The following is a 144,179-nucleotide window of genomic DNA, read 5'->3' on the forward strand; positions in this document are numbered from 1 at the left end:
AGTGTTTGCCATAATACTTAAACTAGCATATCCATTTTCTGCTCTCTGCACAAAAGCTGATTCTGCTTATGTCATGGAAATTCCACTGTAACACAGGGAACCCATTTCCAAATATTCTGTTATGATTAATTCATAGCACTGGGCTTGCTGTATATTGGATATGCTGACAGGGGCATTTGTTTTGATAAGTCAGAGGTAGTTCTCAGGTTGTCTGCATGCATCTGAACTTAGTCAAAAATAATGTCACATGATAAACGAGAAACAGACAGTCAGATCAGAAACAGTGCTATTTAAATCAGACATAGTAAACAGAAGTAGAATGTACAAGGAAAATATAAATGTAGCAATTTGATGCAAAAGCATGTAATGCAGAGCAATGAAAATACTTACTCCATACAAACCTGATGAATACGTTACATTTCCTAAGGCAGTGGTTTCCAACCAGGGGTGCATGTACTTGAACACTTCTCATCTTTACATGCACACAGACTTTTTTCGAATCCATCGATAATAAATTGTGGCACAACTCTTTGAAACACGTGATGAAAAGGTGAAGTTAGAGAAAGGGTTCAGATGAGCTTACTGGCACAAATTGAGGATGCATAACATGAACGAAAGGAGTACTCGCGATATGACAGAATGGATAAGGGGTGCATGGGACAAAAAACGGTAGGGGTCACTTATGGGGTGCCGAATGGAAAAACTGAACAACTAGCTCACTTTCATCACATTTAGCTAATTCTAATTTTATTTGAGACAGAAATTTATGTTAAACAGCATGTTCAATAGCATTGTTAAAAATGTGCACACATGAAAAAAAAATCTGAATGTAAATGTGAAATCTAAATGTAATTATTATTTTTTGACTTGTCTGCACAGGGCGACCATGGCTCAGGTGGTAGAGGGTAGTCTTCTGATTGAGAGGTTGGGGGTTCGATCCCAGTACCTGACTATGTGTTGAAGTGTCCTTGGGCAAGACACTGAACCCTAAGTTGCTCCCAGTGGTCATCTTGCATGGCAGTCCTGTCCCATTGGTGTGTGAATGTGAGAGTGATTGGGTGAATGAGCTGATATGTAAAGTGCTTTGAGACTGCTTCAGTGTGGTTATAAAGCGCTATATAAATCAAGTCCATTTACCATTTACCACAGTGCACATGCTGTCATGAAGTGGAATTTTCTTACGACAGCAATGCATGTTTTGTTATTGTAATTAAATAAATGAATTTATTTTATTGCATAATTGTGACCATCACCAGCCCTCCCAGGGTAAGAAATACTTTATTAAAGGGAGGATATAAAAAGAGAGGGTAGTGTTACACCTATGTGAGGGGGGAAGGGAACAGGGAAGAGGGAGTCAGGGTAGGAAAATGGAAGGGGTTAGGAAGAGTCGACTGTTTTAAGGTGAAAGTGAAATGTGATGATATAGGTGTGCTTATTGTGTTGTGTAATCAGTTCAGCCAGTATGGTGGTCAGTGTGGAGCTTAAGTATAATGATGGCGGCTGTGAACAGAGGGAAGGAGTGAGTGGTAATACCTAAAACAGGTATTTGGGATTAATGTGTCGAAGGTTAAGCCCAGTACGAGTTTTATCCCACAGCCCAAGACATTCCAGTGCATCAACAACCAATGTTTGTGCAAGAACCACTTCTGTGAACTGAGGCGCCGCCCCCCTGGCCCGAAGGTACAGCCAGACCAGAAGCAAAAACGGGAACTAAGGAGCGCCAGACCATCCTCCGACGACTGAGCAGACCCCCCAGAAGCCCTAAAGACCCTGGCCGAGAGTCAGCCACCGCCCCCATATACACTCCAGAGAAAGCCCCAAGGAGCCAAAGACCCAGCACACCCCGCCACTGCCCCAACCCCCCTCCCTGAGGCATCCCGCCAATAACCACCACTCCACCACTACCCACGCCCCAGCACCCAACCCTCTACGGGAGGGCCCAGAGAGCCCCCCGCCCGAGACCCCAGCAGAGAAGCAAAGGCCCATGCCCAGGAGACAGCCAGGACCACACTGAACAGGCAGCCAGCGGGCATGCCGGTGGACAGGCCCAGAGTCACCAGAGACCAGACCCCAGGCCAGAAGGAACAAGAACAGAAGCAGCACCGGCAGCAGTCCGCCCAAGGATGACAGCGTCCCCCCCGCACCAAGGGGATGCTGCAAGTTGCTCCACCGGCACCCCAGAGCATCGGCCGAGACCGTCATACCGGTATGCGGCGGAGCCACAGACTCCAGCCCTCCAGGACACAGCGAGCAGTTGACTGTTGTAATACATAATTAATTAATTCATAATACATAATTAATTAATAACACATTATTAATTAATTAATAACACATTATTAATTAATTAATAACACATTATTAATTAATTTATAGTACATTATTAATTTGTGCATATAATGGTGTACTGTATAAATATTGTAAATCACTGCAGTTATTGACGAAAAATTACCTAAAATCCCAGTTATGTCTCTCGGAATCAATGAATTCGATTTGCCCACCAATAATTTCCGGGAACTATTTGAGTCTATTTCAAACTTCTGTTGTCACAACTCTCTCTCTCTCTCTCGACGGCTCTGATTATGGCACGTAGCAAGTGCAAGGTCTGTGGGCCAAAGAGTTGATCTTCCTCCTTCCTCACACCAATGGCCTACGTGTCCTTCCTCACTGCATCCATCAACTTCCTCTTTTCCTCATCATTCTCAGAAACCTTTCCCACATTGATCATATAAACCATAAAGACTGTAAGATCAGTCAGAATAGTGAAAATGAAGAACATGGTGGGTATAATGCAGGGTTGGGATCAAATACATTTTTCAATTACAATTACATCTTCAATTGTGCATGTTTAATTACAACTGAATTATGATTATGGTGACCAGCATTTTCTCAATCACAAATTCAATGAATCACAATTACAGAACCTGAAATAAATAACCCCATAAAACGTAACCTTCCTCTTGTGTTAGCTCTCTGTTAGCATCTCATGATAACAGCTGGGTTTTGACCCAGCTGTAAAATACTAAGGGTGTAACAATTCATCCATTAGATCGATGAATCGGTTTATATTCCTGCAATCAAACTACATCGATCTGTGCTCGGCAAGTTGGCCTGCCGGTTGACATTAATTTATCTAAAATAATTTTAAAAGGTAATCAATCGATTAGATAAATACAAAGAAATAATGCATTGGATTGAAGCATGGCAGACTTTATATGGATGTGTTTTTCTAAAGTGTTTTTAATATTAAAGATGTTATGGCTGACTCAGTCGGCTGTCTGTGATGTCACGCGGTGTGCGCCAGCAGACAACAAACAAAATGGAGAAGCTGGCGAGGGAGAAATTGATCAATTCACCTTCGGGGTCCAGTGTGTGGAAACAATTTGGCTTTTACATGACGGAGATATCCTAAAGAAGGATTGTGTCTGTTCTCTCCACCTTTGATATTCTTCTCTTAGTTACAAGCGATTTATCTCGACTGTTGTCTCTCTCTCGCTCACTCTCTCTCTATATATATAACTTGGTATGTAAGGAAGACTGCGCGCAGACTGAAAGTGGATCATGCGCAGTCTGCCCCACATACCGACTCACAGGCACCAACACGTTTGTGCCTTTATTCTGTTGCTTCTTCCTTTTTCCGCTTGCTTTGCTGTGTAACCTCCAAAATGGAGACTTCTGCTACTCTCACATCGTGAACACGCATAGATTTTTGACTTCAGCCGAGCAGCCAACAGTAAAATCCAAAACAGCTTATGGAGCACTCTGTTTGTAGAAAGATCTCTGATTGGCTGAAATCCAACATCACGCTCCTGGATTTCTACACTTCATTTACAGAGCCAAGAAAAGGAGCAGCAATTCACTGTCCACTCAGAACACTTTGGATTACAATATGCTCAAAGATGATTATTGATTTATGACTAAATGTACATAAAGCAGCTTTAACCTGAACAGACGTTGTTGCACTTAATTTTTTTGTTAATATTGTATTATTTTTGTGTTTAAAAACAAAAACAATGCAGAATATATATATATATATATATATATATGCTTTGTTTTCTTGCTGTTTGCAATTATTTGAGGAAAAAAAGATGATCATTATAGTTAAATATAACTTATGGGGAACAAAAAAGAGCTTTCTGCTCATGAAACCGCAGAAATATTTGAAACAAAACTTACACCGATGTTATTCGAACACTATCAGTGTGATATAATTAGTGTTCTGGACCAAAAGTTACTCAAAGTAGTGTTACTCAGTAACATTAAAAAAAAAGAAGTAATATTGTAAGACAAATATATTACATTTTTATCCCAGTTACTAGTAATATAAATATATTACAAGTTTAGAGTAACTTGCCCAACACTGCAGATAGAATATATAGAACTATAACCTGGTTCCCCAGTTTTCCATTTTATTAAATTATAATTGACAGTTTTTATAGAATTTTTATTGCAAATAACAATTAAAAAGTGAACTGTCAGAACTCAATTAGAATTTAATTATGATTACAACTTTTCAGTTATAATTACAATTTGATATCCGCCATACCTGTAATGAGTGTTTCCAGTAATAATCGAGGAGCCTGTGGTATAGTGTGTGATGTGTGCACAGCACAGGCAGCAGCTGATGGTGATCCCTGAGGCTGAATGAGAACAGGCTGCAGCGTGTTGCGCAGCTTCTGGTTACAAACTTTGGACCAATCAGGGAGCCGCTGGGCTCTGATGCAGCAGCACCAGCAGAAGTTCAACCTGGACCTCTGCACGGACAAACCAAAGCAGCCCTGCTCACTTATTCATTCTAATTAAAAGAAGCCTCCGGAGAGATGACAATGTTGGGTATGTACGTGCCAGACAGATTTTCCCTGAAATCCTCCAAGGTCCAGGATGGAATCGGTCTGTACACGGCGAGGCGAGTCAAAAAGGTTTGTTTTCTTTCACCGTAGCGACTTTATAACCAACTTTACACGCTTTTCTGCTCCTTTTCTGGACTTTCTCAGCTGTATAGATGCTATTTAAACTGGCCTGAGCCCTTTTCTAAACCGCTGTCAGATTGTGAGTGTGGGGCTGCTGTGACGTGAAGTGCCACGTCGCTACAGAGGCTCCGTCTGTTTCCCTGCCTCACTCTGTACAGACATGTCTGTACTTATACATTACCACAGTAACTAACTGTGTACTCATACAAACAGTCCCCACACTCACTGACAGTGGAGCTGTGAACCCTTCCTATCTGTCAGCGTTTTTTCTCCACAGCCTTTGAAAAACTACAGCTGAGGATGAGCATGAATACATCACAGTCTCACCTTGGCCACGCCCCCTCTATCAAAGCCCCGCACTGAGAGATGCGTTCACGGACCACTGTTAGAAGAACACCGTTCACTGACTGTGCAGAAAGCATGTCAAAGATCCGTTTGCCAGATTTAGCTGATTATTACTTACAACCGGAGAATCCTGGCACTATTCTAAATGAATACATACAATAAACATCCAAAAAAGTGAACAAAATCTGGAAGATTACTAAATTAACCAAAGCACATGGACAGGTCTGCTGCCATTTCCCCTTTTTCATCCTCTTATTTGTGATATCATCAGATTTAACAATTCATTTAAATCTAATCAGGAAATGCTTCAAGTTCTTTTTTTGGCAATTTTTTTGGGACAAGTTCACCACAAACTAACACTACTTTATTTTTTTGGAATTTATTGAAACAGGATTATATATGTAGCAGAGGCTGTTTTATCACACTTCTTACAATAGGAGACAATAAGTAGCTATATTTCACATAGAAGATCATATTAACTTACTATTGAAGTAATCACATATAAGTTGCATTGGTATTTTTGAAAAATAAATAAATTCCACTCATTGTTTTCAATTTGTAGATTAAGCCTTAGGGAACCAATGTTCTAGACAGAGTCAGGGGTTTAGGAGAGCCCGCCGTTTCACAAATGAAAAAGCATATGAAATTATGGAGAAGGTACTTATGATATGAAGAGGGGATACACTTTGACAAAAATGCAGAAAGGGGGTTCACGGAACAAAAAAGAATGAGAACCACTGGTATAAGACATTTGCTTTTATTTCAAACATTGCTTGATTGTAGTTTTTAATTTGATTATTTATACGTCTAAATCATATTTGGCAGATATGAGAAACGTTATCATACATGCATGATCCCAAGCCTCGGCGTTTGAAAATCTTATTGGACAGAGGCGTTATTTATTTTAAACCCATGATTGTAAGGTTAACTTAGTTGTGTATAGTGATATACAATAAGATGATAGGCCTAACTAGCATTGGAATATAGCTTAAAAAAGCAAACGAAAAACAACAACACACAAAAGCATGGAATCAAAGGAATGCTTTGTATAGTATCAATTAGGGATGTCCTGATACAACTTTTTCATTGCCGATGCGATACCAATATTGCAGCCTTGAGTATTGGCCGATACCGATATCGATCCGATACTATATCAACACAAATCACACATAATTTTATTACTTATTTTGTAGTGTGGAATGTTAGAAAAGGCTTGATCAAGTGATGTTTCTCAGAGAACAATAGTCAGCAACAGTAGGTATGAGAAAAACTGTCCCATTTATTATTGAAAGTGTCTAGAGTTACGTTTAACGTAGCTATAGCCTCTGGGACTATGGGTACGTTGCCGGACCTTTTCTACATGAGCGTAATGTGTTTTCAACGTGACGGGATGGCCGAGTGGTCTAAGGTGCCGCACTCAAAGATTCTTCCTTCCGCTAACGTGGGTTTGAATCCTAATTTAGACGTACACATTTTTTCATTTTAACATATTTAACATGGCAAATGCCACCTTCAAAAATACATATCCGACAAAAATAAACATTTTATGATATTTCCTGTGTTAGGGTTGGGGATAGGGTTAGGGTTAAAATAAAAGGGTTAGCGGGGTTGCTAAAAATAAATATGAGCAAAAATACAACTGACGGAACTTTAAAGGAAACATATCATGCTTTTAAATCCTTCCTTTTTACATATAAATCATACAGTTGTGGTCTATATAAAGCGGAACAGCAATGCTTGGGTCTGAATTCCTCATTATTATAGCTCCACAGACCCCTTTTCTACCCTTTTCTGATGTGCTTCAGAGAGCAACTCGTTTTGGTGCGGTCTCTTTAAATGCAAATGAGACACTTCATACCCCGCCCCCTCTCCAGGTTGTAGAGGTGACACTCGGTTCAACTCCACCCTGTTTGGCCATTTTTGTAGTTTGATAGAAGAGATACGATTATTTAGCGGTGCAGAAACTTTTTATTCAGAGGTTATTTACAAAATGTCAACAACAGAATACTTGTCCATCCAGCCTTACATGTTCGTGCCAGAGTCTGACCCAGCGGAGTGAGATGAAAATGAAGATGATGCTGAACCCTAACAAGTGAGCTAACACAAGCGCCGAGATAACGCTAGCGCCAAGCTAACGTCACGAAATGCATTTTAATACAGTATTTTCGGAGACAAAAACAGCAAAATGAAATGACTAATGAAAACTTTAGACTTAAATTAAATCACGTAGGCCATATCATCAAGGATCTAAAACGAGCACACAGCGTTAACATATGAAGATGGTGCAACTGCTAATGCTAACAAAACAATGACAGGGCCGTCTTATCATAACACTTTTCAGCGTTATTTACAGCTTACCGAAGTGCTCTGTTTGTCGTCTCCAAAGATAGAAGGAATTGAACCCTCAATCAGACAAAGTCTTTCGGTAAATCCTTCTTTATACTGGTGGAGGTTGCTGAAGCAGTCATCCTTGAAGTGCTTCGCGCACACAAAAATGACCTTACCCACAGATGTGGGTACATTTCTGTGAAAAATAAAACTCAACCAGGCACTTTGAAAAGGTTCTGATGCTGGGAGACGGTGTCATGAAGCGTGTGGGTTACTACATCCAACAACCAAACATTTTGATTTCTCCTCTAACTTCTGCATCCTTGAGCTTGGACTACAAAATAAAAGCGAGAAATAAAAATGGCGGATTGCTCGAAGTGTTGGGCCTGGAGTCAATGTCCTAATTTGGCAGTTCCGCTGCAAATACTGTGACGTTATTGTTAAAAAAAACGTAATAGAGAATCGAAAAATCGAAACAGATTGAAAAATATGACCAAAACAGAATATAAAGATATCAACGGAGCACCTGAAGAGACTAATTTGAGCTTTTCTGTATTTCTAAGCACTCTAAATATACAACAAAATGCATTTAAGGGCTAAAAAAGTGGATTTAGCATGATATGTCCCCTTTAAGTCACGTGGTGCACCTTTCATGTGACCTAAACTTTCCAATGAGGGGCGCTGCATATGCATAGAGTGGCAGTCTACGGATACATTTAACGTATCCATAGCCACGGCCTTTATAATTAACCAAATGGTTACATACATATTAACCTTTAACATGATATCTACAGTATTCTACAACTGAATACATTTAATATAATACATATCAGAGATTTTAGATGCAGTCCGATAAAATCCAATATTCGTTTTCTGGCTGGTATCGGACCGATATCCGATATCTATATTGGATTGGGACACCTCTAGTATCAATACCAGTGCCGCTGAAAAACAACCACCTGACTCTTTCAAAGAGATTAGTGGTGTCCCGATATTGAAATCAGAAATCCGTCCTATTGGCCTGTCTCTAAAATCCCAGATACAAGTGGTCCCGTCCAGACTATTTAATACTAGAATTGTTATTTTGCACTTTAAAAGTACAGTTTGGTTTGTTTTCATTGTTTTTTTAATGGTTTTGAGGTTATTTTTTCAGGGCTTTTTACTTTATTTTTAAATGTATTTTCATTCAATCTACTGTTGCTGAGTATTGTTGTCTGAGTAATATCACTTGATCGAGACTTTTCTAACATCCCACACTACAAAATACGGAATAAAGGTGTATGGTTTGTGCTGATATTAAATCATATTGATATCGCTATTGACCAATTCTCAAGGCTGCATATATATTGATATCGTATCAGAGGTGAAAAAGTTGGATCAGGACATCTCCAAGTGCTCTGAAAAATGTCTAATAGGAGGGAGGAAGACCTTTAAATGTCTTTGTTTGATATATTTTGAAATATACAAATGAGCCATGTCATGCTTGGATGATTAAAACAGTGTGGGTCATTTTGTCCTACTAAAGATAGGAATAATTTTGTTTCATAGATATTACCAACACATTAAAATGAAACCTGATGCTAATCCATGTACCCTTCGTTCTTTGGTTTAGTTTCAAAACCAAATAAAAAAATAGTAAAAACAGATCGTTTTTTTTGTTTTATTCATTTAAAACCAGAAACAGGAAAACGGAAAAACCTAAAACCAAACAAGCAGTGTTTTTCTCTTTTAAAATTAAATTTGCTTCTGTTTGTGTGATATTTGGATATTTCCGGGGAAACTAGGATGAGAACTTCATGTTTTAATCTCACCACACAGAATGACCAACAGACGGACTTTTATTCTGCTGCGTTTGATAAAGAATGATCTCGTATCATGTCGTCCACCTCACACCGATTATCTGCCAACTTTACCGAACAGTGTTAGGGTCCAAATAGTAACCAGATAAACTGGTGACTTTTGCTCCCGGTCCGGACATAAAAAGAAGCAACGCATAAGTCACATTACTGGTGAATTGAAACATTATTAATATGCAAATGAATCAAAACCAAAAAATGAATGTTACGTAAAACATGCACATATGTGGAACCAGAGGTGGTGTAATCAATCTACTGGTGCTCCTTGTTTCTTTTGATCAACTTCCGTGTGTGTTGACGGCTGCTGTTAGCGGTATTTATAACGTTCAAAATAAACATTTTACTGCCCTCAAAAAAGCTGTAATTGTTTTTGCAAAAGTGTCAAATAATAGAAGTTCTAACATCTATTGTTCCTCACACCAGCCTCACAGTTGATGGTCATTTACCAGTTTATTTGATACTATTTGGATCGTAACACCGTGACACGAAACATAAACGTGAGCAGCTCTTTACGAGCTAAAACATCCACAGACAGAATGAAAACATGAGCAGGACCAGAGAACTGCTGAAATAAATCCTTAACAGTCCTATTGTGTGAGGAGACCTGGTCCAGGACCTGGGGAGGGAGGTGCAGCGGACTTTAGTTCTCCCTCTAATTTCCCCGTAAATACCAAAATATCACACAAACAAAACCAGTTAAAAAAAAAAAATGCTGCTTATCTGGTTTTTGGTTTTTCTGTATTTCGGTTTTGGTTTTAAATCAGTAAAACTAAATAACCACTCAGTTATTTTGATTTGGATTTAAAATGGAATAACCAAAGAACGAAGGGTACACGGATTGGAACTTTTTTCTAAGAGACTTGTAGCCAGATGTAGATTTTATTATTGAATTTATTAGTCTTAACCTTTTTTAATCCTTTTACTCTTTTTAAGTGAACAACTAAAATTTCCCCCTGACCAAATAACTGGTTGTACCACAATTAAATGCAATAACGACATTAAATAATTAGCAATATGGTTTTTACATGGTTGTGGAGGAATAATGGCCTTGCAGAATCATTTTAATTCAGGCACATTTCTGTGTTTTCCAGCTCTGCCTGCCTGTTAAAGCTTATGCCACTACTTGCAATTACTTTTTCACAAAGGGCCTATTTTACAAGTAAAATTGAATTCAGCTTTTTGGTCAATATGAGTAATTACTAATTATTAGTAGCATGAATTACTTTTCTTTTTATACAGAAGAGGTGGTGTTTTAAAAAAAACATTTTATAATCTTTATTAGTAACAGGTATTCCCATCACGACAACAAGGTTTCATTTTCAATAGAGTTGTATGTTTTTCCAGGTAAAAGGAGCAAAGTAAGAGATTGCCTTATTGCCAAGATCTGTACTTACACTAGGAATGCTGTAAGTCATAAAGGCCTGAGAGTGCAGGCTGAAAGTTTGCTGATTATGTGTCATGTAGAAGGAGATATATGAGATCAAAAGTCCCATTTGTAAATGAAAATGTAACAGTGCATGAGCCTGATTGAGGATAGTGGTGACTAGTTAATATAGAGTAATATAAATTATATATACAGTATACACAGTATGGAGGGCACCAAAACTATCCAAGCAAAATAAATGGACAGGTATCAGTCACTGCAGGATCTTTACTTCACATATCCTTGATTTTGTGACCCATTTTTGTGGTATTTAAAATAATTGTGTTTTATTGTTTGTGATAAAAAAAAACAAAAAAAACCCAGAATAAATAAATAAAATTTAGAATAATAAAAGGTTTTTTTTTGGACAATTTGCAGTTAAGGATGACTGCCATCATGTGATATAGGCACGGAAAAATTAGAAGCCCTTGCAAATATTGTAAAATTGCTATCTACAACTAAATTATTTGGTAAGTAATTTATACAAAGATTGATGTTTTCCCCACATTGGATGATATAAAAGGCAGGATTTGAGTTTGACACATGTAATATATAGACAATGTCTCTATGGTCAATAGCTGGAAGGAAACTGGTAGCTACAAGTGGTTTCCTGGCTTTAAAATAAAGAAAGGATTTATTTCTAAAGAAACAAAACAAACCTCTAGCTTTACTGTCAATTTCTTTATGAAGTTTTAAATGCAGGGCTTAAAAGAGAGATTTACCACAAAGTAGATTCCTAAGTGTTTGTAAAAGTCCATAAATTCAACAGAAATGCATCAGAATCTCAGCTGGCTGATACTGACTGATGTCAAAGGCAAACTGTAGACGGCAAAAGACCTGATCAGCCGTGTTTGCGCAGTAAAGTTAAACCACTGTGTCATCAGGGTAAAATGCAAAAAAGCCACCACAATATTTTGACCCACATTATTGATGTAAGTGGCAAAGAGAATTGGTCCTAAAACCAAGCCCTGTGGCACACCATGGTGGACCTTAAGATAGTCCGAATTGCGATCATTTTGAATAATGAACAAAGTCAATAAAGTATGTGTTGTCTTTGATGTAAGTGTGTTTTACCTGTTTCACTAAGGCTTCCTGTTTGTGAGAAGTGATCCTTCTGTTTGTTTTTAAAGGGAGAAAAGTTTGGTCCATTTGCAGGTGAGAAAAAGCTGCCCAGTGAGCTGGATGAAAGCTCTGACACCAGGCTGATGTGGGAGGTGAACGCACACACACACACACGCAAGCACGCACGCACGCACGCACGCACGCACACACACAATTTAAAGAGTTTAATTAGAGTGATAGATAATTGTCTTTATTAATAATAATAATAATAATAATAATAATACATCAATTTTATATAGTGCTTTTTTGGACACTCAAAGTCGCTTTACAGAATTAAGGGATTATTCTTTCACTCCACACTTAGTGGTGGTAAACTACTATTGTAGCCACAGCTGCCCTGGGGCAGACTTACGGAAGTAAGGCCTTAGACCATCGGCCACTCCGACCACCACCAACACTCACTTACTCACTATATTCATACTAGACAACAAGTATACTCTTCTGCCACTCTAGGTCAAATATTCAAAGTTTACAAAACTAACACCATTACAATGGGTCACTGTGTGTCAGTGCAGACACTGCAGAGAGGGTTACTCATTTACTATTATTAAACTAATGTTTGAAGTGCAACTCAATCATTTCAATGCATAAAAGAGATAATTGAAAAAAACTGAAAGTATTTTAACGACATTTCCAGACAATAATGTCTATGCCGTTAACTGAAAGAAAATAGCGTTTCTACAGGAGATTTTGAAAAGGAAAAAAAAAAAAAAATAGTTTGAAATACAATACCATTTTGTACCATACTGGTACAAAAGAGATGTTCATACCAAGTGAGACTTTGTCACACTAGTATTTTAATATCTGCTGATTTGCCAAAGAAATTACATGGAAATATATATTTCTTTTTAAGAACTGGCCAATCCAGGCCATCTGTTAGATACATTTTGGAGGATTAAAACCAACATAAACAGAGTGATAAAGCTGTTTTTTTGTCTTCTCACATTCATCTTGAGTTTGGAAACTACTGGATACAATCGACTAACTAAAGCAATTCGAAACATTTAAATTGTATTGTGCCGTATTCTATTGGATTTTATTGTATTGTATTGTATTGCATTCTATAAAGCGCGTTAATAATTTCATGGTCCCTAGAACACCGGCTCTAGTCTAAACTAAACTTTTCCATTTGATTAAACCATAATAATATTTGGTATTCAGCCTCTGGTCACACCTATAATAATAGGCAATGTAAATTTGGTAAATATTTTATTAATCAGGACACGTATTGTTCATTATTGTTACTAATGATGATTAAGAACTGGCTGCAGACAAAAAGGTACACTTTAACTGGTTTGTATTTTATACAGTTTTTGTTCTAATCTTTCTCTCACTCACTCATCTGATACCACACTAGGGCCCTTATTTATCAACCTTGCGTGAAAATGGGTGTAAATCTGGTTGTACGACAGGACCAACGTGCAATTCATGAAACAATTGTATCTGACCAATCCCAGCGTACAAATGATTGGGTGTTGATAAATGAGCCATTTGAAGTCGACCGTCATTAACATGTTACGCCCTTAAATCTTCCTGGTTTGGAGGCCCCACCCACTGAGGTCAAACAAACACTGGCAATAAAATAAAGGAAATTCTCACATCTGAGGTGCGGCAAAGCAAATATGTGCTTTTTAACAGTGTGAAAAATGTGCAGCGACTTGCTGTTTGCTGCGCGTTTGCCCCTGTTAGCCGGCCACCGTATAAAAGTGCTCATATGTGACGTCTCCCCCGCTGTGTGCACCGCGTACAACTTCACAGCAGAGTTCCTGGAGAGTAACGGAAATATTCCGTTTATATCAGCATCAGTTGTCCGCACGCTTTAGGCAATTAATAAAACAAAACTAAACAAAAAATTAAAAAAAAGCCTTAAAGGTCCCGTTTGATGCTTTTTTCACTCATCTCCATTTGTTCGAAGAACCCCAGCAACATAGTATTTCAAATTCTTTTCCCAAACTTTTAGAGCAATTCTCAAAACGAGCTGATTTGCGGCCTAGTTATGCATATTCATGAATAGGCGTATCTGTAGGTTTTGACTCCACACACAACAGCTGATCACGAGCGGCAATCTTTATGCTATGCACACACTCTTGGTATTGTTTTCAGCCATAAAAAAGTTGGAAGCCGTCCAATTCCACAACCAAGTCCTTTGCTAGCGCTGTGAGCCACAAATCCGTAAACATCCCCATTATTTCCTCAGTTCACAAGCAATGTCGGGTCGCGCTGCATAGGCTGGTGTAGCATGAGCACGCAGTGCTAACAGCTGATGTGTGTGAACAATGGATCCGTGGCTCCAAGCAGTGACTCCCAACACGATCGGCAGCAGAAAAAGTAGTGCAGTTTGGGCGTCCAGTAGTGGAGTTTGCATTTACATATATGGCAATAAAGTATAATAATAATAACAATAATAATAATAATAATAATAATACATACATACATCTTATATAGCACTTTTCAAGAAACTCAAAGACGCTTTACAAGTTAAAACAGACAAACAAAGAATGGGAGTGCTATTGTAATATACAGTATATTTTATATTAAACCGCAGTGTTTGTTTTAGCTGTTAGATAGTTTGAGAGGGAGGAGCTCACATTCTAGGAGGCGTGTATTATGTCCATGGCTGGAGGATTGTCTGGAGGAGGAGTTTCCGGTAGGTGACGTCATTTGCCGGGCAAAATCCATCTCGCCCGTTTTGCAGTTGACATTTTACAAAATGTGGAATAACAAGGGAGGGAGGAAAAATACCTTTTTTTACTTTTTCCGAATGAGGCTAAATGGATGTATATCACTGTAGAAAAACCATTACAAAGTGATTTTTTCATCATACCTCCTCTTTAAAAATGACTAAATGTCGACCTTTGACTGTGTTTATTATGCCTTCAGCTAATTTCACCTATACTTTGTCATATTACTGATTAAATGCTGGAGCGCATTTTCAGAACTTTTAAAAACATGAATGATACACAGCAGCATTCTCCCGGTCCAATACAATGCTGCACTCCTGTGTGTATGAGTGTGTGTGTATGCACCGTTGAACGGCTCCTGCTCGGCCAGCCACATTTACCAACGGGGTTATATGGTATTCCGTGGATGGCAAACCAAAACAGTGGTATCAGTAATAAAGTGGGCTTTTTGGAAATTACATTTATTCTTGTTTAATTTGAATTAACAATCATTTAGATCTGTTCTGAATGTGTGTCTGCTGATGCTTAAATGACCGCTGAGGCTTGTTTAATACTTTTTTTTCAGTCTCAGTCAGATTTTGCTGTGCTGCACCACAAATCCAAATACTCACATTTGTGTACACGGGGTCAGACCTGACGTAAGTTCTGATCGTAGTGTACGATCACGTCAAAATGGATAAATACCGAGGTTTGCATGAATATGGTCGAACGCACGTCGTACGCTCAGATCTGACGTATGAACAGTTCATGAATGAGGGCCTAGGTGTTCAGATAAAAGGAAACAAAAATGGATGAAGATGAACCGTCAGACAAACACAGCAGAAGCTTCATTTTTACTCGTCTCTTTTTGTACACTGAACTCCTTTCGTTTCATTTATGTCCTCAGGTCCGAGGCAGTAAAGGAGACGTGCTGTATATTCTGGATGCCAGTAATCCTCGCTACGCCAACTGGTTGCGATTTGTCCATCAGGCACCTTCACATGAGCAGAAAAACTTGGCGGCCATTCAGGTACGTTTTCACAGGGCAAATGTAAGAAACATTTACGAAACATATTAAGACCATGTTATCAATGACTTAAAACATGGCACAAACCACATCCTACTTTAGCGATCAACATTGTAACTCTAATCAATGCATGTTTTCATGACAGATGAAGAGTCTAGTGAAGGCCATATGTGCGTACAACAGTTAACATGTATGTTGAACTTTCTTTCCTCTGTTTTTGAACTTTTTGGATTCATATGTAGTCATTAAGAACGTGTTGGGGTTGTCTTTGTGACTCATGCACTCACAATATGCTCTGGGTCTGGAAAATGTCCCATTTTGCCTTTCTGTGTATAACATAGACAGGATTGTTCTGTGATAGAGAAAGAAAAATAAAAGAGGCAGGAAGAGAGGAAGAAGCCTTCAGGGTCTCAGGGTCAGAATCCTGCCATTAATACCCTGAGCTGATTGGCCGTTCAAAGGTCATGCAAGTGTGTTAAATCTCTGCTTTTCATCAACAGTGACATTTATTGTGTGGCCTTCCTCTCCCTAGTGATCATTTATGTATATTTAGAATCCCATAGTTAACGACGCTTTGATTTTATTAACCCGACCTTTAAAGATAAGAAAGATAATGACAACATTTCTAAGATATGAGCTTCTGACCAAAGACCTTGATCAACCTTTAATGGCCTGTTTTCATGGTGTAATGAATTTATCTTCCTGTGTGTGAACAACAAGTCTCAAACATCTCGTTGTGTAGGAAACCATTCGGGTTTTAGGTGATTTGTTCACTTTTTGTTTCATAGGATGGAGAGAACATTTTCTACCTGGCTGTGGACGACATAGAGACGGACACAGAGCTCCTGATAGGCTACCTGGACAGTGACATGGAGGAGGATGAGGAAGAGGAAGAAGAACTCATTAAAGATGAAGATGAGAACAGCAGGGAGGCCAAGCATCTCGTAGAAATGGGTACCAAATATGACCTTTTTTATGAAAACATATTTGCACCTCTGAGCACAACAGTTATTTCCTGTAATGTTGCTCATTAATAGTTATCGATTGCTTTATCGCTAAAAATCTAAATGTATCACTTTTGTTATCCTGTTTTTTTTTTTTTTAATATTTATTGCTCTGTATTTTGCTAGTTTCAATGTATGAATGTATTAAAACAGAGTTGAATTTTAAATGATCTAATGAAGAGCAATGACAGGCACTTCTTACTGTACATTTATTATGAACCGTCTTAAATGGCTGGGTCATTGGAGGTAACTGTTATCTCCTTTAACAAATAGACCACGATAATAGCAATCTTATCTGAGACGAGTGGAAACACGCCCTTAGATGTCTGCTTTACATTCATTGCATTTGAGCGTGTGCGTGTGTGTGTGTGTGTGTGTGTGTGTGTGCGCGCGCCACCCCTCAGCAGAGCTTGTTATAAAGAAAGAGGACCACCCCTGCCTGCTGTGTGAGAGCAGCTTCCCCAGTGAGGAGATCTTGGCGGCCCACCTCCAGAGTCTGCATCAGAGGCCCAGCACAGAGGAGAAGGAGTTCAAATGCAGGAACTGCGGCAAGAAGTTTCCCATCAAACAGGCTTTACAGCGCCAGTGGGTCCCTTTGTAGTTTTTCCTTGATCCCAACAAACCTGACACCACTGAGAATCACAGTCTATCGTAAAGGTCCGAGCTAGATTATCACTAAGTGCAGTTACATGGACACTGTCGTGTGAACCATACTGAAGTTGTTTCGATAGAAGGATCGGATTGTTGCAGTTACATCAGGGGTGTCAAACTCATTTTAGTTCAGGGGCCAAATACGGAGCAGCTTGACCTCAAGTGGGCCGCAGATTTTATGCAGGAAAAGTAGTACAGTAATTCCGACGATATGGTGCCTTAGTTTGCACTTCTACGTATGCATGAAATACAAAATATCTACAAAACTGACAACATCCAAGTGAGAGATATTGGTCTCAACAGGATCTCCACTTTTATATTTCCTTTTATTTTTTGACCAATTTCTTATAAAATAAGGTAAATATGTAGTAAGGAGGAAAATTTGAGGAAAATGTAAGTACTTTGTAAGAATTTTGCATTTTTCAGGAGTTTAACATTAAAAATGACTGGAATTATGCAATATAAGCACCGGTAAAACTGTGAGTCCCTGCATATATTGTTGAGTTTCATTGGGCCATGAGTTTTAGTACATGTGTGAGTTACATGAACATTATTGTGCAAAGTTGCTGGTGACATTTTGGGTCGGCGGGTCATTGTGGTAAGTGCGAGTGTGTCCTGTACAATACAGTAAGGCAAATTGATCGGCATTTTTTTGTTCCTCGATGACTGAGGAAAAGAGTAAGTTAACAAATAATGACTCTAGACTCTGGACGGCTCCTGCATTAAATGTCTCGAAAAAACGCACTCTAGAAATGGCAGAATATGAAAGTGACAGAATTTAGACAATTCTTGAAAATATACGTGTCTGGACACAAAACCTTGTCGTAATCAAACCCACTTATTTGATTGGTTACAGTCATTATCAGTCTGTACAGACTCATCAAACTAACACTGTAAATACGCTAATTGTAGACCTAGCTACACCCAAAGTAAGGCACAGATTCCAATCTTTTAAAGCTGCACTACTTGAATCTTGAACCATGACAGAGGGGCATGGCTGAATTTGAACTGTAAATCCTGCCCCCCCCTCTGATAATCCCTCCCAGTCTCCTCCTCTCTGGAAGTGCACAAAATCGAGAGCTGAACGTGCACTACCGGTAAAACACGTCACCATGCAAAAGGATGCACACAAAATATAGGGAAATGGAACATTAGATTACCCGTCTCGAAGGAAAACAACCACTTGTGCATCCAAAGTTTGTCCAAGACTGAAAACAAGTTCGCACCGTGCACGCGCTTCACTATATATCGCAGCAGCCAATGAGGAGGCTCCTTAGTGGGCTCTGCTCACCCCTCCTTTCTCTAAATCCTGTGATTGGAGCTGGAGGAGGTGACCGCCAAGATTTTGTCTTCTGGGGTTTTATTAACTAAAATATTTAATTATAATTATAAGGCACTAAAAGCACGCAGACATATGATTTTTTCAGAAATTGTTACTTTTACGATATACTATACGATGCTAATAAGAATATTTTTTTTAATTAAAGAAAATAATTTTAGTACACCAGCTTTAAGTAGGAAGTTTTGGTGTAAACTGACACAGTATAACTTTTGACTGTCCTCGCTTTCCCCGCTTATCAACTTGAAAACACACGTAGGAATGAAATAGCTGTCAACCCGAACAACGTTACTCGACTTGCGCAACTTGTACATAGTCGAAACACACAAATGACTACACACAAACAGTAGGTGATATGGTGAATCATCAAGTTTTGTCAGAACTATACTCGGTTTAGGCTATCGTCTGATCTTTTGTTGACAGCAGTAAAATTCATAGATCAGAAGACTTTCCACCAAACGTAATTACGAACTTTCTAATGTATTTGGCTGATGTAGTTCCATAATGCATTTCTAGTTGGATGATAGTATAGTCCACCTTTGATAAATTCAAACTATAAGAAATTAAGTGCTAGTTAGCATAAATGATTTAGCAAAATAGCTCAGTAGCTAGTTAGCTAACAAGTAGCTAACATACCATACTAATCAATGTTCAGCTTTAAAATGAAGGGTAATCTTTTGTACTTTGTTGTTTTAAAGAAGTTTTTGCCTGCATGTACAAAAACAAGTAAACTGGCACCAGCTTATTAATATAAATTATTACACAATTTCCAATTTTCTTAAGTAGGGATATAAAACACAACAACAAAAACAAAAACAGATTTCAAATATTTTAGTTTTCAGATTGAAGGAATATTGCTTTTTCATCTTCTATCTTTGAGATGCTTTCTCTTCTGATTTTCTTTTATTTTGATTTTTTTTCTCAGTGTTTTGCATTGTGCTGAGTCACTGGATCTACTGGGTGATTCTAAAGCTCACCAGTGCGCAATTTGCCACAACACATTCAGCTCAGAGTCAAGGTAATGTCCACTCAAATGTACAATAACAACGAATATGATGAGTTTTCTTTTAAAACAAATCTTTTATTGTCTCTCGTGTCCTGCGTGCACAGTTTTGAGCAGCATAAGGAAGCCTGCAAAGGAGACGCTCGTTTCATATGCAAAGCAGAGAGCTGTGGAAAACGGTTTAAAAGCAAGGACGCTCTCAAGAAACACAAAGGAAATGTTCATACAGGTGGACATCTGATTGATGCACTTATTTCATCTTTTCATCTTGCAGTGTGTTCTGTGATTAACGTTGCTTTAGCAGTCTGAGAACGGCACTAACAGCTCTTGCCCTCGATGGGTTCAAATCCATGTTAACATACTATCTAATTGCTTGTGCTCCATAATTGCTGACCTGTGTGTTCTGGGGCAGCTCAGTCTTCCAGATAATTTGACTTTCGTAGCTATTTATGATGGTATGTGGGGCGGCTGCAATCCACGTGAATGAAGTATCAACTCGAGATTAGGACAATCATCTCAGGCGCATACAGCTGATATGTGTTTTTTCTGCTGTGGCGTGTGTGTGTGTGTGTGTGTGTGTGTGGGTGTGTATGGAGTCAGGGAGGGAAGTAGATCAGACGTAGCAGATGTGGGTCATGTAATTCAGACTTGGATAAGGATGCCGGGGGTTGAGGGTGCATTAACTAACTGGTCCCAAAATGTTGGAAAAGTTTCTGTGATCGTGAACACGTTCCTATTACTTGATAAATGTACTTATTCTCTTGCTTTATAGGAAGTTCACGTCGGAAACTCACGTGCACTATCTGCAACAGGAAGTGCTCTTCTTCGTTGAATTTACAGGAGCACAGAAAGGTGAGGACATGTGTTGTATTGCTCCCTTCACTCCAACCGCAGATTTTGCCTTGAATCAGCAGGGATTTAGTAAAGCTCGCACAGTTTAGCCTGATCCATTTTAACCACGATGTCCTATGGCGCAGTTTCCCGCTGTACGACGATATCTGTCACACTGCCGTGTCTGTGCAGCCTCCTAATCTACGGCCTTGCTTCTCATGCTCCAAAGCTTTGTTATTTCCTCCTTATGATTGGGTTGTTATGAATTTATTTTGACTGACACAGAGCAGAGGGAAGGTTTCTTTTTCACGAGCTCATCCCACGGTTCCTGTGAAATCCAAGAGGCTCTGTTGGCAGACTGCTGAGACTGTTAACCTTGGCGTCGGACTTCTCCCTCCTAGTGATGGATTTCAGATTCAAGCACAGCTGTTTAAGTGCTTTTTAAAAGCATTTTCAATCATGCAAAAACTTGTATTTTAAATGTACAAAGACTTTTTTAGATAGACCACATTCCTCTGCTGCACACTAAGTAAGCTCAACGGTCCTAAATTTGTCATCGCGCGGACATTCCTTCAAAATAGGAGCATATAATTTTTAATAACTGTCATGTATTAGGGTATTATTTGGTGATTGCACTGACAAGAGCTGCTAGCATAGGTTCATGTACTTTCAGACAGTAGTGCACATGTGTTGATGCCTCTGTATGTGTTTGTGCTTCAGTTTGTTATTTATGAGACACACAGGAGTGTGTGAGTGTTTGCTATTGTGAATTTTAGCTTCTCTGTACGTTGCTGAGCTGCACATGTGGGGTGATAATAGTCTCTCCGTTTGCAGGCTTCACCTAACCAAACATTCTCCATCAGAGAGCCTCTGCACTACAAAGCTGGATGTAGATACGTTCATTTAAGCGAGTTGATATCAGGGTGTCTATGTGCACGTTCCTGTTACAGCAGTGGAGGTTTCAGCATCAGACCAATCACAATCACGGAGAAACACTGGTGTAGAATAACTTACGTCACAATTGAGGAATAATTCTTTAAAAATATGAAGAATTAGAATCCATAAGAGCTCTGTCCTGGACTGGTCTGGTCTGGGAGCACGAGCGTCTTTCACGGTCAGACGTAGTGGGTGAGAGGGAGTGTAGATCTGAATGAGAGATTCCAGGTAGGAGCTGATCTTGTGCAGAGGGAGAAGGAGGCACGTACACGAGTACAATGAAAGTAACTCAAAGTCATTTTAGAAAACGAGAGCCAAAATTTTAAATAAGTGAACCTAAACATGGAAAATGAACATGAAACAAACCCATAGACCATAATCAGCAAATGTGTGTGCACTGTGCTCAATTGGTGACCATTCTATGGTGCCACCTGTCCTTTTACCTCCTTTTGCCACCTTTAACTTCGTCCTATTTATCAATGTAGATTCACATTTTTTAGCATGTTTCTCAAGTTCTACCAACTACAGGCCAACATTTCATTAAATTGAGGTGATATTGCTTGTTTCTAGTACCACAGATTTTACTGTGATGCATGAGTGTAGTCGGTTGGTTCTGCTATTGATTAACAGGAGTGCGAAAAAGCTTTAGAGATCTAACAGTCGCTAAATGAGAGTAAATAATTTGTCAGAGGACTAAACACTTGTATAAGTAAAAGGTTTTATAAGGGACCAGCAGAACTGGTTTGTATTAATAATTAGAATCCAATAGGTTTTTAAAGTCCGTGTAAAGACATTTTCTTCTAAACACATTAAATAGGTCATAAATGTATTCATTAACACATGCACAAAGCCATTCAACCATTTATAATGTAATTGTGGAGCTAGGCTTCACAAACTGTGTTTGCAATTTCTTGTTCAGGATTTAATGGACGGGTCAGAAATCAGGGCCGCGTTACGTAACGGAGCCCTGATTAGCATAAACCCGCCCCTTCTGCGGAAGCACACCAAACTTCTGCGGCCTCCAGCGGGCGTGATTCGGCCCCTAGCGAAAACAAACCACATATTCGGACTCGAGGGAATAAAACGCATCCGCTGGTGCCACATTTTCAATGAAATGAGCAAGTTTATACACCGCAATTTTGTTTTTTGACTCTACCCGGGAGAAATGCACACATTCCGACTTTTCCGCTGATACCTCGTTTGGCCTGATCCCAGCAATTTTGGAAGCACTATTGATGCTGGAGCCACTTTCACACTGCTCTCTCCCATAGACACAGTAAAGAGGCGGTGCCCTTCCCACGCGTGGGCATGGTTCCAGCACCTCTAACTGACACGCCCCCAGCATCTCAGAGAGAAGTGCTTGTTTTTCCATGATTTTGAGACCTATTTTAACATACTACTGATTTTTTTCACCTTTCAAATTTGGCTCAGTGGTCAATGACACATGTTTCTGTGGCGTGACAAACTCAGAATGATACTATTAGATGGTGTCGAGGGTGTAAGTTGGCTCTAACTTGTGTCATTGGCTGTCCTTCATTAATGATAACAGCAGGTAATTAGGAAGTTCTAATCGTCTGCCTTCAACATTTATCATCCTGATTAATCAGTGAAGACGAGCTCATTTTCAACATCTTATTCGTCATCACTTTTAACCTCTGCAGCCTTTAATGTCACCTGGATGTTGTGATATGTCCATGCTCTCCTGTTTCATTTTCACCACCCCGTGTGTTAAAATAGAAGTGTGAGATTTGATGTGTGGTTGCCTCACGTGCAACAGTCACTTTGTTATATACTATGAAATGATTTAAAGTCTAATGCAATTATTGAAAACCAGTGTAAAAAATTGTCAGAGAACAAAAAGAGAAAGACAGAATATGAACAATGGCCTCTATGTTGGAACAGAAATCGTGTGTATTTTCCAAAATAATTGATTCTGTTCATTGCAAAGACAAGTAATCATAATTTGGGAACATTTCCAACTAAAATATTTTTGCTCATACTCTTGTTTCAGTCGAAGCACAAAGAGTAGAGAGAGTTATTCCAGTGGAAGAGCAATCAAACTTGACACAATGAGATGTTAGCTGTAAAGCAGCTTAAAACTGCCATTATCATCATTTAGCTGAAGAAGCTTTTGCAGAAGCAGCCGTAACAAGAGGAGCTGCGTCTGCATTAGCATATGCTATTGAAGCTGGACGCCGGGGAACTATTGAGTGTGCAGTTATTAGAGCTTCACTCTGAAGCTGTAAAGGGATTGGAAGTTTTATCACTTTAATTGCTTCTCAGTCAGTCGACAACTGTCTAATAAAGACAGACCACAGTGTGCTTGACTCGACCCTCACACACTGACAGCCTCCAACGTTTACAGACCCTTCACTTTCAAACATCAGCAGAAGCCTAAAAGTTAAGAACTCCTCTCCTGTTTGCTCCTGTGTTTTAGGTGCATGAAATCTTTGAGTGCCACGCATGCGACAAAAAGTTTATTTCAACCAATCAGCTGAAGCGACACATGATTACACACTCAGGTAAGTGCAGACCTCGGGGTATTTCAGGAAGGAGGTTCAACAAACTCTGAGTCTATCCATAAACTCTGAATTAACATACCTCGCAATGAGAAACTCTTGAGTGTCCGGTTCCACTACAGCTGGTATGTAGTGGGTCAATCAACTTTGAGTATGTAAACCTTGAGTTAATCACATGCAGGAGCATGATAAAAGCCATCAGCAATGGAGCAAAGATACCACGAGCTACCATGGCAACGAGCCGGAAGAGAGTGACTTTTTTCACCCCGATGGAGCTAGAAGTTCTCCTGCTTTCTGAAATACCCCCTGCAGTCTCAGAATCTACAACTAATCAGTTTAACTTTTCTTCCTATTTATTCAATGCTTAATCATAAGCCTCACTATAAGCGTAACCCTAACCACAACCCTGTCTTCATGGATTTCATTAAGCAATCATGCACTTTTATATTATTTAAACTTCTTAATGTTTTAAATATTTCATGTCTCATTTTTTGGTATTCATACAATTAATAACAAATTAATATTAATTTGTTACAGCTATAGAATAATGTTTTACTTGAGTTTTTATGGGTTGATTACTTTGTAAATAGTTGTACATAATTTAGTTTTACTTTTATTGCACTTCACCCACAGAACCACCAGTTCTGACACCGCTACATGACATAAGTTCTCTTACCATCCCTAGTTTTTCTAACTCTGACCGGTTCCCTTATTCTAAACCTAACCCCTCATTCCTGACCCTTACAATGCACCCATTTAAATAAACCCCCTCCTAACCCACCCACCCATCCAAACAGTGCACATGTTCTGTTGTTAGTCCCCTAAAGTAAACATAAACCAATTGTAATGAGACTGTGACTGGGATTTTATCCTGTCCCTAGTGTCCCCCTATAACCTATGTGGAATAGTTTGTCCCAATGTTTGTCTGTATCTAATAATTACCATCAATGTTATAAGGGTTTATATCAATACAAACTACAGAAACGTATTTATGTACCCTGCCTTATTTTCCACTTCTTTAGCATGTTTCTTTGCATGGAGCACTATTGATTTTTCTGCTAATTTTAGTGCACACAATGTGCATTTATCAAGCAAATGTTTATGTCTGTGCACGCTGTCCTTCAAAAAAAAAAAAAAAAAAGAAAGAAAAAAATAGAAAAAAAAAGAAAATATTTATGTATAGTGTATTTATACAAATAGTCTGTCATTTTGATACAATTTCCAAAACAGACAGTTAAGTATTTAATTTTAATCCACAGAGATGTTTTGCAATGACACTTGTTTTTGTGTTCTTTTATGACTGTAAGGAAATAAATGAAATAAATAGCATAGCATTCTGATTGTTTGAAAGTGTTTAATGTGATTTTGTTTTGGTAAATGTAATTCATCTTAAATGTATCTTATATGTTTTTGAAAGTGATTTCTTTCAATAAAAACATTGAAATTTACAACAACAAAAAAATGAGTGGTGGAAAGAGTACTGAAAATCTGTACTCAAGTACAAGTACTATTACATTGGTAAAATATTACACAATTACAGGTAAAAACGCTGGTGTTAGAAATATACTTCAGTAAAAGTACAAAGTATTTGAGACAATACTCTGAGTATTGGTTAGTTTTAAGCAATGATGTCACGTCACCTCTCCAGACTAAAGCTCTACATTTTGTGTTTTGCTTTACAAACGCTAACGCTAACAATCAATAAATCATCAACAATTGATATGATAGAAAACATGTATTTTTCCTCACTTTGATTGTTTTTTTTTTGTTTTTTTTGGCTTTATTTCACATTTTAGGTTTTTATTTCCTTATTTAGCAAATGTCTCTGGCAGACAAAAAACAAAATTAGATGAGGTGCAGTTACTACCACGACTATTGATTTAATATCCATGAATAAATTTTTAACTGGTTAAAATCTTAACACAAAATCAAATAAGGATCAATTATTAACATCCTTTTTTTGTTTTGTTTTGTTTGTTGTTCTAATGTAAAGTTTTCATTGACTTGTTTGCTATAAAATCCCCTTATTGGCTATAAAAAATGCAGATAAAAGGGCTGGATATGAATTAAAATTGCACCTAGGGGTGGGAACCTCTGAGTACTTCACGATACCATACGATACGCGATACAAAGCTCACGATAACGATTATCTCACGATATGACGATACTGAGATTATCGATATATTGGTCAGAAATCAATCTACGATAATCAATAATTAAGTGAAAAAATACAATTTTCATTTTATATGTCTGAAAGACAATACATTGAAAAAGTGTCCTATGAACAGTGACACTATTTCAGTGCAACATTTCTGTAAATAAGTGTCAACATACCAATGTAAACGAATAAGTATCTCCAATAGTGCTTTCTGTAAACAAAAAATAGGGTCTTTCTTACCAGTGACACCATTATAGTGCAATATTCCAGAAAACAATATATTGGTTCTTTCAACAAACAGTGACAACATTTCTGTGAAGACGTACCTGCACATTTTAGTGAAAACACAGAAAAGGTTTTTTTAAAAAAAAAAATCGATTCTTAGCGTGAGCATATCGATCGTGCGGAAAATATCGCGATATATTGGCGTACCGAGATATCGTCACACTCCTACTCAGTACTCAACTATGATTTTTAAAGTAACTAATTAGATTACTTGGCATAATTAATACTTAAGTTCAAGTAAAAGTACAGACTTGAAAATCTACTCATAAAAGTACAAGTACCCCAAAAAACTATTTAATTACAGTAATTTGAGTATATGTAATCAATTACTTTCGCCGCTGCTAAAAATAAATACATTTTGAATTAAAAGGAGCAGAATGAAAAAAAGTCTTATTTCTGCCTGCTTATAAAAACAATGACGTACGATATATGATTAATGTGTCCCATGCTTTGTTCATCTCTGATCAGAGAAGCGACCGTATACCTGTGAGGTGTGCAGCCGATCCTTTAAGCGTTTGGACCAGGTGACGGCTCATAAGATCATCCACAGTGAGGACAAGCCGTACAAATGCAAGCTGTGTGGGAAAGAGTTTGCTCACCGCAACGTCTACAAGAATCACAAGAAGGTTAGAGGAGGCTGTGACTCACTGCACTGTTCAGGGTTGGGGTCAATTATAACTTTAATCGTGAATTTGGTAATTAATTACAATTATGTGGTCATTTTAATTGTAATTTGATGCTGTTGTAATTAAATTGTAACTGAGATAATTTACTTTGTTATTATAATTGGCATGACGATTCTATAAAAACTGTCATTTACAATTTAATTAAACGCAGAACTGGGTAACTACGTTAAAGGTCTATGGCTTACACAGATATGTATTTAACACTTATTAAGATATGTTTCAGATCAAGTTTTTTTGTTGTTCTCTTGGGGATCTTTTTTTCATTTGAAACTAATTTGAAATCTAAGGCGATACTGACAGAAAAAAGGCTCAGACGCCCACACCAAAAACTTTAAAACCAATATTTTCATTGATGGGGAATCCTATAACAATGTAACCAAGAGACAAAAAACACATTGGATGATAAATAATATTTTTTAGTGTATTTTACAGCTGCTTTAAGACATGGGTCAAACCGCTAACACTTGAGGAACGATATGTTTTATTAAAGGCTCAGTAATTGTGATTAATTGCAATGGAACTTTAGTAATTCAGAATGTAATTGTAATTTACGTTCAGGGGAAAACAATAATAATAACTTTAGTTGTAAATGGAAAAAGCGCAGGTCAATGTAATTGTTATTGAGTTCTAACTGAACATGGATAATTGAAGATGTAATTCTAATTAAAAATTGTAATTGACCCCAACCCTGGAACTGTTCAATGTATCTGTAATGGCTTTTTTTTTGTTCTACTAAATAAAGCTGATGGGGGTTTGCTTCGATCAGATATCATTGATAAGTAAAGCTGCTAAAAGCCTCACATATTAGTCAAGCTGAAATCAATCAGGCTCTTGTTGGTGGTGATTATCTGTGAGGTCTCCGTTTGTCCCCGCCTCTGAGGAATCCTGTGTTTACCTTTGGGATTTAGGTGTCAGTCGGATAAATGGACTGAGGATACTTGGAGGAGGGAGGTTAGCAGCAGAAAAACAAGCACTTTGAACTCAGAGGGCATCACACCATTTTTTTTCCTCATCAAAACACAGAAGCCAAATTGGCTGCAGAGCTTTGCAGCTGATCTTCTCACATCCATTTATAAAGCTTCCTCAGGCGTGAGGCGGCTTCTTTACTATATTAGAAAATAATCTGACGCTGCCTGTTTTTATTTTTTTCCCGTAGACACACTCGGAGGAAAGGCCTTTTCAGTGCGAAGAGTGCAAAGCGTTGTTTCGCACCCCCTTCTCCCTGCAGCGTCACCTTCTCATCCACAACAGTAAGTGTGAATACTGAGGGTTTATAGAATTACAATAACAGTTCTATAAGATTAATGATTTTATTTACTCTATACACATGAATAAAATATAACAAGAACACTCAGAGAGTGCAAATCTCTGCCAAGCGCCAAATTTCCTCTCTGCCAGATATTGGCATTGATCATTCATACCTGAAATGCTCTCAATTAAAGGTCCCATATCATGCATTTTTCACCCATCTTCATTGGTTCTAAGAACCCCAAAAACATAGTAGTTGAGGTATATTTTCCCAAACTCGCCTGTTTTCCAGAGTTTTAGCCTCTGAAAAAGGACTTTCTGAGCAACGGGCAGTTTGGTGCCTGCTTATGTACTGTATATTCATGAGTGGGTGTGTCTATAGACGCTGACTTCCTCGCTGAGGGAGATCAGTGATCACCAAAGCGATTTTCTCTTGCTATTCACACACTGTTGTTATTGTTTTCAGCTAAAAAACTGCACATTACAGTAAAACACATGGCAATTTAAGCGGCTATTGTGATTGTGAGTCCGTCTCAGCCCTTCAGGGTCTCACAGCAGCAGCAGCAGTCATCCTGCTGCTTCAAACAGACATTGTAGTGTTAAGCTGCTAAGTCACTTTCTTCTCCTCCTCTCTTCTTCTAAATGCAGGAATAGTGCATTTAAGGTGATAATCATTTGTTTTGTCCAACCGTTGTGTCGCATTGTGTCACAAACACGTCAGATCAAGTCAAAGGCGATGCGAGGTTTACACCTCCGCATGAACAAATAGTGCATACACTACAGTGTATGTTCACTGTGGAGGCGCGGCTTCGGCAGCAGGCACTTCCTGGAGGGGGCGGTCCAAACGTTGTGACATCAGTTCGGAACAGACCGCTCATTTTTCAGAAGAGGGCAGAGAAGCAGCTCAGAGACCAGGATTATTAAGGATTTCTCAGAGATGCAGGAAAGAACCCCAATAATACTTTGGGGGGTGTTTTTGACAAGGATTTAACATTGTAGCAAGGTTAAAAGCTCAAAAAAGTTGATTTGCATGATATAGGACCTTTAATAGTCATACAGTAGGTCCAAATGTTTAAGTACCCCCATTTTTTCTTGAAGAATTGCGATGAAATTTGCAATCTGAATCTGATTTGGATATGGGGGTACCCAACATAACTGAGTCACATTTCATAAAGATTTGTTAATTACAAACAGATGCTGCATTTCCATTAACTTTGGAAAAAAATGGTAATGGAAACACCGGAATTTCTAAAAAACAGTTTTTACGCTTTCATGAGGAGGAATTTCAGACATTTTGATAATGAAATGTGTTGCAAAAGCGCTATGGAAATACTTTTTCCGCAAATACACATCACAGAGCGTGACGCACATGGTCACATGACGTGAGGTACCTAGTCACATGACCACTTTTCCGAAAAAACATGGTGCAGTACGTGCAAACAGAGGAGGAGACATTTCTTAGCATTATAATTTAAAGTTATTACTGCCACGTTAGACGTGAAACAACAAAGGAATACAGAGTGATATAAGGAGGTTTGGAGCGTTAATCTTCCTGCAGCGATGTCTCGCAGGATGAGATTTCACGGGAGTTACGAGGCTCCTACCCAAAACAACTCAACTCAACTTTATTTATATAGCGCAAATTACATCAAAGTCATCTCAGTGCGCTTTTACAAAATATAAAGTCCATAGTAAGAAAAAGAACCCAACAAGATCCACATGAACAAGCATTTAGCGACAGTGGGAAGAAAAAACTCCCTCTATTTTATAGGGAGAAATCTCCAGCGGAACCAGGTTCAGAGGTGGCAGCCAATATTATTATTAAACGTTTTGCAGTCTCCACCATGCTCTGAAATGCTACCATTACAGACGAGGTTTTGTCTTGTACTGGGCGCACGTAGTGATCTCAGCGATCACTACAGTGGAGACCCTGTCCGCTTTAATTTATCGCAATTATAAGATGTACGCTTTAGTAAATAAGTTGATTTTGAATGTAATTGTCTCTCGCAGTGGTCTGAGGTGCTGACCATTGCGTGTAATGGTCTGTGATTGTGACCAAAAAAACGAGACCGAGGTTATTGCTATTATACGGTATACGCTTTAGCAAATAAATAGGTTTTGACTTTACTTTTTTGGTAAACGTTCAATGGAAACGCGTTCAAATCGCAATTATACTTTTTCGGTATTTAGAAAAATCGCTTTTATTTCGCAAAAATCTGTAATGGAAACCCAGCTAGAGATATTAGTTTTTTGAAATTTTGCCAATCGATTTTTGAAACTGATCCAGGATCAGTATGTTGATCCAGATCCCATCCAAAATGTAATAGAATCTCCCATGGCGCAAGTTCTAACTTTGGTTAAAATTTTGTCAGAATCTGTTCATTACTTTTGACGTCAACCTGCTAACAGAGAAAATAATTAGATAATCAAATGCCTCTGAAAACATTACCTCCTTGGTTGAGTAAAGAGGAGGGTCAGTATTATCAGAATCACAATCAGTTGTATTACCAAGTAGAGTCTTTAGATAATACAAGGAATTTTACTTGGTGGATGGTGTGAAAGAACCCCCAAAACAAACCAGAAACAGCATAATAATAACAATAAATATTAGGATGAATATAAATAAAATAAATACAAGTAGTGCAGGTGATATTGTTGTGTGTTGACACAGTCAACAGAGGTGTTAATATGTGGGAACTTAAATACATCCAATAAATATGTGCAATGCACACAACACAGTACTGTATGCACAGCAATGAAGACATATACTCAGAGAAAACATAATACCAAATGTGTGCAAACACAGCGTCAATAATTATGCACATTTAAAATGCATAATGATGGCTGCTCATGGTACATGTCAGGGGTTTGATCACATTAGTTGATGTGTTTGAGGCTTCCATTCATCCATCCATTCATCCATCCATTTTCAGACCCGCTTTGTCCTATTTCAGGGTCGTGGAGGTGTTAGAAGCTTGGAAACATAAAAAAATGTGAGCAAGTCAGCAATGCACGATGTTTCGGACTAGAGCTGAACGATTTTGGAAAATAATCGATTTTGCGATTTTTTTCCTCAATATTGTGATTTAATATGCAATTATTTTTTCAAGGGCCTCTTGTCATGTATTTTTCGATTACCACAAGCAATAAATTAGTCTGTTTCATAATAAACTATTTCAGATTTATTTAAAGTTTAAATATATATAAAATATACATTTTAAAACACAGATTACAACAATAAAGCAAAACAAATCTGTAGCTTTACATCTTCAACATCGAACTAACTTCACGTTTCATGAAACATGTAAACATGTGGACTGCACTTCTTAAACACTCTTAACAGGACAGTACAAAAAAAATCTTTTTAAAAAGTAACAAAATTGCAGCCTTTGCGATTAGAAAATTATATTGCAATAATATCGCAAATGCAATTAATTATTCAGCCTTTACTTCAGACTATTTTCTGCCCTTCATGTGGTTTTCATCTGATCATGTTTGTCCTACCTGACATCTATATGCTCTTTTATGTAACAAATATTCCTCGTTGGCAGCAGACGTAGTTTTCCTGACCAGAAAATGAAATTGGTTCAACAATAATTTGAGGGAAATCAAAAACAATTTGAGTTCCACTGATCTTAATCCAATTATTTACTAGTTTTGCTAACGTCCTGGTTCTAGATACCACAGCACAAATTTAGTGGTCTAATGACGGTCTTAAAACAACTCCTATGTTTAGACGAATTGCAGTTTGATAGTTGGTTCACACGCTGTATGCTCAATCAGGGGCCCAGGAATGCATTTGTGATGGATTTGTTGAATGTGGTTCAGGGCTTGCAGTTCTTCTATGATTCACCAGGCAATAAAACCACAGAATTATGGTAAGGCTTACATTCATCTGTATGCACCACAATAGTACTGTGTTACACTATAAAAAGAGGATTTCATGTCCAGAGCTCCAGTCCCACATGAGTGTAGGAGTGCTTTTATTACTAGTGGCTGGAATATCACTGTCAGTTCTATAGAGTCCCTTCTTTTAAATATTTATTTTTTGGAGAATGTTATTATTTTCATTCTAATTCTTTGAGTAATTAATTGGCTTTTAAATATGAAAATATGATTTATTTTTCATTGTTTTGAAGAAAAAACCTGTTTTCTTTCACTTCTGTGACGTTACTAATGGTGTAAAGTAGAAAGTGGGCTTAGGTTGGAAAAGGAAATCTTATTTCATTATCCAATTGAACAAAAACAAAACCAACAACCCCTTAATGTTGGGAAAACTTCCGTTTTTAATGGTTTTCAACTGAATACTGATCTGTTTAGTGACTTACGTTTTACGATGACTGAAGAAATATCCTCAAACACTAAAACTTATCATCACACTGTCAGCTGAAGCACTAAAAGGAACTTTCCATTGGAGTCAGTGATTTCTCTCCTTACTCTGCTTTGATAAAGTGATCTTGAAATTGTAACCTTTAAAAGCAGCAGAGCAACTTTTATAGACCATAGTCCTACATTTTTATTAGCTGTCATCTCATCCTTACCCCCGTGGCTACTTCCATTAGCAACAGATGTGCGAGTCCCATCAAATGCCTCCCTCCTTGTTCCTGATAATTTGCTGTTCATGGCTGTTTGAGCTTTGGCTGAAGCTTTGACACTATAGCACTAAACCTTTGTGTGTCATGTTGGACATATAAGGAATCATGATCATTTCTATGTTTTTTTTTGCTAAAGGTGAAAGGAACTGAAAGGGCCCATGTTACACTAAACTGACTTTTCTGTGCTTTAAACATGATAAAAGTGCCATTAGGGCTTCATACACATTCTCAAAGTGTTTTTTTCATTGATTCCCTCAATCGTTAGTTAGAGGGTGATTTGCTCCTTTCTTACTGCAGGGCGAGCACAAACACCTCGCTCCAATTTCATAACGCGTTCCCACTTTGATGACAAATTTGAAGCGGCACTGTGCTGGAGAAGCCGTGCCTCCAGGAAGCTCTCTGCCGTGATTGACATGTAAACATACACTCTCGTGAAGGTGAGCATTTCAGCGTCCTTCAGCAGTTCTATGTATGTATTTTCTACAGTCTATGTATGTACCAGCGAACGCCCCGCCCCCCCAGTGGGTGGGAGGAGGGCGGGCCGTCCTCTGGCCCGACATCACCGTGCGGGGAGGAGGAAGTCAGTGTCCCGTTTATAGACACGCCCACTCATAAATATGCACGTAGAGTTGCTCAGAAAGTGACTTTTCAGAGGCTAAAACTCTAGAAAACAGGTGAGTTTGGAACAAATAGAGATGGGTGAAAAGTAGCATGACATGGGATCTTTAAGCAAGTGAAGGACAGCTGTTCTAGGTTTTAAACAAGTCTCACATTATTACTTTTATTCCACCTTATGTTTAATTGGGATTAGTATGTGAGATGTTGCAGAAAAAACACAACTTTTTTTTTTAGAAACTCCCAGGCTTATTCCAAGAGAATAAAGATATATATAGCTCTATTAAAAACAGATTTCAATACTTTACAATTATTTTCTCTATTGATTTATTATTAAATTGCTTTTTTAACCATTTTTTCCCCAATAAAAACAATATCATTTTTTTCTAGCAGTTTATTGCTTGTTTGCTGATTAGGCACTTACTGAGAATGGTTAACCATACATTTGTTATTTGCGTGAAGCGTAAACTACAGGTTCAGAACATCATTTTTAAATATCATAAAGACCACCCTATCATTTATTATCACGTAAATGTTAAAGAAAAGGTTTTCAATCAGAGAGGTTGTGGCAGTATAATTGTGAACATTTTTACTTTAAAGAGTACCAGTAGCTAAACCCAAAAAACACTTTTTTCTGCTGAAAACAATGGCATGTCTTATTTTTTTAATTTACAGCCTAGACCTTGGGGTTTAGATACTTTTTATTTGTTTTTAAATCATTGCATGGCCTCGCACCCAAACACTGGCAGATCTTCTTCACCCCTTTGTCCCTGCTCGGGCACTTAGATCAGCAAACCAGCGGCTGCTATCGGTGCCAGACAGCAAAAAAAAGTAGCTCAGAGGCGACCGTACTTTTGCAGTGTCTGAAGCTGTGGAACACACTGTCACTTCATCTCTGCCTGTTTCTTTTAAAAAACACATCTTTTTACTTTGGTGTATGGTTTTTAAATTGCATTGATTTTATGTACACTGTTATTTTATATTTTGTTTTGTTTTATTGTTTGTCTTACTAGTACAGTGCCCGTCTATGGGACATGCTCGTGATAAATGTGTTTGTTGTTTTCTTTACTCATTTTATATTAACAAGCACACACACACACACACGCAGAACTTCCTTGATTTATTAGAGAGATAGTGTATGCACTTTTGTCAGTTTTGTACAGCAATTCGTCACTTCCTGGGTTTTTAAAGTGCTTTATAAATAAAGTTGGATTAAATTGGATTTAAGACAACTCCTTTTCCACATCTATCAACTGACTCAGGAATGTCTCAGAGGGTCAAATAGTGTAATTTGGACTTTTGTAATGCACCAAAACCAAGGTTGAAAACCAAAAACTTAAATAAATGATTATGCCAAATATTAGTACCATAATTACATTTATGTCTCTGACTGTGGACTAACCTCACTAATGCATCACAATTGTATTCATTTTTATGATGTTTCAAAGAATAAATCATTTTAAAACTATATATTTATTAGTTGCATTCCAACAATGCACAATATAAAATGATATACAAAATAAAATGTTTACCTTGACTCCACGCACATGTACATAAAATAATGTACAGGCCTATCACTGACTGGTCTGCTGAGTCAAATTAAATATGTTCTCTTGTTAAAACACAAAGTACTTTGAAGTTCTTGATCAAAGTGAAATCTGTTTCTCTTCTCATCAATAACATGAACTGCAGCATTGAACAGTCTCTGAAGTGTTTCGTCATTACTCATATGAGTGCTGATATGACTAATTGTTGTATTAGGTGTGATATAAATAAAGTTGAATTGAATTTTCATGGCTCGCTCCCCTTTCCTGTGCTGTGTCCTTCTTTAAGCGGGTTCTCTGCTTTGATCGTGGTGTGGATTATTTCTTGTGCACACTGCATTATTCTCACATCCAAGTAATGATCTTTAAAGCGGATCGTGTACAGTTGCGATGAAGTGTCAAGGATCTGAATAGATCTCAGTGAAACGTGTGCTGACAGACTCTAAAACCTAATTTATACTTCTGACGTGTTGTTTGGAGGGTACGCATAGCTACAGCATCGACGTGACGCAGGAACTTGAGAGTGAAGTTTTCATAGTTTTTACTCCGTGCTCCATCTCAACCTCTTCTTAAGAGACGCTTTTATTGCTCAGTAGGGCTGAACGACGAATTGCATTTGCGATATTATCGCGATAGAAAACACAATTTTCTAATCGCAAAGGCTGCATTTTTTTTTTTCTTTTTGTCCTGTCTTGTAATGTCCTGTTTAGTTCAGACAGTGTTTAAGAAGTGCAGTCCACATGTTTCATGAAACGTGAAGTTAGTTAGCCACAGATTTGTTTGCTTTATTGTTGTAATCTGTGCTTTAAAATGTATATTTTGTGTTTATTTAAAGTTTAAATGAATCTGAAATTGTTTATTATGAAACATTGATTTATTGCTTGTGTTCATTATAAACTCATTATATAGACAAGAGGCCCTTGAAAAAACAATTGCATATTAAATCGCAAAATTGAGGGAAAAAAAAAAAAAATCGCAATTAGATTATTTTCCAAAATTGTTCAGCCCTAGTGCTCAGACATACTGAAATACTTCTACACCACAGAAACATTGGCCCGTATCCAGACAAGTGCGTGCTGGCAGCGGTGTTTGCATGCGTCATTACAACGTTCTGTTTTGGATGGGTTGTTTTGGTTATAAAAGTATGAAAATGCACCTTTGGGCTAATTTCAGCTGAACATTTATTAGCCAAATTTTTGTTGCATCCTTATTGGACACTTGTGCCTTACAGTGTGGAGCACGCCCATTTGTTCTTTACCTACAAGACTTCAGTGCTAACACCAATAAATCATGTCCTGCAAATACATAAATGTCTTTCTCTGCTAGTTCATTCAGAACTTGGTTTAATATCAAACTGTGGCTCGTGGGAATAACTGGTGATCATCATTTTTACTTGTGTTGTACGTTATTCACAGAGAAACATGATAAGTCCCTCCACTGCTGTTTCAATTTATTGAGCTGATCATCATCGGTCTTGGTAATAGGAGAACGAGCTAGGGCAAGCATGCACCCACTTGTTTGTGTCACTCAAAATTACTCTGTGGAAATTAAATGATCTCCAAATAATGTGACAATAGATACATTAGTATGGAAAGTGAGAGAACTGTTTGTCCAACTTTTCAGGGCAGCTCAGTGGAACCATGAGTAAAAACATGCCTGTCCTCTTCTTTAAAAACCCAATAAAACAAAACAGTTTGAGTTTGGGACCAAACATATGGAAAAGGAGGTTTTTCTTTTTCTTTTTACAGTTCCCTACGGGATGTGTCAAACTACAGATGCATTGTAAAATACAACTGTAAAAAGAGAAATAAAAAAAAAGAATCAGGCCACTAAAGAAAAAAAAAAAACTCATTGTCTGAGGTTGTCTGTTGCAATGAAACGCTCCCTCTTTGTAGTTTTCTGCCCACAATCGCCTCGCCACAATTGGGTCCCCTCTTACTGTGCGTGATGACTGTGTGTTTGGAAGCACAACAATGGCAGAATGGGAATGCATGGCTCTCACAAGTGTTCCTCTGCTCCCGCCAACAGGTGAAAGGACATTCAAGTGTGACCAGTGCGACGCCACCTTCAAGAGGAAGGACACGCTCAACGTCCACATCCAGGTGGTGCATGATGGCCACAAGAAGTACAAGTGCGACCTGTGCGAGAAGGCCTTTGTGACTCCCTCTGTCCTCAAGAGCCACAAGAAGGTAGGTTTGACAAAAGGAGCCAGACGGCCTCAATCATACACTGTGATTGCATGTCTGCTCCTGGCTCCGTCGCTTTGTCCTGGAATTGAGTTCAGATAAAATTGTGGTTGTTTTTTTAGGTCAAATGCAGAATTGTAGACTTAAATGTGTTTTATCATTTTTCTACCCTCAAATAGTTTGGTTTTTACAGGCGAACAAAAGCTAATTTTCCCCTATTTTTACGAGAATGTTCCCCTGGTTCTCGTCCACTCTTTATTCTAGTCTCATGACAGTGATTACCTTAACCACACTAAGGTTTTGGAATATCAAACTCAACTCATCTTGACCAAGGCTGTCCATGAAGGCTTGGAAATCAATTCCAAAGAAGATTAGAGATGGCAGTTAGTCCATTATCACTGCCTGCCTTTCAAAACCTCTAAACAGATCCTGCGGCAGATTAGGATTCTTAAATCTGACAATGTCCGGTGTGGTTATGGATCAAGATTGAAACCAAACAGCTTCTTGGCACGCAGCAAAAGAAAAGATCTCGTCGGCTGTATGATCGGAACAGTAGGGCCAAGGACAGGAATGCAGAAGCGTCTCCCAGCTGAACGTGGCTGGAGGCTGATGAGCGATGTAGTCCTGATCAAAGGCAGGCTGTCCAGGAGACGACAAGTGACTTGCTGTGTTTACGTGAGCTGAGGAACCTGTGCTATTGAACCTTCAACCTTCCAGCTTGGAGCTAATCTCCCTGAGACAATCAATTCCTAATGTTTTTTCACACTTTCTTTGGCCAGTTTGGGATTTACAGCATACCATGTGTATAGTCTTTAACGTGCAGGGTGGGGTCTTTTGAATCCTCCTGGTTTACTCTTAGTCTTATTGAACCCTCTCAAGCACGTGTTAAACTCAAGGCCCGGGGGCCTAGGCTTCTTCCTATCACTTGTTGAACGAACCAAATGTGTATTATATTGAAATTCACTTTTATTTCATAGATATTTCTGATTTGTTTATTTGTTTTCATCCATTTTTGATTTGTTCAAAAATGAATAAATCTCAAATTGTTCAAAGGACTCAATTTCCCTGAAATTACTTCTCACAATTTTCCCGAAATTAAATACAAATTAGTCACAAAATCAATGATATTTCACTTATTGCTTGGATATTGTCGGTGCCTTGCATACTGTATGTATCGTTATACAAAGTGTCAATTTGGGAAAATGTTGAAATTGCTCCTATTCGCGCCTAAAATCTGCAGCTCACTTAAGATCAAACTACTTTATATTAGGCCCCAGAACTTAAATTAGTTTGACATCCCTGCTCTAAAGTTATATTTAGTAAAATAAAAGGCAAAAGGCATTTTACCACTAAAATGTTTCAATATTTAGCTCTATCTTCATTTTACTTTTCAAATGTTTGCAGAACCAGCGAGCTGCACTTGTACCTTAGACTACATGTGCATATTGTCACAAGGCGGGGTTGAGGATGAGGAGGACCCAAGTGCAGAAACAGAATCAGGCAGGTGTAAAGTTGAAAATTGGAGTCAATTTTAATGAAAAAAGCCAAAATCCAAAAAGGAGGTACAAGGAAAACCAGGGCGCAAAGTGCAAAACGTAGCAGGACATAAGACGGTAGACCAGGAAACATAGATGATGAACCAGCCATCAGTCTGTGTCCAAACATTCAGTTCAATAGTGACGGAGGCCTGATTGGGAACAGGCCACACCTGGGTGCAACACATGAGACAAATAATCACTCACAACCCAAACACACTGACATCACTGGGAGGTGGAGACACAAGCAGAAATACCAGGGGGGTATTTGATCAAACCCAGCTCAGGGTTAAGTCCAGGTTTAACCTGAGAGTCCGGCTCCGTTAAGCTGGGTTCTAACTGGAACAGTGGTTTCATCAACGAGAAAACACCTTGGTTACCATAGTAACACAGTCCGTGAGTTAAACCTGCTTCCGACCAGGTTTAAACAGCAGGATTGACTTAAGCTGCAGACGCACCACGTCATCATTATAGAAGAAGTCATTTAGTGATGCACTCAATAAAGATGTACATACTTTTGTTTTTTATTTAAATACCACTTTAATATGGTATTTTAAAAGGACATTAAACAGAATATCATGGTAAATGTTTTAATATGATTTTAAATCCATACAAATGATGATATAATCATTGTCTTATTACACATTTAATGTGTACTGTATTTTTAATGACATATCAGTCTCCATGTGTAATAATATATAAGGATACGTGTGTATCCATCGCTGATCTGTTTACCGCACGATATAAATGTGTTCATTCATTGATTAGAGATTAATAATGAGAAAGCTGTGGATATACAGAGAGGGAGGGGCTTCAGGGACAGACACAGGGCAGAGCACTAAGGCTCCCAATGACAAAGATACACTATCGCTTTAAGGGATGTGCACGCACATCAACGCTGACAGGTGTTAAAAAACGTATCAAACACACACAATCAGTGTGTGATCACATGCTTCAGTTGTTTGCTATGATAAATTGACTAAATAACACCTTATTTAACCCTTTACTACTTTTAAAATGTTCAAACCACAGTTTTTTTTTTTTTTTTGTTTTTTTTTAACTAACATGTCCGTCATTTATTTTCACTGCTCAGTAACAGATGACGTCACATCCTGTTGGTCTCAGCATTGGGTCCTATTGGCTTCTCATTGGTCGTAAAAGCTGCAGCGCATGCGCCGTCACTCTCTAATCATTAAATCTGTGATCGGTCTTATGAGGACGCTCACCTAAGCTGAACACAGTCAGCTGGCTCGGCTCAGCTGGAGAGCTTCAAGCTGAGAAGAGTTTGATGAAATGGTGAAAGCCAGCATGGTCACGGACGGCTTAGCTGAACCAGGTTTAAACCATAAGCCTGGCTTTACTGATAACACTTTGATGAAATAACACCCTGGAACACAAAGACAAGAGTTAAAACATGAAACTGGAACTATAATGGAAACAGAACCAGAGAAACAATGACAAAAAGAGGAGCACAAGGGCTACAGACAACAAAACTAAACAGAACCTGACACATATGAACTTATTTTAAATTACCTGTGTGTACATTATCGCTAATGAAGAGATGCACGTTTATGTGCGTGTGTGTGTGGTTGTGTGTCTCTGTTTTCTAATAGACAGCACAGCACATGCAGCACATCCATTAGCACACTTTTAACCATCTTTAGTCACCAGTCCTCTTTTGAGCTGTGTCATGTTCATATGAACATGACACATTAAATCTGCAATTGAAAGAAATAATGCATTGTTAGCAGATCAGCATTTGGAGCTATGCTCAGGGTTTACAGAGGTGGTGTTTGCAGTGTGGTCACTCTCCCGTCCTCTGGTGGTTAGACTTTAAGCTTTTTCTATTTTTGTGAAGTAGAAATAATTACGTGTTGGATTGTTTACCCTTGAATTCAAGATCATGGGGTTTTTCAAACGCGTTGGTTTCGACACACGGATGATGTGTTTTTGGGATGTAAAAACTGAACAATGAAACAAACGCTAAAAAAAATTTTATTAAAAAAAACAAGTTTTTACAAGGAGAATTATATTCCTGACAATAAACCCTTTACAATATCAAATAATTGCATTGCAGCTCACCTATATTATGCACATTAAATGTTGTTAAATATTAGAAGTGTGAAGGGCTTGTATTTAACAGAAATGTTGGTGTTGTTTGAGGATTTGAATTAGGTTTAGGAAATCAGAAATCAGATTTTATGGATTAGATCAGTGGTTCTCAAACTTTTTTGGCCCAAGTACCCCCCTTGTCCTACTACAACATTTTACTCAGAATACTATGAAAAAAAAACAACAACTATAGAGCATAATAATGGAATGAATCAGATAACACTCATTTTTAATAATCTCATTTTGTAAATAGGTAGAATGAAACGGTATTTAGTGCCTCCTGAATAGACATATTCCTATAGATTTAACCATTTGCAGTCATCTCCCAAATTGTGTGGGACAAAGATGGACCCTTGATTTTTCAGTTTGTTATAATCAAGATCATTTTTATCATCATTATTATGATTATCATTTTAAACTAGAAATAAACATTATACAAAAATGTGGTAACACTTCAGTTTGGGGAACACCTATTAACCAATATTTAGTTGCTTATTAGCATGCAAATTAGTAACGTATTGACTCTTAATTATTAAGTCATTATTAAGTACTTAATGCATTATTCTGCATGACCTTATTATACAACCAGTAAACCATTAAGAGTTTTCCTCAATAACCTCAGAATTATTACTTATTAATAATTAGTAATAATAATGAGTAAGGAAGTTGTTGTATATGAATTACAATCTCAACGTGCTAGTCCTAACCCTAACTGTGTTTGGACTGCGAGACTAAGTGTATAATAAGGCATTGATTAGAATAAGGCATTAATAAGTTCCTAATAAAGCAATATAAAGTACTTCATGGTGACTAATTAAGAGCCAATATGTTACTAAGGCTAATAAGCAACTATTTAATGGTTGATAGGTGTTCCCCAAACTAAAGTGTGACCAAAAATATATGCTTTCTATTGTTATATTTTTCACTTTCTCTCTCTTTCAAGTACCCCCTGTAGTGCCCTTGTGTACCCCTAGGGGTACACGTACCCACATTTGAGAAACGCTGCATTAGATGACATATACATTCCATCTTTTTATGATCAGTTCAAACATGTATTTTGTGTGTCAGATGTGATTATGTGTGTGAGAAGCAGTTGTGTGTGTAATTGAAGGGAAACGGTGCACATACAGTATATTTGGCAGATCTAGCAGACATTTGTGTAGCCGTTGGTGGTAAAATTCTTTCTCTGTAGTCAGTTTTTCAGCCTTGATTTATAATATGGGAGAAAGTGTATTTATGTGCATATACTGTATGTATATGACATGTCTTTGTACTGCATCATTTCTCAGTTACAGCAGGAAGAAATGAATGAAGTGCACACTTGACTGAAGTGAAGACTGAAGTCCCACTTTTGGTTAGACTTGTGTGTGTGTTCAGTTAAAATGAAATTGTTTGTGCGAGAGTGCGTGAGCGACGAGTCTGTGTGCATGTTTGTGTGTGAGCATGTGTGCTTGAGTGTGAACGGAGCCTTTGTAACGAAACACCCGAGGTGTCAGAGGGACAGAGAGGGGTGATGCAGGGGGTCCAAAGAGGAGGTGTTCCTCTGTATTGTTGTGCCGCTGTTGAAACTGTCGCTCTGAGTTTGAACCGTTACTGCTGGAGAATTCACGCCAAGCTGAGGAGGAATTCTCTTCGTACTTTTCAACGGGGTGAAAAGGAAGGAGTGGAGTGATGGGTGGGAAAGGTAGAGGAGGCGGCCCACTCCTTCCACATGTTCCTTTTACTCGATGTGCGGTTTATGAATCTCAACACCACGGGCTGTGGGAGGCAAGAGGAAGAGGAGGGAGGAGGAGGAGGAGGAGGATATGGAGATGAATGCATACGTGCACCTTGGCCTTTGTCTCTCCTGGGATTTGGACCTTAGCAAATCTGCATCGTCTGTGCTCTTTGATCCCGCTTTCAGAACCGCTTACAGTCGTCTGTCATGAAAACATGTGCATCTCCATTCACGGAGTCTTCCACTCCTCATGGACGCTCTAACAATGTTTATCCCAACTGAACCACAGCGTTCAGCTCCAAACGTGGCAGCAGAGAGTAAACTGTGAGGGTGTTCTTACCAACGAGAGCAAAGCAATCACCCAATTCTTGATTATGTTTGGATGAATGCGATTCCAAAAAGGGCCCAGGTTTCTTTCGGATGAGCATCTGACATTGATGTGTTCTGACAGTGAAGTCTTAGCGATCGCAGCACATCGCATTTTACTTTGTAATGTAGGATGTGAGGATGACTGTTGCAAATGTTCTTCATAACCTTCACCATATGTGCTTCTTTTGATATCGTTTGTCCCGCAGACACACACAGGGGAGAAGGAGAAGATCTGCCCCTACTGCGGACAAAAGTTCGCCAGCAACGGCACACTTAGGGTGCACATCCGCAGTCATACAGGTCAGTGATCCTTAGGAGGTCAACTCATTGTTAAGTCAACCTCACATCAGCACCTGGGCCACAATTTATTATGGATCATTTAAAAAAATACATTGATCACAGTCAGGGGTGGATTTTAAAAGTGAGGGTGTTCTAAAGGTAGGGTTACCGTCGACTCCCAAATTAGTTTATTAAATTATTTTCTAAGACCATGATAAAGCTGTTGTTAAGTCAGCAATATTCAACATGTGGCTCTTGAGACGGGGAATTTTTTAACCCCTTTTTACCATTTTCTGTGGTCATTTTGCTTTCTTTGTTCCATAGTTCCCATATCCCAAAAAATTAACACTTTTTTTTTTTTTTCAGATTTGAACTTCCTTTTACCAATAAATAGCCCCTTTTCCTAATTTTTTTCAATTTTTGCAAGATCTATTTGACTCTTTTATCCAATTTGTGCCCTTTTTAACTATTATTTGCCACATTTTGCTCATTTAAGCTACGTTTTGCCATTACATACCACCTTTTTCCTCTTTTTTGTAAATTGATTTTCCCACTCTTGACTGCTTTTCACACATTTTAGCCACTTTGAACTCTTTTAACGTTTTTTTTTTCCACTTTTGGGCCATTTTTTGCCACTTGTTTCTCATTTGTCTTTTTACTCAACGTTGTTAACTCTTCGTTTCACTTCTCGGAACGGCGGCTTCGTCAAATGTCTGGCTGTGATTGGCTTGATCACTATTCAATCAATCTAACTGGACCAATACGTTTTCAACAATGAATCCCTCTGTAAAAAAGTGAGGGGGATGAATTTTTGTTCTGAAAGTGCGGGTGTCGCATCCCCCACGGGTGAGACCTGCCTGATCACAGTATCAGCAACAAATCTTACAAGTGCCTCTTTCCCATTCACATCTATAAAGGATTTGTTCCAATTAAAACAATACAAGAGTGCAAGTCTATTCATGTGACAAACAAAAGCTCAAAGACCTAGAAAACATTTCAAATCTGGTTGAAAGAAATTACTTTAAAAAAATGAAGAAATGAAGGCCCAACAAAAACAACCAAATATTATTTGAATAAGAAAGTAAAAAATGAAATATCTAAACACATTATTAAATAACAATTTTGTCAGATGTGGTTAATGTGTTGCTTTTTGTTGTCCTGTGAAAATGCAGCCCATAGTTCTCATAGATGAGGTCTTCATTTGGTAACATCAACACTGTCCACCTCCATGCTCCTTCACCCATTAAACTGACATTCTTAGTTTTCATGTATTGTTGTGTTTACAAGCTTTTAGGTCAAAATGTAAAAACAACACAAGTAAAAAGTTGTAGATGAGGATGTTCTGTTTGCACAAGATGAAAAGTATCCACTGACAGCTGTTTATAGTCTGTATGTGACTGTGAAGAGTTAGAACAGGATGATACAAACACTTTGCGTCACTGGTGGGAGACTCCAGTCAATGGTACAACGTAACACCTCATTACAAACGGGCTGTGGGAAAATAACAAAATCAGTGCAAAACACGAGTTTGGTGCATCAACCTTTTGTGGTTGTACACTAAGTTTCAGGATCACAAGAACTGAGAAAAATGTTCCCAGAAACACAAATAGAATCAGAGTCAGTCAATAGCTTTTACTTCTGGATTTGTTGGAGTGACTGGCAACATATTGTGCTATTTGTTATGTCATCTTTCTTGTTGATGAAGAGAGATGAAACGCAGCCTTAAGAATGGATTTTAATAGTTCATCAGCAAATGGATAAATGAAAATAAATTATGACAGTAGCTGTGTTTCTGTTACAGATTTTTGCAAAATAAAGGCGCTATTTCTAAATGTCGGCATTACAAAGTATAATTGCGCTTTGAACGTGTTTCCATTGAAGGTTGTTTTGGTCAGGAGCCTCGAAACTCCTGTGAAATCTCATCCAACGAGACTTCGCTACATGAAGGAGACTCCAAACCTCCTTAAAACACTGTATTCCTTTGTTGTTTAACGTCTAACGTGGCAGTAATAATTTTTAAGCATAATGCTAAGAAATGTCCTAGTCTCCTCTTCTGTATATACATACCGCGCCATGTTTTCTTAGAGAGAAGTGATCATTCTGTGACATGTATTTGCAGAAAAAGTGTTTCCATAGTACTTTTGCGACACATTTCAATATTGAAACGTCTGAAATTCCTCCTCACGAAAGCGTAAAAACTTCCATTACCATTCCATTGCGTAAAAACTTCCAGTTTCCATTACCAGTCTTTATTGCGCTATTTATGATTTTGTGCAGTTGCAAGGGTAATCGAAACCCAGCTTTTGACATTTAATTCTTCACCAAAATAACCTGAGATCTCAGTATCAGAACCTGAGTCTAAACAAAACCCAAACTGAAACTTAATCCCAGCAACATGAGTTTTGTTGATTCTGTAAGATCCCAGTCATCAATGGTACATTTGAGGAAGGCTCCGCACTTGTTACGTGCAACATACAGCGTGTTAGCACCGTCACATAAGACTTTTCATTAGCTCTCTTAAGCCACGTTCCCACAAGCCAATCTTTGAGGCTTTGTTTCCCATAAAGTCCGCTTAGTTTGGTCTAGAATGGCTCAGTGAAGTGAATTTCACTTCGATTGAAATCACCGAAACATTAAAAACAGACTCATATGCAGCTGTGAGCAGTGAAGAAGGGCAGGCGTGTGTGGATGTTGGTAGATGCTCATTGATAAGAAGTTTTAAAATATCTAGGGAAGAAGACACAGCTCAGTGTGACGTGCTGAGGAGAAACTAGGCTGACTTGCTTCAGCTTTACTAGTTTTCCTTTCTGCCTATGACTGCTGTAAACCATATTAACACTGTACAAGCTGAGTTATTATACATTAAAAACAAGCAGCTGTGTAACTGATGGTGTTTTCCTGTCGCTTTGGAACAAATAAAAGTAAGTGTGCTGTGACCACAAACCAAGTCAAATGAAAGTGTTAAAAAATATCTGCTAACCAAGTCGCTAACTGAATAAAGGGGCGCTACATAGATTTTCGACCAGACTGACCCACGTAGAGGTTCAGATTGCACTCCTCCGGAAGTCCACATGCAGTATGGCCTATTACAGTACAGCTAATGGTGGCTGAGAAAGAACTTGGAAATTGGCATTTCCAAGTTAAAATTTCCGATCTTCAAAGCGTTCCAGGCGCATCACGTGGAAATATGTTAAAAACATGGCTGACCAAGGTAGTATTCAAAGTAAGGTACATTAATGTTAGTGTGATTAGTGTTCTTCCAGTGCACTTTTTCAAATGGTAGATAATAAAATCCAGCGTTCCAAGTTATGCCTCCATTTCCACACATTTCGACCAAACTGACCCATGTCGCGCCCCACCCGCTCAATGCCTTCTACGCTAAAATCACTTTTAGCCTGAAAGTGTCCTATACAGTTCCCCTTTGATACAAGTGTTTTGGATGGTGTCCTTCATAAAAGAAATATTCAATTTGACCAAAGATGTATTCATTATAACTACTTTTCCCCTTTATGATCATAATCCCAGTCCTTCTTTACTCAAACTGGTGATAATCATTATTTAACTTGAGGTCATGTACGTAGTGGATAAAAGGCCACACACACACTGCTTTTTCTTCTCACACTCGTTTATTCTTGTCTATTTCCTCTGGCTTCCTTGACATCTTATTTTTGCCTACTGTTGTTCTCACTCATGTTTGGTTTTATGTTGATGTAAAAACACTTGTTAATGCTTCTTCCCTTCTGCACGTGAGAAGCACATTTGATGAAAACCCGTTGCAGGAGTTTGTATGAAAGAACATCAAACTTTCTCTCTGACTGTTTATAGGATTAGGTGTGTAAACGTGTGTACTTTTGAATGGTGGTCCACTGACCACACTCTGTCAACAGCCTCCTTTGTGTCTGTGTGTGCACGAGTTGTATGTGTGTGTGCGTGTTTGCGGACATGTGTATGTTTGAAGGACAAACCAACAGAGGAGGAGAATGTGTACCAGTGTGGTCTGCAGTCCTTGTCTGATTGTATTTATATAGAATAAACAAAAGAGAGGAATGCTGGGGGAGGGGTGGGAGCCGAGGGGACACCTAAAAGAAAGAAAGGAGGAAAGAGAGAAAAGATCACTCCAAGAAAGCATCCAGCCATATGACCCTTGACCCTGACTGGCTGTATATCTGTCGCCTCATTCTATAGACTGAGCTTTTTTTTAATTGTGGTTGTGTTTTTGTACAAAAAGGAAAACTAAGCTCGAGTGAACAGTGTGAGTTGTTTCCTGTGTGACAATCCGTGCAAAGAATCACCCCCAGACAGTAAAATGAAATCTCACACAGTTTAGGCTCATGTGTGCATATATAAAGTTCTCTCGTTAATGTACATAAAATCTTAAAGACATCTTGTTTTCTGGTTAAAATCAGCCAGGGGAGGAAGAAGGTTTTTAAGTCTGCAGCTTTTCTGCTTGACCCAAAGGAAGGCTTGACCTTGTTTGTCTTCCTGCTGCACAGGAACAAGTCAGCGTTGATTATTTACCTGTTAAGCATGGAGGACTTTGTAAAGATTCCCAGGAGATCTCATTCTGCTATCACTTTACAAACTCCGGGGATGCTTATGAGAGAAATGGGCAAGAAACTGATTCAAATGACTGAGAAGGATAATCAACACAAGCAGTCTAGAAGTTGTCTAGTAGTTTTAATAAAATTTGGTTTGAACATCATGTTAACCTCAAAGGGTAGTTGTTTTTCAGCAGAGGCAGGTCTAAACTGTTTGGGAGCAGATAGATTTCTGTAGTATTGATGGTGGTTTCTCTTTCCTTTTGTTCTACTATAGCGCAAATTCTCTACTCTCCACTAGGGCTGGGCGATATGGACCAAAACTCATATCTCAATATTTTTTCTCAAAATGGCGATTTTCTTTGTATCTCTCCGGTCGCACACAGTTCATTCAGTTAAAAACATTCACATCCCACCTACTCCACTCTCCTCTTGCATTCCCCAAGGCTCTGTCCTTGGTCCAATCGTTTTCATCAACTATCTTCTCCCCCTCGGTCATATATTCCGGAAACACAACATTCAATTTCACTGCAATGCGGTTGACACCCAGCTCTACCTCTCCACCAATCCCACCTCCACCCTTCCTCCCACCTCCTTCTGTGATTGTCTACAGGAAATCAAATCCTGGTTCTCTTCCAACTTTCTCAAACTCAACAGTGACAAAACTGAGGTTCTCCATATTGGTTCCAAATCCACTCCCACAAAACAAACAGCTTCACCATCACCATCAACAACTCTTCTGACTAAAAGTCACAATGACATTTACAGTTTGCATATTGTTTACGTTTCACAGTCAAACACTATGAATTTTGTGAAATATACATTTTTTTCCCAAACAAGTTGTATCCTGTTTGGTAATTCATTTGTTCTTGTTTGTATGTTTTTCAATTGTTTTTTTTTTTATTGTTTTTTTTACAATCTTTAATAAAAAATTGGGGAAACATATATTTTTTGTGCACAAGCTATAGGGAATTAAAAATAATCGTATTCTGGGTTTCTGTTTTGTATTTTGATTAATCAAAATTCTTCAATGATGTCAGTTTTCAGAATTAAATCCAGTTAATTTGGAATCTTTACAGTGGTGATGCCAAAGAAAAAGAACCAAACCGTAATTCAAGATTTATCTGTGTTTGAGAAAAAGACATCTTTGTGCTGAGAGGTAATTTAAAGAGTTGATGATTGGAGGAGCCACTTGTGTGTACTGTGTTGTAATAACCACAGTATAGCAGATACCATATTACGTACTGTTGTGTTAAAGCATGCAGCCATGAAGCACATTTTCAGTAATGTCTGTTACATCATCAGCAACTGTATTCCTGCTCTTTATCCTAGCATTGTATTGCACTATGACAGTCTTTGGTTCACACCCTAACTGACAGTCTACACAGAGTGCAGAGCCCTCACTAGTTTAGTACGAGCCATTAGCAAGTAACAATTGTCAAATCACATCCTGTGTTTTTAACAGCTTGTATGATATACAGTATATATACACACAGGCTTATGTTCAGCCTCTGCTTTTCTTCAGGTGTTATTTGACAAACACTTTGTCACTATTGGCCTGTCCTGGCTTGCTGAGCTGAGGTACTTTGTTGCACTCGTTGCTGTAATTGAAAGCATGTATTGGCCTAAGAACGCCTGTAGCTAATGTCTTAACTTGCACTCACCTTAACTGTAGCTTTCTCCATTCTGGTTCAAAACCAGCTGCTGACATCTGGCAGGTGAAAGTAACGGATTACAAGTACTCACGTTACTCTAATTGAGTTGCTTTTATGGGTACTTGTACTTTTTTGAGTATTTTTCTAAATCAGTAATTTCACTTCTACTTAAGTGCATTTTAAACGAAGTAATTTGTTACATTAAATTAGTATTTTTTTGTGGATAGACTTTGATCATTATCCATATGTTCTTAGTCGTGCCATTTCTGATCAACTCTCAACCACTTTCTTTGGTTCAGGTTGGGGTTTCCACCTATTATGTTGTTACCCACATGGCAAATTTAGCATGGCTCTGTTTTAGAGTTCATAAATGTGGCTATACTTTTTAAAATCAAATTCATTGGTTTTTTATTTTAAAAGAAAGTTAAAGAGATAGTGGTAAAAAGTCAAATAAACACTGGATTGAGACAAACTTTCTGAACCATTTACACAGGGAAATGGTTCAGGCATGCAAGTCCATGCCTTTACTCTTCAAGTAAAGGCATGGACTTGCATCTTCACCTAGAGGTGAAGACAAACCTTTTATTTTATACAGATGCCTTTGTGGAAAATGAATTATGTTTCGATTTGGTCTCTTCCTTTTGAAGTTTATACATGAGATGTTTACTGTATGTAAGGGAACCATGTCAAGATTTATTACCAAAAATAAATGTGGGGGGTGAAAGTAACTATTAACTCTTACTTTGAGTACTATTGAATTCAGCCACTTGAGTTTTTATATAAGTCGAGTACAATTTTAATCAAGTAACAGTACTGCTACTTGAGTAGGATACATCAGTACACTACATCTCTGCTTTTTTATGTTCAGATGACTTCGTCTTTACTGTGGTCTTAACCGGTGACCACTAGGGTTGGGTAGGCACGTTGCAAATCGAGACCACCAATGATAATTTCATATGTTTCTGCTGTCAAGTGTTAATTCAATTCAAATCAACTTTATTTGTATAAAGCAATTTCCAACAAAGTCATCTCAATGTGCTTATCAAAATATAAAATTCATAATAAGAAAGAAAAAACCCAACAAGATCTACATGAACAAGCATTTAGCCATCTAACAAAATCAACATCGTAAAACCCCATAAAAGAAACATAAACAATTATTTAATATAACCTCCATTATCTCCCAACAAGATATACTGTATCTCATGACACGGCAGAACATCTGTTGTTTGTGTTGGAAACACAGAAACATGGAGGAAAAGACAACAACAACAACAACAACTCAGAACAGCCTCAGTGAGGAGCATCCACAAAGCCAATCCTTCCTTTTGTACCATTCACTGTAGAAAGTACCAACAATGTTCTGACCTTACCTTTGCTGAAGATCTGGTAACTCAGGTGTTGGTCTCCCGTCTTTTAAAAGCTGTCGTTTTAACAAAAAAAAAAGTTTCCCTATCATCTCTGGCGCTGTCATCCTGCCTGTAGTGTTATCCCACCCACTAGCTAGAGAACGTAGCAGCAGCGGTCACGTGATATCAATTCACTAATGTACTGTGAACTTACGTATAGCATTTAGCATAGCACGGTTACGTCCAAAGGCAGCTCTGCCTTTGGATGTAAATGGTTGTCATCTTGGGGACCTGACTGCGCATGTGCAAACACGTAAACCCACACAATGGGAACAGAGGCAGAGGAGCAACGTGCCTCTGGGAGGGGGTGTGGCTTCCCGAGTGTGACTGTGCAGCTGTTCCAGGAAATACAGGAAATAGCGCTGTTTAGTAATTTGAGCTATGAAACGCACAAAATGCGGACACTTTCAAACTTATAGGTACTGTAGTCTATTGGAAATGGAAAAATAAATAATTTATTATTATATTATAATTAAAACAAATAATGAAAATATAAATTCACCCTTGGGTAGGCACTGCCTACCTTGCCTACCCTGACGGCACGTCACTGGTTTTAACATAGTTCCAGTCTTGTAAAGCTGGATCACAACGCAGTGAGTTGTTTTTTTCTGGATGGACGAGGCTTCACGAACGTAGCCTTTGTTCTTTTTTAAGTTTCGATTGCCTGTTTTAGATGGAGGACTGGGTGCTGGGTTCAGATCTGCTTCATGTGTGGCAAGACTCATTCTGATCCAAGTAACCTTCAAAAGGACGAATTTAGGGCAATTGTTTGAGGAAGTGGAGAAATCTTCTGAGACCGTATCTATAATGGAAAGGTCAAGTGTAAAAGTTGTTGGGCGTTTCTACGGCCCATCAAAGGTGATCTCTTATCATCTTTAACACACTGATATCACATTACCTCTGTGGCCCCTGTCGGCATGTGGCGCTAAGCAGAGGAAAGGACAGCGCAGGGCCACTGTCTGTCTAAACCAGAGGAAGCTGGGAATTAATTTCTGACGGACAGCGCTAATGTCTTTCAGACCGGAGCCCCGAAGCTCGCAGAGCGTTCTCCATAACATGAACAGTGCATGAGCATGGAAAGAAAGTAAACGACAAAAGCCAAGCATCTGCTAACCAGACACACGGCCGGCTGCGCACGCACACACAACACACGAGGGGTGCCAAACGGATCGATTAGCAGACAAGGAGTGTGAGGGCCACAGCAGGGGGACGAGGGAGACACCCGAGGTCAAAGAGATGGTGTACTGTTTCAGCACATGCTAAATCAGTTACCATCTCCACACACATAAAGCTTTGGCTCAGCTGTGCAGCCACCCCTCATAATCCCCAAACAATCTAGCTCAATCTGGGGAATAAGTGGAGGGTGTCCAGTTACAGTAACACTCAGCAGAACACACACCGAACCTCTCGCACGAACCTCACAGTTGCAAGAATGTTCCCAATTACAGCATGTTTCCAAGTAGCATTTGTTTACTTCCCAGTTTTGCCGAGGGATGGAGTCGAGCATTTTTTTTATCCGAAGTCGGATGAAACAGTAGAAAAGAGACGACTGACTCATCCTGAAAAGGACCCTTGAGCTATAAATAGTGCTGAATTCCACTGGACTCCTCAGGAAAATATTAAAAGCCATCATTTTGTCAGTTTATTTTTCCTGGATGAAGCACATGTGTTGGGAGTGTATAGGTTAAGTAGGTGAATTGTTGTGCACTTATCATGAGGTTGGGCCTTGGCAGGGTGTGGTTGTACGTGCTGCGAATTCACTGACAATAACCAGCCTGTGGGAGGGATGTGATCCAAGCCACAGTCCACTACAGCACTAATGCCTTCTCCAGGACTCCCTCAGGCTACTGGCAGACCTGAACCCGATACCACACATGCTACACAAGACGCAAGACTTGTGCTCCTCTGTCTCAAAACACATCTGGGGATCAGATTTTCCTGTTTGTCAACAAAAAGCGAGCCACAGGCTGAAACTTCACAGAAGAGGGATTTAGGGATGGAACACAGCGCTGCCCTCGACATGTGTTTCTAAGAGTCTGATCATGAGATGTCCACTGACCTGAGGTTGCATGTTTTATTGCCTTGTGTCTCGCTGTGGCTCTGTGTGCTCCTCTGAAGCCATCTTGTGGGGGGCAGAGGCTTTAGCGTGTCTGCAACACAACAGCAGGTGTTGCTTTTTAAAGGCCATGCAAATGTTTCATGGACCATATAAATAACGCTCATTGTCTCATTGTTGAAAACATACAATACAAAGTCCATAATGTGTACAGTATACAAGTTGTAGTATAGCACAAGTTCCCAACCTTTTTCCGGTCGTGACCCCATTTTGACATCACAAATGTTCGGCAACCACAAACATTATTTTTTTCTAGAATTAGTTTTTGATCATGTTTATTCAAGTGTGTTACAAATACAGAGTAGTCAGGATTAGTGCACAGAGTGACAAGTACTCCACCTCAGAATTTTTTACACTGCATTTTATTTGAACCAGATTTATACTTGAGAAAGTTTAATGGCACGCTATGTCCGCAGTTTGGGGCGGACATATGATGCTATTGTGATGTGTGATTTCTATACAGTTAAAAAAAATAAACCTCAAAATAAATAAATTGTTCCATATAAATAATTTTATATGTTACATAATTCTACAGGCATACAAAATAGATATGGGTTAGGGTTAGAGTAAGTCTGAACGTGATTGCTTTATTGAACGTTGAGAGCCGCGTCAAAGTTGAGCACCGCCCCCGAACTGCAGGCTGCAGTCAGGAGCTTCTCAGCGCCCCTAGTGGCCGCAGCACTGTCACAAAAATCAACAAACAGTCAGTCAGGTCAGCCTCCCTCGTCTTTTGATTGTGTATGCAGACAGTAGTTGACCTGAAACTTCCAGATAAGGATTGGCTCTCAGGGCTGGGTCGTTTGGGCTGAGGTGCGAAGCTCGCCCCTCCTTGCTGCGTCGGTGGTGCTCCCCCCTCCTCCCTGGCCTTGCCGCCATCGTCGGCCCCCTTCACCGGGGATTGGCGCGGTGGCCGGGGTTGGGGCAGACTGGGGACGGGCGACCCTGTCTGGCGCCGGGCGGAAAGCGGGTCGGCGGAGGGGGCCGGGTCTTGACGGCGTCTTTTTAGCCTCCTCAGAAGCAGTTTTAAACTTTTTGCTTGCTTCGGCCATAACCAGGAGTCAAACAGGCAGAAAAATACTAACAAAAGCCTTTAGCCCAGTGAGTATATCCGATCCTGTCGTCACGTGACTGCCGTAAAATGATTGCATTCTCCAGGTCACATGACATGGCCAAAGACGGTCCGTCTCTCCAAACTTACATGGTCGGTATTTCAAGAGGGAAGCCCCGCTTGGAGCATTGATACTGTCAAGCGCTGTATATTGGCCTGAGGAATCTTTTCAAATAACTCATATGGGTCAACTCTATAGGTCAAAATGTCCGCAGTGTGTCTTTAAGTATATGATACAGTTATTTGACGTTTATTGTCTGTGATGTGTGTTTGAAAAATGCTAATAATAAAAAAAAAATTAAAATGGAATGACATTTTAGACGACCCTATGTTAATTCCAGGCGACCCCACATGGGGTTGAAAAACACTAGTATAGTAAAGAAAACTACACAATAGTGGTTCTTAAACTACCCTATAAGAGAAAGTACCCTCTTTCTCTTATTTTTGAATCCAAGTACCCCCTTTGTCCAACTGCAACATTTTGCTGAGAAAAGTATTTAAAAACAACTATAGATCATAATGATGGAATTAATGAGTGTTAACACACATTTTAAAGAATCTTATTTTTTAATTAAGTGCAAAGAAACAGTATTTAGTGCAGTGGTTCCAAACTTTTTTTTGGATTGTTACCCCATTTGATATCAAGAATTGAATTCACTGCTATACAACAATTAAAATCAACATTTGGTAAATAGGAAGCAGTCCAACCTCCTGTCTCTATCTTGTAGATTAGATTAATGGTCCCAACAACTGGGTTGTGGACCGATACTTAATTATGCCTAATTTCCGGGTGTTTTAATTTGAAATAATTCCTACTTGGGGTTTAATGCTCATCACTCCTGATCTTGATTGCTGCACTGCTCCGGTGGTCTTTATGCATGCTGCCTCACACACACACACACACACGCACACGCAGTCATATATCGGACGCCACGCGACACATAGACACACATTAAAGGTTAGGGAGCACTGGATTTGATCACTTCAAATAAAACCGAAACCTGCAGCTTTCATGTGAGTTTAAAAATAGTCAGAAAAACATTCCCAGATGCAACACATAATTGGGAGATTGCAAGTTTTCTTGTTTGAATTTTAAAGCTTTATCATTGCTGCAGATCTCTCATGGAGTTTTATTAGAGGCTAATAGTACTGGTAGTAGTTTTACAGATGTCATGATGTCATGCAATGGCATGATGGGATTGCGATGCTCTAGCTAAAGAAATGAAATCAATCACAATTTAGCTGAAGAAACAACCAAGAGGAGAAGCAGCAGTTCTTACTGCGTAGTGTAAAGTCCTTTTAATATTTAATCTGATACAGGAGTAATCTGCAGTGATTTATTGAGTGTATAGTTGGTAGAGATTGAAAATCAAAGAACATTTTTAAGGTGAAATTGAGTCACTGGCTGAACTTGCCTGCGCACTGTACATTCTCCTTGTCATCTTGTGAAGTTTACATTGACTGCAACTGGTAATAATGTCTTAAACATTAAACTTATGATTGATTTTGATTGATTTTAAAGCACACGCTGGTTTTCTTCTAACCCTCTCCAAGTGCTTAAATCTAAGATGGATCAGCTAACATCAGCCCATCTATCTCATCTGTGGCTGTGCTGCCCCTTTTGTTTATGGTTAACTAGTTAGCAAGGGTGGCTCATTTTACCCACTGGCTCCACTTCTTACATTCCTCCCACATTCGTCGATAAAACCTTTTACATCATGGAGGTTTAACCACAGTTGGACTTAATGTCAGAAACAGAGGAGCAGCGTCTCTCTCTCTCTCTCTCTCTCTCTCGTGTTTATCCTGGTTCGGTGTGTATTTCCCTGATGGAATTTCTGATTTAATAAGCATCTTTACAGTCTTAATCCCAAGGAAACACAGCTCATTAACCTTATTACTTAAAGGGGCAAAATATCTCTCTCAACAATAAGAGCACTCACTCATCTGTTTGACAATTAGTCACTGATGAGAGATTATGATGAAGCTGTTCTAAATGAGGCTGTAGTATTAGTAGCTCTGACATGTCTGTTGCCAATCTTCTGTTTTCACACCACATGAGGTAAATTAAGCTATCATTAAACTGATTATTTTTTTCATTCGCGTCACTTTTATTTCCTGCCTTCCTGTCTTAATCTTTAATTCCTGCACACATCTAAAGGTTAGCTCACATCCCTTTTATAGATTAGTAATCAATGCTGGGTTCCATATCTGGCCCGTGGATCAGAGAAGGGTAAACAGATCCATGTGTGTGTGGAGCGTTTGAATGGCAGCCTGTCACTTTCTCTTTGTCGTTGGGCGCTGTGTGCTCAGATATGATCTCTGAGAGTCCGGCTGGACGGCTTTCCATCCGACTAAGATAAAGCCACGCTGCCTCTGATGTGCTGTTAAACTGTTGGCCAGTGAAAGCTCAGATAGCAAACCATGATGTAGCAGCAGGTCAGACTGTTTATGGTGGTAGGAGCTATGCTGCTTCTCCTGCGAGTGTGTATAATGTCTGTGTCCACTCTACAGGAGCCTCAACAGGACGTTTATTTTAAGCAGGTGTGTCAGATATTGTCGACATGTCACACATAGCAGTATGTTTTACAAGAATGGGATTTTTGTCCATTTAAAAACTTCTTTTTTGTTTTAATGCCAGCTCTAGCTGTCTCTCCTAACACTAAAAACAGACTGTACAGTTGTCAACTTTCCTCATAGTTTTTGCCGTCTACATTTTTTAAATGACAATAATGAGACTATGATTAATTAAATATAATACATGTGAATGAAAACAATATCAAAATATATTGATGTTTTTGTCAACTAATAAAAAAAATCAATCAGAACACGTCAGTGTGTTTGGGCTGCAGATATTTCGAGATTCAAGATGTATTTCTATTTTGGAGACATCGAAAATTACAATATTGCCTATGTTGATATACAGTATATATTTTATAGCTTATTTCATGTCAAAATACTCATTTTAGAAGTCGCTGCTATTACTACTTCTCAGAACAGCATGAAAAGCTCAGTTAGATGGATCACTGAGTGTGTCCTAACACAGACCTTCCCCTAAACAAGCCACACTACAGAACTCACTCACACGTGCTGTCCCTAAAGCCCCATTCGCACGTATTATCTGGGACCCCATGTAATAAATAAATGACCCCCCAACGTCTGCTTTTTATGTGGCACATTCGCACGGGATAACCGAAGCCTGAGATTTTGCTGAAATTTACAGACATCTTCCAGATATGATGTCAACGCGCTGCGTATTGCGTAACATTCACTCACATTGTTTTCAACATGGCGGGCGCTAAGAAGAGAAGTAGGCACTGGACGCAAGAAAAAACCTTAAAATTAATAAACATGTGTCCCGGAAACAAAACAACACGTAATCACGCTCAGATCCCGCTCATTTCTGTCCAAATCACAGAGAGGTCTATTTGCGTTGGATTAGTATAATCACAGGACCTCGGAGTTTAGCAAAATGAAAAGGAAAAGACAAAACGTGAACATATTGTGCAGCTTTTTGTTAATAAATGTGTCAGTGTGGCATTTTTCATCATCAAATTTAACCCAGAATTGTCTTTCTGATCAGAAAAAAATATCAAGATTTATATTGTATATCGCCATTTTGAGAAAAAAATATTGAGATATGACTTTTGGTCCATATCGCCCAGCCCTACTGTGTGTATTTACAAACAATAAAATGATCCCATATGAGATTGATCAATACTAATTAAATTTTAAAAAAGTATATGCTCTACGTATGTTATAGTTCACACTATCTTTAACAGATTTAGTCGACTAATATCATTTAGTTGACTAAAATTAGGCTATAACTGAAATTTTGACTTAAACTCATTGCATTTAAAGCTGATATCCGGAGTTTCTGAGAAATCTATGTTTATGTATGATTCTTTTGAAATGTGAAAAAATACCTAATTAGTCTTTTCCTATGGTCTACTGCCGGTGGTCATTCATATACATTAATGTATTTAAGTCCCTCCTTCATCCTATAGACCCCTATACAAATGGAAACGCTCACTGAGTGCGCCCAGCCAATAGGCTTCGACTTAGTGTTTTTGAGATTGTTAATCAAAGTGAATGTGAACTCTGCACAGAAACAAGGCCGCGCGTCACAACAACAAACAGGTAAATATGATTTCGTCTCATACCTGACCCATAGACCTATATCAATGCGACTCGATGCAACCTCGTTATGTTCCGCGATGCGCATGCAGAAAAATAGAGGCGTGGCTTCTGGTAGATTGCAGAGGCAGTGGGAGGAAGTGGAGCTGTTTAGGGCGGGACATCGGGACGTCTTCTCAGAACCCCCGGATTTCAGCTTTAAGCCAAAAGTCCATGATTAAAAAGCATGCAATCTGTAGAAAGCATAAGATATCGTTACATCTTTGTGATATTTTACAGATTAAAATAAAACATTTAAATTGTGGTTCAGCCTCTAATTGTGTTTCAGCAAAGGTTGCTAACCTTCTCTTGCTATAGTTCAGGTTCAGGAAGTTGAATGACTGTGTGTATACTGTACATGTTTATTCCCTAGGTGAGCGTCCCTACCAGTGTCCATACTGTGACAAAGCCTTCAGCAAAAACGATGGCCTAAAGATGCACATCCGGACACACACAAGAGTAAGTGTCACTTTGTTTTTGTCACTAACTGCCTTTCTGTAAAAAGTTTCCATTTGTTTTGGTTAATCCTGTATTGAATTAAGAGTCAGTTCTCTTTGACTTTTTCAGTTTGTGTAAGCATGAACCCAGTGTCATAAATTAACTCCGTACACAATAAACAAGAGTTCCCAGTGTCAGATCTTATGGCTGGTTTATATTTCGTAGGATAATAAAGGATTAAAATGAAATGTCATAAGAAGCTGTGCTTAGCTTTTCCAAAAGAAAATGCCTTTTTTTGTTCTTGCGGTTGTTGCCCTGTTCTTTTTCTCTCGTGTCTTGCTTTTGGTTGTTTTGTTTACAGACTGTTTGCTTTGGTTATGAGACGCTGATCAGTGACCTTTGTATTTGCAGCATGTTGGCTCCATCTGATTTAATAATCAAATTAAGATAGCAAATATTGTGCTTCATGAACTATTGTGGATGCACGTTACAATAAAACCAGTATTTATATTTTACTAAAGAGAAAAATATCTGAGCCAGTTTCTCTTGCAAATGTCACCATATCAGACATCAGTGATCACATGCTTTCAAAAGCTGTACTCTTATCAGGGTTGGGGTCAATTACATTTTTAAATTACAATTACGTCTTATATGATCAATTACAAATATTATTTTCTTTTTGAAAGCCAATTCCTATTACCTCCTCAATGAGAAGTTCAATAATAATCAATCACAATTACTGAGCCTTTAATATAAATAAGCCCATAAAACACAACCTTCCTCTTGTGTTAGCTTTCTGTTAGCATCTCTTATGTTAACGGGTCAGTTTTGACTCATGTCTTAAATCAGATGTAAAATACATAAAAAAATCATCATCTAATTTGTTTCTCATCTCTTGTTTACCATGTTATGCTTCCTAATCAATGAACATATTGATATTAATATTTTTGGTGTGGACGTCTGAGCCTTTTTCTGTCACTATTTTCCTTGATATGAATTATTTTTTTAAAAAATGGTAAAATGATCATCAAGAGAACTGACAGATAAACATATTTTAATAATTGTTAACTATGTATGTGTATAGAACTGTAACATTGTTCCCCAGTTTTGCGTTGAATTCAATTGTGCTTTGAGGCACCACACTTCCGGTCCATGGACGAGACAGTGTGAGCGGCCGAGTTCCTGACAGCTCTCGCTGCACTGTGCCCCATATGATGGTGCGTTAAAAAGTGTTTTGTATTTTGACAGTACAGTAAGTGCCATACAGTAAGTGACGGCCCAGAATGTTTATGGAGCTGTCTAGAAACTTAGCAGTAAGAGAGAGAGAGAGTGGGAACAGAAAAACATCTACGGTGTGGACGGAGTGTGTGTGTGCTCTGATCTGCACCAGCTCGGCTGCTTGTGTGTGAGCAGCGGTAACTAGCCTCTTACTGTCCTCACAGCAGTGAGTGATACATGCTTTCATGTCTCTAAAACATCAGAAAATTCTCCAATAGCACAAGGTAAAGTTCCTACATTTGTTACTAGTCTCTATGGAGAAAACAATCGCAAACAGTTCCACAGTGGGCGCGTGCATGCAAGTTTCATTCAGGAGAGGAGGAGGGAGCGTGCAGCACCTCACAGAAGTCACGCACTGCAGTTTTAACTTTGAATACTACATGTACCGGTTACTATAACTAAATACAGAATATAAAATGCAAACTCACCTGGTATAATGATGATTTAGGTCATCTGAGTTAGAAAAGCGCTCCAAAACACGTCCGCAGCTGCAGCTGCTCTATTTGACTCAGAGTCGGCTCAAATCGTATCTGCAGGTCCTCATTTTCAATTTGGCGTAAGCACAATATCACTGGGTAATAAATGCCAGCTACACAGTCTTATGTCCCAACTTGGAGTGTAGTTATCTGTCCGGATTTTGGCTATCCATTGGAATTATACCGTGAATAAAAGGTAGATCTCGGTACACAACAGTGTAATGCTGAACCTCTAACCCTTTAATAGACCAATCGCCTCATTTTGACACCAAACATGCAAATTTTTGTCTCCGCTCGCTGGCTTCGTAACAACAACAATGGACTGGAAGTCTGCGCCCTCACAAACTGTAACCGGAAGTTATTAAACGCCATATTGTGCATGTAGCCAATTGACCCCAACCCTGACTCTAATGTAATCCAAATAGTGGCCCGCAGGCCCCAAACAGCCCAGCATTAGCCTACGAGTGGCCTTAATTATAGTCCATCAAGACAGCTAAACAACACCTTTCAGAAATGCGACCTTGATACTGACCTTTGATCAGTAGGACACAGATTTTGTTTTGCTAATAAAACTCTTCTACATGTTTCTGATGCAGCCTTTGCTTTGCCTTTTTCAGATGTAACAACTTAACATGTTTACTGTGTTTCACAGGGGGAAATAACTCCCCTCTGCCCCAATATGTTTTAGTTTAAAGCATTACAAAGTACGGTATTCCTGCCAAACCAAAGTTAACTGATTCAAAAACGTAGTATCACCACTGGTTCACCTTTATTAAAGTCTTTTAATTACATATTGATTTAGTTTTCCCTATTACTTAAAAATAAAAAAAAAATCTTGCTTTTAATTATATACCTTTTCCTTGGTTTGAATGTTGGCTTTGTGGCCGTGGAAAATGTCTGGCCCAGCTTTAGTTCTGGTTTTTAAAATTTGGGCCAACTGAGAGTGTAATAAACGAGCCCTGCTTCATTCCCTTGTTTTCCCCTAAACCACTTCTGTAACTGTAACCACTCCTCATGCATAAATCTAACCAACCTAACCCACAAGGAACATCAACCCGAGGCACAGGACTGTGCAACATGTTGTTCTTGTGAACAAACAGGACATAATTCAGTATTCAGTCTAACATAGTTGTATTCCAGCTGGTTGGTGTACGTTTCTGTTTCATTTCACATTCTCAATAAGGCAGCATGTGATAATACAAGTCATCAAAAGGGAAGAATTTCATCCAACTGAGACCTCATATTATAGAGTGTACAACACACTGTATGACACTTTAACTTTGTGAAAAATGTCAAGTGTTCCTACTCTCTTTGGTTCACTTGTACACAAACTATGTCTTCTTGTGTTTAACAATAATTACTATTTAAATGTGTATAGGGACGCCGGGTTTCTGTGATGGTGGAAAACAAATGGAAAAAACGGAATTCAGCAAACTGACTTGTTTTAATTTCTCTCTCTCTCTCTTTATTTAAAATCGGGCCCCAGCATGACACAGAAATGCCTCAAATGCAATTTTCTCACGCATCTATACGCTTTTTTCCCACTGAAAAATGGGTGATTGAATGTCTAGAAAGTGTAACAAACTGACAAATGATGTCCAACCACGCCCATAATCCCGTTAAAAAAAAAATCTCATGCTACGTGTTAGGGTTTGACTAGTCGTCATGTTATCCTGTGACCTAAAAAGAACACAGAGCTTTATCTGGAAATGTGTTTTTAATGTGAAGTGATGAACAAGCACTGCGTTCAAATCTAAAAAGGCGCTGGTACATTGGTGTATTAGTTCAACTCATCATCATTTTACCTTGTGACAGTCACATGTCTGTGCAGGACTTTGTGCAAAACGTGAGGGTGATTTTCCGGTTGATGGTAATAATAAGAATATTTCCCATTAATAATGTGACTGAGGGTCTAGCAGTGTGGCTAACGAACATGGTAATCTCTCGCAACGTTATCTCGTGTGACTTCAACGTAACCGTCCCATTTTCGTAAATCATCTAAAGTGTTAAAATGTAAAATTAATAACAGTATCGGTAGTTTAGTCTATTAATCCTCTTAAGCACGTTTGGTGCACTTTCACGAAGTTTAATAGGCAGTGAACTTGTACGTTGTAACAATGTAATTCTGCACCACAGAGATGAAAAATCGGAGAACATTTACAGTGTGCACATGATTTTCATTTCACATCGGTCAAACAATCTTTACATTTTGTAAAACAGTTTTTATTTTTTTCCCATACAGGTTGTATCCTATTTGATAATTGATTTGTTCTCATGTTGTTTTTACAATCTTTTATACAAATTTGGGGAAACGGATATTTTTTGCGCACAGGCTATAGAGAATTAGAAATAATTGTATTTTGGGTTTCAACAGTGACCCAGGTTATAGTCAAATTTTGTAAACATGAATTGGCTGATCAGTGCTGTTTCACCTAATCAGAATCAGAAAATATTTTATTTAAATGAACAACCAATTAACAAATCCCATGAAGTTTACAGAGTACTAATTAATACATTTGATTTGTCAAAATAAGTAAATGGAGGTTGTTTTGGCAAATGTATGGGTCCTGGCTACACTGCTTAGGCTCCATAAAGTTTAGGTATATTGCACTGGTATGATATACAGTACTAAACATGATAAAAGGCCAAAATAATGGTCAGATTCAAGCGATTAGAAATAGGCGATACAGTATATTCTGTTCTTCTCTGTGTATTTTCACCATCTCACAGAACCACTACCATTGATATATGTTTATTTACAATTAATAATATTAAACAATCAGCTAACCATAGATTATTCCAGGCACATTTTTTTTTGCGACTCGTTCTCCATTAAAACTAAATAGAAAATCGATGCGTACACATCCATAGATTATATCTACCAAATTTCAGCCCGATCCGTTCACAAATAACAGAGAAGTAGTGATTTTAACTAAACTAGTGTACTAAACAAGAAGAAGAAGAACAAAGTGAGTGGCGTATTGAGTCCGGTAGCCTCAAATATTCAATGAAACATGTTCATTGAAAGTTGGTATAAGTGAGTGACTGCAGTCTGAGTGTTGCACGTGCAATACATTGGAATGTCAGATAGACTAGGCCTGCCTTTGTCGTACAAAAAGTTTGTTGAACATCTGTGCATAGCACAAACAGCGTTGTGTTCACATTTTTATACCTCTTGACCTATGACCCCCGCAGGTCACGCATGCGCACTTCCAGAGTGTGAAAATGCTTATTTCCTTAACCTGGAATCTTTACAGTGGTGATGCCAAAGAAAAAGAACCAAAGATCTGATGTAATTCAAGATTTATTCGTGTGTTGTAATAACCACAGTATAGCAGATTCACAATCTAAATAATGAAAGACATGAAATGTAAAAATCTAAAGTAATGGGGAAAATATGAAGCTGAAAATCTGAGCACACAGGCGTTGTTTATACGCAAAGGCAGATGGAGAAGGGAAATAGTATCATCATGACTTCATTTCACTGTGCCACTGCTCGAGCTGTTGATTATCTAAGCAAACCTTTCCATGTGCACTTGGCGGCCATCTTTGAGTCACATCTGACCAATAAGATGATAACGCCTTTCATCGCTGATTTCTGTCATGAGTTGGTATTGCAAAAACTGGAGGATACTAGGTTTACCTTTACTTTCTATTAAGATTTGTTGTGCTTTAATGATGTCCAGAGGCTCCCTCACATTCTGCTGATAAACAGAGGTTTGCAGGGGTTTAGTGCGTCTCACTAGAAACAGGAAGGTATAATTTTTTCGCAGGCTGCTGATTAAACAGACTGATGTTTAGTCTCTGATGTTCCTAGACCTGCCTTTGCTCACATCACCTCTGAAATATGAACTGAACAGTTACACACAGCAGAGCCAGATGAAGTCACTGTTGAGAAAAGCAAATGTCATTTGGCTGAAGGACGTACAGCTCACTGTCAACGTACATGCCAGTTTCAGATGGACGCTATTGAAGTTTGTGTTTGTACCACAAACCACAACATCAGCAGAGTAAAATGAAACACATTTGATGCACATATGAGCCAATGACATTTTAGACATTCAGGGTTATTTTAATAATTTTGAGATTTATATAAACAGCTGTTTATGTTTATTCTTTGACTGCAAAACACTGCTTTTCTGTTCTTGGGAACGAAGGATGTAAAAGGAAATGAGTATCTGCGGCAGGAAGGCACATCTCTGTAAGATTAAAAACAGTCTGCATTGAGAAGCTGCAACTGATGATGGAACAAAGTAGGAGTTGGCTTTGTCCATATTTATACTGATTCATCTATGAAATACTTTCCATTAAAACATTAGATTTAATTACTAATAATGTGGGGGCGTTTCTAACCAAAGTCCACCAGTTAACCTTGTTGAGAAATATAATTTAAATTCCACGCTTTTATCTGCTGACTCAAATTAGCTTTATGTAAGACTTTGTGATTAACAGAAGCACTCTATTTCACTATGCCAATCCTGATTGGCCGGTGAAGCGCAACAGTCCACTCGGAGGACCCGCCCTCTCGCTTCGGACGCACAGCTCCAGTGAACTTTCTCTCCATTGACCTTCAAACTCTCGTGTCGCGCTGATGTCAGGCCAGAATCAGCTGATCAGATGCATAATTTACGCAGTGATGGCACAATATTCACATATGAGAGTGTGTGTGACAGAGTGCGGCTCAGACCTGCTGGATGATGGTCAGTAGATCATCATCATTTGGTGCAGATTGATTGACAGACTGTGTTGCTGTGTTAACTCAGATCAATGGCAGATCAATTGGACGGTTTCCATTCAAATCTGCCTATTTTTCATGGACTGATCAGAGCAAAGTTACAGGACATGACGGAGCACCAACATTAAATTACGGGGAATAAATATCATTAGGTTTTAAAGTAGTTATATAAATAAACAACATTTTTATTTGTTTATTTAGGGCCCTATTCTCCCATGCGCGTAAGTCCAAAAAGCCACACAGCGGCGCTGTTTTTGGCTGCTATTCTCCCCCTGTACTTAAGTTTGTCCCAGTTACGCACTGTGGGCTGAGCGTCCCTGAAATGTGGGTTTTCCCATTCAAATCTGGCTTTACGCGTATTCTCCGGTGTGCGTAAGTCCTTTTTCTCTTACGCGCTTCTAACCCTGGAATAAGTGCAGCACCCCAATAAGGTGAAACATTATATTGCAGTATAGAAATATGGACTTAGTTACATTTGAAGCCACACGGACTTGTGCGTCGCGCAGCAGCAGCTGTGATCACTCAGCTGCTGCTGCGCGAATAATTAAAACTCTGACAGATGCAGACTTCTGTCCACGTTGGTCACAGTGATTCAACTATTTTCATACTATGTCCAACGTAAAGTCACAGTTTGATCCACTACAGAGTGAAACAAGCTGTCATATGCAGATGAGGACCAGAAACTGTTCCCACACATATTTTAATGAGGCTCAGCTCAGGTCACTTTAAACAATTTATATTTAAAACTGTAATTATGGAAGCCAATAGTTCTGTTTCACTGCAAACATCCCTCTGTATTAAAGCAGGACGCTCTGCGGCCGTGTTATTTCCTCATATCTCCAGCTCATCTAACTCGGTCACGCTTTACAGTGATGATGATGATGATGATGAAGGCGATGATGATTATGAAGACAATAATGCTGATGAAGCGCTGATCAAGGAGAGAGATTGTATCTGTGACTCAGTCACACTGCAATAATCTGATCAATGATCTGATCTTTTCTTTTTATTTTTTTTTTTTTTTTTACCTTGTCTGCACATGATCTGATCTTTTCAACCTGTTATATTGTTTATCAATAAAGGCGTTTCAAATTAAAAGTGAACTTTTTCATTTTCATGGATTTCAATGACATTTACAAGCGTTGGGAAAACTCCCGAATGTTCCGTGATTTCTAGACAGCCAAAAAATAATGACATCACCGCCTCCTTTCCTTCAGCCTGCCTTCATTTACACATACGCGCTTTTGCTCTACTTACGCACGGTGGGCGTGTCAGGAACCTGGACCGGAGAATTGCATAGGAGAGAAGCGTGTAACTGCAGGCGCGCAAAAAAACGCTTAAGTCCAGATGGAAAAATAGACCCCTTAATTTTATACATTATGAAATGTTTGTGCAGCAGACAGCGAAGTCCATCTGCCTCCAATTTAACTTCCTCAAATGTCATTGTGTGCTTCTGTAAACTCATGTTTCCACATTTGACGAGCAAAACGCTCATTTAAATAGGGGCGGTCTCCACCACTTCTGCATGCGCGCTGATCATTGCTGCAATCTTAGTGAATTCCTCACAGCAGGTGAGGAAACTGCGTCACCACAGGATTTAGGGATACACCTGGTTTAACAGCCTTTATTTTAGATTTTAGTGAATCCGCCCCAGAGTTATTTCTAATCATTTTGATCAAGAAAAGCCGGGGGCATCTCTGGAGACGACAAACTAACAAGGAAATGTGTTTAGTCACTGTTTATGTTTTCTAGGCTCGACCAAAGAGAATGAAAACTTAACCAATCAGAGGCACTGCCCTGAGCCTTGCTGCTTGCATGTCTATAATCCATTAGAAGCTACTGGTAGCTGTGTGATCACTGGTGAGTGCAGCCTGAAGCCTCACTCACTGAGCTGCTCCACTAATACCTCCATGTGGTCACCGGGTCATATGAGACCATTGGCTCTGCTGGTGTAAGTAAACACGACTCCATGCTTTTACACATTGATGGGATCTTTGTAGAGAGTGGTCAGATTGAGCGGAGCCGTCGGGTCAAAGGTCAAACGGGTGAACATCTGCTGAAGACTGAAGGTCACCAGGTACAGATGTTCGATGTTACCAGGGTCACAGAGATGCATTTTGGGTAACGTGCATCATCATCCATCCATATGCTTCTGGACCTTTGAATTTTGACCTTTCAGTCAGTTTCATTCTTTCATACACGGAGCGTTTTCCCTGATGGAAAAACGAGGAGATGTTTAGTGAAGCTGGGGTTTTTTAGCTGGGAATTCACAATAACCACAAAGTGTGTTTTACCGCTTTCACGCCCACACACACACACACACACACACACACACACTGAGCTTAAACTACACTGTTCACATTCATTATGTGCCGTGAGCAAAAAAATCAGTTAAACGCTTGAAGCCACACACGGACGCACATGCAGTGAACCTGATCTTTACCTCCTTTTGTATCCAGTGCCACTGCGTGCTCTGTGCCCCGCCCACATGATAGCGCCTTTCCCAGGACCCTAACTTCCTGCATTCACCCTGTTCCCATGACAACTAAGCTTTAAATGCTTTGAGCCTCTGCTATCAGCCAGACTTGTCAAAATGGGCTTCCCAAATGGTGACACTGGGAACCAATTGTATGCTATCTCTTACTTCTTCTCCGGTCTTTTGGGTGTCTCCAACATTTCCCCTCGGACTGCTGTCCACCCTTTCCTCCACTGTGCACACACACGTACACGCACACACACACGCGCACACACAGAGTAAGATATCTGCTTTGACTGACACTAAGACAGGCCTCCAGAGGGCTCAGAGGAAATGTTCTTTGGTAAACCGATGAGGTGTGGAGACAGAGGACTGATATTCTACAGCCCCACAGTGCCAGCACACTGATACATGTTCAAAGAGATTTTCAGTTCAGTGTTTTAAGAATCCATGTGTTTTTCATGGCCGCTGTGCCAGTCATTTCCTCCCTTCTGCAGGGGCTGCACAATTGCTCATTTTATATCTTCACAGAGGAAAAAACCACTGGGATGTGAAATGATAGGGACGCAAGTGTATGAAAATTGACTATATATGTGTGACAGGAATACTTCCACATCTTCTCATGTTTTCCATATGTTTTTCTTTCACTGTGTGTGTGTGTGTGTGTGTGTGTGTGTGTGTGTTGTGTGCAGGAGAAGCCATACAAATGCAATGAGTGCAACAAGGCCTTTAGCCAGAAGAGAGGACTGGATGAGCACATGAGGACACACACGGGGGAGAAACCTTTCCAATGCGACGTGAGTGTCCCAAAAATACACACTCTGTCTGCTAGTGCTGTTGTTTTCGTTCGTGAGCGTGTGTGTGTGTGTTGGGGCTCTGGCAGGATACCAGAAGTGTGGAAGAGTTGGGACTGATAGTGATCTTTCTTCTCTAGAGGAGCCATGTGTGCTGATCTCCTGTAAACATATTAAGAGGATCAGAGGGAGAAATGATGCTCTGCATATAATCGTGTTGGAGAAGTAATTATTCTTACAGACCGCTGTGGGAAGATGCAACAAAGTTTGTTGCCAGGGTTTGAAGGAAACCGTTTTTTCCTGCTGCACTTCATCACCATTTGTGGAAGTTCTAAACACGGAGTGACTGATTTAATGTGTTGTGTTTTCATTTGGAAAGCCACAACTGTGTAAAAGCCAAAAAACTCTTCAACTGCAAATCATCTGAACATTACATTATGTGACACGCTACAGCTTCCATTGTGATGGATAGTCACAAAACTGATTGAGTTTTTGTGCAATAATAACGAGAGGAATTCCAGTTTTCCATGTATTTCAACACAATTGGCCCTCATTTATCAATCTTGCGTGAAAACAGGTGCAAACCTGAGTGCACATTTGGTCGTACGACAGAACCAACGTGTAATTCATGAAACGTTCATATCTGACTAATCCCTGCGTACAAATGATCGGGGTGTTGATAAATGCGGTTTGATAAATTCCTGGTTTGGAAGCCCCGCCCACTGAGATCAAACAAACACTGGTAAAAAAAGAAAGAAAATCCTCACATCTGAGGTGGAGCAAAACAAATATACTGTATGCTTTTTGACAGTGTGAAACTTAATTTAATGGTACAATTTTCCAGCATTCCTGTGTTTGCAGCATTTTGCTGTTTGCTACGCGTTTGCCCGTCCGCCACCGTATAAAGGCGCTCAGAAAAGCAGGTGACGTCTGCCCCCCTGTGCGCGCTGCATACAACTTCACAGCAGAGATCCTGGAGAGACACACAGAAATGTGACTTTTATGTCGACCTCAGTTATTCGCACGCTTTAGCCAATAAATAATTTTTTTTTAAAAGCCTCTGCCACTGGTCCGGTTTTGGCTCATCAGGCTGCGCTGGTACATTAATGCAATGTTGTGCAAAACAGCTTAAAATATTGTCATAAAGTTCTTCTGTATATATACAGCAATGTTCCCCCGCTGGTCCGCCAGCCGAAACAGCACTCCTGTGATCGCTGCTTGTTGCGCACTGTTGAACCCACAAGCTCCTGCCCAGTAGTAGGGTTTGTTAGTGCGTTCATTGAAGGAAAACCAAAAAATTGCAGGTATCGGTAATAACGTGGGCTTTTTTGAAAAGTGTTTTATTTCGTTTTATTAATCCATTTTGATCTGTTCTGAATGTGTGTCTGGTTATGCTTAAATGGCAGCTAAGGCTTGTTTAATTTAGTTCTTTATTTTTGGACTCAGTCAGATTTGGCTGTTCTGCATCACAATTCCACACTCAGATTTGTGTACACAAGGTCAGACCTGACGTGAGAATTTATAAATACCGAAGCTTGCCTGAATATGGACGAGTGCACGTCGTACACTCAGATCTGAGCGTATGAACGGTTGATAAGTGAGGACCAGTAACAGTCCTGAAGCTCATCCTAAAAGGTTGTTTAATGTTGATTCCCTCAGTGAGGTCTTTCTGAATCAGCCTCAAATACTCATTTAATCTGAAATAATATAATTATATAGTTCAAGTAAAAAAAAAAAAAACAATGTCAATATCACACAACACACATGATGTAACCTCCCAAGAACAATGGAAAAATACAACGAAAAATGTCCCAGTGTCCCATTCTAACATGGTATGTCTTTAGGAAGAGCAGGATGCTAATTATGAAGCTCAGCAGGAATGAGTACAGTAGCTGAAAAGAACCGATATATACGGAGGACCGAATAGAGCAGGCTGGTTGGAAGGAGAACAAAGTGGAAACCACTATCTATAATACAGTAGTCCAGCCAGCCGTCACTATCAGCTGCTGCTGTTTCATTGGTTGGTGGACATCACTGAATTATTGCTGCAGATATTTATTGGTTTATTTTCAGGGGTGGGACAATACACAGTTGTAAAAGTACCAATGTTTTATTTGAATTTAACTCTAGACATACCGAGATACATACTCTGGGTATGATATTTTCAGCTCTATAGGAATATAAAATCAATCTGCTGTGGGGTAGATTGGGTGGATTTTTTTCACTTTCGCATCTTTTTTTGCACTAATTGAAACACATCACCTGACCGCTCATTTACCGCGCTGCGCCCAGCCCGGCCCAAGCCCACGCAAAATGATAGAAAACAATACTGAACCCGTCGGGTTCTGTTTGGTCTGTTGGGTTCCATCAAAGATCTTCAGCTAAACTTCATAAACCAATACATCTAAGGTATTTCTTCCAAAAAATGGGGATATTTCTTTGGCAGTGGTTATCCGTACGGTTGCCGTATCAATATACCGACATTCTTCGTACAGAGGGCCCCTATTTGGCCAGTTTAGGTCACGTGACTAAGATTAAACCTTACCTTAACCCTAAAAATTATTGCGATATTGGGTTATAACCTAACCCTAAACCTAAACCCTATCCCTGACATGCTACGTACTTGTATTTCGGTAACCGTACCAATAGCACCGGGGTTTGTCCGTACGCCAACCGTACGAATAGACACTTTCCATTTATTTACAAATTGCTATGCGCAATTTTGTTAATGGTTTGTTGTCAAATGGTCATGTGACTTGAACTTTGGATAAGGTTTGTGCATTGCATTGTAGGATTTGGAGTCCCATAGAAGATTGCAAAGTTTCTTTAACCTCTACAACCCCACCGGACCCGCCGCAGGGTCAGCTCTAGCCTCCGTGACTTTCACGGATTTAAATGTTGTAAAGAATCACTGAAATCACACAGTCCATATCCCTAAGAAATCCTAAGAATCTCGGCTAAAACTGTAGCTAATCCACATTCAGAACAAAAGACCACAGCACACACACCAGAACGTTATGTTCAAAGAGGGAAAAGTCAACAACTCCGCCTCTACGTTTGTGCACGCTCATTGCAAAACATATCAAAGTCGCAGAACTAGAGAAACTACACATTTATTGTTAGAGTTCCATAACTTTTAATTAAAACATGTTTATCACCTGTCCATGAGAAAAGTCGCCAAATCCTGGTCCATTCGGAATCCTTTTAAAAGCAGCAAGTCTCTCCATCTTTGAAAAGCAGCTCTAAGATAAATTCTGTTGCGGTCCCGAAAACGTTTATCCACAAGCTTTGTACACAGTTTTTTTTAGTAGAAGCTTTATACGTTGGCAATCGTGGAATGGGTAACTTGAGTTCTGGAGCGCTCCTCCATGATGCTATGTTTGCTGTTTGCCACTTTGATTGACAGTGGCCCACTCCAGGAAGTCAAAGTCGGGCAAAGTCGGCACTTTATTGCATTTGTATAGAGGTCTATGGATGAAGGAGGGACTTATATACATCAATGTACTGTATATAAATGACCACTGGCAGTAACCATAGTAAAAGACTAGTTATATATTTTTGCATTTTGAAAGAATGATACATAAACATAGAAACTCTGGATATCAGCTTTAAGGACTGTTATCACATCATTCTGATTTCTTGTGTTTCTTCGTCAGACAAGGACGACACTTATTCAATTGACACAATTTTTGCTCTGGTTTGTTTATCTCGTTCCTTGTGATATAATGTCACTCGGATTTTATGTTGGCGTTTGTTACCACACTTTATCTTCCTGCTGTGTCTTTGAATCCATTACAAAGGCTGAACGCGTTTCCCTTGCATCATATGCTGAGTCTAACATCACATCCAAAGTGACAAAATCCACAGCCTTTTCGTCACATGGTCATTACTTTGGCTGATGTGTTCATGCCCTCGGTTTAATCTGAGCATTTCGCTTTTCTTCACGTTTAATAATGCCTTTTCTTGGACAGCTCGTTCGCTGAGAATCAAATCTCTTCTAATACTTTGAGGAAAATTAAACAGCAGAGTCTGGATTCTCAAATGTCATCCCAGCTTTAATACTCCAGTTTCAATCCTCAGCATGGAAAAACGCTCCAACATCCCCTGGGGAGCCATCCACAGGGGTTGTTTAATGCCACATAATAAGTATCCTATTCATCGTCAGCGAAGCATCTCTGGACAGTGTCACACATCTGGGGGCCTTTTTCTTCCCCCTGTAAATAATGCGACGCTAAACTGCTGGGAATGATCGAAATAACATGTGGAATGTATTTAATGTGAGTCAAGGGGGGAAAAAAAGGCGCTCATTTCTAGGAACATTTTCAAGAGGAGCTTAAAAGCAGTGTCTGTCATAACATCATTAATATGTTGTCGAAGCATCCAGTAACAATTGGGTTGCCATGACACACACAGGACTCTCTCACTGTCTCACTTCAAACCAATGGTCATTTCTCACTGAGGCTGGCTGTGATTTGTCGCCCATCAGAGTAATTATGTATTTGCACATTGATGTGACTGATATTATGCATATATTACACATGGTTTGTTCTGTTTTGTGGAAGATTTTTTCAATATAATGTAAGAAACCAAAGTTTCTGAGAGATTGAGCAAAGAGAACCCATGCTGTGCTTCTCTGAGCGTGTGTTACACTGCAGCTGAACGCAAACTGACAACGGATTATCTTGATGGATTGAGGATCGTGTGTGCGTGCGTGAGGACGGCAGCTCACAAATCATTCTCAGATTCAGATTGCTTTATTTCTAAAATGGGACAATACACACTAACAAACTTGAAATACAGTATGTAAATGTGCAGGATTAAAGCAACACTGTAGCTAATTTCCATCCTCAGTTCCCCGTTTGACCAACAAAACCACTTCACTAAACATGACAAAATCGTTTATGTTGAAGCTAAAGTGCGTCAAACTAAGAAAAAAACAAGCAAAATGAAATTGCATGCTACCAAAATGATGCTACTTCACATTTTTCTATATTGTTAAAAATATTTCAATTTGTTTTCCTGCACTTTTCCTTATTATTATTGTGGTGCCATTGCACTACAGGGGGTACTTGAGAGAGAGAAATTGGAAAATTAATAAACAAAAGCATTAAAAATATGGTGTTTTATAATATTTATTTTTTAGTTAAAAGTGGTCCCACATCAGGAGGGAGATGACTGGAAACGATAAAAACTGTAGAAATAAATCTATTTAAGACAAAATAAATACTGTTTCATTTCACTTATTTATAATAGGATTCTTTAAAATGTGTGTTGTCACTCATTCATTCCGTCATTATGCTCTATAGAATTCTGAGCATAATGTACATAGATTCAGAATTAAGAGAAAGATTGTACTTGAGCAATAAAAAAGTACGAGAACCACTGGTCTATCATATTGTGAAATTAGTTATTATAATATAATTTAAATAATCAGGTTCGTAGACTAACAGTGACATCACAGACAGTAAAAATATACAGGATTGTGGGAGCATTTTTCACTCTCCTGCAGCCATTTTTTTTTAAAGATTCTTAGAAAACAGTGTCCGCTAAAGCGAGCTGAACAGATTGTAAGTGCTGACCCATGCTTGTTGTGCTTTGTAGGTGTGCGACCTGTCATTCAGCTTGAAGAAGATGCTCAGCAGACACAAGCTAACGCACAACCCCAACCGCCCCATGGCCGAGTGCCAGCTCTGCCACAAGAAGTTCACCAGAAACGACTACCTCAAAGTACACATGGAGAATGTCCACGGGGAGACGGAAAGCTAGAGCCTATTATGGAAGCACAGGGAAAAGGAGGGATGTGATTGGTCAGAAACAGTTGAACCTCACGCTGCCGGTACGACCTCCGCGTACATGCTGTTCTCTCACATAGATCACACAAAGGTTACCAATATCACGCTTGTAGGATACTAAAACGTTTGGGTGAGCGTTGATAAATGGTGACTGTACATGTGCAATTATTAATATTATTATTATTATTATTATTATTGTTTGTGTCTGTGCTGTTTTCATATTGTTCACAGTACAGATTAACTACTTTTTTTATTTCCTCTCAGTGTGAACAGTGTGTTTTACTTTAACGCTGCAAATGTAGGAGATGAAGATGACTTGGCTTTATACTTGACATATTTACATAATCAGTCATATATTTATCATATGATGATATTATATGATATAATACACTATATAAAGTAGAGGATGAACAGAGAGATGCCACAGTGGTGAAAAAGGAAGAGTAAAAGTGTACCTACAGTGTATGGTGACATGTGGGGATAATGTTACAGCTGATTATTTTATTCTTGGCTAAATGACTATCTTCCATCGTTTCTGTATTTAGTCTGAAATCCCAAGATTTCATCATTTATCATCACATGCCATCATCTGTACATGAGGATTTTTGTTCTTCTCATTATCTTTGATATTTATTCCAGACGTAGTCTGTTCACAACATTTCCACTGTTACTCCAAACAAAGGCCGTTGTCTTTTCCTCTCTGAGTTCTCTCCACCTTTCCTCTTTACTTTCCACATTTGCTCTTAGTCTTAAACATCGGCTATTGTCAAAGGTTTGTCTTTCAATCCATTGTTTTATTTAAGCACAGCAGCTGAACTGCACATTCACATTGTGGCTTAACGTCCCTGCATCTCAACATATGTATCTTTTGTTTTCATTTGTAGAATTTTCATATATTTTTTTTGCCTTTTTATTCTTATTCTTGACATTTTTGTGGGATAAAACTTCCAGGTAAACTCTAAATACTTTACTTTTTATGAATTGCCTTAATTTTCAAAGCTTTATGCTCATTATTGACATGTTTATTTTCATCCCATCAGTTCTGTTTATGACGTTCTTGTCCGAGTGCGTTAATGTGTGACTGGAGTTGAAGAAAAGTTGCAAACAAACTTGTAATTACGTCTGATGTTAAAACGTCACCCAAGTCGAGAATTATTCTTTCAACTTCGACCAAAATGTACAGTTCAAACTTGACGTGATGTTCTTTATGTTGTTATGCATTATTTGTTACGTTTCTGCTTCTTTAATGTTTGTATAGAGACATTTGTTCCTCTCCAGCTCGTATTGTCTAGGAAAGTGGTTTTGATTGTCTCTCGTTCTCACAGTTCTGCATGTGTTTTTAAGGCTGTTCATCGGTACTTTTTTCCATTTAAGTTGTCATACGCTGCCCTATGATTAATGTCCATGTTCCAGCTGTGGACTCTGCCTCTGGAGACTGTGAATTGTCACTTCACACGTTTGTATTTTGAAATGTATAAAACCTCATCAGCTACCAAACACATACATTTCCTCCGCTCCTTCTAATTATGTGTTTGTGAACTGTTGACATTGAGGTGTGTGGGGTGGGGGGGAGGATGGGAAAAGAGCAGCTTTGAGAGTTGATTAAAAGTGTTCCGTTCTCCTGTAAATTCAGCCTCTATTCTTAGGTTCACAGTGCGCTGGGAGCGCGGGCTAATTGAGGGCCTTGTCCCCTCTTTTCTCAGTCACCACTGGCCTCATCTGTGAAGCCACACACCTCAGAGCGCCTCTGATGGTTTCTCTCTGTGGATGCGGGGACTGGTTCTCACATGCGGATCCAGCAGAGAATCTCTGCTATCTCAGGGTTCTGCTCCGTGAGGAGATTCCCCCAAAACATGGTGGATTTATTTTCATCGCCCAGGCTGCCGCTCAAAGCCAATAAATCTTGCCATGTGGAGATTTAGCTTCTTTGAAACTCATAACTATAACAGCATGTCTGTCTTCACGAGTGTGCACTGTTTGCTCAACAATTAAGTAATTAGTGGGGTTCATGTTTGATTATGTTTCAGCACTGATCCGGAGCTGCAGCACGTCTCAGGGTTTCTGTCAGGCTTTCTGCATGGTTGGTGTTCAGATCCCTGCTCACCACATGCTCGGGCAGAGTGACCTGAGTAACCTGCTCCATGCTGAGTCTCACGCTGCCAAGTGCACAACGTGTTTGTCTAAGAGTAACCGTGAGGGCATTCAGGGCTGACTGACTGACTGGGGGTTTTCACTGGATGCGGCACTGATCCGGTTTTTCCCCACTGTCCGCCATCCGGTAATCCCCACCGGTTGCGTCTTGAGTGCGCGTGTGACGAGACAGAGCAGTTCTCACGATATTTATATAATCGCGCGAGAACGCAGTTAAATGTATGTGTTATAAACGCAACAATAAACAGATAAACAGGTCAGTGTTCCTAACGAAGGAGTACAAGAAGGTTGGACTCTCTGGATTTGTCATAGCCACATTTTTAGAAATATAATCTGAATCTGTTTTATTTTGAAAAGTAACCCAATATTTTATTGCAGAATACGTGCTTAATTCCTGTTTAGCTTAATTTGCTCTGTGCTGATTAATGCGTCATGCTCCGGTGTCCGCCAGAAATAGAAGCCCTGCATATATCTACCGCATCTGGGAAGGAGCAGACACGCACCGCAGCGGACCCGGTGGAAATTAACACATAGACTAAAGTGGAAACCTATCAGCTCCGGTGCGCGGCGGTGACGTAACGCAGCAGAGCCGCATCCAGTGGAGACTCGGGGTTTGCGCACTGTGAGGTTTTTTTAACAGTAGAACAAATCTGTTACGAATCAAAACTAAGAAAGCAGGCATATGGAGTTGAGATGTTATACCACAAATACGCACAGTGCAGCCTCATCACACCTGCATTGTTCAGCCAGGGGCAGACATGGAGAGAAAATAATGATAGAATTACCCTATTTTTTTAGGTTTGTCCTCTGTTCTGTTTTCCAAACAAATTATAATTTAAATAGCTAAAGTTTTTGTCATTCCCATTCAAATACAGTCACAAGACACACAGTGAGGCTGTGAGTTACAGGCTGTCTGTACTTATTATAATGTTGTTAAACCCTTTATAGTACACAATCACTTTACAGACTGTAGAATGTGCTTACTCTTAGTGATGTGGAGGTCACTGGAGAGGTAGGGATGTCCCAATACAACTTTTTCACTTCCGATACCATACTGATATTGCAGCCTTGAGTATTGGTGAATACCGATAACGACCCGATTCGATATCAGCACAAATTATACATACTTTTATTAATTATTTTGTAGCGTGGAATGTTAGAAAAAGCTTGATCAAGTGATGTTACTCAAACAGAGAACAATAGTCAGCAACAGCAGGTATGAGGAAAAACTGACCCATTAATTATTAACGCATTGGTTACATATATTTTAACCTTCAACATAAGATCTGCAGTATTCTACAATTTAATAAACATAATATAATATATATCGGAGATTTTAGATACAGTCCGATAAAAATTGATATTCGTTTTCTGGCTGATATCGAACCAATATCCAATATCGGATCGGGACACCCCTATGGAGAAGTGGGCATTCTCTCATTGTTTTCTCTGTCTTTTTTTTCTTCAAACAATTCCAGAAAACACCCTGTTTTAGAAACAGTATCATGTCAGACACCTATATTTAGTTTACTCAAAAAATGGAAATTGTCACACATTTGATGTGTGAAGGGGGAATGGCCGGAGGGAAAAGTCACAGAGACAGGGCCATACTCCAGCACCTGGGAGCCAGAGAACACTGGAGAGCGAGCCTGGAGTGGCACAACCAGTCAACCCTTGGGCTCATTTCCAGGATCCGTGGAGTGTTGCTGAATTTCCCGAACAATATTCTTGATCTCTCAAGACGCGATTCCCACCACACAGGGAGCAGGTATATTGGCGTCAGAATCCCCCAGGCAGAAAGGAGGGCAATGGATCCGAGACAGAAAGTTGGGCTTGGTGTTGCGAGATAGGAGAGTAAAAAATGTAACCTACTCAGAAAGGGGCCCAATGGGGTCCAATAGGAGTTCTCCCTTGGAGCAATCATAGGTGCGGTGGAGGGGCAAGGTGTGCGCCAGATCCTTGCGGAGTTCTATCTTGAGGTTGTGATACTTCTTCGGAACCCTAGACAAGTCGGGTGGAGATGGCAGGGATTCTTTGGATCGGGACATGGGAGCTGTCGATTGCAAGCAGAGTGAGTGACACAGAACACTTCAGCTGATGATGGAAGAAGTCTCTTAATGGGGGTTATGACGTCGTAACCACGGAAGTCTCAAAACCACAGGAGACATAAGGGAGGGAATTACCAAGAACTAGATGACTTTCCAAAGATTCCCAGAAATGGTAAGCAAATAAATGAATGGTGCAATGAGAAACTTGAGAGATTAACCTGCCATATAGCACATTTACAGTCTTGGGGTCTTGAGTTGCAGAAGGGGAATCTGGGCGGGTGCAGGAAAACTGGGTTCGATAGCTCCGGGGCCTAAATGGAAACCTGGGAGTTGACATTATACACTTCCAAGAGACAGAAGCTCGCCATGCTAACTCTGGAGGCTTTCTTGTTTCATGTTTGGCCAGTTCGTTCTGTCATGGCTAGGAGTAGACCCAAAAGTGAGAAGGAGACGGAGTAGTGAGTTTGACAGAATGACTGGTTTATTGTAGGTTGAGCTGAGGTGAAGATCCAGAATGTAGTGGTGTCAGTGATCCTCGGGAAGCTGGGAGCTGAGGTGCAGTGGCTGGCAGTGTGGCGCAGGAGTTTGTCGAGGAGAGTACATTCAGGAAGGTCAACGAACTGGTGCTGATGCCGAGCCAGTAAGGCAAAGCAAGGCAAGGCAAATTTATTTGTATATATACACAAGGCAACTCAATGTGCTTTACATGATAAGACATTCAACAGCATCAAATCAATAAGAACATTTAAAATCATCAGTAAAATCAATTAAAATCATCAACAAACACATTACATCAACAACATGACCATTAATCTCCCTCTCAATCATATGCAGTAGAGAAAAATAGTGCCTTTAACTTTGATTTAAAAATGTTCACATTGGATGCTGACTTCAGCTCTGGTAGGACGTAAATCCTACTGTCAGTCATCTGCGCTGATCTGAGGCAGGTGTGTTGCTCTCCAACAGACTCTTCAACGCAGCCCCACCCCAGATCCTCATAAATATGATTCCAAAAATACCCAAAACTACACAAAACAACAACAAAACCTACGTCTATGTAGCCCCTCCCCTCTGCTATATTTAACAATCACTTCATGTTTTTACCATAAAATTAAATCAAATTGGTCTCTGATGTTCTCTTCTTTGTGTGGGTTCGTTCATGGCTGACACATCAGTGTTTGGCTCGTACACTGAATGATGCGCATCAGGACGGATTTAGAAGTGGGTATACGCAATGCTGACTGAAAAGAAAATGGGTATAAAGCAGTGAAAAGGCATTAAGTGAGGGAGGCAGTTCTCTTGCATTTTACTTATCATTATAAATGAAGTGAACTTAAGTTATTAGTGAAGATAAGACCAAAAAAAAATAAAGAAATGCTCAAATGCTGAATAATTGACTCTCTTGTGTTCATATATTTGACCAGCAAAGAACCATATCATGGAACCAAATCACGAATGTGAAGCACCACTATTTACTGATTGTTTCGTAGATCTGTGTGTGTGTGTGTGTCTGCGTGCGTATGTGTTATCATCACTCTGCTCATGTCTCACTCTCCACTGTACATTTCTACATTTCTACATTTACTTTTCCATTTTTAGTCTTCACAACTCTATTTTCCCATCGGACTTTCCAAGTGACCCACTGATCTTGTCTTCCACTTCAACCACTCGTTCTCTGTTTTATAGCCCACATGTATCCTGGCTTGTGTGTGTCTTTCCCTTCCCGATGGGTGTATCTTGCCCAAACTCCCAGTCAATGTGTTTCTAATTACATGTTTTTATTGGAAGCCCAGATTTCCTGTGTCTCCTCCCCCAGTTGGAAGCACAGGCCAGACTGGGTTCTGACCAGCGTCCACAGGAGTCCACCCCGCCCACCGCACAGGAGTATCATTAGTTGGCTGGTGTGGCCCACCGCTGTCAAGTTAGGAATGCGATGGACACGCTTGTCTGATCCCTGTGTTTGGCTCGTGTTGCTTAGCAACAGGTTGCCATTCCTGTACTGACCTGTGGAATGTGTGTGCCCGGCATGCAGTGGCATAAGAGACACTATAATACCATTGGGTGTGTTTGGATCGAACCCACTTACAGGTAAAAGTTCATCCCATGGAAACACATTTTAATTGGCTTCCTTCAGTATTCCATGACATTCTCTGCAATATCTTTTTGCACCAGGATGAGGTATTTGGATAGTTTACAGTCTTTTATAGGTTCTAAATTATTGTTATTTCTGCAGTAACGTGCAGTCAGGGTAGGCAAGGTAGGCAGTGCCTATCCAAGGGTGAATTGATATTTTGATTATTTGTTTTAATTATAATATAATTATAAATTATTTATTTTTCCATTTCCGATAGCCTACAATACCTATAAGTTTGAAAGTATCAGCATTTTGTGCTTTTCATAGCCCAAATGACTAAACATTCCTGGTACGGCAGAGACGCTGCACAGTCTCACTCCGCTGTAAGGCAGGAGGTGGCCACGCCCCCTCCCAAAAGCACGTTGCTGCTCTGCCTCTGTTTCTATAGTGTGTTTTTATATGTTTGTGCATGTGCAGTCAGTTCCCCAAGATGAAAACAATTTACGTATAAAGGCAGCTCTCTACGCTGCCTTTGGACATAACCATGCTATGCTAAATGCTATACGTAAGTTCACAGTGCATTAGTGAATTGATAGAGCGTGGCTGCTGCTGCTACGTTCTCTTGCTAGTGGGCGGGATTACACTACAGAAAGGATGACAGCGCTAGAGACGATAAAGAAACTTTCTTTTGAGGAAAAATGACAGCTTTTAAAAGATGGGAGACCAACACCTGAGCTACCAGACCTTCAGCAAAGGTAAGGTCAGAACATGTTTCGTACTTTCAACAGTGAATGATAGGATTGGCTTTGTGGATGCTCCTCACTGAAGCTGTTCTGAGTTGTTGTTATTTTCTCTATGTTTCCAACACAAACAACGGATGTGCTGCCTTGTCATGAGATATATTTTGTTGGGAGAGTATGGAGGCAATATTGAATAATTGTTTATGTTTCTTTAATGGTGTTTTACGAGGTTGATTTTATTAGATGGCTAAATACTTGTTCATGTGGATCTTGTTGACCCCCCAACGTCTGCTTTTTATGTGGAGCATTCTCACAGGATAACCAAAGCCTGAGATTTTGCTGAAATTTACGGACATTTGAAAACGTGAAACAGTGTGTGAGTTGATGTTAAAACAACTTTGCAGACTTTTGACCACAACTCGGTGCTATGTTACTGCTAGCGCTAGCCAGCTGTATTAAATAGAAGGCTGCAAACAAAAAAAAAAAAAAGATTCTTACTGCACAGTGCAAAGCAGGACATGATCTACCATTTCTTTCTGATACTACTCCTTTTTCTGGCCCGGGACCCAAAACACTCCAATGTAGCCTCCATTCTTGGCCAAAAGTAAATAAACATGCATCCCGGTGTCACGGTCTGAGTTTGCCTCGTACTGAGATAATGAGCATGCGCATGCGCACTACCGGAAAATGAAATTGCTAAAAAAAACAATGATTCAGTTTTGTTTATTTTTGTTTTCAAAGTGAATGGACACGTGTTTTATTAGTTTATTGGACTAGGTTAGGGTTAGGGTTGCATATATGCTCATAATCTATCAATATTTACCTTGTGAGGTAAACTCAAACCGTCACACCGGAAACAAAACAATGCGTTTGGTCCCGAGGTAAAACTAATCTCGTGCGAATAGGGCTTAAGATGGACTGATGTCTAAGTTTTTGCAGTTGTCTGATGCATTAGGCACTCCAAAATATAAGTCGGTAAATTTTTTCAATCAAATTACAATAACTACAACTGCAAGCAGTTATAAAAGGGGGCCAAGCCTTCCCACGCGACTCGGTCCCCAGGTTTCGCGGAGCCCGTGGAAGTACGTCATGAAGGATGACGGGCTCGTGGCGAGTGTCAGGACACAGGCCAACGTGCCTTTTGCTGTGAACAGCTGGATATGAAGTTTTGGAAGATGTGATTTAAAGTGTGAAAGTTACAGGCCAAAATGCATTTGCACCCATTATAGCGCCACCTAGTGGTGCACTTTTTGGTATGGGTGATCTGTGTGCTCTTCTATAGTTACCCTGTAAATTTCACAGCCCTCAACATATTACTTCAGCTGAAATAAAGGTTTGTTTATTTATATGTTATGTAGTAATAAGCCACGCCCACTTTGACCAATCGCGATTAACTTTGAGATACGGTCCCAGGAGCGACCCAAGCTCATACCCACCAAATTTGGTAAAAATCGGTTCTGCCATTTAGGAGATATAAATTTCTCATAATTGCAGTGCTCCCTAGAGGCCTAATTTATTCAAATTTGGCTCTTACCCCCACAGTCTCATGGCAACCAAGGATCTTAGAATCGGTGGTGTTAGCAATTATTTTGACCAAGATATGCAACAGTTTGCGTTTTAATAGCTAGCTAGAAAATTTTACTCGTTAATGTTTTGAGCATATTTTGCCCGAACAATTTTTTTTGTTGAACTTCAGATCAGATCCGATTGAAGACTCTACGTGCCAAGTTTCACGCTGATTGGACAAAACCCCAAAGAGGAATTTGAAAAAGTATGTTTTTGATGTGTCGTGACTTACAAAGAGCAATGTGAAGTGGGAGTGGGCGTGGCCTATGTCAGAAGATGCGACTTTATGTATGAAACATGTGGATATGAAGTTTTTAAAGATGTGAATTAAATTGTGAAAGTTAAAGGCCAAAATGTTTTAGCATTTATAGTGCCACCTAGAGGCGCAATTTTTGGCATGGGTGGTCTGTGTGGTCTTCTATATCTACCCTGTAAATTTCACTGCCCTCAACATAATAATTCAGCAGAAATAAATGTTTGTTTATTTATGTGTTATGATGTAATAAGCCACGCCCACTTTGACCAGTCGCAAATAACTTTGAGATATCACCTCAGGAGGGACCGAAGATCATACCCTCCAAATTTGGTAAATATTGGTCGTGCCATTTAACAGATATAAATATTTGTTATTTGTAGCGCCCCCTAGTGGCCTACATCATTCAAATTTGGCGCATACCCTCACAGTCACATGCCAACTAAGGATCTCAGATTGGGTGTTGTTAGCATTTATTTTGATCGAGATATGTGCCAGTTCGCATTTTTATTGCTAGCTAGAAAACTTTACTCATTAATAATTTGTGCATAATTTACCCGAACAAACTCATTTAGTTAACTGTATATCATGTCCAACTGAAGACTCTACGTGCCAAGTTTCACGCTGATTGGACAAAACCCCAAGGAGGTTTTTGCGATTTTGCTCCGAGAAAAGTTTAGGCGGAAATGGGCGTGGCCTAGCCCAGGTGATTCAGTGCTTTTCAAGGAATGTGGATATGAAGGTTTTAAATTTGCAACAAACGGTGTGGGAGTTATTGGCCAAAACGCGTTGACCTTTGTTATAGCGCCACCTGCTGGCTGATATATGTGAATTTTTGCGTCCAAGGTCCCCTGGGGGTTTTGGACCCAAACACCAAAGGGCACTGCCCTACCTTGCACGGTTTATTCTGGAGCACCACTTTTACCAACAGAACTATAAAAGGTAACTTTAATAATAATCGGAACGATTACAATTGGGTTCCTCGCACCGCTGGTCCTAGGAACCGCGTATGCTTACATACAAGGTTCCCTGGCCCCGCGGGCTTGGCCCCCTAATTAAACTGAAAATGAGAAAACCAAAACAATTAAAGAAATTATGATGTTAAAATATTAAAACCATGGCACTTATGGTTCTGAACGTGTACTAACCTCACTAAAATTAAAACATTCAAATTTGACTAATTAATGTTAAACTTCAAAAAATAAATCAATTGAAATCTGAATATATGGTCAGTTTCCAATCGTGTGCTGACCGCAGTGTTTGCTCGCGTCATTAAAACATCCTGTTTTGGTCGGTTGGTTCCGTGAGAAAAGTGTTGACCGAATTATTGGTGCATCACTAATAATTAATCAAGAACAGTTCAAAGTGCTTTTCCTTACATAAATCAAGTGAAACATTTACAGATCAGTGCTCCACTGGTCTAGACAGAAAATCCTGGGTACTGCCAGTCTGAGTCCAAGACTAGACCAAGACCTTCACAATGTGGTCTCAAGACCGGCCTCAGATACTACAACACTGTTAAAAAGTGTACAAATGTGTAAAAAAAAAAAAAACCTGAGGTTGTGATTGATGGTAAAAAGAATGGAGGCAAATCCGTTCTTTGCCAGATTTTTACCAAACACTATCAACCAGAATATTTCCAGCTTCTTGATGCAGGAACACATTTTAATGGTGATACATGTTTTCAATCCATTCCACATTAATTCTGTGATTTTTAACTTTCCCTAACAAATGCTGAATGTCATGATACTGCATCCTATGCCGTTGATGATTTATTGGAAATAATATTTTTCATTATTGCATCGGTTTCCTTTCAACAAAAACTATGTTTTTAAGTTCTTGGATGTGAAGTCATGAGAAAGACATCAAGCTGGCTTGGAAACATACTGTGTGATTAATGAAAGGTCGACTTCTTTAACTGAATGAATCACTCAAATCTGAGACGGACACTAAATTCCGTGAACAGGAATGTAAACTTTTACTAACTGTGGAGAAACGCCTCAGATGAAAGGCTCGGCAGTTATTGAGGTTATTGATGCTGGTTGTGAAAAGGCTGGAGGGTCAAATGCATCTGTCAATGGGCTGATCCTCCTCTTGGGCTTCAGTGCTGCTGCGTGCTGTCAGCATGTTGTAGCTGTGTGCCATCACTCCTCAGCTTCATTAGGAACACACCACTGTCTGTACCTCCAGCTAACACAAACACAACACATATACCAACTGGGATACTTTAGCAACGCTCCTTCAAAAGAAACTAGAGGAAGTTTACCCATTGAAATAGAAAATATTGTGAAAAGTTTTTGGCCCGCAGAAAGAGAAATTTTCTGCGATGAGCTGCCAGAGTTCAAATTCAACCCGTCTTGTTGATCAGTGTGTGATTGTCTCAAAATGCCCCCCCCCACAGCTCTTTCTGAAACAACTCTTGTCTTTCTGCATCGTCCTTTTTGGAACACAGAGCCGCTCAGGGATTTACTGTTGGGGCGATTGGCGCTGACAGAGAAGTCTTCAACCGGTCTAGCCAAAACATTTGTGCAAAGGTGATGAGAGACACACCATAATTCCTCTCTTTTCTCAGACTGTTGCTCATCCTCTCTTGGTGCGTCTGTGCAGTTACGGTCTCAACCCCTATAATCAGCCATTGAGCACAGATCTGACCAGTGACTCCTCCTGGGATGGAAGACCAGGAAAATGGAAAATGCCAACTTTAAAAAAAAAATTCAAGAAAAATAACATTAAAGGATTGCCTCATTATTATTTTTTTTTAAAACGAGTTCAAGAAGGATATATATATATATATATATATATATATATATATATATATATATATATATATATATATATATATATATAAATAAAAAACAATCCATTTGACAAAACACATTCATGTCTCAAAAAGATTCCAAAATGATGTTGAATTGATGCTTTTCAAACATCACAGAGAAATTGGAAACTAAATCCAACCAGTGACATAACATTGGCCTTTTTGTCCCTTTTCATGCTTTGTTTCTGTTTCAAATTTTACACCATGTTTGAAATGCAGTCCCTTGTGTGAGCGCTGGAGAAACCGTAAACCGCAGCGAGGGTCTGTTTCCTGTCAGAGCAGCAGGAGAAGCAACACTGGGATACACACCTTTCATGTGCTGATTTGGGTTTCGGTCCAATGAACTTCCAAACACACACACACACACACACACAAACACACAAACACACACACACACGCATGAACACTCGACACAAGCGTCACATAGAGAAGGCCTCCTGTGTTTGTGGTCCTTCAGAAATGTGTGAGGAGGAATCAGAGGCTTTCTGTCTGGATTTTCTGAATTAGCCACCCCGGACCACACACACACACACACACACACACACACACACACACACACACACACGAACATGCACTGAATGATAATTTCCCGGCCTTCAGGGACGTCATGCCAGGGGAACGCCTGTTGTCACACTGAACAGCTGCTCCGTCCAAAACACATCCATCTATGGCAGGAAGTTATTGGTCAAACAAACGGAGTGACTCTGTTGTTCTTGTCTTGTTGACTGTGACCGTATCTGTCGCTCCTCTCACACACACTCGGCCCACACACTATACACACACTACATAACAAGCCTGCAGAGAGTTGACTCTCTCACCCTCCCGCTCCTCTTCTGAACAGAAACAGTGGCGTGGAAAGACAATCAAGGTCTCTCGGATTAGTTCACTCCCTGACGGACTCAGTTTCAGCACTATGTCAACAAAAGCTGCCTCGATTGCAGTGTGTGCGTGTGTGTGTGTGTGTGTGTTTGTATGAGTTTAGAAAGTGCCGTTTTCTAATGATTTCTATTTTTCCATGATGGTTTAATAAGTAAACAGAGCTCCTGCTTGGCCATTTGTGTGGTTGTCTCTTTGTGTTAGTGCTGGGATAGACTGACATCCAGTCTAATATGTAAATCAGGGGTCACCAAACTTTTTGAAACTGAGCAACTTCATAGGCTGGGTTTCCATTACAGATTTTTGCAAAATAAAAGTGATATTTTTAAATGTCAACAAAGTATGGTTAGCGTTTTGAACGTGTTTGCGAGTCTTCGCTGCAGAAAGACGGACGCTCCAAACCTCTAAATAACACTCCGTATTTTTTTTAACTAATAATTTCAAAGTATAATGCTAAGAAATGTCCCGGTCTCCTCCTCTGTTGAACTTTACACAAACCGCGTCAAGTTTTCTCTGAGAGAAGTGGTCATGTGACCAGGTATGCCACGTTCTGTGACGTGTATTTGCGGTAAATGTGTTTCCATAGCGCTTTTACGACACATTTCAATATGGAAACATCTGAAATTCCTCCTCATGAAAGCGTCAAAATCTTTTAGCGATATTTGAGTATTTTTTTGAAATTCATGTGTTTCCATCACCAGTTTTTATTGCACTATTTAGATTTTGCGTATTCCCAAGGGTGATAGAAACCCAGCTATAGGTACATCAATGCTACGTTTTACGTTTACATATTTAAATCTAAACAGGAAACACTTTAGTTTTTCTAATTTGTGCAATTGTTTCATTAAATCCACCTTGCGTTTTTCAAAATATATCTTATATATCATATTACATATAACATACGACTTAGCATATACAAGATCTGCAACATTTACAAACATTTGTCACAACGTTTCAGCAAAAATAAACATTTAAAGATGGTGAATTTAATACTAAAACTAACTAGTACTAACAACATCTGTCATATGTATTCATCATTGGTGACTACAGCTCCTGAGGGCCGCTCACATGATCCATTAGGGCTAGCATATCATGAATCAAAATGTTGTTAGCATACTTCACACAGTAATTACCATTTTTTTTCCCCCTTTGGCAAGAAAGGAACTGACTAAAGGTTTCACGAGGGAAATACAATCAGTTTGAAACAAACAATTATGATATTTGGTTTTTAGAATTGCATTTCCTATGCAAAGTGTTGACAATAGAGATCCTTTACTGGAAAAAAATTCTAAAACACTTGGATTAAATCTCTCTTTCCCACTATTTCGGTTTTTAATGAGGAATAACCCTTTATTAATTAATTAATGTCACATAGAGATAAACCATCAAGAAAAACTATTTTAAAATTATCAATAAACGAATACATGTCTCTGTATCAGGTGTCGTGAAGCTGATGATGACATTTCCTGATCTGTGGTTCACGGCTCAACTAGTCTGACACACTCTGATGTTCTATCTCTCTATCCTGTTCTGTTGGTCCTTCTGTCCACTAACCCCAACCAGTCAACGCAGATGGCTGCCACCTCTGAACCTGGTTCTGCTGGAGATTTCTTCCAGTTTAAAGGGAGTTTTTTCTTTCCACTGTCACTAAATGCTTGTTCATGTGGATCTTGTCGGGTTTTTTCTTTCTTATTATGAATTTTATATTTTGATGAGTGCATTGAGATGACTTTGTTGTAAATTGCGCTATACAAATACAATTGAATTGAATTGAATTGAATTGAATTAGCACCTACAGCCTGATCTATCGCAGACATTTCAGTGGCAGAGAAATATGACGTGACGCACACATGCTCAGCATCAGACGACGCTCAGAATACCATCTTCTCTGCTGTCATCAGAAGTGAATGATTTATTGGGGCTGCGTTTGTCTACAATTGTTGGAGCATTGATAAAATAAGGAAGTACCGACACCTACTCCCTCGAGCGCTGCTCTGCAAGACATCAGCCTTGATCTCATAACTCCAGAAGCCCAGTGCTGTCACACTGAAGAATGAGCATGTCTGACCTGGGTTATGAAGTAGTCAGGGTCTTCACATTCTCATAAATTATATTCTAGTTAAATATCAAACTAATCTCATGAGAAAAGCTACTTTTTTGTGTTTTGGACAGAAAAATGCAAAGGAATGTAGAGGAAATATGGAAATCTGTTCAGTCTTTGTGGATGTTTCACATGTCTGACCAAAAATGCAACACCACCATATAGTAGAAGGTAAATCAATCAGATCACCCTTACACGCTCACGTTTCAGCTTACATAGAGTTAGAGACGGTCTACCTCCATGCTTGTGAGAGTGACTTTGATGCTCAAAGCCTCGATCTTTGTGCCTCCAGGGCACACAGTAATGTTTGTGTAGGACTTTACGCTTGTTCCTCCAGACAAATGTGGGTAACCCGCATATTTAACCTCAGCACTAGACCTTTCTAGGCTCCGCTCTTACATCTGTCTTGTTTTTCCACCACACGGGTTTGAGCTGATACTATCACAATGTCATTTAAGACCAGCAGAAGCGGAGGGAAGCTTCCTCTGTGAAGCACTATCAGGGAGTCTTTGTGCTTTGGCTCGTGTGCTTGTATGTGTTTGCGGTAAATGAGCGAGACCACTCTTCTGCTCCATTAGGCAGATGGGCAGTTATAGTGTATTTGTTTTGGTTTCCTCAGCTCCGGATACGTCCGGCCACAGGTGCACATTGAGCCCATAGACCTCAGGGCCAGTAGACCACCAAACCGTGCACTCTCTCAGGATTCTGGTAATGGACTCTCTGCAAATGTATTAAAGACACAGTCCATTTGAACAGGATCTGCACTTACAATTAAGCCCCCGAGTGCACAGCTTGGGAACAAAGACAGTGTTCACTACCACCCAAAGGTGACTTGAATTATATATTAACAGCAAGTAGTTTCAATTAGAAAAGCTTTTAGAAAAATCTGTTACATGATGGATACCACCATCCCATCAGAGTCCTTCCTCTACACCAGTGATTCTCAACTGGTGGGACGCGGACCTGACTGGTTGAGTCACAGACAGCTGGTCAAAAATAAATAAATACTTTAAGTCTCTCATGTTGGACTTGATTTTTAATTTGAGAGAAACTTTTCTTTTGACAGCCATGCTGTGATATGCTTGTTGCACAAGAAAATATATAGATTTATGTGATTTAATGACAGTGCCAAAATGTGGGTCCCAGGGTGAGACCAGTTGAGAACCCCTGCTCTGCATATATGTAATGAAATGTGTTTTCTATTAATTTAAAAAAAAATACCAACATAGATTATGGATCCATTTTGGAATAACCGTGTTACGACTCTCTGTAGACACATTTTAAATGACAATACCAGTGAAAAAATGTAATCCAAATCAAATGTTGTAACATTTGCGCACCTAAGATTTTTGGATTGACAGAAGTGAACAACAGGAGTCAACTCCTTATTGGGAGCTAATTTGGGTTATGTTGAGTGCTTTAGAATAATAATGGTAAAAATCTGTCTTGTTGTTGGGTTTTTGGATAGTTGTACACTTCATTTTCAGTCATTTGGTTCAAAACCCTTGTATTCTGTAAGAAGATGATGTTTGTTGTGCTCCACTTGTTTATTTATTTTCACAGAAGTTTTGTTCCTTCGATGTGTGACAGAGTGAATGCGTGAATGTACTGATATTTTAAAGAACTTTGGGACTACTTTGGTGGTAATAAAAGTACAATATAAATCAAGTCCATTTACCATAAATAAATGGCTCAAATTACCAAGTATTATTGCTATGGACACAGCTTATGAGAGCCTAACATAACGGTACATCAGATAAAGATGAAAATCTAAAATATCATTTAGTATACATTTTTGTCATTACAATGAGTACAGGTGTATTAGTTCATCAATATTGATGATCATATATTTGAATATATTTTGATGAATTTTAAACTACTCTCCGCTTTTCTTTTCATGAAACAATAGAATTTTATTAGATTCTAACTCTTCACCACCTTTTAAAGTTGTAAGTAAAAAAGTCTAAAACTCTTCATTAAATGTTCATAAAATGTTCAGATTCTATATGCTGGGCATAATAAGCTTGAGCTTCACACAAGCTCAAACTGTAGCACAGCATTTACAGGCATGATGTGAGCATTTTTTTATGCTGAATTAAAAGTTATTTGACGTTGAAATCAAACCGGGCTTTTAAAGTTTAAAACTGAAATTATAGTAGACACAATAAAACAAGCATTTTCCTTTTTAAAGTTAAAAAAATTAAAGTGCCACTACCAGACGGACAAACACGAGAACCAAATAGCTAATGTATAGTCATCATCATGGCATGCTTTTAAAAAATTCCATACAGTCTCAACCATTATTATTACCAGATTATTTATGGTCCACATACACTTCCTTTGCTTACCTGTGGGGGCAGCACCATTCCTCTGCTGCAGATAGTCTACTAGAAGAAGAAGAAGAAGAAGAAGAAGAAGAAGAAGAAGAAGAAGAAGAAGAAGAAGAAGAAGAAGAAGAAGAAGAAGAAGAAGAAGAAGAAGAAGAAGAAGAATAGTCAGAGTCAGTGTGTTAGAATCTGAAGGGCAACTTCTCTCCCAACCCCCAAACTAGAAAACAAAAGACCAACCATGAGGCCGATGCGCGAGAGACCTTCTAGACTAGACACAAACACACCCATTTTGTCAAGCACTCCTTTAAAAGTGAGGGAAGGCAATTGGGAGATGAGGAACACCTGAGTGGAACACGAGAGGTTGAAGTAACCTAATCACTTTTTCAGTACACAGATACTGCCCAGACAGAGAAAAAACAGAGTTAAATTCACAAAAAAATTGTTTGTGGACACAACATACTCACAGATGGAGAAGAATATTACCTTCAGTCACGCTGCGCTTCGGTGAGCAAGTGCTACCTGTCAGTGTAAATTGTGGGTTCAAGTCTCGCTTTTGGCCCTCTGCTTGTCTCAGGTCCTGCGTTAGACTGGCATCCTATCCAAGGGGGTTTACACTGCCTTGCGCCGTACTTTGTCTGGGATAGGCTCCAGCATCTCCTGCGACACCCCACAAGAAAAAGAAAGTATAGCTTTAAACTTCTGCAGCAAACATCTTTGATAAAGCATTATTGAAGGTGTTTGTCGCCATAATTCTGTGGAACTGCTAAAAGAGTTTATTGTCTGCTGAAGAAGATTGAGACATTAAAGATGATCATTTCTGTTCATTCACTCAACTGATAATTCAGATGCAGCTTGTATTCAAAGCTATCCAAGGAGACAGTAGCCTCCGCTTTCATCCCTTACATCTTTAAAAGTCACAAGCAAAATAAATTGTAGTTTATTCATGTGTCACAGACTTTTCCAAACAAGTTGTAACTCTATATAGTCCAGGTAGAGGCTTTGGCAGTGTTTACCGAAAGGCTCAGCAGTGTTTCGGGAACAGGATGCTTTGTTGGGGCTTTGTTTGCAGTCGGCCTTTGGTCGAGAGCTGGTGTTTGGAGCTACAAGCATGTGCTAGCCTAGTTCACCTCTGCAACAGTTTTTGATTCTGTGTCTTTGTTCTCCAATCAGAAATGTGTTTCAGTTTGAGTTTCATTAGAAGCATGTCCTGAAATGGGATCCATCTCTTTGGAACAGGAACACTATGCAACCTAACTGGAAGCAGATCATCCCAGCCTTCATCAATGAAGCCCGCCGCTCATGTATGTGTGTGGAGCGCGTGTGGTTTGTCTTGATGCTTGCCCATGTTGCCTTTGTGCGATCCATGTTTCAGCATGTAATACATCTGGGCTTGTGAAACTTGATCGCTGAAAGTGTCGCTCTCCCTGAAGACGTCCCACATGGCCTCACAGGAGCGTGCTGTATATTGGTTGAGTATGACATCATTTACCCTTCAGACATATTAATGATTATTTCATTTTCTCTCCCTGCCAAAGACCCACCCTGCTCTGTAACAGAGCTGCATGCTCAGCATAGATTTTCCACGGAAAGCAGAGATCTAAAGTTGTTCTGTTGCTGCTTGTGAAGCCAACAAGTGTCAAGTGTCCAACAAATGTCTTGGAGGTTTTACACTTGGGTTACAATAGACACAAGCATGTCACACAAGCCCCGAAGTGTCCTCACTGCCAACTCAAAAGCAGGCCTTACTTCAACGAATACTTTACAACAAGTGTGATAACTTCAGGACTTTGAGAAATTTGCTCCCATTTTATTCACATTTTATTGTTCGACTACTGGAATCTGATCCTGTAACATTAAGCACAATGTGTCGATCCCGCATTTACCCTAGAGCTGTTACGGAGGACGTTCAACATTCTCCATTTTCCAAGTGTTTAGGATCTTCACCCAGCATCATGGGACAGGGGAAAGTGAGCAGGGAAATGTCTATGCAGCACCCGAAGGGCTTCCAGATGTGACATGTCAGTATAAACGACATCCATAGTTGTTGAAAAGCTGAGGTGCTAGATAAGTGGCTGAAGAGGGTCAGCTTAAATGAAACTATCGCTTCAAGAGAGAGAAACATAATCAGCATTTCAAGGGGAGCTTGTATTTGGGAATTTCTGTTTTCATTGGTGTGACTAGGGTTCATGGGAACGTGCTCAATAATACAAATTATTTTTAATAAACTTCCTAAAATTGAAAAAGAGCTTATTTCAACAGTTCAAACTGTAGTTAGAAAACCAAAATATTTCATTATTATGTTAGATGTTGCATTGTTATATCTCTTGCTGTGTATGCATGGCAGCGTGGCCGACATTCAGTTCAGATCAAATAATGTAATATTCAAAAACACTGCAACAGTGGGCGCACGGTGGCTTAGTGGTTAGCACGTCTGCCTCACAGCAAGAAGGTCCTGGGTTCAAGCCCTGGGGTGGACACTTGGGTCCTTTCTGTGTGGAGTTTGCATGTTCTCCCCGTGCTGCGTGGGTTTCCTCCGGGTACTCCGGCTTCCTCCCACAATCCAAAAACATGACTGTAAGGTTGATTGGAGGCTCTAAATTGCCCATAGGAGTGAATGAGAGAGTGAATGGTTGTCTGTGTCTCTGTTGCCCTGTGATGGACTGGCGCCCTGTCCAGGGTGTACCCCCGCCAAGCGGGAGATTGGCACCGGCAGACCCCCGCGACCCTGTCAAACGGGAATAAGCGGGTAAGAAAATGGATGGATGGATGGACTGCAACAGAAAATTTGTAAAACGTATCAATAAAAAAGGAAAATCATAAACAAGTTATTAATCTTCAATAAACATAAATAATCAAATAATCAAATATGACAATAAAGATTACAGGCAATTGGAAATGGAAATGTTTACTCAAATTTGTCAAGACATAAAAATGAAGCTAAGTGACTCATGGGAACCAAACTCCAACATAATTACATCTGCACGAGAGTGCGTATTTTTTCTGATCTGATCCCGCCATGCATCCGACAGAACAATGACTAAAGTTGATTCAAGCACGACAGACATTAAGATATTTATGTCTGAGCCTGAAACACGTAAAGTCCTACCTGCTTCCTACGAGGAACTCTTTCAGAAATGTCAACAGATGAGCCCATCAGTGCACACGAGGCAACGAGCACACTTTAACACAGGCGCGCTGATGTGACGAACCCCAAACTGAACACGTCAGTCCTGTCAGGCTCGGGTCGAGTATCTATTTTCTAATCTGTACGCTATCTTTCTGTAGTTCATTTTAACCTGAACTCGTATGGCTCAGTGTGAACATGCAATCAGTCTCTGGTGCAATTTAAAAAAAGAATAATAATCGTGCTGGAACTATTACATGGAAGTCAAGTGAAACTTCAAAGGAAGCATCAAAGGTGATCAACAGAACTCCTCTGATGAAGACTGACAGTTGACAGTCAAAACATGTCAGGATATAAAAATGTCCTAAAAAACCTTGTCTGAATAAACAAAACTTTAAGTTAACGTGAGCCAATTGTGATGTCAAATACATAGCATTGTGGGTAGGAAGAGACCCACTGACAGCGTAAAACTAGAAAATAAAAAGTATGGAGTTATGGCGCGGAGACAATGGTGGAGCAATAAGGAGGTGCAAAAACTTATACATATGGTAAAACCATCATATATAGTAGAGGCTTGTAAAAATGTTGTTTCATTCTTGGTTGTTGTAAAAGAAGCAGCAGAAAGGGTTGGATCTCCCTTTTCTATTCTGACCAGTTGATCAGCTGAGCCTCTCCATAATTTTTATTTTCCACACTGAGAAGTGATCTAATCTAGTAATATTCCCCCTAACAATCTGCCCATGCAACTGCAACAGATTTTTCGGGCAGTTCAAGCAGATCCCAAAAGTAGTTGCTTAATGCAAACCGGCCACATCAAGTTGAGCTCATCCCCACCCATTCACACCAGTTTACTGCTCTAGACATCGTCTCCCTGGAAAGTTCCCTTTATTTGATCCGATGTGAACCAACCAAAGTTTAGAGAGCATCAGTAAAGCTAATTTTACTCAGGTTATTAATGGCTATTTCGGTGTTTGATATCGAATTCACACCTTTGATGGAAAGCTGACAGACAGCAGCACAGGTAAAGTAAAAAAAAAAAATGCTTAAATGCATACTGAAGCAGAGAAAAGCTTTTTTTTCTAATTTTGTAATCAATAAACTATACATTTTGCTTGAAGGCAAATCTTTTATTTTTTCATTTATTCCATATACGCTTATGCTGACACTATTTAATTGCACTACTACATAACACAGCCAAGTGGAAGTCCAAAGTGTCAAATATGGAATCAGAGTTTTGTAGATAAAACTACATGACGATATAAAAACATTGATTAGAAAATACAGAAAATACAAATACTACTAGTAACCCTGGGTGGGAATATTGTGTTAACAATTCCAATAAAAGAGAGGACTGAAAATGCTTGCATCACCTTAAAAGACATTAGGCTGGGTTGTGAGTAGGAGTTTTGCTTTCAGCCAAAACCAACAAAGTAAGGCTAAATGGATGGAAACCAGTCAGATTCAATTAAAGGCACAGAAAGCTAATATTTACATCAGCCTTCATGGAAGAGCTTCGGTCATCATTGGAATAGTTTCTCGGATGTGACTCTTTGGAAAAGTTGTGCAACAGTTTGCTTGTGTGTGAGGCAGAGTTAAATTGGTCAACAAATAGTTTTCAATATTTATTTTATTTAGTATGCTTTGTCACACTGACTGAAAATAGATTAGTATTTGATGGAAACAAAGGCAAAATAACAAATTAAAAAAAGAACCAGACAAAAATGCTTTAGGACAAAACTAATCTAATCAATTTCATCCAATCAGTTTGGAAGGAAGAGGCTGCTAAACAAACACAGAACAGTTATCAGTAAAAAAACAAAAAAAAAACATATTTCATGACTGAGAAGAACATACCAAATGTAATTTCACTAATCTACTTACATTCTCCTTTTCCTCCTCGCTCTCAGTCTCCATGGCTTCCTGGTTTCCCTCGCCCTGACATCATGGACTGCCACTGACTACAGAGAACACAATATGGAGAGGGAAAGGTAGATATAGAAAGATGAATACAATATAAGAATAAAATTAAACAATTAACTATCTTAGCCACCAATACAGAGAGTTGTCACAGTATCTATAACAGAATATGTGCTAATAAAGGCATGCATTTAACTGATTAACAGTAGAGTTGTTGTGGTGAGGTGATTAAAAAAGTATAAACAGTATAGTGTTAATGATTACTGTGTGGATGATGTAAAATACAAACTAAATATAAAATGTTATGAATGACATTTCATCTGCTCAGAGTTTGCCAATAACTTGATCCGTTCCCAGACTGCAGTGTTGTTGTCCATCTTATTCTTGGATCTATGGCAGTGGCAAGAAAAACCTGTTGTCCTCATTATTTAAAACAATAATAACAAACATGCACAGGAACAGAAGAATTTAATGCATTTTTTAATCTTCAATAATTTCATAGCCTCAGTCATTACCTTGGCAATTGTTTCCTAAGACCGTTTTCTTCAAGTCACCTACAAATGCTGAGTTTCCATTTTCAGCAGTTTCTCAAGCTTTTGGATGATCGGCAGGCTCTGTCCGGCTGTTAGGCTTTTTTAGGTGGAAACACAGAGGCCTGTTCACTAAAGGTTTAGGGGTATTAAAACGTGTGCAAATGCACTCCTTCGGTGCACGTCTTCATAAGACCCACGAGATCGATCACAACTGCAGCTTTTACAATGAATGAGACCCCATTAGGAACCAATGCTGAGACCAACAGGATGTGATGTCATCTGTTACTGAGCAGTGAAAATAAATGACGAACATGTTAAAAAAAATAAAAAAAAGGACCGACTGTGGTTTCAACATTTTAAAAGTAGTAAAGGGTTAAAGAAGGTGTTATTTAGTCAATTTATCGTAGCAAACATTTGAAGCACACGTTAAATAAAAGAGATGATGTAATTCACAATTAAATAATATGTAATTTATGAGACTTGTTTGATGAATAGTTTGATGTCACATCTAACACTGTAGACGCTGCAGGTGCAGGTGAGCTGTGCACAGTGCACGCACATCCCTTAAAGCGATAGTGTATCTTTGTCATTGGGAGCCTTAGTGCTCTGCCCTGTGTCTGTCCCTGAAGCCCCTCCCTCTCTGTATATCCACAGCTTTCTCATTATTAATCTCTGATCAATGAATGGACACATTTATACCGTGCAGTAAACGGAGGCGATGGATACGCACGTATCCTTATTTATTATTACTGATGGTTTAAACACATGGAGACTCTGATATCTCATTAAAAATACAGTACACATTAGACATGTAATAAAACAATGATTATATCATCATTTGTTTGGATTTAAAATCATATTAAAACATTTACCATGATATTCTGTTTATTTTTATTTTTTTTAAATAATGTATTAAAGCAGTATTTTATAGGAAATATTTTTAGTTTTTCTGAAACAAGTTTTTATAGCAAATGCTTTTTGTTTTTTAACTTTTTTTTTTTTTTTTATCTCACCAACTCAGGAAAACAGAAGAAGATTTTCTATAAAAACAGAAAAAATAGGGCAATTTTTTTTTTATTTACTTAATTTTATCTCAATTCAGAATTGTGGCTAAGACTGTCACTTCAGTTCACCGCTGTCTAATTTTATTCTTCTATTCTATCCATGTTTCTATCTCTATCGGCCCCTCTCCATATTCTTTCTCAGGCGTTGATCAAAGCTGGTTGCTTGTATTGCAGGGTATTATTCGATGAACCTCTCTAGCATTAAGAATTCCACCTTGTTCTCACATTGAGTATTAGTGAATGTTTAGTAAGCTCTGAAACAAACAAGAAAATCACAAATACATAGAGAATTGACATCAATGTAACATGCAACTTTTATATTGTGTAAGAAGAAGACAGATGTATGTAACATTGCATTGTTTTACCAATGTTAATACCTGCAAAATGTATATTGTGTGCAGTACAATACTAAAAGAAAGGAATTGCTTTAATTTGATCCTTGTGGTACCCAATTAAATTCTTACTTAGGACCTCCTTTGCCATCAATGACCTCTTCATCCAGGCTACGATGGTCTGAATCTTTGCAGTCTACTGAGCCACTAAGCTGCTGGAGTACAGACATTGTGCTGCTAGGCTTCTACTTTATCAAACGCCAAATTATTTCATGATGTCATTGATTTCCTCTGCAACGACTATTCCTGTCTGGGCTGTGTACGCAGCTTTGGTTGCTAGAACTTTCTGCCTCATGCTGCCTTCCACTAAATAGTGCACTGTGACCGTTAGGTAGTGGTCCTGTTTAAGGCTAGTCCAGCAGTCACAAGTAAGAGCGATGTGGTTGACCTTACTAAGCTCTGAGATTAAATTAGATTTTCAACCTGGTACCAAGATGTGATCAATGTATTAGTTAAATAGTACCTTATGGGGCGAGGGGTGTACTTGGGGCTTATTGAATGGATCATATCCCTGCAAACACAAAAACAAACATTAGGTATCTTTGGTAAATTTAAAACACTTTAGCACATGTCCATTTGTTGTAATGTTTTTAAATGAAACGTGCACTGTGCCAAGGACAGGGGTAGATAACAAGTAGCTACCAGCAAAGTTAGTTAGCTTAATGTTATGCTTAATTGTTTACGGTACCTAAATGTTGATCACATAAGCTGTAACTTTTCTGTGGCACTCTTTGACTTGCTCCACTGACAGTTTTCCCCGTGCTGCAAGAGCGAATGCGGTGTCACGTCGTTTCTCGTGGCAACAGCGGTGGCAGCAGCAGCAGGATAACGTTAGCATCACTCTGTGAGCTTTCAACAACTATGAACAGATTTGACACAGTTTTAGCAATTGGCAGTCTATAATTTTGCTAGCCTGTTAAGAATAACACAATCATAATTTTTATGTACCTGATTCCATTTGCAACAAGGAGTTGTTGACTGATGGTTAACTTTCCGAAGTGGAAGAAGCGGCGGGAGCAGGAGAGTGGCGCAACGAGTTAAACACTGTGCACTCATTAATGATTATATCGTGCTGCAGGCCAAGGTATTTTGCCATGTTTGTTGTGCATCCTCCTTTGGCAGTAATACGTTTTTGACAGGTGTTGCACTGTGCCAATCCGTCCTTTTTCAAAATGAAATGAAGCCAGACTTTCGAGCAACGTTTTTTATGGTCCATGTTCAGACCAGTGATGTTCTTCCGGGTGGAGATACAAACCCCGCGTAATCATTTACAAACATCTTCGTAACTGTTCCGGAACCGGTTCCTATTTGGAATCGGATCTCGGTGCCCAACCCTAATTGTGAGTCTCTAATTGGGTTTGCCTGTGTGTGCGAGAGTGTGCCTGTGAGTCTGCGCGCAGGGAATACGAAACTCCAACCATGTGAGTTAATCAGCCAATCAGAACGTGCTAAAGATTGATTACTTTTAGCACAGCACAGGAATGTGTATGAAAAGGTCACTTTATAATGGTTAACTTTATACATTCCTTTAGCCTCATTCAGAGGGCCAAAGTTGAAAAAATTCTGTTTCCTCCCTCCCTTGTTATTCCAGATTTTGTAAAAACTGAACACCAAACAGGCGAGTTGGAATTTTCTCGTGTTGTGACGTCATAATGCGAGAAACTCCTCCTCCTGACAATTCTCTCTCCTCCTACCCTATAAGAATGTGAGCTCCTGCCTCTCAAACTACGTCAGAGGTAAAACTATAGTGAAAGCAGGTTGATAATACCGTTAATATCACAGTTTATATGTTTACGTTTGGTATATAGATAATCCAGTATATAGATAAACCGAAGAGCGCTCACAATCAGTTTCACTTTTAGTAGCCGTTATGCCACCTTGTATTGCCTTTATGGGATGATCTGATGTGTTTGTGACCCAATGGGACGCAGCGGTTGGACAAAACAATGAAATATCGTCTTAAGTTGGTTATTTCTGTGGTCATAAGAGGTGAGGAGGAGAAGGAAGACCGTTAATGACTTATTGCTGCTGCTGCTGTGATAAACACATGCTCAAGCAGCTCTGAAGCAGCGTGTGTGTTTACGCCTTCTCATGCATATGCATGAAGGCCCCAGGGATGTGCAGTCAGGGTAGGCAAGGTAGGCAGTGCCTACACAAGGGTGAATTAATATTGTGATTATTTGTTTGAATCATAATATAATAATTTATTTTTCCATTTCTGATAGCCTACAGTACCTGCAGTAAGTTTGAAAGTGTCAGTATTTTGTGCTTTTCACAGCCCAAATGACTCAACACTGCTATTTCCTGGTACGGCAGAGACGGTGCTCAAGTCTGTTTGGAAAATAAACCTAAAATACTATGTTAAAAGCAGCTTAACACTTTAAAATGAAAAAGTAGCTCCTTTTCTTACTCCCTTGCTGTTCTTTGAAATGTACTGTACGGTACTTAAAACACTTAACACTGGAAACACTTTAATGGCCTGGGCCATCAGAACCAAACCGTGAACCGTGACCCAAAAGCTGAGGTACATATTGAACCATGGGCTGACTGTATTGTTAGTTCGCAACCTCATAGTTCATTCCTTTCTATATTGGCATTGAATGCTAAGGAACAGAAGGGAGATAATGGAGATAATTCCCAGCTGAGACGTGAGGTGTGTGTGTGGTGAGAGTCCGTAGCCATCGTTACAGTGCACTACGTGTTTGTCCACATTCCATCAGTGGGTCTGTGTTCCATATGTACTGTGCAGCCAGGTGTAGGAAGAAACCAGGTTGCAGAATTCCTGAGAAGAAGTGGAGGAATGAACCACGTCCTCGTCTGTCACCATTACCTCAGGAGCGAGACTTGGACGCTGGTGTTCTGCTAACAGGGTGATGCAGAGCCGCTCAGGCCCGCGGCTTCCTGCTGCTCAAACAGTTTGCACTCCCCACCATATGTCAGCCAGATGCTGCGGCTCGCTCGCCTTCAAAGAAACAATTAAGTACAATTATCGCAACATATAAATGAATTTCATCCATGATTAAAATGTAGGGGCGGGGAGCAGGCTGTGCAGCCAGGTGGTTGTAATCTAGATGCTGGTCGCACTGGGGCAAAGGAAAGAAAAACCTGCCCAACTGTTTGTTCAGGCACTTCATCGTCTGCCTTCATCCCACCATGAAAGGCATTTGTCCCCTGATGCCGCTTTAATGAAGGTCATTCATTTTAATGGAGCCTCATTTCAAACTCCAGTAATTAAAGCTTGTGGTGTAGTTGACTGGGCGCTTGTTGAGACACTGTTAGTACAGTCTCTTGAGATAAACAGTCCCTGCTTTCCTCCTGCACAGCCAGTGGGCATCTGAACTTTGGATTTCAGGAAAACAGCGGAAAAGACTGCCGAAAAAAAAATATATAAACCATGTTACAGAGATGAAAACCACATTTAGTGTAGTGCCAGGAAAGATGACAGGTGGCTCCGGTATGTTCAGAGGATTAAAGAACAATCAGGGATGATTGAATTTGAAAGGTTGAGAACACAACCAGGAACACAGACCGGTACAATGAGAGTCCGATGTCAAGTGTTTGTTAGGCCTTGGGTAGAAACCGCACAGGCTGACTGAACAATCACGCTCGGTGTAGCTGATGGGGAGCGGGAGCTGCTAGAGAGGAAAGGACGTTGAATAAATGATGCATAAGCGGAGGTGAAAAATGAAAACCTGTGTGGTCATCATTCTGCCTGCTCAGCACAAAACCATCAAGGTCAGTCAATCTTAAAGAGATGTGCATCTTTAGCTCACAGGGAACACATGAGGATGATACATTTTCACTTTCTAATAAGGAGTGGGATGAAGGAAATGTCTTCATCGGTACTCGTAAGGGTTAAGGTCAATTATAACTGTAATTGCATATTTGATAATGAAGTACAATTATGGCGTAATTATAATTACCTGTTGCTGTTGTAATCATAATTAATTTGTAATCAATTTCAGATAATTAACTTTGTAATCGTAATTGCCATGAAAATTCAGTCAATTATAATTGAAAGCATAACTGGGGAATCATGTTACAGTTATATGTACAGTTCCACACATATGTATTTAACAATTATTAAAATATGTTGTATATCAAGCATTCCCACATTTTACCATATTTTTATATACACATTTTACCATATACTGACACAAAAAAGCTCAGATTCCAACACCAAAATGATTCAAACCTATATTTTCATTGATTAAAAAGACTAACAAGGAAACCAATATAGATAGAAAAGAAACTACATATTTGTTTTTAGTGTATTTTACAGCTGATTTAGGACCTGTTATCATAAGAGATGCTAACAGAAAGCTAACACAAGAAGAAGGTTAACTTTTATTAGGTTATTTATTTCAGACTCTGTAATTGTAATTAATTGTAATTTAACTTTAGTAATGTAATTGTATTTTACTGTCTTAAGATAAAAAAATAGTAATGTAATTGTAAATAATGCTTGTCACTGTAATTGGATTGTAAAAGAACATGGGTAATTGAAAATGTAATTGTAATCGAAAAATGTAATTGACGCCAACTCTGGTACTCGTAGGTTACCAATAAGTTGAAGGTATGCCACTGTCACAGAATAGAACAAATAAAGGTTAAAAATGTTTAAATACATCAAGTGACCACCTAAATATTCCGCTACATGCTAAAGTCACATGAAAAGGAAAACGGTTAAACGTTTCTGTGCAGGAGAATCTACACATGCTCACATCTATTCCTGAATAATTTATGAGCTCACTCCTCAGATTGGACAGATCCATCTTTCTTGGTGTGTCATCTACCCAGCATGCTTTGCTGCTTCCCGGCGTCGGGCGGCATAATGTTGATGTACGACCTGTAAAGCAGAGCCTTGTTTTATCTCCTGAGTGGTGACATGGGATGGTTGTTTTATCTCTGCGCGCTGAGGCAGGAGGATGCTCTTCTTTTCCATGGCCGAGGCTGGCTGTGGCCTGATGAAAGCACTGGCACTCCTTGGACAGACGTACAACATCCATCAGACGTGTCACCTGACGAGGGCCGACAGGGATCATCTGCAGGGCGAGGAAAGGGCATTGGCCTGGTGGTGTGTAGTATATCTTAACTAATGCTTCCACACATGGGGATTGTCAAGTACAGCACTTTGCTGTAGTTTGTTGACAAAAAGTTGTACAAAGCCTAGTAAAACACAAACTCTACACAACTACAACACAAACTCAGGTAGTGTGTTTACAGTGTTGTTAGGGGTGAGCTTTGCCTCCATTGTAAACACACTTATTGAACAACAACAAAAAGAACTCCCTTCAAGGAGCTTCAAACACAAAATCAAAAAACATCCTCAGGGACATTCAAATATGGACTCACTTTCTCACGGACACAGGCTTCTTTTGTTCTTGATTTCAAATTCTAATGTTGGGATAAGTGTGTGTGTCCGTGTAAGTGTCAATATATCTGTGGATGTGTATGAGAATTCTGCTGCCTTGTGTAAATCTGTCATATCTTGTGCTGCGCTGTTGTATTGTAATTATTTAAGGTGGGCCAATATTTACTTTACTTGTTTATTCAGAGAGGACAGTGCACATTAATTAACACCAGTACAATACTTTGTGTAAATGTGCCAGATTTAGCCATGAGCTACTTTCCATCATCATACATTTAAGACAATGACAATAAAAGATACAGACATGGACATAATACACACATGAACATGGACATAATATATAAGTTATTTACAACCAACCGAAGCAGTTTCTTATTGAAAAAACGTTTATAGATGATCACGTGACAAATTTGCTGTTAACCATTTTTTAAAAAGCTGTAAAGGTGGAACAGTCATGAACAGTGATTGGAAAACTATTCCAGCTTCATATATGTATCATGCAACAAAGATATAGCCATATATCACAAAATTGTTATGGTTTTTTTTAATTGCAGTTGAAAAGGTCATACCCAGGTTAAGTATTTCCAGAGGTAAAGTCAAACAATTATTTTTCCAACATTTTTTTTTTTTGTCTTTTATCGTTAAAGCAAGACCATTATTGGCTATTTTATATCTTGAACTCAGTGTATCATCCCACCTCTAATATTATATATATTTAAGCATGTCCTGCAAAGAGATTTATACGCTGGAACCAGTGTTACTTGTAACGGCGTTACTTGTAGCGCGTTACCACTCCAACATCACTTTTTACAGTAACTAGTACTGTAACGCAATATTTTTCTAAAGAAATAACGCCGTTACCGTTACAGTATGATGCGTTTGTCCGTTACTTTGCTAGCTGCAGTGTACTTCCTGTTTACAGTGGCGCTACATTTTTTTGCGGGACGCCGTGCCAAACATGGTAAAACAGAAGAAGAAGAAGCATTGTCAGCGTGTTTCTGTTTACATCACATGCGCCAATCATGGCGAGTCAATGCGAGAACAGGACGAGCTTCTCAGAGTGGAAATACGCGCATTATTTTTATCTCCAAAAGATGCATCAGTGAAGCTAAGCTAACGCTGCGACTGGATTTTAACGGACTGTGACTGTTATCCAGGAACAGGTCAGCCAAACTATTGCACGGTATGTTGTTGTAAATAAGCAGCCTGTCGCTGCTGCTGAGTCACTGCTAACAGCAGCTCATTAGCCTGATATGTTTAGCATTGCGTAGCTGAGAAAAATGCTGTGAATTAGTTTTTTCACATTTATTTTTATAAGCATTTTTAACAGCAGGATGTGCACCTGGAATATGCACAGCTTACTTTACATTACTGTGCTAAGGCTGAAAAATTACTATTTTAATTTTGGAGCAGCTGTTTTTTGCTTTATATGCACATCATTTATGGTTGTTTTATAGCAGTTGATCAACAGTGGGTTATTATATTATTACATCACTCATATGAAGCTGTATGGACACAAATGACCCAAAATAAATAATACACTCTTTAATTCTAAGTAACTCAAAAGTTACATTTTCCAGTAACGCATTACTTTTTGGTGTAAGTAATCAAAATAGTAACTGAGTTACTTTGTGAATGAAGTAACTAGTAACGGTAACTAGTTACTTTTTTTCAGTAACGAGCACAACACTGGCTGGAACACTGGAAAAATTTGTCTGAGGATCAGAAACAAAGTTTAGAAATGATGATCCTGATGTTGACATAACATGTAAACCAAGGTTTGTGTTGCTATTACTGTTTGTGTTGATTTGTATCATTTTTATCATTGTGAGTGTGAGGAGATCTGCACCAAAGTCCTAAGATAGACATATGGGACAGTACAATGTGATCCTGATTGAACACACAAACACTATGGTGTGGATGCGTACAGCACGCCTGGATAATTCCAGGCACATGGTAGTGAGACAGCTCGGAGTATAGGCTCTCATGAATGAAAAAACAGGAAACAAAGAACATAATCCGAGCACTTTCCTGTAATTCCTCACCAAGTGTTCAACTCACCAGTGTGCTTTGAAGTGGCTTTTGAGAACCAGTCATTGCCATGTCGTCCCCTCTCACAAACCCCATGTTTCTAGTTCTGTAATGTAGCCCCGCCCCCTCACTTCAGCAAATAAAGACAAAATGTGACATCAACTTGGAGGCAATTGGGCGATCAGTTCAATTGAGCTCTTATACATCTCTCCACTTCATCCCCAAGTCTTAGCGACAATCACATTTTGAACACAATTTCTCTCTCGCTCCCTCCCTCCCTCTCTCTCTTTGTGTTTCCTGATTGCTTCCACACAGTGAAAGTAGGTCCAGCTGGAGACTGTAAAAATAAACTTTATGTTTAAGAATGGCTCGATTAGCCTTTTAGAAATTGGTTTCTTTTCATCTTTTTGCGTCCACGTGTGTCCAAATCAGCAAAAAACTACAGGTTGAAACAATGGCCTCAATGCGTGTGTGTGTGTGTGTGTGTGTGTGTGTGTGTAAGTGTTGGATGGGATAATGGGAGTGCTGAAGAAATACACTAATTGGCAGAAAGTACCTGTTGCCCAGCACATGTTTCTGTGAAAGTCGTTAGCAAAGCGCAGGTTCCATGGTGAGGTGTCGGAGGCCCTCGCATGCTAAGAGGGAGCCGTCAGGATCCAGAGCTGCTCTCCATACGAACATCTGGCCCTGAACGACTAGTGCTACAGCCAGCACAAACTCTCCGTAACTATTACTGCAAGTGAAACCAGGACAATGAAGAACTACTTCACTGGTTTAACAACAACTTTATCTGATCTATTCTTAAGCTTCAAGTTGCTTATAACGACTCCATGAGGATACTGTTTGAAAAGCCTTGATAGACCAGTGCAAGTGAGTTATTTTATAAAGTAGGAGTTAACACTTTTCATGCTCTTATGAGAAACTTGATGTATACATTTACAGTATCTGTTGATTGAGGAATTCCATCATCCAGCTGTTGACCAATCCACATCAAAGCTCAGTTATATTTGAGGAGACATTGCTACAGTTGTCTATTATAATCTGTTTTATATGTATGTGCTTTTATCTTGTGAATACTAATTGTGTCTGTGTTTTTAAAATGGACGAGGATGATGATATTAGCTTTTTAAAAAACCCATTTTGTTATTATCCATCCGTCCATCCAACCATTTTTTAAGAGGAACTCCTCGTAGTCAAACTCTACTCCTATCACCTTAATCAAATTAGCTAGTGTGTTCTTTTCTTTTTTGGGACTCAATGCGATGCAGCGGTAAAAATAACAATGGATTACTGTCTTCAATGGAGCATTTCTGTAGTCAATACATGATGAGGAGAAGAAAGCAGTGTTTGAAACAGCTGACTGTAGTTATGAATAATGCTGCTGATACGATTAAAAACACACACTTCCTGAAGCACTGTTTGTTGGTTTCAATCAGAATAGATGCTTAAGCAGCCGTGTGATTTACTTCAACGTGAATTTTATTGGCCGAAAAACAATAACAAGAGTGTGTGGATAGCCATAAAAAGCCAGTATGTTTATCAGCTGTGGATTTTGCATATCCCCAAACAGAGAAGCCACAAAGCCGTTTGAAAACGTCTGATTGGTTTACTGTTATTTGAAGCATGGAGTGCTTCTTTCTTGACTTCAAGTATCGCATGTGTATAGCAACAAAAATCACTATTTTCTAAGCAAACAAAGGATTTCGGGCTTTTCCTCTGTTTGTTTCATGCCAACTTATTCCTCTTTTTCTCATGGTGCATCACATTTATCCACCCATCCATCCATCCATCCATCCATCCATAAACATACCCATCTGCCCATCCAACCAACCAACCAACCACAGGGTTTCCAGAGTCTCCATTTGCATAGAGAAGACGGACAGTTCACAGTGCTAAGAGCTAATCAGACCCATTGGAGACACACACACACACACACACACACACATTAAATACTAGGAACAATTAAGAGGCTCCAATCCACCTATCGTGGTGATTTTGGTCTGTAGAAGGAGATTTGGAGTGAAAACCAACACGCACTTGGAGAGAAAATGTTAACTCCACATAAAAAAGCCTCCTGACTGGAATCTTTTAGCTGTGAGGCAGCAAACTAAACCTCAGTGCCGCAGAGCAACCTGGTGCTGTAATCATATAGTGTAATTACTTTTAAAGATGTACTTTAACTTTCAACAGCTTAGAGTATTGTGCACTTAGAGCCATAGCTGAGGTAAGCTCAGCACAGTCCAGCGATGAGTGTCAACGTTGGGTCCTGCTTGGCCCTTGTTCTCGGGGCCACTTCACCTCATTTTTTTTTTCTGCAGCACATTACAAAACAGTTTGGTTCACTCGTCACTTTGAGGCAGACACAGAGAGGGGCTGACAGCAAACTTAGAGCAATTAGAATTAAGCTCTGTTTAATAGGCAGTGGATGGTATACCCTCTGGGGCTCAGGAATGTCAGCGTTTGAAAAGCAAGGTCGCGTGTCATAGTGCGCACGGAGGTTGGCACTAGAATGTAGACTGAAAAATGTGGCTACAAAAACTGAATGAGTAACTCTGTCCTCTCCACCACTGATATGACCTTAGCAAGGCACTTCAAGCTGCAAGAATGATCATTGTTTATCAGATAAAAACTTAGTGCAGGTCATTCTTACTGTGATTTTTTGTGTTTCTTCTCCAGACAAGGAGGACATTGATCAGCTTGACGCAATTTTTGGGCAGATTTGGATCCATCTATCCATCCATTTTTAGACCTGCTTGTTTCTGTTTTTCACTGTTGTGGGGGTTTGCTGGTGCCTATCTCTGGCTCGGTGGGGGTACAACTTGGACAGGGCGCCAGTCCATCGCAGGGCAACACAGAAACAAACACTCACATTCACCCCTACGGGCAATTTAGAGACTCCAATCAACTTAACAGTCATGTATTAGGATTGTGGGAGGAAGCCGGAGTACCTGGATGAAACCCACACAGCACGAAAAGAACATGCAAACTCCACACAGAAAGGACCCAAGTGTTCACCACAGGGTTTCAACCCAGGACCTTGTTGCTGTGAGGCAGACGTGCTAACCACTGTTCCACTGTGCGCCCCAGATTCTGATCTTTCCATGCAAACCCCCCCAAAAAGATTTTCTATTGTTTTGATGCAGCTGTATGTAGCTCTACAAAAGGACAATAAAGTATATTCTATAAAAAAATAAATAAAAATAGTTTTGACTCAAATTCAAGTCTGGGAAATATGTTCAGGTACATACACGGAATTAGCTCACTGCATTTAACCCATCCCTGAGGAGCAGTGGGCAGCCATGATGTAGCGCTGAGGGAGCAGTTAGGGTTAAAGGATTTGTTCAACGTCTTACAGTGGTGGCCCACGCATGTGACCCCCAATTTCCACTGGATGCGGTTTCTATTCAAGTCTATGTGTTAATTTTCACTAGAAACACAGTGAAACAGGAAGTTAAGCACTTACTAAACATTAAAACATCTGGTTACTTTTCAAAATAAGACTCTTCAGATCATATTTCATCATTAAATCTCTTCTCTTGTTGGCTGTGGCGAGAAAATGTGTCTAGGACAACAACAACAACAGGTAAACTTTATATTTTAATACCTTAAAACATGTAATAAACAAAAAAGCTGTGAAACTAAATAATGTAATAGATAGATATGTCTGAAAAGTGTTCATGTGTTTCCCTGTCACCCCTTTATCATTATTTATTTATCTTTATTAATTTACTTGTTTCCTCTCCTTTCTCTCTCTTTTTTATTTTTTTTCTAATTTACATTCATTCAATCTATTTCCCTGGTTCTATTAACCACATAAATGCCCGTCTGTATCTGTACTTGTTTGTGAATATTGCTGCACTTTATTATCATATATGTCATTGTAATTCACTATAAAAAAAAACAAATAAATTAGTTCTCGCGCGATTATGTAAATATCGCAAAAACTACTCTGTCTCGTGACGTCAACCGGACTGCGCCGTGGATTACTGGACAGAGGTGCAGAACCGGATTGGAGCCATGGAAACCCCGGGTCGAACTGGTAGCCCCCCAGTTACAAGCTTTGATCCTTAACCATTAGGCCACTACTGTCCTGGCAGTGTTTTGGGGGTTAAACACATGTATCTGTTTATAAGATTCCATATCCCACAATGCAATGTGCGAAACTTTTCCAACAATTTTCATTAAACCGACTCTTGAGAGGTAATTTAAAACTTTTACTTCCTTTTTTCAAGCGAATAATCTACATTTTATTGATCTATGAGGCCTACACTATGGATTTGACTGTTAAAAAATTATATTGTCTCAAGCAACTTTAATTTTAGACCAGTGATTTTAATGTTCTTATTAATTTTTAAACTGTCAAATGTTTTCTGTTACACTTTTTAACCATGTAAAGCACATTGAATTACCTTGTGTATGAAATGCGCTGCACAATTAAATTGGCCTTGCCAAGTGTAGCACCCAGTAAATTGTCAAAATTGTATTTCCTATTGATTAATTGGCAAAAGGAAATACAAAAAAACAACAAAAATGGTGAGCGTGATATGTAGAAATAAGAATTTTTGATCTAATAATATTATCTAGGTGTGTCTGATGCAGTGATCACTGAGTGCACATAACAATTATTTGTCTAATTATTTATACAACACCGTCTTGAAACTTGCAAGAAGTTGGATTACTTCATTCTTGTCCAATCATTAATAAATGTCACTTTTTAAAAAAATCTTCACACTTTCAATTCCATTTGTTCAAACAGGCTTTACCAAACTAAAAAACAAGCGCACCTGCTTTCAATTTGAATAGCAGTTTATGAATGGACAAACTTGTACAACAGACACAAACAGGGAAAAAGAATGTGAGCTACATACACAACGTTACTGCCCTTGACATCAAGAGCATGTAAAAGTTTAGCCAGTGACGACAGAAGAAGAGTTTGTGTATCTTACTCTGACTCAGGGCGAGACAATAGGGACGCAGGGCACTTCATGACATGTATGAGAGGTGACTGGATGACAGACGCCAACGGCAGAACTTTATGTAAACACGCCCATCTAAGACACGGTCAATCAACACTCTAGATTAGAGCCCAGGCTATTAGTCACGTCAGGCATCTTTCAACGCTCCTTCAGTGAGCGTCAGAAATACACCGCACTAATATAAATTCATCCAGACTGAATAAATGCAAGGTCAGCCGTCACTCAGGCTGATGGTCAGAATAATCAGTGCTTTTCTCACATGGACCTGAACATAAACTGTAAACTGTTTCACAAGCTGGATATCCATTACCCTCGGAAAGAGCAAAATCTAAATAGCGCAATGAAAGCTGGTACTAGAAACACGTGAACTTTGAAAAAACAGTCAAATATCGCTATGTTTTTATGCTTTCATGAGGAGACACTTCAGACGTTTCGATATTGAAATGTTTTGCAAAAGCAAAATGAAAATACTTTTTCTGCAAACACACGTCACAGAACGTGACGTACCTGGTCACATGACCATTTTTTCTGAGAAAACATGGCACGGTACGTGTGGACAGAAGAGGAGACCGAAACATTTCTTAGCATTATACATTAGAATTATTACTGGCACATTAGACGTGAAACAACAAAGGAATGCAAAGTGTTATAGCGAGGTTTGGAGCGTCCATCTTCCTGCTGCGAAGTCACACGGGATGAGATTTTACGGGAATCACAAGGCTTTCCCGATTCCCAACTTTACTCTAATGTTATGGGTTTGCTATTTTTCAATATTTATCCTGGTTTTGTCGCTCCCCCCTCCACACAAAGAGACACACACACACACAGACACACACACACGATTTCTATTTTGCTTTATCTCAAGAGTCCATTTTCACTTGTGATCGTACAGCTGTTCCTTGGCTGTGAAGCCATGGTTTTTTTGTATTTGGCTCATAATTGTACGACACCCAAGAATGAAGCCTCTCTGTTGAGGGTTGTTACTGTGTAACATGAGGATTTGTAAAAGATTATCCAAACATTTTGAGATCTTTCTCAATTACATCATTTGTGACAGAAACTTGAAGTGTTGCTGGTTCAACTCTTTGAGCTGAGAGAGAAACAGGAGAGGATCATCCTTTAAACAGTAAAGGCAATAAACTAGCTGACGTTTACCGGGAAAATTCATTTTGATTATATTTGCTGGCAATTTGTTTACCTGTTGGAGATTATCCAATGAACTCTACATTTATGAATCCAGATTAACTTTAGCTCTCTAAGACGCCCGATTAGTCCTTCCAAACATCAAGTTACTAGAAGAACAACAACGGAGGTAGAGAGAGTCAGCGTGTCGGGATCTAAGGGGGGAAACAGGCATTAAATGCAATTTTATTTAATCTCTTGATAAGTAAAGAAATATGTGACATGGTTTGAAATAATATCAAGAACTCATTTTAGAGACTTACCACTGTCAGCTGACATATGGCTGATCCGTGATTGGCAACTTTAATTTCATCCTTGGTGCACAGATCATTGCACCCAATTAATCTGGTATTGTTTGATTTTATAAACTGTCTAAATGTTGTATGTAAAGCACTTTAAGTTGCCTTGTCTATGACATGTGTCACAAGTCAGAGTTGTGGATGAGGAGGACCCAAGCACAGAGACAGAATTCATAATAATAATAGACAATTTTATTGACAAAAACCCATAATCCAAAGGAGGCACGAGGAAAACGGTTACAAATCGCAGCAGGACATGAGGAGGTTATCATTCACCATGAACCAGCCATCGTTCTGTGTCCAGACAGTTAAATAATGAGCGAGGCTTGATTGGGAACGGGCCACACCTGGGTGGAAAACATGAGGCAGCTAATCACTCACAACCCAAACACACTGGCCGTTTCTCAATCTGCCCAAGTCCTGTTCTAAATCAAAGTCCGCTTCTCAGCAAAACCGCTATAAATCCCTGGATGAGAACTTGCTCCGCCCATTTTACCAAGCATACATCAGAGGAGACTTGTGCGTACTCCGTCCGCCATATTTCGTAACGTGCACTTCGAACAAGCTCATGATTTTAAACAAATGTAAGTTACAAAAAATACATTGACCAGCATATTGAACATAATAATAATAATAATAATAATAATAATAATAATAATAATAATAATAATAATAATAATAATAATGCATTAGATTAGGAGTTTAATTTCATACCTGAAGTGGTGCAGATTCTGTTTTGTCCTAAAGAAAATATTTTCAGGACAGAATTTTGTTTTTCTTTAAAAAGTAATACCTAAAACATGTAATTATTGAGAATTAAATTAAAAAACCTTATTCAAAATGGAGATTTACTTTTATATTATTTTTATTATCATTATTATTATTATCAATTTTATTAATAATATTATTCTTGTTGTTTGTTGGCCTAAAGTATTTCCAAAATCTATTCTGAATTATTCATTTATTAGTTTCTAGCTTATTTCTTCTTCTTCTTCTTTTTCTTTTTCTTTTTCTTCTTCTTCTTCTTCTTCTTCTTCTTCTTCTTCTTCTTCTTCTTCTTCTTCTTATTATTATTATTATTATTTTTAACAATTATTATGAATTCAATACCTAAAAAATCTAATTATTTAGTAAGAATTCAATGCCTTATTTTGATATAAAATATGTTGTTATTGTTGTAATACATAAAATTTTCATAAAATCTGTTGAGATTTTTTTTATTTATCACCAAATGTTTTATTGGTATACAAAATAATTAATATTTACAACAATGACATCTACTCAATGATACATATTATTTTCTTGGAGAGCACATACTCCACACTTTTACTCACAACAATGTCAGGAAGTTTGCTTTGCCCCAAAACGACGAGTATGCGAAGTCTGTGCTTGCGCACTCCGCAAGTCCATTCTTCAAATCTGCTCCCACGAGTTTGTACCCAGGAATTCACAAGTACGAAGTATGCATACTTAGAATTGAGAAACGGCCACTGACATCACTGGGAGGTGGAGACACGATGGATACCCGTCCAAACCCTGACGGGACCCCACGTTTGGACAGATATTTAGAACTGGTGGTTAAGTATGGACATATTGTGTTGTTTGCACGCAGCGTTCTTCCTTTCCTGCTGCAGCAGCCACAGCTGATGTAGCCCTGAATAATGCAGCTTTATCTGAAACAGTGAAAGAGGATCCCAGTGGAGGGAGAATGGAGCAGAGGACAATTATAAAGGAAACATTCCTTTTTCTGCACAATAACATGGATTATGTAAATAGATCCGATCGGTCTCTTGCGTGCACTGCGCCCCTGTTTGTGTTTGAAAAAAAAATGAGGTTTTCACTGTCGGGTTGGACTCGGACAAGAAAATGTGGCCCGATTCACACTCCATCTATGACACGGTTATTTATTTACTCTCCGTTCATGTGACTGCTTACTGCAAGACCTGTGCTCATGCCTCTACATGCATTTGTGGAACCAAACAGTAGTTTAGTCCACTGTGCTTGTCTTCTTTCACTCTCCAAGCCGTCTTCTTCTCATTCTTCTTTATTTCTGGTATAGGGACACCTCTCCAAGCCGACAAGAACAAGCAGCAGCGCCATTTGACGTCACCATCAGCGTCATTTGACTTCACATCCGCAGAACTTTAAAATGAAGGTTTATTTTTTTCTCAAATCCTGCCCCTTGAATCTAAACAAATTTGTATTATTGACTTAAATAAACAGTATATTAATATCATACACATTAAAACCCTAGAGATATTGTAAGAATCTGTGTAATGCTAATCTCCTCTATTTCTAGCCTTTCTTACCACTGATACTGCTATTAGCTCTTGACTATGAATATTACAAATTATTTTGTCATTGTCTTATTGAAACTTGTTTGCAATCTAATTTCTCTTATGTAAATGTTTTAATTTCCATGATAAATACCTGGTTAACTCCTGTAGTAGCACATTGTGTGGGGTCTGTGAAAGGTATTGAGGTCTATACTTCACTCTGTAATTATAAATGAACATGTTCTCCTTCCAACCCCCAGGATACGCTGCCATGCCTTTCTGGCAACATGGGAATTTCCCATTTCTATATTGCTGCCTGCTGTTTCAGGTGTGCAGACAAGCTTTAAAATGAAATATCTTCCAGAAGCTTTTGGTTCCATTCTACTTATGTTTGGTTCCAATGAGATGCTGTTGGAGGGCTTTGTTAAAGCTGAGAAGTCCCCTGACAGCCAATCCTTGGTATGTTTTGCTTCAATCACCAGAGATTGGGTGCACCAAAGTAGGAGGTTTAAATTAATGGGTGCATTTACTCGTGGCAGCGTATGAACACAGCCGCCCTCAAAGAAGAAGACTTTAAACCAAGGTGACAGGATCAGTGTGACCAATGTTGAGCACTGATGGGGGAATAGATTAAGTTTCCTGCAAGAATAATTGAACACTCCTGGAACATTTCACTCCAACACATGGCCCAGGAAGCAGAGCTCAAAGAGAGACTTTTATAACCCTGTACCTGCGCTCAGAGTTCTGCCATCACAGACTTTGGCCTGTGGGCTTCACAAAGTGCTTGTGTGCACTGAATTTCCTTTGTGCTGGTGTTCCACAGCAGTGGAGCAGTGTTGAGCCTCACAGACATGACATCATGCAGGAGATGAATGCATGTAGCAGGCAATAGTGAGATAGGGTTAGTGACATAATCTGCTTTCCTCACATTCGGTGTCTCGCACATTACCTGGGTTTTGGATTACACATCATCTTGAAATTGAGTCTCTTGTTGCAATGAGTTTAGAAAGAACATTTTCGAAGCATCGCAGTCATGCTTGAATTCAAATTAATCAGTTGGGATTTTGATCATTTTCAATTGAAGAAGACGCAGAGAAAATTAATCTGTTATCATTTTAGTTTTTCTAACGTTGAACATCCAGCTTTTAAAGCTGCAGTATGTCATCATTTGGTCGAAAATCATCTTTGAGTATATTGTAATCCAAAGTGTTATGAGTGGACAGTGAATCTCTTCTTCTTCCCCTGGCCCTGGAAATGACAATGATAAATCCAGGAGCGCGACACTGGATGTCAGCCAATCAGAGATCTTTCTACAAACACGTGTGCTACATGGGCTGTTTTGGGCAATACTATTGGCTGCTTGACTGAAGTGAGGCGCATTCACGCACCATCGGTAGTAAAAGTGTAATGATTGACGTTCTAGCAGAAGTCTCTAAAACAGAGCAGAAAGAGGATTCTACAAACTGCAGCTTTAACAACGACTCATGATAATGTGTGTTTGCAACAATTCTGCATACACACGTACATGGCTAGTTAATTTGTTCATCTACGACCTAGGTACCCTTAGTGGGGTACGGGTACTCCCAGGGGCAAATTGTCATACGGGGTACGTGAATAAACATTAAAAACAATGTGACAACATTGGGGAAACTAGAACATAAATCGACCAGCATTAAGGAGCCTCCATGCATCGCATTACACATTAGCCTCTGTGGGACTGCCGTCTTGTGGTGACAGTGAAACAATCTCATCAAAAAAGTGCAAATACAGCGAGAGCTACATTGTTTTACATTAGCCAAATGTTCTTGATGCCTTTTGCCACCACGTACTTGTGTGAAGGTGGATTTTCAGCTTTGACAAACATGAAAACAAAATACAGACTTTGCATGGAGAACGACTTTATACTCAAAATTCAGCCAAACATTGCAGAGTTATGTGCATCCTTTTAACCTCATGCTTCTCATTAAAGTTGTCGCGAGTTGTATTTCACAGTTTCAGGGTGAGTAATATATTGTATTACTGCTATATGTTCAATCAACAAATGTTTGGTCGTTTTTTTTTAGATAGAGATAGTTTCTCACTGAAAATGCCAGTAGGCTAATTATTTAAATAAATTGAGTGATGATTCTGAACAAGACGTGGATAGGTAAAATTCAAGGACAAATTTTACTGTAGGGCTTCATTGCATATGACAATACACAATTATATTTTAAAGTGTGCAGGAGTAGGGGGTACATTCAATTCAATTCAACTTTATTTATATAGCGCCATTTACAACAAAAGTAATCTCAAAGCGCTTTCAAAATATAAAATTTCTAATAAAAAGGAAAAAAATCAACAAATCCATATGAACAAGCATAAGCGACAGTCGGAAGAAAAAAAACTACCTTCTATCAGTTTTTTCTTTTAACAGGAAGAAATCTCCAGCAACCAGGTTCAGATGTGGCAGACATCTGCTTTGACTGGTTGGGGTTAGTGGACTGGAGAAAGAACAGAAAAGGATGGAGAGATAGAGAGATAGACCACATATCAGGAACCACCAGCTCCAGCTTCAAAACACCTGAAACAGAAATGAGAGAGAAGGGCGAGGAAAATGCACAGACTGCAGAAAAACATGATACATTAGGCAAGGAGGAAGGCTGTCCTTGTGATTTGCTTAATATGAGAGTTTAAGGATAAGTCAGTGTCAAAGATAACGCCTAAGTTTTTTTACTGTGGTGCTGGGTGACAGAGTAATGCCATCCAGAGACACTATTTGCTCTGATAATTTCTCTCTGAGGTGTTTTGGACCAAATAAAGTCACTTCAATTTTATCCTAGTTAAGAAAAAAAAAGTTACAGCTCCTCCAAGATGTGATGTCTTTAAGACAAGCCTGGAGTTTTAATAAGTGATGAGTTTCATCTGATTTCATTGAGCGATAAAGCTGTGTGTCATCATACAGTATATTGTAAAGAGTATTGGTCCTAAAATGGAACCTTGTGGAACTCCATGGTTAACTCTGGCGTGCACTGAGGAGAGATTATTAACATGAACATAGAGGGTTCTGTCTGATAGGTAGGATTTAAACTAACCTAGCGCTGTTTCTTTAATCCCGAAAACGCTTTCCAGTCTCTGCAGTAATAAATGATGATCCACTGTATCGAAGGCTGCACTGAGATCTAATAGCACCAGAACTGAGACCAACCCTCTGTCTGAGGCTAAGAGATCGTTGGTTACTTTTACTAAGGCTGTCTCTGTGCTGTGATGGGCTCTAAAGCCAGACTGAAAGCTCTCGTATAAATAGTTCCTATGTACAGTAGGTGATTACAAAGTTGACTGGCAATGATTTTTTCAAGAATTTTGGAAACAAAAGGGAGATGGCTATTGGCCTACAATTGGACAAGTCACTTAGATCAAGGGTAGATTTTTTTAAGGAGAGTTTTGATTACAGAGGTTTTAAAAGCCTGTGGTACATAACCTGTTACTAGAGACATGTTAATCCAGTTCACCATATTCGTGCTAATTAGTGGAAAAAACATCTTTAAATAGTGGAGTTGGGATTGGATCCACAAGACAGGTTGTTGGTTTAGAGGCACTAACTATTGAGGTCAGTTCAAATAGACCAATTGAAGTGAAACTTTTTAAATAAAAGCTACATGTTGGGGTTATTTCAGGAGCTGCTTTGTTTAAGAATTTATTGAGCACTCCTGTGGGCATTAGCTTTGTTTCTAATTGTTAGAATTTTATCAGTAAAGAAGTTGATGAAGTTATCACTGCTCAGGTTGACAGTAATAGAGGGTTCAACAGAGCTGTGGCTTTTGGTGAGCCTGGCTAAAGTGTTGAATAAAAACTGATAATTATTTTTGCTTTCCTCTATGCTAATAGGAAGTGTTGTGGTGGTTTTGAATGGAATGAGACAAAGTCAAGTTGTAGGGTTTACTGGTCAGATGTGGACACAGGGTTTATTTGGTCAAAGGGTTTTTGAGGCAGACCTGTCTAGGATTCAGAGGTTTCCATGCGTGTGTCCCAATGAATCTGTAGTTGTTCTGTGCTCTTAGGGTTTTGTATGCTGCTGATTAGGGGTGTAAATCACCAGCTTCTTCATGACACGATGCAATGTCGATATGTTTGGATGACGATACGATGTTTGCCCATCTCACATAATCATTTACATGTATATCAACTCCCAAAAAACAACTGAAATATGATTTGACCATTTTATTTCTAAAGTCTTTCAAGTATCAGGCATTAAATAAACAGTATGAACACCATTCTGTAACATTTAACAAAGTGTTGGACTTTGAATAGTGTGAATGATAAAAAGTATCTAGTAATTTTATTTAAATTACTATGGTGCAATATGTTTTTAATAATACAAAAATATGGCTTTAAAAACAGTTGATTTCACTGTGACAAATTGTAACCAGATGGAGAAAAAAGTGTCACTGGCATGTTATTATTAATAATAATATTATTATTTTAACATTGACATGTTAATGATGCCACACTGTCAAATAATTAAGCACAAAAACTTATTTTAAGGGGCATATGATGAATTTGTGTAAAACAAAAGTAACCACATGGTTTATTTGTTTTGATTTGGTTTTAAAACGGAATAACCAAAGAACGAAGGGTACATGGATAATAATGCTACATATATGGTTTTGATACAATAATAAATATCTCAAGTGGACTTTCAGACACTTGTTATTCAGTAGTCCTGTTTATTTACATGAACAGACGTTTGTTGTGGGGAGTTAGTATAAATCAACCCATTTACAAGCATGGACTCAGTTTGCATGTCTGTGCACTCACATGCTTGCTATACCCCTAGCAAAACAACCTTTTTCAACCCAATTCTGATTGTCTTAAAATCAGCATCACTACTATAGCGCTGCACTTTCATTATTATTTCATTTCCTGATATATAGTAAATAATTTTTACCCTTTTCTCCTTGACACCTTGCTTTGCCGAGCAACAATGTAAACAACGCAGGTTCTGTGCCGCTATCAGGTTCCTTCCATGTCTTCTTCGTTGGCGTTTTATAGTGGTTGGCTCCACATTCAGGAAGCGGGGCATTACTGGTTGGCGGCTGCATAGAACCGTGTAAAAATGTGGGTGGCAGCAGGGGTTGCAAGGCTTTGTTGTTACGTGGCATTTGCTACGTTATGCCACCATCCCCATGCAGGAAATGGTGGCACGGACGAACAGACGTGCTTTTTGAATTTCAAAATAAAAGCGTATCTTAAAGATGTCAATGTTTATCGATGTTTGCATTGTGCATCGATGTAATTGGATTGTTAATTAATTAATCCATGTATCAATATGGATCGATGTATTGTTACACCACTACTTCTGATAGCGTTAAGTACAACAATGACAGCGTCTCTGAGAAGAGGCTTTGGCAAATGTTATCAGTGTACGATGGTATCTGGCCTGCTTATGGCAGTATGACCAGGACCAGAAGAGATTCTGTAATCACATATCAGGAAGTTCTAACTTTGAGGAGAGCTTTTCTCCAGGCAGTATGAACTTCTACCATGTTTGAAGAGAGCTACTTCCTTTCCAATATTTGTGATGCCTGTTTTAAAAGACGCAATTCAACATTATACCAGGGAGCAACCTTTTTATGACATATCGTCTTCTTTTTAAACGAAGCAGCAGCATCCAGAGCTGTGAGAAGTGACAACATTGCACTATTGACAAGATCATCTATTTTCTCTGTCGTAAGACATTAATAGCTACTCTCTGTTGCAATATCATATGGATCAGTGGTAAGCAGTGACAGAACAAAATCTTGAAATTTAGCTACAGCTTTTTCAGACAGTGATCTACTATAGTGTACTCTTCTCTCAGAGTTTGAGCAAGCTGATATTCCTAGTTCAAAGGATAACAAATCTACCTTGGGGGTTTACACCAGGGCCTTGCTGTGAGGCACAAGTATAAACCAGAACTCAGAGAATTGTACTCACCAGATGTTGCCCGGAAGAACCGTTTGGCTTTTGAGTAACGAAGGTTAACAACTCAACTCTTCCTACTCAATCATTAATCCTGAATCATGAGTTTACTGTCAGTTTACTGCCTGTTTGTGGATAATGAATCCTTGCTCTGCAGCAACAGTAGCAACAACTCTGACTCTAGAGATTCAGGTCAACTAAGGATGACTTCTGGGAGTTAGTCAGAGTCATTTGCATTGCTTTTTGTTTCCATAATGTGAATCATTGTTTCTGGTTAAGTCATTATACTAGTGAATGAAAAGAAAAGACAATTAGGAAGGTGACAAACCAACCATGAAAATACTTCTTAGTCCTGAACATAGTGCTTGTAATATTTCTAAAAATTATGATGAGGTGCTACCCTTTGGAAAAACACTTAAAATAGTAACTGTATTGCTCCAGATTTTAACCAAAAGACAATTTACTTAAACCAAAATACACTCTTAAGATTTAGTAATTTAACAAGTTGACTTTGTTCTCCCCGTATTCTCAGCAATAGTTTGTTAATGTCCCTCACAGGGAAATTACATTAATTCATTGGCTTTAATCCCACCTTTCTTTTGTCTTCATCCTGTCCTCATTCTATTTCTACAGCTTCAAACAGTCTTATTTCACCTCATTTCCTCACAGTTTAAGTTCATTCACAGCAGAGTAAATCCCTTCTGTGTTTTGCCACAGCGCTGATTTGGGCTTTTAGCGCCGTGAGACCAATGAAGCGTTGCAGCAGTGCGAGTATGGCTCGAGAGTTCACAGCTACTCAATGCCCGGGCGCCAATGGCAAAGTCAGACCACAGCTCTCACTCAAAGGAGGATATCAACACGGAATAAAAAGCTGCGATTAAGCATAAAAGTGTTATGGCCAAATTCTGGAGAGCACATTACATGTCTATGAGTCTCTGGAGGATGGAGAATGGAGGAGGTGATGAAGGTGCAGAGGCCAATTCATCACGTAACGGTCTGAAGAACACAGCTCCAGTATAAAAGCTTGCACACCAGAAGTAAAAGTGACTAAGTGCACTTTTTTCTGGTAAGTGAGTGTTTGTGTGTGTCTTTGTGTCCGTGTGAGCCAGTGTGCGTCTCCAGGCTCTACAGTAGATAAGAAAGGGCAGCAAGAGGTGCAGGGGTATCCATTACTCAGTGGATGCCTACAGAGAGCAGAAGAGTCAGCACCTGAATCTGGTTTAATGGTGGAAATGGATGCACAGTTCCCCTGCAGTGTAATCCCTATTTATGGCCAGGGCTCACCTGTGATATATGGAAAGAAGACAGATGCCAGCGAGGGAAGCAGTGGGACACAAAGGTGATTGGACGGATTCCTCCGGGTGATTCGGAGGACGAGCGTAGCTTTGAACTGGTGCCACGGCCCAGGGTCATGCCGGGGGTGATTAAGTGCTGCTCTGCTCCCGGAGGAGAGGACAGGATGAGAACTTATTTTCAAGAAGCCAAGGAGAAGGAGATCATCTTAATAGCTCTAACTCAAGCTGGGGATGTGAAAGCAGGCCTTGGCTTTAGAGGAAAGCAACTGAGCATATAAATAAATGAATCACGAGGTAAAAGGAAAACAGGGCAAACACTCATCATGACTTGTGTGAAAATAATTAAGAAGTTTTAAATAATGATGCACCAAATTGGATTTGAACTTCTCTGGTACAGTAAATAACAGATGAAAAGCACTATTTTTTTACCCAAATTTTGACTTTTTTTTTAAAAAAAAGTAAGAATTTGGTTTACAAAACATTTTACATTATATATTACAGAGTGAATTCTTCAACACCTTTAAATCAGCAACACTGGTGGGTCACAGACCTGGGTGCAGCGCATCACAACCTGTAGGCACTGCTCAGGGAAGACTTAGCTGCACCATCTTCCCTAAATATGCTTATTTTAGTGAGTTTGATCAAACATTCACACACACCTGCCTCTAACTACTGATTTTCATTTGCACATGAGAAACTTTTTTTTATGAGTTTTTTTTTTTTTTTACTTTTCTTTAACTGCATCTGCAAGTCAGGTCTTTGTTAAAGCTGCAGCAACAACAAATACTCCAGAATTTGCTGTGAATGCACCCTTAGACCTATAGCAACATGGCAGCAATCGAAGCAACTGCAAGAGTTATTAACAAGTGCATACCTTTGTTAGACAGATAAAGAATAGATATGTTGTTGCCAAAGTAAAATAAATCAAGGTACAAACTACAAACAAATAATCAATTTAGGCATGTTTTGTTTGGTATGCAGCTGTTTAACCACAAAGAGGAAAATTGCAATGAATGAAAAATGAAACTAAAAAACTTCCCTAGCAACGGTTTCATATTTCTTATATGCCGCCATCTCTTTTTTAGGTGAGTGATAAGAAAACTTGAAGATGTTTTTCCTCTACTTGGCATCTCGGCTTTCCATGTATTGCATCTGGAAATGTGCTGTCTTCCTCTGTGACTGAAAGAACTCCACCCCGGTGACAATGTTCTGGTTAGCTTAGCACGTAGCATTGCTGGCTGACGGTAGAGGGCTGGTAGTGGATAAAGCTTTTGCTGTAAATTTTATAAATGCCCAATTATTCAACCAATATTTATCCTTCAGTCCTACTTTTAAATCAGCTCCAGAATACGTTTACATGCTGTAGTCATTTTAATTAAAAAGAAACACAAAGAGACTACGCTTGCAAGCTGATTCAAAATGAAGCAATGGAAAAACAGTGAATTGAGCAAACAGGGCCTTCAGCTGCTTCAGTGTTAAAGATCCTCCAATTTTATTACTTCATAAAGAATTCATTACCAAACAATAAGAAGGGCCAAGCAAAGTGTGAAGACAATTGCTTCGCACTTTTGAAATATTGGCAGACTTCTCTATTGGACAGTAATAAAAGAAAGGAAGGTAATATCAGCTGCAGAGAGCAGGGTCACCATCCAGAATCACACACCACCTCCTAGTTTATAATACAATAACCTGCCTAATATTGATTATGCAACACAAAGTTGAGAAAAGTTTGCTCTTGCTCTGCAGAAATGTTCATACTATAACTCAAACTCAGCTTTACACACACACACACACACACACACACACACACACACACACACACACACACACACACACACACAGGTCGTCAGCGGTTATGATCTGTCTCAGGACACCCCCTTATGCCCCCCTTCACTTTCACAGTGGAGTGCAAAGGTAGTCAGAGCAAAGAGGACTCGACCAGGGTTTTTTTATTGCTTTATTGCTTCCTCCCAAAGAAAAGGACCCCCCCCCCCCCCAACTTCCCCCACCCCCACCCCTCGCTTCTGTCCCTCCACCATCCCAGAGCCCTTCCTGCTAAAAAGAACTCTCCTGTGGTGGGCAGGGTGCCTTCCCCCATCCTGAAGGCTCCTTGTGTGAATAGATATCCGCGGCCATCGTTATCCTTCCAATTAACACTTGTTTGTTTCCAGTGAATTCAATTAGAGCATATTCATGATGACCAGCAGGGAAGGCCTGTGTGTGAGAGGGAGGGTCACTTCCCTACGCCACATCAGAGGCGTGAGGGTCGGCCACAGTAAGCAAAGAAACCCTTTTGAATATTCAGGGTAGCTCCTTTCTCTACAGAAAAGAAGAGATCAAGAGACCAAAGGATCGGGCAAAGGTTTTGATGAATACCTATTCAGGAATGTCAACTAAGAGAAAGCTGGAAAAAAGCCAAAAACAAAGAGCAACCGAGACAATAAAGTTCCCCTCAAACTTTGTTCTTAGTAGATTTAAGGGGTTTCTAAACTTTTTACTCATCACAAGTGGTGTATTAATAAGTTGTACTTTATTTTGTTTGTTTTGTTGCTTTGCCCGTCTGCTTTTCCAAAAATGACCATATTTAGAATGTGACACATAAACAAGATTCCAGCACTATCTCCTTCAACTTCACCGCTATTAGCTTGATGATGCGCAAGGAGTTATGTATCATCAACAGTTTTGTTTCACTTTGATATTGTATACCTTCCACCTGAAGAGGTCTTGGGATGGAGTTTCCTTATTTTTGTTCCCTTGAGAACCCCAAAGTTAATGACTGCAGTCCCAACATCTTCCTCCACCTGAACTCAAGCCTGAGCACCAACACTTTCGACCTGGGGAAGAGGGCTCACCAGGACCTCAACTTCCTGAGGCGTACTGGTGTAGTCAGGTTGGGGTGAGGGGGGTCCCTCTGTCCACTATACCTGTCAAGTATCCCGTTTTGGCTGGGAAAATCCTGTATTTTACCCCTCTTTCCCGCCATCGTCCCGTATTAGTATTTTCCCATAAATATCCCGTATTTTAATGTAATAAGAATGAATAGATGCCTTACTAAACTGAGCGCCGTCACTAGCCTCGCGAGAACTACCATCTGAAATGGCCTGAGTGACAGTTCTCGCGATATTAGTGCCGACAGCGGCAACAAACCCAGAAACAACTCAGAAAAGAGATGAATGAATGAAGACGTTCCGGCAAAAAAAACAAAGAACTGTTGTAAATACCTTGGAAACTGGAACAGAGAGTTTACCTTCCTAAAGAGCAGCAGGATGGGACACAGTTACACGTTCTGTTAGATTAATAACTGAGATTTTAGCGTCTACCACAGAGGAAGGAACCACGTAAGTCACCATGAAAAATCAGCCAATCACAAGCTCCACAAATATACACTGCTTTCAAAAAGTGTTAAAGTGTTAAAATAGGTCATGAAAATAAAATGTACGTCTAACTTAAAGACAAACAATGTGAAATTAACAGTACATATGCAACGCCTTGACTTGTATATGAACTGTAATTATATTAAATAAACACGTGCTTAATATATCCATTTATGTTTTTATTTTGGCTGTTTTATAATATAGGAATTAGGGCTGGGCGATATATCGAGATTTAAGATGTATCAAGTTTTCTATTATATATAATAGCTTGTTTTGTATCAAAATACTAGTTTTAAGAGTCACTGCTTTTACTTCTCAAAACAGAGTCCTAAGTCAGAGCTTCACATAATTGTATTTAGTAAGTGTTTGACAAGTTGCTATTTTAGATTTCTTGTACATCTATCTTAAAATATAAGGGATACTGGAGCTTGGTTGGGCGGGTGGGACGGCTCGTAGTGGGCGCCAGAAAATTTCCCTTATTTTCAAATCCAAAACTTGACATGTATGTTCTACAGATGTGTGATGCAGAGCGTCGTGTGCTCCTGCATCACTGTGTGGCGTAGAAACTGCTCTGTCCATGAGAAGAAGTCTCTGCAGAGTGTGGTGAAGGCAGCACAGAAGACCATGGGAGGACATGGACATTTACTCCTTCAGACGCAGAAGGAGGACCCCACCCACCTTGCATACAAACTCTTTACCCCCCTCCCATCAGGAAGACGGCTGTGGAGCATCAAAAGCAGGACCACCAGAATGAGGAACAGCTTCTTTCCTGAAGCTTTTAGACTGTTGAACTCTGGTGGAGCTCTGTAGCCCCTCCCACCACGACATTTGACACACATTTGCACATTCGCAATCTGCTGATGGTACTGCTATTGTAGTTTATTTATACATTTAGATATTTTCTTATAGACTTAAAAGGGACTCAGGGTTTGGCATTTCTTCTGTCCATGCAAATGAACACGAATGGCTTTAAAATTTCTGTGAATCATTTAAATGCTGTAAACTAATATGTGATAGAATCTCTATCATAACATGGCTATATTCAGCTTTTGACTTTATGTTGATCATGATCACACCTTTTCTAAATGTTATTCAATGTGAATAATTGCAGTTGATGTAGGAGCTCATGACTGTGGAAAGCTGAATATGAAACCCTGACAATAAACTCGATGAGGTAACATCACAGATCTATTCACATATTAATTATAGGCTTCAGCAACTTAAGTACTTATGAAGCAACTCAGGGCTAGTCTCATCTGTATTATGCTCATGATAAATTGAATAAATATATTTACTGTTTTCCAGCAACCAGAAATACATAGCATTTCAGTGTCTTCTGATGCACACAAACCATTCAAACAAAGAAGAGAGATAACCTAGTAAAAATGTTCATTTATATGTAAAGTTCCCTCCAAAAGTATTGGAACGGCAAGGTCAGTTCCTTTGTTTTTGTTGTATACTGAAAACATTCGGGTTTCAGGTCAAAACATGAATATAAGACAAAAGTTCAGAATTTCAGCTTTTATTTCATGGTATTTACATCTAGATGTGTTAAACAACTCAGGACAGAGCACCTTTTGTTTGAACCCACCCACTTTTCAAGTGAGCAAAAGTATTAAAATAGACATAATTCAATTTACTTAAAGTGAATAACATTTAATATTTGGTGGCATAACCCTTACTTGTAATAACTGCATCAAGCCTATGACCCGCTGACTTCACAAGACTGTTGCATTCTTCATTTGAAATGCTTCTTCAGGCCTTTACCGCAGCCTCTTTCAGTTCTTGTTTGTTTCTGGGAGTTTCTCCCTTCAGTCTCCTCTTCAGGAGGTGAAATTCATGCTCTAATGGGTTAAGGTCCAGTCATTGACTTGGCCAATCTAAGACTTTCCACCTTTTCCCTGATGAAGTCCTTTGTTGTGTTGGCAGTGTGTTTTGGGTCATTGTCTTGTTGCATGATGAAGCTTCTCCCAATTAGTTTGGATGCATTTTTCTGTAAATTGCCAATGGTTTTGTAGACTTCAGAATTCATTCTGCTGCTACCATCATGAGTTACATCATCAATAAAGACTAGTGAGCCCGTTCCAGAAGCGGCCATGCAAGCCCAAGCCATGACATTACCTCCACCATGCTTCACAGATGAGCTTGTGTGTTTTGGATCATAAGCAGATCCTTTCTTTCTCCATACTTAGGCCTTTCCATCACTTTGGTAGAGGTTCATCTTGGTCTCATCAGCCCCTAAAACGTATGTGGCTCCTCTCTGTACTTCTTTGCAAAATCCAATCTGGCCTTCTGATTCTTTTTGCTGATGAGTGGTTTGCATCTTGTGGTATAGCCTCTATATTTCTTCTCTCAAAGTCTTCTTCGAACAGTGGATTGTGATACCTTCACCCCTGCCTTGTGGAGGTTGGCAGTGATGTCACTGACTCTTGTCTTTAGGTGTTTCTTCACAGTACTCACAGTGTTACTGTCATCAACTGCTGTTGATACCTCTGGCCAACCTGTTTGATGTCTGTTGCTCAGTACACCAGTAGTTTCTTTCTTTTTCAGAACATTCCAAATTGTTGTATTGGCTATACCCAATGTTTGTGCAATAGCTTTGATCAATGTTCCCTTTTCTCTCAACTTCAAAATGGTTTGCTTTTCTCCTCTCTGGTCTTCATGTTTGCTTAACAACAAATGCAGCTTTCACAGGTGAAACCCAAAGCCAAAAACAAGAACAATTTAATGTTTAAGCAATCAATCTAAAAGGCAACACCCGAAGCAACTAGAAATACCCATCAGTCACATGTTCCAATACTTGCTCACTTGAAAAGTGGGTGGGTTCAAACAAAAGGTGTTCTGTCCTGAGTTTTTTAACACATCTAGATGTAAATATCAAGAAATTAAAGCTGGAATTGTGAATTTTTCTCTCATATTCATGTTTTGATCTGAAACCCAAATTTCTTCAGTATATATCAAAAACAAAGGATTTGACCTTGCCATTGCAATCCTTTTGGAGGGGACTGTATATTAATATCGAGTACTGAAGCAGCAACCAACTTGGAGAACTGGGTGCTGAATCCAAATCTTCTTAAAGATGTTGGGACGTTTCCTTTTTTCTATTGATTATATGCCAACTGCAGAGAACTGCTTTTCTTCCGTATTGAAAAAACATGTCAGGTCTTAAGGTGTCATTTACATCAAATTAGTGAACAGATGGTTAAAGGCCAACACCTAACCCTGACCATAACCTGATTACAAAAAAAAGTTTGTTAAAAATGTGTCATTACCTTATATTTACACACAATATAATACCATGATTTTTCTACTTCGGGATTAGGATTTATTCTACTGGTATTCTGTCAAGGCATTCCGTCCTGTCACCTTGCTTAACACAATGTGATAATCCAGTTTTAAAACAAATGTGCTTGTTAATGTTATTGGCTATAAGCATGTACAGAAACAGCACACTGGCATCAGTAGTGGAGTAAAACAACTTTTGGATAAAAAAAACAGATACAGTTTTTTTAAGGAGTTTAAATAGGTGGCCTGGAGCCAATAATGAAGGAGCACAGGTGCAGCCCATCCCGTATCAGCAACCTGGGGAGAGCAGGGAGGGAGAGATACATGTTGGCACAGTAGATTATAAGACAGTATAATGTGCTGACAACGCTTTTTGGACAATTTAAGTGCTGATGTAAGAAATTGTTTTGTTTTTCATGTTTTCAGTTTCTGTTTTGTGTGACTATGTTGCCCGACTTTTAGGTTTTTATCCCATCAGAAGTAAAAGCATTAGGAGTAAAGCGTCAGAAATGAATATGCCAGTGTCTTTAATGGTAATGACAAAGATGAGAAGAATATTTGTTTCAGTGGGATGATTGCATGATCAATGCCGGAGATCAATGCTCTGCGTGCTAGGCTCTTTTTGAAAATCCAATGCATGGTGGAGAGCACATGATCCACCTCCCATTGGCTTGCCTTATATCCATCGCGGAAAGCATTGTGAAGTATGTGCAGTCCACATGGGCTGATGTTGAGAAGAGATCTGTTAATTTGGACGAGTAAAGATTGAATTAAATGAAAAACTTAATATTGGGCCTGTCCAATGACCGCTGAAATTAGATTCTTCAGTCACGTTTCAGAGAGAATATTTTGCATTCGCTCTACCGTGTCCTGGCCAGTTGCGTGTCCAAGAATCTCAGAGAATACATAGCGGGTTTTCACTTCCCCAACATCCAAAATACGTACGCGTGTTGAGTTGAAGAGCTTTGTTCAAGGTTTCATCAAACATCATTACGTAGCCAGCCTGCCTGGATACCTCTCTGACCAGGAGTGATTTGAAGTAGGTCCTATTCCAAATGTTGTGAGGTATGCAGATTTGGTTTCCCCCAAAGTAAATTTAGAAGCTATTTTGTTGTTGGGGAACATAGCTTTAAAGGCTTCACCAGTGTTGACACAAGAACTGAAGGAATAATATGAATGAATTGACTTCAAAGACCAAAGCACTTCAACAGATAGTACATTGTGTGTTGTTAATGATAGCTGAAGATGACGCAGCAGTGTCATCTCGTCTGCTCACTGCAGGCCGAGGAGTTAAATAGGTGCTCACGCTAGCAGTCTTTTCAGCCGCCTTTTTGTTGTCGGTGTGCTTTTTCCCCTAACGAGTGTTCCTTTCCCCGTGTTGCTGATGTCAAACGATTTTAGACATAGTTTACATCCAGCATAGCCAGGGTTCTCTTCTCTCTTCAGCTATTGTTGGTATTTCACATTTGCCACGTTTGCATTGACTGAATGTACATTTTCCAGGCATTTCTAAAAGTTTGATACAGCATTCCGACCACTGATGCTCCCAGACTTGTCTCAGCAGCGTGCAAACTAACTTATCTGGAGAGTGAATTGGCTTGAATTTGTGAGATCTTGTGATTCCCCCTCAATGATGCTGCCGGCTTGCAGCACTTTCACTTCGAGATAACGCTGAACATCTTTGGGGTTTGATATATTTTAAACATTAATAATAAAATAGGCTAGATTTCCAAAACAGTTTGATTAATCCATGCCTTTTCAAGACTGGAAAATGTTTTTTAATATTCCATAACTTTTATAAGAATTTCATGACTATGGGTACCCTGTTATACTGACTCACAGGGCTTCAGCTTTATACATCCTCACTGGCCTATTTTTTTTTTTTTTTTTTTTTGGTAAAAGCAATTTGTTTTCTTAGATATCACAATTTTCACTTCTGCCCATCATCCAGTCTTGGGTTTGCTGAAAACCCTGTTTCATCCTTGTCTATGACGTCAGCTTAGGAACCTTCAGCTCACAAGTGACCTGTCCAAGGCACACCAAAGTTTAATTAGTGCATTTTGAAAATGTTCACCTTTCCTGAGCATTCTTTGCAAACAGACATTCTACGTGAAGGATTTATTCAGGCTTATCAATATGAACTCATTTTGAGTGATGAGGAAATAGTCACGCACTGTCAATGTAAAAACAAAAGCTGTCTATGCACAGGCTGTAGAAGAAGGCAGACTGAAAAATACAGTGTAATTAAACTTTTTATTAAAGTTCATAATAAAGTTATTAAAGGCTCCAGCTTTAACTACCAGAGCCGACTTTGGTGGTGTACAGAATTATGACCACCATTGTAGATAGGTGCAATGACGAATTCTGTGCCCCACATAATGAGGTCTTGTAGCCATCATTATATGGTACCATTGGCTCCTCTTCAATAAGGAAATTCCATTTGCAGAAGTCTCACAATTACCTGCTACACAGTATTGAGGCATCTTGGAGAGTAGTTTGTGGAATGATAATAATTATGACATTATGTAACTCATGCACTGTTTAAGGTACATTCTTGCATTTAGTGTCACATCACAATGGTGTGTCTATAGCAGAACTGACATAACAGCGTGGAAATGTAACCTGGGACAAATGCTGTAACTCTGCCAGCGCGGCACTAGGACTTTGTGGACAAATTTTGGGGCGGCTGTGACGAAGGACTCAATGCATGTGTATCTTTATAGTTTGATTGACAGTTCATGCAGCCAAACACAAATTAGGCTATAAGAAGTTTGGTTGTAAGCGCTACGTCTGCCGAGCGTCTTTAGTTTCTCTTTAGTTATCGGGTGTGGAGTGGACCTCGTGGTTGTGTCCGTGTGCGTAAATAATAAAACCGTAAGTATTGGTGAGAAAACAAGAGCACACCCACCTCAAGTTATCTATATACTGCTTCAATATATTCTGTATAACTTGTGCATGCTGTTGAATGTGTTCAGACAACATTATGGGCTAATTTATCCATCTGCTAACTATGCTAGGACAAGTGCTAACAGCCTTTTGTGTGTGTGTGTGTGTGTGTGTGTGTGTGGGGGGGGGGGGGACTTGCTCAACATCCCACAGTGAGATTTGAACCAGTGACCCTCTGATTACAAGCCCGCTTCTTTAACCACGAGGCCACCACTCACCTATATACCCATAAAAGCAACTCAATTACAGTAATTTGAATAATTGTAATCCATTACTTTCACCTCTGCAAGTTACCATGGCAACACTGCCTTGATGTATGGTGATCCAGTGTTTAGGAATGTGAAGTCCTGTATATGACCCATCTTATCCTGAACATAGCCAGGATTTCCATTAATCCAGGTAAATAGACCTGAACTGATAATAACTAATAAATATATTCTTTATTCACCAAAACAAGACCAACTAAAGCAAATACACTTTGAAGAGAAAAATTAGTCTGTTGATGTGGACAAAAGCCTCAGTGGGTGCCACTGAGGCTTTTGTCCACATCAACAGACTAATAAACAGAAGCTAAACAGACTGTGTCAGCAAACCAAGAACAATACCTCAAAACTAACCACGAAAGTGTCCCATCAACCCTAGATCATGACACCATTGCTTCACAGTGAACTTAGAAATATTGAAAGTAACAATATCGAACTTTTAAAAAGTTTTAAAAAGCATTTACTTGTTTTGAGTGCTGTAGTCCCGTGTGTAATGCTTCCCGAGTCGCTTTGTTTCTCTGACTTAGTATTTTTGGTTACACTGTACTTAAAGTTTTATACATAAAGGCTGACATTATGCTGTCATTAGCATGAATAAGGTGTCATGAAGGCTGTCATTAAGTGTCGTTCGTTACTCTAACTCTTCGTTACCCTATCCCCTAACCCTACCTAACCCCAACCTTACCTAACCCTAACTGCAACCCCTAACCTTAACCCTAATCCTACCTAACCCCACTACATCCCTCCACCTAACTCAACATAGCTCCAAAGGTGTCATAATTTAGTGAACAACACTTAATGACAGCCTTCGTGACACCTTATTAATGCTAATGACAGATAATGACGGCGTAATGTCAGCCTTATGTATAACACTTTAAGGAAAGTGTTACCAAATTTTCTATGTGAAACAAAAACTAAAAAATATCTAATGAAGTATACATTCATTCATTCATTCATTTTCAGACCCACTTATTCCTGTCCAGGGTCACGGGGGTCTGCCGTTGCCAATCTCCGGCTCTCATTGGGCACTGGGCGGGGGTACACCCTGGACAGGGCGCCAGTCCATCGCAGGGCATGAAGTTTACAATTTCACAAAAATAATGAAATATCATTGGGCTGCTTTTTTTGTCTTCAAGCTTTCTTTCACCACTGGAACCATTGTAAGGGTTGTGCAACAGTGTTTGGAAACCAATTCAAACTAAAAGAAGTCTTGTTTGGGCTGCTCGCTAATGCACTCATTCAGTCTGTGAAGCTCCTTTAATGTGACACTGAACTAAATTATCATGCTTCACAAACTCAAGATAATGTAGTGGGTCCAGTAAGAGATGTGGGTTTGTGTGTAATCAAATGTGTGTGTATTTAACCCGCCTGTACATGCATCCATGCCTGAATGCTGAGCAGCACTGCTGAACATTTATGTCATTTGCCCTAAGAGTTAGAGTCCATGTGTGTGTGTGTGTGTGTGTGTGTGGAGACCCCGTCAGCCTGGAGAAAGGGCTCACAGGCACTTGCATCTCCTGAATCACCTTCATGTGGAGTGACTTTTTGCCTAACCAGCGACTGGGTGATCCCGCTCTTCATTTAATGGCTGATAATCACTCCAGAACAGTGTAGGAAGTGCACTATATCTAAGCTGAAGTGGTGAGGATCCTTTCTCTAAAATACAGGTCAAGCTGAACAAAGGAGTATATGTAGCAACCCTCCAAAAACCAAATGTCAGTACCTCAATGGTGATCAGATCTTTAACCTGATTAATTGATCCCAGTTTGGAATAAAACAGGCCTCACATGATGGTAAAACTAACCTGCCATATCCGGCCCTTTAGAGCAGACACACCAAAGGACAAGTAAAAATCTGAAGGCACACCTATTGTGCAAAATAGCCTTTCTAACACTTGTTATCACTCATATCATGTGCAATATCTGTAAAAGTGCATAATTATTTACTAATGCCAAATAAAATGTGAGAGACAACTATGTTACTCATTAAATATTTATTAACTAAATATTTAAAAAATAAAAAAAAAATAAAAATAGATTTTCCTCTGTATTATGAAATGAATGTATACAAAGAAGTAAATTAAAAAAATAATTATTTGTGTGTGGTTGTCTCAAAAACTAAAAAGAGCATCCATTTCGGCACTAAAAGTAAAAAAGTCAGAGAAACCATGATTATCAACTGTAGATATCTCAGCTAGATATCTTCCCATGCTTATATCACATAATGGCACTTTTTAAAAATCTAAAATTGTTAAAAGAATTCTCAATTTTTCTGAATCATCCCACTAAATTTCCCAAAATTACATATAAATTGGCCACAAAATCAAAAAAAATTCAATTGAATTGAAGATCCAGCAGGGACTGATATGTGTCACTTATTTTACTGACATTATCAGTGCCGTATATATTTTAAAGATTTTTCACACGTGGAAGTGCAAACTACAGGACAATAATGTTCTAATTCCTAATTTTCTTGCCTAAAATCTGAGGCCCACTTAAAATGAACTGCTCCATATTTGGCCCCTGAACTAAAATGAGTGTGACACCCCTGGTCTATATCTCAAATTACTTTTCAGAAGCTTCACGTGAATTGGAGCACATCAAAAAGCATCAAATAACAAATTACGTTCTACATATATGACTATAATATGGAGCCTAACCTGAAACACTGAAGTAAGCAACAATGTTCAGACCAGAAAAAAATAATTTTTATCCTTAAGGCATCCATTGTGTCCTAATTGTCTGTTAAATGTCAATTATTTATCATTCTTTCCCAAGTGAGATCTCTTTTTCCCCATCTCTCCTGGGCAATAAAAGAGGGCATGAAAAATATTTTTTCAAAACATTTAAAAAAAAAGAAATGCACACAGTTTTACACTTTAAAGTGCCTCTTTTTTCTTCTTCTTCTTCTTCTTCTTCTTATATTATTCAGTTTTATGTAAAACCATGAGCTCATTTCTAAGTTGACGCACATGCACTCTAGTCAAAACACAAGGAAACCAGTCTAAAAACAAAAACAACCCTGTGCTCTGACATTTTTTGGGTATCACACACTGCTGTTTTCCTAAAGGTCACCAGGGTTTGGGGGGAAAAGCCCATCTGGAGGAACCTATGACACTGGGGAGCAGAAGATCAGGTAACACAGGTTGTATTTTTCCAAGTGTCAACTTTGGAAATGTTAAGCTCATGTTCCTGCGTATTTGCCTGACAGGGTTTCATGGCCAACGTTCCAAACAGAGTTTTCTTTGACTGAACAAATGCTTCACTTTGTGGCTGCCTGAGCATCACAGTGTAGAAATTTATGTGAGAGGTTGTTTTTATTGGTAGAAAAAAAAAAAAAAAATCAAAAGTATTTGAAACCCTATCTGCTTTGTTTCATTTACATTTTACAAGCGTTACCCTGTAAAAACAACATGAGCCATTTATTTTGTGCTCATTTATGTTTCTTTTACCTCTGTTGTGACAAATAGCTTTGGTAGCGGTGACAGCAGACACTTTGATTGTATGAAATTAACCACAAGCAGCTGCGGCGCTAATCGCTGGATGTGTCGTTTGGCTTTAATTAGCAAAATGTCATGAAAGAACTACACGAGCACATAGGAGCTCAAAGAAAGGGAGCGACCCAGAGCGGTTCAAAAAACATTTGTAAAATAAAGCATTAAAGTCTGGGCGCGTATATTGGACTATACGGGGGGAAAACACAAAACTCTAAACTTAGATCGTAAAGATACCAACAAAGTAAACTTTACTCATCCCTCGCTTAAATTGCTCCATACGTCACAAGCCAGCACTGCTGATGGTGTCTCACAAACAAGCCCCCATGCCCTTGTGCACATCTGTATTCACCAGAAAGTAATCCTAAACTGATTATAATATAAAACGTGGCCCGTGCATTATGTGGTACATCATTATGTCAAAGTAAAATCTGTAATACACCAGGTAAAAAAAAAGTATCTGGATCAATGAGGCGCTGTTTGTGTTACATTCATAATGATCGTACACTTTTCCTGTCACACGTTGGAGGTTTTTCAAAACATTGTGAGCAATTTAGGTTTTTGTATCTCCCATATTTGTTTTTGACTTAATCTTCCAATTGAAGCAGTGAGCATTTACAAGTAATACACAGTGTTTTATTTACTTCACTATGAAATATACTCCATTACAACAAAAAACCTTGGGTAAAACTTAACCTAAAGTTTTATACATAAGGCTGACATTACTTTGTCATTATTATGACATGACACCTGTCATTAGCATGAATAAGGTGTCGTGGAGGCTGTCATTAAGTGTCGATAGTGTTACTGTTGGAATGCAGTGTTTCCCCATGAGTACTATGGTCTACTGGCGGTGGTCATTCATATACGTCAATGCATTTAAGTCCCGCCTTTGTCCTATACACCCCTATACAAATAGAAAATCGCCCAGCCAATAGGCTTTGACTTCCTGTAGTGGAGACTGTCAATCAAAGTGAATGCACGTGCTAGGGCGGAACAATTAATTGCATTTGCGATATTATCTCAATATCGTAAAATGCAATTTTCTAATCGCTAAATGCTGCAGTTTTATTTTTAATTTTTTTTCTTGTACTGTATTGTATTGTCCTGTTAAGTTCAGAGAGTGTTTAAGAAGTGCAGTCCACATGTTTACATGTTTCATGATATGTGAAGTTAGTTAGATATGTTGAAGCCACAGATTTGTTTGCTTTATTGTTGTAATCTGTGCTTTAAAATTTAGATTATGTATTTATTTAAAGTTTAAATAAATCTGAAATTGTTTATTATGAAACAGATTGATTTGATTGTGTTCATTGAAAAACACATGACAAGAGGCCCTTGAAAAAATAATTGCATTATAAATCGCAATATTGAGGAAAAAAATCGCAATTAGATTATTTTCCAAATTCATTCAGCTCTAGCACGTATGTACATTGTGCACAGAAACAATGCCGTGCGTCACAAGAGCAAACAGGCTTCACTCTGAGCAGCATAGTATCATGGAGGATCGCTCCAAAGCTTCTACTAAAGAACAAAAGAAACGTCCGGATACAAAGCTTGCGGATAAACTTCTTCGTAATCGCAACAGAATTTATCTCAGAGCTGCTTTTCAAAGGTGGAAGGACTTGCGGCTTTTGAAAGGATTCCAAACGGACTCTGATTTGGCAACATTTCTCATGGACAGGTAATAAACATGTTTTAATCAAACTACCATAAGGGTTTTATTAGTGAAAAACAATACTACATGTGTGATGGCGTGTTGTTATGTTCCACTAGTCACGTGCACAAAAGTAGAGGCGTGGCTTCTGGTAGATTGGCGGAGGCAGGGGGAGGAAGTGGAGCTGTTTAGGGCGGGACATCGAGTCGTTTGCTTTTGAATTTTGTCTCTTTTCATCCTCCGGATAATCGCTTTATAGCCATACAGTAAAAATGGCAAAGAACAGGAAATGTGACGTTGAAAGTGTACAGTTGGGGATTTCTCCAAAGACAGCCGCTGTGGATAAGGGTTGGAGCAGCTCTGACTCATTACGCGTGATTGATTAGTGTGTAATCAGGTCGGATACTGATCACTGGTTGACAAAATACAAATCACACCCTATGGGCTGTGGGCTCGAGAACCACAAAACTATGAAGACACAACAACTGGTTCACACAGTCGCCTCCAGAACAGGAAAAAGTCATGCCTCTTAGCTTTCCTTTTCAGATGTGACATTTACCAACGTGCAGGGGATTTCCATGTGGTTGTTCCAATGACGGATGGAAGTGGGCAAGGATCGTGTCATATCCTAAACAATGTGGCTCAGTATTTCATGGGTTTCCATTACAGATTTTCACAAAATAAAAGTGATATTTTTAAATGTCAACAAAGTATAGTTTGCGCTTTGAACGACGTGATTCCATCCAAGGTTGTTTTTGGCAGGAACCTCGTAACTCTCGTAAAATCTCATGCCCCGAGACTTTGTGCAGGAAGACGGACGCTCAGAATCCTTAAAGGTCACAAATCATGCTATTTTTCACCCATCTCCATTTGTTCTAAGAACCCCAAAAACATAGTATTTAAGGTTTATTTTCCCACTCGCCTGTTTTCTAGAGTTTTAGCCTCTGAAAAATTACTTTCTGAGCAACTTTGCACAAACAGGCCGATTTCAGTGAGTGGGCGTGTCTATAGATGGGACACTGACTTCTTCCTCCCCGCACGGTGACGTAGGGCCAGAGGACGGCCCGCCCTCCTCCCACCCACTTCGTAGCCGAGCTCATGCTGCTTTATAAACATGAAACCGGATGTGAGGGCGGGGCGTTTCGGGTACATACAAGGATGCTGAAATGCTCACCTTGGGCGTGTCTGTTTACATGTCAATCACGGCAGAGAGCTTCCTGGAGGCGCGGCTTCTCCAGCTCAGTGCCTCGTCAAATTCGTCATCAAAGTGAGAACGTGTCATCAAATTTGAGCGAGGTGTTTGGGCTCACACTGTAGTAAGAAAGGAGTAAATCACCCTCTAACTAACGATTGAGGGAATCAGTGAAAAAAACACTTTGGGTATGAAGCCCAAATAGCACTTTTATCATGTTTAAAGCACAGAAAAGTCGATTTAGCATAGGATGGGCCCTTTAAAATACTCAGTATTCCTTTTTTGTTTCACGCCTAATGTGGCAGTAATAATTATTATTATTATTAAGTATAATGCTAAGAAATGTCCCGGGTCTCCTCTTCTGTTTACATGTACTCCGCCATGTTTTTCCAGAGAGAAGTGGTCATGTGACCAGGTACCTCAAGTCATGTGACGTGTATTTGCTTCAAAAAATGTTTCCATAGCACTTTTGTGACACATTTAATTACCAAAACGTCTGAAATTCCTCCTCATGAAAGCGTAAAAACATTTTTGCAATATTTGAGTGTTTCTTCAAAATTCAGGTGTTTCCATGACCAGTTTTTATTGCTTTATTTAGACTTTGCACATTTCTAAGGGTAATGGAATTGCAGCTACTGATAAAACATGCAGGCTTCCCTGAAGCAGAGAACATGCAGACATGCACAACATTAAAGTGACAAAACTTTACTGTCCAGGATGGGTTGCCACATGAAATGCATTAAACTGAGTGTCAAGTGTAGGCAGCCGCATCACAGCTAGTCAAGGTTTTCCTTAAAGAGCAGTGGCTTTGGCAGAGCGGTTACAGTGAAGGTAACTGCGAGCAAAGCCTCACCACTCTTCCTAAACATCAGCACAGAGCTCTGTTCTTCTAAACTCTACGTCTTCTAAATTACTTTCTTTGTTGGTACTTACTCACCAAAGTTGGGCCTAACCTTGGCCTTCACAGAAAACCGAGCTGTCGTCACCAGTAAGAACGTTCTTTCCTCTGGATTGGTCACACATGGCTGGAGGTTGGCCAGTCTGGTCTGAGGGTTACTGCTGAACCCAGACAGCAGGTGAAGTCTGGATGTGTGCTGAAACCGTGGAATCCGGCATCATAAAGAACAAACTGTTTAAATATGTTGAGCTAAAAAGACCATGTGACCAAACGGAGTTTTCCACATTCCTGCACATGAACTGATGCCATATTCTCCCTGAATGGGTTTAGCTTTTACTACTGAGCATAAACCTTTGTAACAGCATACCGTTTTACTATTCTGTGTATAACCCACATAAACCTCTTCAAAATAAACCTGAATATGGGTTGTTTTATAGGACTCAGCAGGTTAAAGTTAGAAAAATGTCTCCACAGGAGGATTAAACTGTCCGTTTGCAGCACCAGAGTCAGAAGTGCTCCCAAAAATGTACAATCAGGCAAAAGAAACCGTCAGTATCAACTTAAACATTCATACTGGTTTTATGATACGTAGAACTCTTTTAGATGTGTGAATTATTTTAGTGTCTTAATTTTTCAATGGGTCTGAGATAATTTCAAGGTTCTAAGCAGCCAGTGCAGGAATATTCAGCCCAGGTGAAACATATGTTCTTCTTATCTTTTATTAATTATTTTTTTTTTTTCATTTTCTAATAAATGAAAAGTAGTTTATCGCAATATTCTCGGAAAATGAGTTTCCACGTTTTGTTTTTTTCTTCCCATTTTGTAAAAAAAGAGGAAAACACCTACAATAAACTTCCTCCTCCACAACCTAAAGTTAATAAATCCATCAGTATAGTATTTTCAGAGTCCACAGTGTTTTATGGCACCTACATTTTCTGAAAGGAACTCTAAAAAAAACGTTAACCTCACTTCCTGTTAACCTCTCAAGGCCTGGATCTGGGTTCAGAGATCCATCAACCCATGGAAGACAAAGGCGGGAACCTTTCCCATGAGTTTATGCTATTGCTCCACACAGGAAAACAACACTTCAGGAAAAAGCAAATGTCAATTTAAATGAATGTGTCATTACAATTTCTTAAACAATGACTTTAGGTTTCATCAACATTACTTTGCATCATTGTAGTCGAAAACCCATAAAAGACCTTCTATTTTAGCCCAGCTTCATATAGTGACAGCGCAACCTTATCCATCTACTCATACTGGAGTTTGAGCTTTGGAAAGTTGCACATGCTAAAAGAAAAAGCAACTTTTTGCAACATTTAGCAAAAAACCACATTTAAGAACTTATGTGATTTTTTTTTTTTTTTAATTATTTTTCTTTTGACCAGATTTATTTGTGAAGTTTGTGAATTTTTTTTCTCAAAAAATATAATCTCAATTTTAAATCTAAACATTAAATATTAAATGTAAATCTAAATGTTACATCTAAATTTAAAATGTAAAATCTAAATGTTACATTGAAATCTGAATGTTCAATCTAAATCTTAAATTTATTGTTAAATCTAAATGTTGAATGTTAAATCTAAATGTTGAATGTTAAATCTAAATGTTAAATGTTAAATCTAAATGTCTGTTACGCTCAGCCTAGGAGCCACTGAACGGTATATGAACACGTCATCCTACACCAGCCTCAAGCAGCACATCAAGCAGCACATCAACACATCTTTTCCAAAATCAGGGCTATTTATTTGAGCCACATATGAAAAATAATAATTACCAAACTGGGTTACGCAGAACCCAAAAATAAAAGAACATAGGTTTTGTAGCCAACTGGGCCAAACTGAAGAAAACGTATCACATAACCGCGTTGGTCTCGCTGTCAAACTGTCAGCTGTCAAAGGTCGGAAGGACAGAAGGACGTGCTGCGTGTTGGTTGGAGCATGGGTAGGATAACCCGCCCTCTGAACCACCTCTGGCCCCATCAGACGTCATCTGGGTCTTTTTGTAGCCGCCCTCCACCGAAGCTCAGCCAATTCGAAGTGGACCCGTTACTTCCACAGACCACGTAGGTTGGGCTGTTAATAGAGAGACACCCCCCCCAGCGCACAACACAGAAACACAGGTAGAACACAAACAAAACCGACATCTTTTAAATTTAAATTTAGATTCAATATGTGCAGCTTTACAATCAACACCCCAGGAGGTTAGTGGACAGGAAATAAAACGTGGTCAACAGAAAATGGGTGAATGAGCATTTACTTTGAATTCATGTTTTCACGTTTTCAGCCAGTTTATTGATGCAACAACATTTTTTAGGAACAAGAGATTTTACACGAACATGGGAGAACAGCAAGGATTTAAACACATGTTCCTGGGGAAAAACGTGTATGCTCTATACTCTTACTTACTGCCCCTCTGGTGTTTTCGTGCCAATGAGGTATTTCACAAAAAGTGAATTAGTAGATCCAGGACAACAGGATGACTCCTGGCTAGAACAAGCCCTCTCTGACCACATGGCTTTCTCTGTTCCATTAAAGCAGCTCAGATAAACCAACAGTAACTGTTTTGGACAAAGGCGCGTTTAGAGGGTTTCTACAAAAGAAAGTGAGGTACATCACAGGTTTAATGATCAGAGACAGATGAGACTGAAAATATGTAGCTGTAGCAGCTTTAAAAGGAGACATAGGAGAAACTTTTAAAAAGTCTTATTATCAGGCATAAAGGAAACACAACTGCTGCATTTAAGTTGTGAGAAAAATTCAGTATTCAATATTCTGCCGTGTTTTTACTGCAATCAAAGGTTGGACTAATTATCATTTTAAATTCCCCTACAATCATGTTTTTCAGCAGTGTTTTTGAAATACTTAGGTAGTAATAAAACTGCAACCATGGGAACAAATAAGGATTCAGTGTCTTGCCCAAGGACACTTCGATAGGTATACCACCTGGGATCTAACCCCCAACCCCTCGATTACAAGATGACTAGACAAATAGATTAGCCAATTAAATTTGGTTTACACTGTAGCGGAACCCCACCAGGCATTAATTCACTGGGAGATTCTTCTTTATGCTAAGTAGAGTCTGTTTATTTTAAGTGTGCTTTCACACCCGCCTGAATGATGTGAAGTTTCTTTAAAATGAGAACCAAACATCCTATTTTTTTATTTAACTCAAACTACTATAGCTATTCTACATTTCTCTTCAGATTGTTAGAGCCAAAGTTTTGGTGATTGTTTTGTAGTTGTCACTGTAAGGCTTTTTTATTCTTATAAATCTTATATTTGTTAATAGATTGAAGTGAAGAACACACTACACAAACACGTAACACAAAAAGAACGTAGTGCAATACATTTTGCGGGGAATAGAGTTCTTTCCTTTCTGGTAAAATGGAAGCCATCAATTTCCCCACACCTTTCAAGAGCAAAGAAGTCAATTCAAGTAATGCTCTACTAAATTGTATATCAGTCATACAGTGGGATGACTTGTGACAACATTACTGGGATTAAGCCTGGTATATGGCTCTGCATCAGAACCTACGCCGTCAACGTGAAGCAGAGGTTGGCCAAGTGTACTTCTGCATCGAGGGAACGCATTGCTATGTGATTGGCCGCCATGCCGCTAGAGGGTTGTGTGTGTGGTTTCAGAGGACCATTAAAAAGCCCTTGTTTATCTTCCGGTCACAGAAAATAATGTTTTATCTTAAAATGTAATTTATTTCTGGATTATTACCTAACTATGTATGTAGTGTTTGACACAGATATGAAAACAACGGTTTCAACGTGCGGTTTATTTTTCAATATAAACATATGCAACATGCAAACAAAGTATAAAAGTGTATCAAGCACACTGTCGACAGGCACGCCGGGGGCGAGGGGGCCCCGACCATGCCATAGATCAAAGAGAGAGCAGCAAGGTAACCTGGTCCACGGCCCCGGGAAACGAAGTGTTGGGAGTGGAGCGGCGATGTGAAACTCGCTTTAAACATAACGTTGTGTCTGCTCCTCTGGCAGCCTTCACAGCTTGTCAGTCATTGTTTACTGTTAACAAACACAAACACTGTAGGTACAAAGACGAGGCAGAGTAGCAATAATAACAGTAAACACACACCTTTTGTCTGTGATTGACTCCGTTTGGCTGTTTCACATGCCCTACGTGCATCTACGGTGTCAATTTTAAACAGAACCATATATTAGGCTTTAGCCAGTGGACGAAGAACTGTGACATTTAACAAAACGATGTGCTCCTCCAAGAACCGCCACCTCAACGTGGTGCAAAGGTTTCAGTACCCGAATGATCCTGGGAGCTATGTTGTATGGGGGCTTAATGTACCCAGTAGGGTCTCCCAAGACAAACAGGTCCCAGCTGACGTATCCGACCAAAAGCAGTTTGAAAGCCACATGTGATAAAGAAACAACAAAGGAAGTTTACGTCTCCCAGATTGGCGCTACCAGGGTCCCTCCCTGAAGGGGTTGGGGCTTGAGAGCGAGCGCCTGGTGGCTGGATCTCTGCCCAAGGGCCCCGACCTGACAGAGCCCGAAAAGATGGCATGGGCCCATCCTCCCGTAAGCCATGGGCCCGTCGTCCCGTAGGCCATGGGCCCGTCGTCCCGTAGGCCATGGGCCCGTCCTCCTGTAGGCTGACCACCAGCAGGAGGGATCGCCTGGGGCCGGTGCAATGTGGATCGGGCAGCAGTCCAAGGCGGGAGCCTTGGCAATCCGATCCCCAGCTACAAAAGCTGGCTTTAGGGACGTGGAACGTCACCTCTCTGGCAGGGAAGGAGCCGAAGCTTGTGTGCGAGATTGAGAAGTTCCGACTAGATATAGTTCGTCTCACCTTGACACATAGCAAGAGTTCTGGAACCAGCCTTTTCAACAGGGGTTGGACTCTCTTTCACTCTGGAGACTTCAATGCTAATGTTGGCAGTGACAGTGAGACCTGGAGGGGCGTAATTGAGAGGAACAGACCCTCCTGATTAGAACCCTCGCGGTGCTTTGGAGACCCTAGGCCGCAGTTGATGATCAACTTTGGAGTTGTGTCTTCGGACTTGCAGCCGTATGTCTTGAACACTCGGGTGAAGAGAGGGGTGGAGCTGACAAGCAATCACCACCTGATGACAGGGGAAGATGCCGGTTAGACCTGGCAGACCCAAACATATTATGAGGGTCTGCTGGGAACGCCTGGCAGAGTCTCCCGTCAGAAGAAGCTTCAAGTCCCACCTCTGGGAAAGCTTCAACCATGTCTCGGGGGAGGCAGGGGACATTGAGTCCGAGTAGGTCATGTTCCGTGCCTCTGTTGTTGAGGCGGCTGACCTGTGCTGTGGCCGTAAGGTAGTCGTGCCTGTCGTAGCGGCAACACCTAAACCTGTTGGTGGACACCAGGGGTGAGGGAT

At 39.3% G+C, this 144,179-nt stretch overlaps 1 protein-coding gene across 2 annotated transcripts; it reads left to right on the forward strand.

The window, feature by feature from the left end:
- Positions 1-4,671: 4,671 nt before the first annotated feature.
- On the forward strand, positions 4,672-75,340 carry prdm5 (PR domain containing 5). Of its 2 annotated transcripts, none has more exons than XM_028444843.1 (16): positions 4,672-4,916; positions 12,050-12,133; positions 15,609-15,731; positions 16,517-16,682; positions 17,137-17,317; positions 19,648-19,740; positions 19,833-19,954; positions 20,498-20,577; positions 23,930-24,014; positions 26,923-27,080; positions 28,297-28,390; positions 37,171-37,331; positions 43,268-43,361; positions 58,713-58,798; positions 68,435-68,539; positions 74,138-75,340. In XM_028444843.1, exons 1-16 carry the CDS (start codon positions 4,818-4,820, stop codon positions 74,300-74,302), a joined length of 1,896 nt encoding a protein of 631 aa, XP_028300644.1. In that variant the 5' UTR covers positions 4,672-4,817; the 3' UTR covers positions 74,303-75,340. The 2 variants fall into 2 exon arrangements, with proteins under 2 accessions (XP_028300644.1, XP_028300645.1); XM_028444844.1 differs by having other exon boundaries at positions 17,140-17,317.
- The last annotated feature ends 68,839 nt before the right edge of the window (positions 75,341-144,179 follow it).

The sequence above is a fragment of the Gouania willdenowi genome, chromosome 4, assembly GCF_900634775.1.
Source record: "Gouania willdenowi chromosome 4, fGouWil2.1, whole genome shotgun sequence".
In the NCBI taxonomy this organism is placed as follows: Eukaryota; Metazoa; Chordata; class Actinopteri; order Blenniiformes; family Gobiesocidae; genus Gouania; species Gouania willdenowi.

What these genes read in the sequence shown, in the direction of transcription:
- prdm5 (XM_028444843.1), top strand. Translation starts at nt 4,818, where the DNA reads ATGACAATGTTGGGTATGTACGTGCCAGACAGATTTTCCCTGAAATCC. An exon ending in TCCTCAAGAGCCACAAGAAG is followed by an intron (nt 37,332 to 43,267) that starts GTAGGTTTGACA and finishes TTTGTCCCGCAG; the next exon opens with ACACACACAGGGGAGAAGGA. An exon ending in ACATCCGGACACACACAAGA is followed by an intron (nt 58,799 to 68,434) that starts GTAAGTGTCACT and finishes TGTTGTGTGCAG; the next exon opens with GAGAAGCCATACAAATGCAA.